Source organism: Nyctereutes procyonoides, unplaced genomic scaffold (assembly GCF_905146905.1).
Source record: "Nyctereutes procyonoides isolate TBG_1078 unplaced genomic scaffold, NYPRO_anot_genome, whole genome shotgun sequence".
NCBI lineage: Eukaryota > Metazoa > Chordata > Mammalia > Carnivora > Canidae > Nyctereutes > Nyctereutes procyonoides.
The window spans coordinates 33642395-33786573 of NW_026575024.1; the positions used below are offsets into that span (position 1 = coordinate 33642395).

The 144179-nt window shown below is 38.7% G+C and overlaps 1 protein-coding gene across 2 annotated transcripts; it reads right to left on the reverse strand.

Moving 5' to 3' along the window:
- Positions 1-23881: 23881 nt before the first annotated feature.
- Positions 23882-80927, reverse strand: TMX4 (thioredoxin related transmembrane protein 4). Of its 2 annotated transcripts, XM_055302687.1 has the most exons (8): positions 80608-80926; positions 67557-67672; positions 58658-58703; positions 56924-57052; positions 53781-53826; positions 44207-44308; positions 29396-29459; positions 23882-28041 (listed from the first exon to the last, which is right to left on the reverse strand). In XM_055302687.1, exons 1-8 carry the CDS (start codon positions 80772-80774, stop codon positions 27683-27685), a joined length of 1029 nt encoding a protein of 342 aa, XP_055158662.1. In that variant the 5' UTR covers positions 80775-80926; the 3' UTR covers positions 23882-27682. The 2 variants fall into 2 exon arrangements, with proteins under 2 accessions (XP_055158662.1, XP_055158672.1); XM_055302697.1 differs by lacking the exon at positions 44207-44308 and having other exon boundaries at positions 80608-80927.
- Between the last annotated feature and the right edge of the window lie 63252 nt (positions 80928-144179).

Below are 144179 nucleotides of genomic sequence, written 5' to 3' on the forward strand. Positions count from 1 at the left end.
ATGCCAGCAAGACACCAACCTATGAGGGCAGCTGGAGAGAGGACCTTTTACCAGGGTGAAAACTATTTCATGGTCATTGTGCTTTGCATTCTCCTGCTTACTAATGAGTTTAATAATCGTCAACAAGCGTTTTTATTGGCCTTTTATTTTTCCTCTTTCACTTTGTGAAATGTTTGCTTGTGTCTTTGGCAATTTTTATATTAGATTTGCTATTGTGATCTAGATCTAGTGGTAGAATTTCTTTATATACCTTGGATACAGATCCTTTGTGGCTCTACACATATAAGGTACATTTTTACTAAGTTCTTGACTTTTTTTCCACACAGGAAAACTGCCAATATCAGCCTCAAAGCTGTGTGATCGAGAGCATGTGGTTAGATATTCTCCAATTCTTTCCTTTTTCTTCCTTCTTCACTCTCTCCCCACACCCATTCCTTCTCTCTTTCTTTCTCTGTGCCATCTTCCACTTAGTTTCCACTTCCTCTTCTTCCTTCTCCTCTTCCCCTTCCCCTTCTACTTCTCCTTCCTTCCCTCCTCTTTCTCCTTCCCCTACTCTTCCCCCTTCTCCTCCTCCTCATTCTCTTATTATCCCTCTCTTACTTTTCTCTCTGTTTTAATTAGAGACAAGTCTTAGGCAAGTTGCCTCAAGCTAGGTGGATTTTTTTTTCTGGTTCATCCATGAAACATGTTGCCCTTGGGGGTCCTGGCTTGGAGTTGGAATGAAAGGGTATGCAATCATTACAAACTTCTGGAAAGGTGTCCTCTTTCATGCTGTGCAGCAGGGCTTACTTTGCAAGCCGTTGTCTGGGGGTGGTCTGTAGATAGAGATGAAGGGTGTGAAGCGTTCACCGGCACCTCTCCATAACCCTGAGTGAACAACACTTTGAGTGTCCACATTTAAAGTGGTATGGTTTGTCTTCTATTCTGCAGGGTCCACGAGGCTCTAAAATAGAATTCCAAACCCGGGATCAACACACACCCTCAGGGAATAAGCTCCTCTGCTTATTCTCTGGGCTCTCGCTCCCACCTGATATTTGGCCTGTTTATTCCTTACTGTTTTATGACCATTCTGATGCCTTTAGAGATAGGTGTGGTGTGTTTAAAATGACTATAAATTATTTTCAGCAGTATTATTGAATTGAATGTTTTAGTCACTCAGTTGGAATGTGGGTGACAACTTATTTGACTACTGATAATCATGAATTATTAGTTCAGCTTTTTCTTCCTACTTTACCAGGTCCAGGATGTAGAAACAGATAATTTTTTTTTTTTGGATCTCCCCCTGTAGGAAAAGATCCTCCCAGCTCTGCCCCCAGCTCACCACCACTATCCTTTCACTGAGGATGCAGCCTTTCAGGTTCCCATCTCTGTACAGGAGTCTCCATGGCTTTGTCCCCTCACTCTACACACCCAGACTCTCAGTAGATGGGGTTTCACAGATGTTCTTTGGACAACGTTCAGCTTCAGTATTATTTATCAGCCTGTTGGGCTTTGGGTTGGCTTTGAGTTTTTGTCTTTGGGCTTGTGTTTTGGTATGTTTGTTTACTTATCTGGCTATCCCTTACTTTTTTGCCATTTCAACAAACACATCATAAACTATGCTTTTAACATTTTCTCACATCCGTAGGTGTTTTGTGAAAGACCTTTTTTAGAAAACCAAATCTGCAGTATTTTCAAAAGCCAGAGTCTATGGTTTTTTTTAATTATGAGTCTTTTATTGTACAGAAATTTAAATTTTAAATTTTATAATGTAATCAATTTTTCGTTAGTTTTATTGATGGTTTGGACTCTTAAGTCTTATTTAGAGAATTCCCCGAGAGGTCATAAAAGCATTCTCCTGTATTTTCTTCCATCTGGAACTAATCCTTGTGCACTGAGCTTGTCATTACTGATTTTTGGCAAATAGGTCTTTTTGTCTTCTAAGTTCATCTTGGGATTGCATGTGCTGAATTGTCCTAGTACAGTTGGGCCATAAGACCTGTTCTGGCCAGGGAATCATGGGTGGAAGTATAGTTTATCAACTGAGAATTTAATTGCCAGCTGAAACCCTCTGGGGCTGCCTTTTCCTCTGCCACAGTAACTACCAATATTCCAAATTGTGGTTGTTCGATCAACTTGAGTTCCCAAGTAGGTATCACAGAGCATAACCTCCAGCCAAACCAAAATGAGTATGTGGTATGAACAAGAATAAGCTTTTGTTGTTTTAAGACACTGAAATTTTGAAGTTTTTATTGCTGCAGTATAATCCAACACTATTCTGACAAACTTAAAACATAGTATTAGAGAAAGAGTAACAAAAAAATGAAAAAATCTTAAGTATTTGGTTAGGGGGTGAGTGGTAGGAAAAATGATGAAGGGAAAAAGGATAAAGATTCATGCCATGCAGTGGTGAAATCATTATTATTCATGTCATTTGCAATAATTCAGAGGCAGATTATGTACTTAATGAACATGTTCTATTAAGAGAAGGTATTGGAAAGACAAATATGCAGCATGAGTTGGCTACTATTGGCTGCACTGGGTGAATTATTACAAGAAAAATAAATAAGCTCACAAAGGCTTGACTGGATTATACACAGGGAAGAAAAAAGATTCTCCAATGAAGAAATACAAAAGATTCTCCAAAGAGAGAGTTCAGAAATTTGGGGATTTGAAAAGCTTGGAGAGGCTATTGTTTCCCAAACCCTGTCAATAAAATATAAAATTTAAAAGTTGTTTGCGTGTAAAGGCCAGTTCAAATTCAGTTCTGTGCAAGGATCATATCTAGAACACAGTCCTCACTCTCCTTGTTAACACAACTGAATAAGTTAATCCACTTCAGAGCAAGACCCAAATAAGAATATGACACTCAATAAATTCTTTCATATGAACAAGATAGCTTGTGGAAAAGAGTAGAAACATGTGACTGATATAGCCAAGGTACACTGTCCAGATACCCAATTATGCATGGCAAACCATTCCAAATTTAGTAACACAATTCAAGATCCATTTTGTTATGTTCATAGATTCTATACGTAAGAAATTTGGACAAGGCAAGCAAGGATGGCTCTACTCTGTTCTGTGATGTGGGGCCTCAGATGGTATGACATGAACGGATAGGGGTAGAATCATCTAGAGGCTAATCATTCACATATCTAGCACCTTTGCTGGGACGTCTCAAAGGCTAGGGTCAGTCTGGATGACTGAATCCAGAGCATCCACTACATGAAGCTTCTTCATTTGCTAAGACTTCCTCACAGCATGGTAGACTCAGGTGACTGGACTTCTTACACAATGACTTACCACTCCAAGAGTGAATGCTCTAGCAAACAATGCTTAAGCTACAAGGTTTTTTAGGACCAGGAGTCATGTAACATCACTTCCTCTGCTTTTGGACAAAGTAGTCTCAAATCCACCCAGACTCAAAGGGAAGGAGCCAGAAACTTCAAATTTATTGAAATGACTATCTAAGAACTTGCGGCCACATTTTAAAATCAACATAGACACACAATGAGGTCAAAAGAGACAGAGAACAGCATAGGGGGAAGAATGTAAATAAATGCTTCCCCTTAACTATCAGGAATCCATTCTTGAAAATCAGGATGAAAATAGGAATCAGAAGCTTACTTCCTTTATTTAAATGGAGAAAATTTATAATACGTTAAATGCCAACATTTGATCCTCAACCAATTTCCTAACAACACAGTAGAGCATCTACATGCAAGTTCTAAACTATCATCTCAGGATGTAAAATGCTTAAAACACCATTACTTGATGATCAAACAGTTTGTTGTCAATTCTTTCTACTCATAAAGGAGGCCACACATCCCTGCAGACCCTCAACTTACTTTTCAAAGCATCTGCATGTGTTTCTGTTCTTTTACAAATGGTAATCAGAATGTAATGCAAGATTTTTACACACATAATTTTGTTTAAAATGCTCAGTTGCATTGGGGGGATATAAGTATACATTTTGACTTCTCAAAATTGTTCAAATAAACAATTAAAATTATATGTGTGTTTTAAGAACCAAAATGTGTTTTATCAAAAAGCAAGAGAGGACTTCAGAATTGCTATGGACAAATGCCTGCTGAAGGCTCTCATTCTTCCACCTTGATAGTGATTATTCTGTTCCTATTTTGTCACTGAACACTGTGTAGGACAGTGTTTTGTGACATTTTTTTAGAATCACCTGGGGATTAAGCATATGTTCCTAGGCTCACGTGTACCATTTCTGATTTAGCAGGTCTGGAGTGGGAATTTACATTTCAAATATTTGACAATGCTGGTCCACAATTTGAAGAATTCTTCTAGAGACGCTAGGAAACATTTTTTTCCTTTTTTTTTTTTTTTTTTTTTTAGGTTGTAGTCTCCAGATAAAGAGGAGCCACATTCTGACCCAATGCAGAGATCCTACGCATCACCTCTGATGTAAGAACTCCCACTCAGAGTGGAGAGCCCAGGCCCTGAGCTGAATGCCATTATCAAATGAGATTTTCTGTTCTTCTCTTGTGGGGGGAATGAGTTCATTTTGCTTTAGGAGGCAAATATTTAACAAATATATCCAGTGTCATCACAAATTATACCTTTGTTGTTCTACATCACACACTGCATCCCAATCTTACTGATAAAGATAGGTAGGAATTGATTTATTTTTTAATAACTAATAACTAATCAATTGTCTCATTGTCAATTATTAATTGCTTATCTTCCCTCACTCTTAATAATATTCTGTAAGAGGAAGTCATACTATGCATATAATCACTAGAACCTAAAGCTTGTTCTTTTTTTTTTCTAAGATTTTAAAAATTTGTTAGAAAGAGAGAGAGCGAAGGAAGAACAGAGAGGGAAGAGGAGGAGGGAAAAGAATCTGTAGCAGACTCCTGAGTACTGAGCCCAAGGTGGGGCTGATCCCATGACCCTGCAATTATGACTTGAACCGAAACCAAGAGTCAGACACTTAACCAACTAAGGCACCCAGGAGCCCCTAAAGCTTGTTCTTCTGATTAACAAAAAACTAACTTTATGCCACAAGTTCACTTCTGTAGCTATAAAGATATTCCCAAAGTTAATGATGAAACAATATGGATAGTAAGTGCTAGAAATTATGCTCTCAGTAATCAGTGTACGGAGAGGTAAGCCGGCAATCTCTGGAGGGCACGGTTCTTAAAACAGCCACATGTGGAAGCAGTGAACAAGAACAGACTGGGTAATAATGAGATGTCACACTCTCTGATTTTAAAGATTAAGAATCAGAATTGAAATGACCTTAACCAGTGCAGTTCTGCTTAAACTATAGTCTTGTTCTAGGACAAAAAGCTCTGGATATTGAAAACGAGATGTTGGGCAGCCCGGGTGGCTCAGCGGTTTAGCGCCGCCTTCGGCCCAGGGTGTGATCCTGGAGACCCCGGATCGAGTCCCACGTCGGGCTCCCTGCATGGAGCCTGCTTCTCACTTTGCCTGTGTCTCTGCCTCTCTCTCTCTGGGTGTCTCTCATGAATGAATAAATAAAATCTTAAAAAAAGAAAAAGAAAGAAAGAAGAAAGAAAGAAAAGGAAAAAGAAAACGAGATGTAATTTCTGCAAGGAAATCATTTGAAGCCAGACTCTACCTACAAGCCAATGCTGAAAGGAAATTGCTGCACTTGGATGTGGATCCTGGAATAGATTCTCATTCTGAGGGAACTCGTCATAGAGGGTGAGACAGAGTTGTGTGCAGTCCTGCTGCATGGGCTCAACTCTGACTCTTATGAGTGTTACAGACGCATATTAATTAAGTATGCTTCTCATAAATCATTCCCAGTCACTAAAGGCTGAAAGTCACATATGCATGTACATGTCAAATGAAAAACTCCTGTTAGCATATTTGAAAATTAGAAATGTCCCGATGTCATCGGGGCCAACATCTTTGAAATTGCTAAAATGAGAGAATATTTTTACGAGAAATGTGTGTGGGAACTATGCAAATTTATTAAAAGCAAATGGGCTTGGGGAAAGGAGCAGATTGAATGAATTTCCAACCTTCCTTCCTCGTTTTGTTGATAGTGGTAAGGATAATAGATTTTAAAAAAATAATGACCCAATTTTTAAAAAGGATTATAAAATACTTTTTTATATTCTGATACTTCAACTCTGTATGATCGTCAACTCAATATTGATGGCAATAACCCTTGGGACAGGGTATTCACCCATCCACCGAGGATAGCATAGGAAGAAAAAACATGTAACTTCTAACTTATTACCAGTGAGGGAATATTTTGGCAGGAAAGGTGCCACAAGGACCTTTCAAGTATTTTTCTCTTTCATATCAAAATTTACGTGGTCAGGTCCTAGGGAACAGAAACGATGGTTAAATTTCATATCAGTACACTGTCCTGCCCCACTAGTATGTGCTTTATGTGTTAGAAGAAAACCCTAACCACCACCTTTCACCTTCCCCATGGCCCTCCCTTACTTCTACCGAGGGTATCTCAGGGGATTATTCCACTCTGCTGTTACTATCTTTTCCTCTCTTTTTCTTCTTCTTTAGAAGTCAGCAGTCATCTGGGGACAGTGAGGTGACCCAAGGATGAAGACCAGAGCTAAAGGTGGCAGGGTGGAAAGAGACAAGGAGCCTGGGTCCTGAGGCCCACAGAGCCACCATACCAACGCCAAGCCATCTGCTTCCCAATGTCCTTCATATTATAGAACACAACTCTTTATCTTATTTTTTTAACTTTTTTTTAAGATTTTATTTTATTTATTCATGAGAGACACAGAGAGAGAGGCAGAGACACAGGCAGAGGGAGAAACAGGCTCCATGCAGGGAGCCCAATGTGGGACTTGATCCCGGGACTCCAGGACCACGCCCTGGGCCGAAGGCAGGCACCAAACCGCTGAGCCACCCAGGAATCCCCCCTCTTTATCTTATTATGTAAGTTTTTTATATTCGGGGAATCTTTTGCTAGAATCAAAACACAACTCCTTACTGATCAGACCTCAGTCATCAGCATGCCCAGGGAAGGATGCAATAAGGTAATAATAAGATATATAACATATTACATATATAAGTAGATACACATATGCTATGTATATACACAATATTTTGTATGTATACAAATATATTAATTTGCAGTTTACCTTATATATAAAATTAACTATAAATTATAGTTAACTGAGAATTAAATATAACTTAATTTACATATAAGTTAAATTATCTGTATCAGAACTCAGGGTATCAGAAGTCATTGCAACTAGTTTTACTGAGGATAATCGCCAAAACACTCATTAAAATGTTAGTTCTTGTTGTTTTCTACAGATTTATTGGGATAAACAAAAGTGTGCATGTTGTGATTTTGACCCTCAACATTAACAGTGAAACTTCAGTTTGAAGATTCTATTTCAGAATCAACTAAAATTTTTCAATATAACCAAACATTATCAATGAGAATATTCATAGTTCCCAACTGTAGCTTTAATGCCACAGATAGAATGATTGATTCCTCTCCAGTGCCCCCCCTTTTTTAAAGATTTTATTTATTTATTCATGAGAGACACAGAGAGAGAGACAGAGACATAAGCAGAGGGAAAAGCAGACTCCCGATGGGGAGGGGAGCCGAGTGCGAGACTCAGTCCCAAGATTCCAGAATCATGAACTGAGTCAAAGGCAGACGTTCGACCACTGAGCCACCCAGGTGCCCCCTCTCCAATGCCCTTTTAAGCTATGTTTTAAAAGGCTATGTGCCCAAAATATGGAGGACCCCTTCTTAGGTTGGAAACAGATAAAATATCTAAACAATCACTAAGCCAGGGCTCTCAGCTTTTAGAAATCCCAACAGAAGCAAAGTGTTGATCAAAGACATATATTCCAACCCTGGACCCTATCACCCCTCATAGCCAAGGCAGGATAGCACTAATGGGATTTTGTCCTAAGTAATGGCCATCATTTCTTAATGAACCCTTCCAGCAGCCATCAAGCTCAGAGACTCTTCCAATCTGTTGAATGAGACATTTACTATCTCAGGCTCTCTCTTCAATAATAAACAACAGAATGTTTCCAAGGTTCTTTGAGTTATTGTAAATTTACCTCATGCTCAAAGCCTCATAACACAGGCTGTCTTCAACCTCTGTGGAGTACCTGAGTGAAGCCTACCAATCAGCCTATTATAGAAAGTAAAAGTGGACAATTTTTCAGGTGTCCAAGGTGATCAGCCCCTTGAGTAAAAAGACAAATCACTGGGTGTTGTTGTTGTTGTTGTTGTTGTTTATGGCTGGCTTTCTTCCCAAGCTAGAATGGGATAATATTATAATGAAACTCTGCAGTTCTTTCCTTTTTTTTTTTTTTGTTTTCTCCCTGAGCTATCTTTATCCATTGAGGAATATCTCCTGAAAGGTAAATATATGTGTGTTTAAAAATCCTATTGTTACCTTTTGTTTGAGAGAAAAATCACAAAAAAAGTAGGAATTGTTGAAAAGAATATGGGGAATTTGTAGCAGAATGACAATTGGAAAAATCCATCAAACATTTTCTCTATCAAATAACTTTCACAGTTGTCCCCTGTGAGCACTTACGTCACTTCTGAAGACAATAAGGATAAATTAGCCTGTGTTTTCTCACAAGTGCTCAGCACACCCATGTCTACCTTTTTCTCCTCTGAGTATCCACAGTCATCCCTGCAGTTCAGTTAGACAATGGTGGGAACTAGGCCAGCTCCATAATTCTCAGCCCTTTATCTTAATAGGATTTCTGAGAAGTCATGTGGATATGGATCATACAAATTATTCTGTCTTTTCAGCTCTCAGTAGCAGGAAAGTGTCTGTTAATGAGATTTCAGTATTGACAGACAATCAACATTTTCCAGAAAGGAGATGGCATCATTTTCAATGTGCAGGAAACAATTTCTCAAGTTCAAAAAGCACAGGAAATATAAAATGATGGCTTTAAAATTATGGTCCTATGGGCAGGTTATTTATTTTTGGCTAATATTTCTCAATAGAAATAAACTATATTTTTATTCTTTTTTTCCAATCTGAAGTCACTACCTACTGCTCCAAAACTCAGCATCTGATATTAAATAATTCCTGCCCACAGAGTAGACCTAAGTTCTCAAACTGTTTAGATATATATAAAATAAACAATACTTGAAATTCAAGTTCATCTAATGAGACACAGTCTATCTTATACTGCCTTTTTTCATTTCCTGTGGTCAATATACAGAAAGGCAGCAGCTTCTAAACCCATTTCCCAAAGTGGGTTCCATTTATCCCTAGAGGATATTCCTTGACAGAAATCCACATAGGAATAAATAAACACTTCAGTGAAAACTCTAATTGTTTAGATGGTAAGCTTCTAGGTTATCTGATTTTAGTCTCTCATTGTCTTTGAGCTATTTTGCAATTCTGTACGTCACTGACATCTGATGGAAATGCTATATAATTCTTGTCTACCGACAAGCAGACTCAGTCCTGTGCTATAGAAGAGCAAGAGGCTTCCCTTCCTGTCTTGTAGAAACAGCAGTATTGCTTCTATATGCACATTTGTCTTAATGCTCCTGATCTAGAAGTGTGTCAACCTTTTTTTGTCTGATTCTTTTGTTGATTATGAGTTCAACAAAATCTTTAACGTATATTCACTTTTATATCTACATGTGAATCATTTTACCCCTTTGGTGAAAATTATCTTTTGACTTGTGCATATACTTTTTAGAAAAGATACTACAAGTTTGAGAAAGGCTGGTAATGAGGACAGGACACTGAGTAGAGAGACTCTGAGACCTGAGTCCCTTCTCTGACTGCCCTTAACAGGAGGATGACCATCTTTTAACTTTCTATTGTGGAAAATGTCAAACAGATTCAGAAATAGAGAGAATGACATTCCCTCCATCTAACTAGTCCCCAGCTTTCACAATTGCCAATTCATGGCCAATCCTATATTTTCCATTCTCTCCCCACAGCTTCCTGTGGGATTATTTTGAAACAAATTCTAGACATCATACCATTTCGTGTAGAAGATAAAGTCTTTTTTTAAAAAGTCATAGCCACAATACCATTATCATACATAAGATCTAACAAAAATTGCTCTAAGTCATCAAATATTCAGTTATCATTCAAATTGCAACTTTCTGACAAGTCATCTTCTGGATCCAAACAGCACTTCTTTTGTTGAACTCCACAATACTATTTGAAGGTGCATTTTTAAGGGTGCAGATTTCCTCCATTATCCAAATAAGAGTGTTCCTATGAAACCTTCGAAAGCCAAAAGGTCATAAAGCTAAGAAGAAATTATCATTTTATATGGAAAATGAGTGTTTTCAGAACCAAAAACTAACCTCTTTTAGGCTTTTCTGATACCTTAGGACCTTGCTAAGGGATACAAAAAATCAATCAAGCACAGATGCTCATATGTACAGTTAAAACTATGGGGGCTTGATGCTGAGATGCTGAGTATAGGTCCTGGGGGGAGGGTGCTTGGCAGGGCCACTCTCAGTGCTTGGAGCACTTGGAGCACTTGGAGCACCAGCTGCCTTTACCAGGGCTTACTGCAAAACAAACACTAGAAGCTATTTGCACATTCACTTCACATTAAAAAAAAAAAAATGGGCAGCCCAGTGGCTCAGCAGTTTAGTGCTGCCTTCAGCGCAGGGCTGATCCTAGAGACCTGGGATCGAGTCCCATGTCGGGCTCCCCGCAAGGAGCCTGCCTCTCCCTCTGCCTGTGTCTCTGCCTCTCTCTCCCTCTCTCTCTCTCTCTCTCTCTCTCTTTCATAAATAAACTAATATATATATATATATATATATATTTATATTTATATATATCCTCTTTGGATCTATATCCTTTTATTTATATATATCCTCTTATATATCTATATCTATCTATCTATCCTCTTTGAATTTCTTTTCGTATTTTCTATTAATGTAGGTCTTTCATAAAAGCCAAATGGCTTAACGTGGACTTTCAAAAGAGGTGGGGGATATCTGTATATTGCTGAAATATTGCACTTCTGAAATATTGAGCTTGGTCTGAAATTTTAGAAATCCGGACCCTTGTTCAAATGCATTGACTTTGAGAAAATGAGCAGTAGGAGTTTCAAATGAGTGTCTCCCATTAAGACATTTGTGTGTATAGATTTTTAGGTAACAGCCTCCCTAAAATGAGCCACCCCTTCACTATCTACTGCAAGGAATCTTATAAAATGGTGATATAGTTGACCATTGAGCAATGTGGTGGTTAGGGGAACTGACTGCCTGAACAGTTGAAAATATGAGGATAACTCTTGACTCCCTAAACACATAACTAGTAGCCTTACTGTGTTGACCAGAAGCCTTACTGATAACATAAACAGCTGGTCAACACATAAAAGCATAAACAATTACTAAAATAACGTCTCTGAATTTCTCTACAAGTTCCTGAATGTAAGAAGCATTCATTTCACACCTTTAAATTTGCCTCTAACATATAAGCCAGTAGGAAGTATTCTGGAGTTAAGAGTTCATTGTCTCTGCTATTCATGATTGGGAAGTGTCTTAGCTTGGAATGGTATAATAGCACAAATTGGTGGCTTGAACAACAGAATTTTCTTAGGGTACTGGAGGCTGGAGACTTCAAGATTAAGGTGCTATCTGCTTTGGTCCTTGGGAGAGCTCTTTTCCTGATCCGCAAATGGGCACCTCTACACTGTGTCCTCACGTGGCAGAGAGAGGAGAGTACTCTGGCATATTTTCCTCTTCTTCCAAGGGCACTAACTCATTAGCTTAGGGCCCCACCTTTATTAAGTCATATTACTATATCACCTCCACAAAGATCCTGTCTCCAAATTCATTCACATCAGGGTTAGGGCTTCAACATATGAGTTTGGAGGAGGAGGACACTAATTAATATTCAGTCCAGAACTGTAGCTTAACTCAATAATTTCCATTTTCATGGATCATTCACTCAAGTGCTCAGGCCAAAAACCTAGGACATATTCCTAATTCTCTTCTTTCCCTTTCACCTTCCACATCCAATCTAGTAGCAACTCCTACAGGCTTCATATTAAATTATATTCCAATTCCCATCACTAGTCAGCACTGTGTTTCAGTCACTCTGCTCTAAGCTGTCCTCTTCTCTGACTGGAGATGATGACCTAAAGATAAAATTAATAACAGGTTAAATCCTGTCCTCTGCTTTCAACCCTGCAATGACTTTCCACCACACCTGGAATAAGATCCATCCTTCGTGTGAGGTGGACTTTAAAATGTTACAGGATTTGCACGCTCCTGCCACACACATGCTGACTGCTTCATCTCCAACTATTCACCCTGTATTTGTTTTTACCTGAACATATATTTATTCTAGCTCCAGAGCCTTGGTAACTTATCTAATTTCCAAGAAACAGTTATCTTCTAGATTTTTCTAAAGCTGGCTCCTTCTTATTGAAAAAAATCATTCAAATGGGTGTGTTTTTGGAATGGATTTCCCTGACCGTACCTAACCCTGCCCCTTATCCTGCTTTATTTTCTTCCTAGCATTTATGAGAATCTGACATTAAGTCTTTTACCATTTGTTTATTTACTATTGTTGCCCCCACTAAAATGTAAACTCTTTGAAATCACAGGTTCAGGGCAGCCCGGGTGGCTCAGCAGTTTAGCACTGCCTTCAGCCCAGTGCCTGATTCTGGAGACCAGGATCGAGTCCCACATTGGGCTCTCTGCATGGAGCCTGCTTCTCCCTCTGCCTGTGTCTCTGCCTCTCTCTCTGTCTCTCATGAATAAATAAATAAAATCTTTTAAAAAAGAAGTCACAGGTTCATCTCTCTTTTCCATAGTGGGTCTCCAGGATCCAGAATGAAGTGTGCCATATAGGATGCTATTGAGGCTGAATGACTCTGCCCCACCCCCGTTCATCATGTTCACATCCTTATTCCTGGAACCTGTGAATATGTTACCTTGAATGGCAAAGGGACTTTACATATGTGGTTAAATTAAGGATCTTAAAATGGGAAGGCTATTCTGGATTATCTGCAGGCCCTATATGTAATTGTGAGTTTTTATAAGAGATTAGGATGATGTGGCCAGGGACCAAAAAATGTTGGCAGCTTCCAAAAGCTGAAAGAGTCAGGAAAACAGATCCTTTCCTGGAGCCTAAAGAAGGAAACATCTCTGCTGACACCTTGATTTTAGCCCCTTAAGATCTATTTTGAACTTTTAACTTCCAGAACTATAAGAAAATGAATCTGTGTTGTTTTTAGCCACTAAACTTGTAGTAATTTGTTACAGCAACTGTAGGAAATGGATATAGATGCATTTAATAGGTATTTGCTTAATGAATCAATTCCTTACACACATACTCATGATTGAGAGCACAGGCTGTAAACTAATACATTGTTTTGTTCACATCTAATCTCTTAATGAGTGCGTGTAAAGCACTTTATACAATCAGTCAATAAATGCCAGCTATAGTACTATTATTGTTTCTGGTCCAAAGAGAAACCCTAGTCTTGTGTTCCTTGACCCACTTCATGTTAAAATCACGTTAAGAAGTTTAAAATGCTTGTGCTTTATCTCACAAAGGCAGTACAGCTACATCATTTGCAGGACCACTTATTCATACGTTATTAAGAATTTCAAAACAGCAACAGCATGACATTTAAAGATTTTTATTTCTTTATTTGAAGGAGAGAGACTGTGCATGTGCGCACAAGAAAACATGCGATGTGGGGGAAGGACATAGTGGGAGGGAGAGAGAAGCAGACTCCCCCTGAGCATGGAGTCCGAAGTGGGGACTCAGTCTCAGGACCCCAGGATCATGACCTGAGCCAAAACCAAGAGTCGGGTGCTCTACCCAGGCACCCCAAAATGTGACATTTAAACTGAGTTTTGGGCCCTTCTAAGCATGGGGCCCTGTATGACTGACTGTACAAGATGGATCCCTGTGGAGCCCGCTTGTACAAAGACATTGAATTTATCCAGGGTAGTGTTCTGGTATCTGAAGTATTGAAAAGCCAAGTTATTCCAGTATAAAGCCACAACTGAGAGCCTCTAATATAGTCCACCACTATCACTTAGTAGATCAGGAATGCTGATTGGGCCCATGTCCAATGTTGGCTCCCCAGAACATCACTAAAACAACCTCCTGATAAGACAACATTGAGTTTATTGCTTACTCTGGTAAGACAGAGCGCTACCTCAGCAGATTTTCTTAGTGACATCTCAGAGGGGAAGGATAAACTTGGGATATTAACTGAAATTTAGAAGTCCTGTTTAAGATTTTTTTTTTTCTCATGAGTGAGGGCAGGCTTGGTTGGAATTGGGTAAGAATCAGAATACAATCGTTTCAGGTCAGTGAACACAGTAAGCCAAAAAGACTTGTAACATGCTATCTGATGCCTTATACTGAAAATTTCTGGAACCAGCATAAAGTTATTTATAACATCTAACTTCCCATGTAAATGTTTCCAGGAGGAGTAAAGTTATATTGATGAAGACAATAGAATAATAAAGTCATATTAACATAAACAATAAGCTGTGTAGATAGTCCGGCTCCAGAAGGGTTAAACGATTTGCATAATATCACATAAGCATTGAGTCGAAGCTGGAACTTAAAGGTTCTGATTCCAAAGATAGTGCTCATCCCCTTTTTTACAGGCTGCTTCTACAGAACGCATGGAAGGTACAACCATTTAATTAAAACCTCTCGAGTCACACTCAGGATTCTCACAAAACATATTTCAAAGACAGTATCTGCTGTAATAGGTATCAAACATCCAGGTAAATTGTAAAATAATAACTTCCAATTAGGTTTTACTTTTTTAAAGATTTACTTATTTCGAGAGAGAGAGAGACAGACAGACAGACAGACAAGTGGGAATTTCAAAGAGACTCCATGCTGAGCGCAGAACCTGAAACTGGGCTTCTCTCTCGTGACCCTGAGATCATGACCTGAGCTGAAACCAAGAGTCAGACACTAACCAACTGTGCCACCCAGGAGCCCCCTCCAATTAGGTTTTATGACAGGAAAGCTGCAAGTATTTTTTTCATCATTAAAAAGACAGTATTTTCAAATCTAAAGGTAAATTATGAGAATGATTTTTGAGGATTTTGAAACTGTTACACACATATGAAATTTATCTGTAAATCTTCTAGTTAGGTGTATATCAGGGAATTCTGAGTTGGCTCAGGAATCAGTTTTGAGAAAGCTTCGTTACTATTTCATGGCTGTTACTGTAAGTGGAACTATATATCAGGCTTTCAGTCTAATTGTTTTCTGTTTTTTCATATGATGAAGTGATAAATGTCTTAGAAACTCTTATGAGAAACCCCCATCTTTCCATGCTCATTGAGTTAGGTCAATAATAGAAGTCTATCGAATTTTACCTAAACTAGAGAAGTTTTTGCAAGCTTGCACAATAAATTCTAATTTCCTGTTGGCGTTAGTTTTCTAAAAGAAAACTAATTAATGATGCTTCCTTTGATGGAGAGCCTGTTTCCTTGAGTTGACAATGGTGTCATGCTGAGAAGAATGTAGCCCACTGAAGAGACTTTTATATATAAAATTAAACTGCATACAGAAAAACAAACAAATATTAGCCATTGCACACTCTGTTGGGAACTTATGATGGTGATAGGGAGGGAAGGAGGGAGTCAGAGGCAAAAATTTTCCCATGCTAGAGCAGAAAATATGAGATTTTCTTTTTCTACAGCCTAATTTACTTCTGAGCAAATGAAAAGGATTGAATTGAATTAATACCACTAACTTGGAATTCGTTAGAACATCTTTCATTCAAATGTGAAAACTGCTATAAGTAAATGTTGGGGAAGAAAGAATAATTGTTTTATTTATATTTTTAGATTGAAGACTCAAAGTGTCAAACTCAGAAAAAAGGAGAAGTGGGGGGGAGGTGGTGGGCGAAAATATGCTCCACAAAGGAAATAAATTATATCAGTTGTAATTTATTATTTCATTGTAATATGACAGGGGCAACATATTAATTTATGAGTATTTGATGATTTCCCTCTAGCAAGGAACAGCTTAGCTATATCCCATTTCTTCCTTTGTCTTCCTCCTTCCTCTTAGACCTTACTATACAAATAAATCCAAAGCAGTCAGAAGAGATGAGACAAAGGAAAATAAAAGAGAAAAGCAATGAGATTTGTGAAAAGAGAAAAAAAAAAGAGAGACATGGAAGGAAAAGGAAAAGAGGAGGAAAAAAAAAACCAAGAGCTTATATACAAAGAGTCCAGGGAAAAGTCCGTGGGAAAGAGAAAGAAGAACAAGCAAAGGGGTAGAAGGTGAAGAATAGTCAAAACAAAGAGATGGGGTGGGGCTTTAACAATGATGGGTAATGAATTGGGATGTTCCTTAGTAATTCTCCAGAGATAGAATTATTAATTTATATTTCTGGTTCCTGGGCTGAGTTGCATTGCCTGGAAAGACTGAACCATGTAGAGTCACTACATTTAGCTGGGTTACATTTTGGGATTGAAACTCCAAGTCTTTGGATTTTGTGATGTGATATCCAACTGCACCTTGATTTAAATTATCACCTGAGTCACTGGTGCATTTTGGTATGAAGGTCAGAGTCTTGGAACAATGAAATAAAGAAGTGGGAACTGCAGAGTAAGTTTTTGAAGTAACTCCAGAGAGCAGAACAATGTGGTTCAAGCTTTACTGAAATGAAAACTGCAATTGGGAGGGGAAGAAGGAAAAACAGCTCCAACTTGGAAATCAGATTTGTGAAGCAAATATAATGAAATTGAAAATGTCTTTTGAAAAAAAAAAAAAAAACCTCCCTTGTGAAACTGCAAACTGGATGTTAGTTTTAAGACAGCTTCAATGGCCATCTAACCTCTTAAGTTAGATTCCTTCCTCAAAAGAGGAAGAAGGCCTACTTCAATCCGGCTTGGACCAGCCAGGAGCTGCCCTGCTCCACTGGTGGTGAACAGATTCATTCCAGGGGGATCTGGCTGCTGCCATGGAAGTCAACTTCAAGCAGAGTTTGGAACCAATGGAACAGAATAATAGCTCCCAGAAACTTGAGAAATTTATGGGAAATGCCTTGCCAAGAAAGAACCAAATAAAAAACCATGAGTTGATTTGACCATCCACCAAAATGATACAAAGATGCACAGACACAAAAAATAGAGATACTAACATCTAACATCCTCCACTAGGAATTATTTATGAAGTCAAAGCTAAAAAAAAAAAAAACTGCCATTAATGTTATGGATGATTTTGAAAGGATGTACCCATAAGCAGTAAGCGGCTGGAAGAATTCCTGAGGCGGATTGTGCCAGAAGTGATGGAATGAGGCTTGGCAAATCTATTGGTTGGAGCAAGTAGGTGAGTGAGCCATGGTTTGCTGGGTTTTAATCCCAAAGCAAGAGCTTCATGAATTCTCACTACTGGTGAAGCAGACCTAGGTTGAGGGAAATAAGAATGAATTGTAATGGCCTTCAGGATCACCTTATGGGGCTGGCACCACAAGTGTTGAGCAGATCTAGGAAACTAGAAGTTACAGCAAAGATACTCCATTGTACTGAATTTTTCCCAGGTGAGCATAAATAGGAGCCAAATCCTAATCAGGGACCCCAAGAGACAGCTCTTCTTGCAGATTGGGCACCAAACTGCTTCCAATTCAAATAGGTCTCCTATGATGAAAGGAGATCTGAAAGAACTCAGCATGGGTGAGTTCATGTAGGGATCACTCTCAATCTGCCTGGTTAAATTTAGAGGACTAGACATAGCCAATATTTGCTTCTACTGTGAAGAGGAACATCTCATGGTAGTCTCTACCTCAACGTGTCTACTACATGAATAATCTTCCATTACATGACAAAGGGGAACTGGAGAAGCGGAAGGGAGATTCTCAGGGGCAGAGGGGAGGGACTAAATACTAAATCTGACATGTTGGCCATCAAGAGTTTTTCCCATTCTCTGCCTCCAATGTTTGTGGAAAGGACAATTAATTTTGGCAAGGGAAGCTGAGCCTGACAGCTCCTCCTGTCAGAGATACCTGACAGGGATTTTGCTCTGCCGAGAATAAACTAGAAAAGTTGGGGGCAACAGATGGAAAGTATAATAGACATACAGGCACAATTTCTTTTGACACATGGACATTGCCTCTCTCCCACCTCTCCTCCTAATCAGGGAGAATTCTGGCAATGGTAATAGATTATTTACTACTTTCCTAGAGCTTTGTGGCCTAATTGTGCAGTGAAAGAAATTTGTAAGCCAAGACAGGTTATCTGTATTAGAAAGGATCTGTGGAGGAAGGGTCCCTCTCCAGAAAGGGTAAAAATGGAGAGGAGTAGGTGAGAGGAAGATGGAGAGGGAAGGCAGCAATGAATGCACACATTTTGGGAATACCATGGAGGATTTTTCAGGGATATATAAGGAACAAAAAAGGCAGGTACTGCTGGCTTGGGGATGGGATTGCTTTGTGGATTAAAAGAGGCAGATAATGAGAGGAATATAAAAAAAATCCATGTTTATTTTTGATTGCTAGATTATGCTTTTGGATGCAATGATCCACCAAGACAAGACTATATAAGCCCTAGGAGCTATTTAGACCATGGAATCCCACCTTACAGCAAAGTAAAAGAGGCAAGAGAACCCATCGGTTAACTTGTGAAGAGCTCAGTCATTACCAAATTACTTCTTCCCAGCATTAGCACTTGCTTCCAGGGTTACCTTATCCTGTTTTCAGGAGCTGGGCATATCATAGCTGAGCTGTGAGGCCTGCCTATTCCTGGTTCATCCTTATTTCTAGTGTGAGTTTTTTCAGAGACCCAACTCAAACAAGGAGTTTCATAGGCCCTCCCACCCTCAGCCAATCCCTGTTCCCTCAGCCAAGCCAAAGTTAAAAGCAACACTCAGGCTCTCTGCACACTCTCTACCCCTGCTCCTAGAAACACTGAAAGTCCCCAGAAAAGCAGTCCTGAATACCAGCATGGCATTTTTGACCTTTCCATCTCCCTCAGATTCTGTCCTGGTAACCCTTCACTGTCTTATAAACTCTGATGCCTTCAAGCACTGTGTGTATGTGCGTCTAAAATTTAATATATTAATATCGTAACATACACATATACATATATATTTCAGAGTAGCATTTCTAGGTGTCCTAATTAGAAGGGTTGGTTACAATTTTCTAGAACTTTGTTAATCGATGTGGAAGTCCCTTACTACCCCACTGTAAAGATGAGGCACAGAGACGGTAGGTAACTTGCTTAAGTTCATATCCCTGGCAAATGGTGGACCTTGGATTCAACCCAGGAAGACCCACAAATGATGGACCTGGGATTCAACTCAGAAAGGCCTATAAATAGTAGACCTGGGATTAAATTCAGGAAGATTTGGTTTCTCAAGCATCTACCTCCTACAAAGGTGATATATATTGCTTTCTGGTGATATGAGAAGAAACCTTAGAAAATCCAGAAAAATATATTTCTAATGTTCATGCCAATATTTCTACCAAAGATTATTAGAAAGTAGTTCTGGGAATGCCTCATAACCAGAAGAGCCAAAAATTGGAAACACTCTACATGAATAAACAATGTGTTGTATATTCATATGAGCTACTATACACCAGTGAAAAGGATTGAACTACTGATACATGCAGCATAGTTGAACCCAAAATATCTTATTCTTGGGGGGGGGAGTGCCTTATTTTTGTGTTTATACTCCCTCTTTTATTTTTCTAAATCATTTTTAAAAGCTTAAAGTTATTATCTGATATTATTTCAAAGATTAGGGTAAATCTAATTTTGCTGATTAATAGTTTCCTTTTGTGTAATTTGTAACTTTGGATTGTGAATTCATCTTAAGTGGAGCTTTATCTATGGGAAACTTAATGCCAGGTTGAGGGTTTTTTTTTTTTTTTAAGATTTTGGTTATTTATTCATGAGAGACAAAGAGAGTGGGGCAGAGACATAGGCAGCAGGAGAAGCAGGCTCCCTGTGGGGAGCCTGATGTAGGACTCGATCTCAGGACCTCCGGTTCATGACCTGAGATGCAGACACTCAACCACTGAGCTACCCAAGTGCTCTGAGGGTGTTTTCAAGAGCACTTAGTTTAGTGCTTACTTCTGCTGGTATGTCCTCTTCCCCCATTAGCCTTTTTATTAGAATCTATTGGTTTGGAGACTTTTGAAAGTATGAAAGTAGTATAAATTCACAGTTTAATATATAAAGGTTAGGCCCATGGTTTTGCTTTCTCAGGGAAGTCTAGTTTTGAACACATAGACCAGACTGAGACAGGTAAGCTTTACTGTAGTTTCCATGTGCTAGTGAGCAGATTTTTTGGTTTCTCTGAGGATGTAGCTGGGAAGTTTATGCAGTTTCAGTTCCAATTTCTGACCTTGCTATAGTGAGGACCTGTATCTATGTGGCCAGCAAAATACATGCTGTGTGGTTACCTAGGGCAGCAGCTCTCCCCCACCGCCACTATCACTGCCACCACCATCACCCCTGCTGAGGCAGTCCCAGTTCCATATCACTTTCTATGCCCCATGGTTTTTGGTCCCTGTGAGTTCTTTCTTTTGCAGTCAGCTCTGCTTTAAAAAGAAGTCAGTTATATTTTAGCCAACTTTTTGCATTTTTATAGCCGTAGGGTTTTCTATTTTTCAGTTCTACAACATTGCTTTTCAAATAAGTCTTGGAAATTATAAACTCCGTGGGGAGTCACATCATCAGCTGGTTAAAGGATAATAATTTAACCCTTTTTGGAACAATGTACACTAGGATCTCTCTTGATGTGGGTTTGCCCCTATCACCATTTTGTTTGCATATTATGAATGAGGGAGCTCTCCCCACTCAAGAATAATGATGGGCTTAACGGTTTCTTGAGGCTACTACTTTCACTTGTCACTAGGATGGTGTTGTACTCATAGGATGGGGGGGGCTATCTTTCTGCTATAGCATGAGAGCAGAACCACCATTTTAAAACAAATGCCAATACTGTCTATATGTTATTGAAGAGATAGAAGAAAAAGAAATCACCATATTTCAGGGCTCCTGAGTGGCTCAGTTGAGTGTCCAACTCTTGGTTTCAGCTCAGGTCATCTCAGGGACCTGGGATCAAGCCTGAGTCAGGCTCTCTGCTTAGTGAGGAGTCTCTTTGAGGATTCTCTCCTTCTGCCCCTCCTTCCCTCCCTCTCTAAAATAAATACAGAAATCTAGAAAAGAAAAAGAAGTCACCCTATTCTATGCCATTTAATAGGACAATTTTCTCTGTTAGGAGGTAATTCTTATTTTTCCAGTGTTAATAAAGACTTTGAAGGAGGGCCAAGTGACTTGATGCCACTCTATAATCACAAGACTTTGCCCACAGCCAGTTCCCATATATGGAGTGTCAAGGATATGAAAAGTTTTAGAATACTTTGTACAAAATTACTATTAGTGAAATAGTTAAAATAGACAACCCATAAGCTGCTGGCTTCTAATGCTATTTATTGGATTGAGACACGTTTAAAATTTATTGCACAGAGTGCTAGAATTTGAAGACAATCCCATAGAGTGACAACTGTGTAATTCTGTGAATCTTAAGATTGTCCCTTTGGAATACAAACATCCTCTGGGTCTATCCTATGTGCTCTACCAGACTAACCAATTATAATAAGTAATTTTAGGAATTATATGCTCCACCAGTAGCAAGGGAACACAAAGAAATCTGATAGTATCAATCTTTCTAAAGTATAATTTTTAGGTTAACATGATTAACCAGATGTCTATTAACTAGAATCCCATTCAGGGAGATTTATGGAGTTTATAAATTACTGAGTAAATAATCAAAGATGTCAAAATGTGAGAAACAGCTCATGCAAAGATAAATGAGAAATTGTTCCTCTATCACTCCCTCATACAAAAGGAAAACCGAGACCCAGAATCTATCCTGATGGCTCGGCAAAGAATATCCCATTGAGATAATGCTAGCCCTTTGTTTCCATATGTGCATGCTTCAAGGCCATGTGCATGTACTGGAGGGGGTATCAAATGCATCTCTGCCTCAGTAACCCCTAATCATACCCTCCCTGGTCACACATAGCACTTAAATTCTCACCTAAACCAGGTTCCTTTTTCATAAACTCATACGGCATCTCTGAACTTTTCCCTTTGTAATTCTTATCCCACTTATTAATGTCCACCTTCCCAAATAAAATATAAACCCTCCAAGAACACACCACTCATAGTTTGAAGTCGGGTATCTTGAAGACCAAATATAGCAAAGTCCAGAAGGAAAATAAGCAGTGCTGGGCCATATGCATTCTTTCCTCTCCTGCCACCTGCATGTTCACATGACTAACTCTTTGTGAAACACTCAGGTGGCACAGGTAGGTAGAATAAAGTCCCTGGGGCAGAAAGGCCAGCCCTCTAATTTCCCTTTGTTCTTAAGCACATGGCAAGATGACATATCCTACCTTTCTTTTTTGGTTAGGTGTGACCCTGTGACTAAGTGCTCTCATAGGAACGAGTAAAGAAGTAGTGTGTGCCTCTTAGCAGCCTGGCTTTAAAATCCCCCAGACACACTCTTTCATATCCTTTTCCCTTCAGACTGGTGGGATGAAAATAACCATAGTCACCTTAAAAGCCACAGGTCAGACCACAAGCCTGTCCTGACTTGGGGTCCCAGAAAAACCTGCATGAAGAGAGCTACTATTATCTGAGATGGCTGACCTGACCTAAGTGAAACAGACATAAAATTCTTCTTCTTAAAGCCTCTGAGAGAAAAAAAAAAAAAAAGCCTCTGAGATTTAGGATTCCACTAACACAGCCTCACAGCCTAGACTATCTAATACAGTTATCAATCTTGAGAAATTCACATGTTCTAAGAAAAAATTCCTATTACTTTGGAAGATGTTCCAGAGTCTTCAAGATTGGGGCAAAGCAGGGGATTACATTTTGCAATTCAGTGTTTTTTACTTCAAAAGTTGCAGGGTTTGCTCCCACCAAGGATGTACGACCAAGTTCACATAGGCTGAGACATAGCGTAATGGATGTTCTTCTCCATATAGACAAATGAGCCTTCTGAGACAGTTTATCTGAGGGAATGACTTCGTGATATGGAAGTTTAAACATTTTCTCATTACTACACATCCTCCTACTATCTTTTAAAAGTGAAAAATCCAGTATCCACGGTTCAGACCCTTAGGGGGTTTGAGAGGATCCCATCATCTCTTCTTTTTCAATGCTACAGTGATGGGAAGTCTTCTGAATGCCCTAGGAGACCAGGTCAGTCCACAGTGTCTTGAAGGATTAGCAGCATCCTTTGCCATCTGCACCAGCCCTGGCCACCTCCAGACCTCAGGGCCGAGAGGGACCTGAGCAGTGAGTGAAATGAGTTTCTAAAGGCAACACAATGCCTAAAACAAAGAGGAAGTCTTGGATCTTTGCACTTGTTGTTGGTTTGATGCACTTTTCAGGGCAGCTAAAAGACACATGGTTTCCGTTTCACCAAGTCAAGAAGAAAAAGAAAGGAAGGAAGGAAGGAAGGAAGGAAGGAAGGAAGGAAGGAAGGAAGGAAGGAAGGAAGGAAGGAAGAAAGGAAGAAAGGAAAAAGGAAAGGAAAAAAGAAAGAAAGAGGCGAGCAAACAGATCGGATGGAGGATGGGCACATGAAAATTATTTTTAACAAAGCAGTATTTTTCACTGCTTAGGCAAATGACTTTTGTGAAAATACTTTTATGAAAGCAATACAGTTTTGATTTTACTTAGCACTCTCATTACGTTTGGATGCAAAATGAAGTTCACAATAAAATAAAACATATGATCAAAGATTATATACAATTTTGTGATAAGGTGATTTGTAATTCAAGCAATGTACTGCTTGAGACTCATATCTTGATTCCCCATTCCAGATGTTGCAGATGCTATCTGGGGAAGCAAATAACATATGGAGGAAGAAAAAAGTCATTAAATATCACTGAACTAAATAATTAAGACTATTACAAAGAATATAAATAATGAATTTATAATGTATTACAATACAAATAAACAGTCTTTTTAGTGTAAAAACTGCATTTGCACAAAGAAGCTATTTAGTAACAAATACAATTAAACTGCATTGGAAACATGGGAAAATTATCTGAATCACATATATACAGTAGCACAGTTCACATGAAACTTGACCGAGAAGAAGCTATCTGAAGGCCATGTCCTGGTCTGAAACACGAAAGGCCTTCCAACCGCATCTCTTCAAAGAGCTGCCCCATTCAAGGTTCATTATTTGGTTTTTGAAGACAAACTGATCTTCTGAAGATCAAAATGTAGGACTAAAGATACTGAACAAGAGGGAACTTTACTGTTGGCACAAAAGATTTACATAAACACTTTCCAAAAATGTTGTATTTGACGGGATGAATCTGTTACACGTTTATAATACTGGCAGAAATAACACTTCAACACCAAGATGGACAGAGATAGTTGATACACATTAGCAAAAGCACCAGTCTTTCCCTTCTTTCTCTCACTTCATGCCAATTTAATACTTTATACTGAAATCTCAGGTATACACTCTTGTTTCTATGTGTCTTTTTTTGGGGGGGGGGCTCTTTAACGTTTGCCATCCTATAAAGCAGCATACAGGCTCCATTCTTAAAGACTTGGTCATAAAAAGTCATGAAGGCTAAGTGCTCGCCTTAGAAGACATTTTTATTATCTCCCCCCCAAAAGTATCACAGGATGCAGGCTCTGCAGGCTTATATATACTCAAATCCTATAACAATGCCATAGTTAGTTATCAACAAAGGGTTTGGCCACAAAAAAGTCAAAATTTGGCTTTCTCCACTGTCAAAAGGCAACCTGGCTAAAGCTTGTTTACTTTTTATTACAGTCGTTATTTTGGATTTCTTTTTTGTAGTGAAAGGGGCCTGTAGCTAACAGGGCTCAGATGCACCATATCAGGCTGTACACACACGCTCCTGAGGTGCAGGGATCCGTGTAGTCAATGAGCCCTGCCTATCACCCCATTCAGTGTTTACACTTCAAAGGGAAAGAAAGAAGTGGGACTAGCTGTCCACAGCTTCAATAATGAGATCTCTAAGCAAGCTGGGGTAGTTTAACAGATCTAGCAAGAAATGAATGATAAAAGAAACTAACAAGAAGTTAGGTAGAAGTTTCAAACTTTCCCTATCATCAGACAAAAGAAACCCCACTCCAACTACTCACACATAACGCACTGCACCCCCACTCCAAAATCTACAGTCACTTTTATTTAATTTTCCTAATTTTGATTTACCTAAAATACTGTTCTGTAATTAAACAGCCAATATTGCAACATAGGAAAGCATGATTATCTTTTATTTTTTAAATCAAAATCATGTTTCCACATATTTGACTTCTGGATGAAACATGGAAACAGGAAAAATCCATAAAAGCCTATTGAAATATTAATCAAATTTTAAATTATTTTAGGTTGACTTTTTTTCCTTTAGTTTTATATTCAGTAAATATTGAAAACAAACCTTAAGGCCTTAAGCGGAAAGAAATTAAATTATATGTGTACTTATCAGGCCATTTAGTAAAAACCCTATCTTTTGCCAGGATGTTTAAAAAAAAAAAAAAAGTTCCTATAGCAACAGAGGCTTCAACTTTTAATGGATCTTCTTCTCCAAACTATTTTCTCCTCTTCCTCCAATTTTTTTTAAGTGTTGCTGAGAAAGAACATACATTTCTCTTGTTGTATAATTAGGTATTATTCGGGGTCCAATTGGAAATTGGCCTGACATTTATAAAAAGCCAAAGTGGATTTTATTTCTTCATTCCTTCCCTTCTGCTCAAATACTCCACTTACAAAGAAAAAAAAAATAAGTTTTAATATAAGGAGTAGGAAAGGGGGACGTATGATCAAAAAGCCAAACTACGAAACCTTTCTTATGCCATACCTCTGAACTTGAACTTAATGATCTTTGAAAATTTTGTTTCAGCTGATTGTAAAAGAACAGAAATCCAGTGACAGGTGGGCAGGCCCTGCTCAGCAATGATCCAGAAAAGCTTCCCAGTATCAGGGAGATGGAGCTGCCATCATCAGAACTAGGTGCTTGGGCTGAGGATGTGTTAGAGACATAGCAGGTGGGGCAGGAAATGAGCCAAAGTCAAGGTTTCCCCAGTCTGTCAGCTCTGTGATGGTCTCCAAGACAAGGTGCTGCTGCTGTCTGAAGAGAAAAACTAGTGGCAACTCTTCATGAACCTCACAGTACTAGGGGATGAGACTGTCAGGTAACTGAGTTAGAAAGATGAAAAATAACCATCTCTAAACATTGGATTCTATCAGAATAATAACTCCCTTTGTGTGGGGCTTGCAACAGGCCCGTTCAACCACTTGAGGGTAGAGAATTTCAGCACCTCCCCCTCCTCCAGGGAGCCTGTGTTCAAAGTTAATACGAGGTAAGGGTTACCTAAACAGTCAGACAGGAGTATACTGCATATTTCTTTATAAAGACGACAGAAACTTTTCGAATTTCATAAACCTGGATTACTTGTTTTTCTGTCTGGACCCAAGGGGTGTGGGATCAACTTTAGACATCTTTCATAAGCTTGGAATCTAATTTTATGAATTTATTCTAAGACATAAATCAGGTAAGGCAGAAGTAGATGGATGGATTGTTTAAAAGAAATTGAGCCCCCAGGGTGCTTTTAGTAGATTGAGTATTGAGAGATTTACAGGGATAAAATTCTTCACAAGATTAAGGAAGGAGGAAACGAAACCAAATCTTTCATTTCTAGATATTCACTTTCATTAATTCTTTCACCAAAAGCACATCACTGAAACAAAACTAGAAATGGTTTTGCAGTTAATATTAAAGTGGCTCAAGAGCCAGGGAACCCCTTGAGATGGAAGCAAAACAACAAAGTATTCAAGTTCTCTTCACAAGACAACCTTATACTGGCAACACTTACGGCACTTCTGGCTTCAAAAAGAATATTGCTACAGGAACCTTTCAAAAAAAAATTACTACATTTTGGCAAACAACAACAAAAATCTCTCCTGTAAAATCCCTACTTCCTTTTGAATCTCCAAAGGTTACAACATTTCATTCAAGATGCTTGGCAGTCACGGCTTCATGGGCTTTGGTTCTGGATTATGTAAACCCTTAAGTCAGAATGAACGCCACTGATGTCAAGCGGCTGCTGTCTGAGGCCTCTTACTGAGGAAGTATTGTGAAGAGTGTGGGGCCTGCAGGCCCGTGGTGGGAAAGTTGGAAATACTAAAAGTAAGAAATAAATCATAACAAAGGAGATTTAGAGAGTTGGAATGACATCCAAGCTCTTTTCTACCATAATACCCAGGGCCCTCTCAATTTCTAGCTCTAAAAGAGTGTCTCTGTACCGTGGTGGCTGTGTTTCTTACAGTTTGACAAAAACAAATGCTTAACACAAGACTTCTGCAAGACCTCCCATGCATCGTGAGCATGGTCGTGTTGCTTTGCTTTCTTTTTATGGCGCCTGCAGGGTGCTTTCTCTGGTCAAAACTCTCTAGCCCCAAGCCAATGAATTTGTGCCCATGCCAAATCCCCCAACAGATCCTAACATCATGTTTATCTGTTTTTCTGTTTCCTGATTGTCATGCCTGAAAGACTCTCATTAATATACATGAGGCTTAATGCCAGAGACTACATGACTAGAGATCGTTTTTTTTTTTTTTTTTAAGAGAAGCTTGCTCATTCAGGAAAAAATAAGGATTTGATTTACACTGCAGACCAGAGGGAGGCTGACCTATTCCTTTGGTCTGAATTCTCTGAAATACTGTCATTAGACCTATGGTCCCTTATCGGCATGCTGATTTTTGCGCTGCCTCAATGTGTCTTGGGCTACTTCCGCGTGGATTGAGCTGGGCCACACAGGCACCTGTTCTTCAGGCTCAAGTTCGCCCGCCTGCTGGACTTCTCTCAGGGGCCCTTGGCCCTGGGTGTCATTTCTCCCCTCACCCACAGGAGAAGTAGAGCTGTCCTCTTCTTCATCCTCCTCTGCTTCCTCCTCATCACCAAGATCTTCTTTCTCTTCATCATCATCTACAAGGCTGTCCTTGTTTTCTTCTTCATTTGAATCCTCTTTTTCCTCCTCTGCATCCTGCAGCTGCTCAGCTTTGTGAGCATCCTCTGGCCTCTGAGTCTGCTCTATGGAGGGAAAAGAAGGGAACATCCTCTGAATAAACTGATCATTCAGCAGTTGATTGTGTTTAGCCATGAAATGAAATGGGGGCACATGACAGTGTTCTCCAATCTGAAGCTATGTTATCACACAGCACAGATCTCTGATTGGTGGTGTCCTAGCTCCATCTGGAGATTTCACTGACCCTGTTGGCTTTAGTAGAGCACCAGGGCAGGAAAGATGAAGGTTCTCTCATGCTTTATATTTTGTACCTTCCAGAACCCTCTGACCCAATCATTGGTCATGGTGATTGGTGAGAAATGTGACTTAAGCAAGCCAATCACAGGATTTCCCAGGAGCTTTTGCCCAGAGTAGAGAGGAAAAGCCTTCTCTCTTTCTACAGGAATTGCTAAACTGATAATATGTGAGTCCGGGCTGTTAACAGCCACTGAATCAGCCACATAGAAGGAGAAACCTAACATCCCTTGGGCTATGCTTGAAATCAGAACATCCTTGGATCTTTCAGTTATGTGAGTTAAAATTTTTTCCTCTTTTGTTGCCCCCTAAATTACTTTAAACTGAGTTTCTGTGACTTCTAAGAATTCTATGGAATATAATGTATTTTCTACTTATCTATGGAAGTCTCCTAGCTGGAAAACTTCAAGAACTCAAAAGAAATAGCAGCTTATTTAGTTAAACTCCCACATAAAATTCAACCATTTTAAAGCCTCAAAGAAGTCTTTCTTCATGCAAAGTTTCAAAGCTAGGAATAAAAACATGCAAATCCGGGGCACCTGGGTGGCTCAGTGGGTTAAGCGTCGGCCTTCGGCTTGGGTCATGATCCCAAGGTCCTGGGATCAAGTCCCACATTGGGCTCCCTACTTAGCAGGGGTTCTGCTTCTCCTTCTCCCTTTTTCCTGCTCAACTTCCTCTATCTCTCTCTCAAATAAATAAAATCTTTAAAAAAAAAAAAAACATGCAAATCCAGGGCTATTGAGTTCCACAAACCGTGTGGTGCAGTGCAAGGATCTGGGGAGACTGTTTTTACAGGACTTAGGATAGTTACTGGTACTTAGCTGAAACTCTATAATGAATAGGCATTCCCCTCCTTCATTCCAGTTTGGATGAAGGAAAAGGTGTCAACTAATTAATGAAGGACATACACTTAAAGGGAAAAAAAATAATTGCCAAAATGAAGTATTCCCTAATTTCAGGGAAGAAAAAAAGAATTTTTCTTCATATCTGATCTAAAGAACATATTTCAAAGAATTTGGTAATGGTGATGCAAATCAGGGAGAAGAATCTAGTATCTCTTTGAGCACAAAAGGGCACACCAGAGAATTCCAAAAATATTCTATCACAGAGGTTTATCACACTTACCAGCGTGTTCAGATAAACGCCTTGGAAGTGGTATATAGAAACATTCTGATATTACCACCAGGACCTGGAGGGAAAAAAGCAATTTTACAGTGACTAGCTATGACATTTATTACCAAAGTATCTCAAATTTAGGCCTTGGTTCTATAACCAGATATTCATAAACAAATAATTAGCAGTTGGTCAAAAGTCCTCAAAAAAGACATGGGTACAATTAAGAATCTCCTATTTTTCAAATGTAACAATACAGGAAAATATTATTACTATATAACAGGACTAACAGGACACAAAGTCAAATATCTATAAAGAATCCACTAAAAATACATAAATCAATCAAGTATAAGAAAATAGATACTATGAGCCAAGTCTAAAATGGCTTTTTAAAAAACACTCCTTTGGCCAAACAAAATTAGTCTGCATACAGCTGCCTCTCACCAGTGGCTAACCACTGATTGAGTAAAAGACTATGTCAGGCTCTAGAATTCTTAAGAGTACTATAAGAAATTTCTACAGAAATAAGTTGTGAGAAAAGTCATGATGATATGAACCAAACACTATTTTAGAGTGTGATTGTCTTGGCTTCATTCTGACCTTAGTGCAGCATGAATCACTGTCTACTTAACTATAAACATCCCTCTCTTGAGAAACTATACAAGCTCCTTAGGAGCAGGTTCATCCCAGTCCCTGTTCCATGCCCCACCTGGGCCATGGTGATGGAGTTACAGGTCATGTCAATTGGCACAATTAGCTGGGCCCGGGATAAGCTATAGCCAATTCTTCACACCTTCCCCTATGGCACCCCACAACACAAAGATCCAACGAGGAAGAAGCTCTCTGTTTGTAAGGGCAATCTACTTCTCCTTGTACCTAGCTAACTCCCCAGCTTTACCCCTACTTTGAATAATTGCCCAGTTTTTAAAATAGTAATACTACTTCATACATTAGTGTTTTAATGGTGCTATAAAATTTTAAAGACTCTAAAGAAGTTATAGTACTTCTGATTCAATTTCATAAACATCAAATGAGTATGCTCCTTTATGTTCAGAATTATTATCATCTATATATTCATTTATTACTTATTTAAAATTTGGTTCATTAGGTTCAAGATGTCAGGTTAACCTCTGCGGGGAGAGGTTCAGAAAAAGGGGAAAAATGGCAGTTTAATTATGAAGCAATATGGAACATGAATTCCATAAGAAAAATGAATAAAGCATTTTGCAGATATTTCAGAGTTACAGCTAGAACAACCTGTTATAGGTCTGGGAAGAACTAAGAATGACCACGTGAAGGAGGCAGCATTTAAGACCCGAGGCACAGTCTAGGGTAGATGGACAGCAACAGCTGCCTGGCTCCTCTGAGCTACAACAAATTGGACCATGGGGGCTCCTGGATGGAGAGAAAGCCCTGAATGCCGGGATTGTGGACATCCATGTGGTAGGGCCATGGAATGCATGAAGCTCTGTGGGCTGGGGAGGAAAAAGCTCCCAACCAATAAATTGATTTGAACAGTAAAGAGGAAAACATTTCCATCTGAAAAGCCTGAAGTTGAAAAATTACATTTTAATGTGACAGTTCCATGCTTATTAGCTATTTGTGGGACATAATTTTTTGTTACCTGTTTTCTTTTGCGTTTCTTAATTCTAATTGTAGGGTTAAATTTTGGTCTTGACATAATTAGGGAAGGGAAAGAAGAAACATTCACCAGTGACAAGAAATCCTGGCATTTACAACGAAGCCTGGGAGGGAGTAAGTACCACCTGTGATATACCTGGGCCAGCTAGAGGGCTGGATATGGAGGGCCTAGAAAACACTTAAAGGACAGCCTCAGCCTTGCCTCTTATTAGCTGTGTGACCCTGGACAAGTTACTTAGTTGCTTTCTCACTTACAGTCTCTCAAAAGGATGGATTTGGGCTAACCTATCTTCAAGGTCTGTTTTATGTCTAATAGTACACAATTCCATCAAGTAGCCTTAGTGCTCAGAAGCTCTTATTCTCCCAGATTCTCTTACTTCAAGAATTATTTTCTGGTCTAGAGAACCATTCCCTTGGGATGAGCCACTTTCTGAGCCACTAAGAATGGCACTTTTTAAAAACAGGTCTGGTGCGCCTGGGTGGCTGCATCAGTTAATAGTCAGTCTGCCTTTGGCTCAGGTCACAATCCTGGGGTCCTGGGATTGAGTCCTGCATTGGACACCCTGCTCAGTGGGGAGCCTGCTTCTTCTCCTTTTCCCTCTGCCCCTCCCCCTGCTGTGCTCACTCACTCTCTCAAATAAATAAAATCTTCAAAAAATAATAAAAATTAAAAATAATAAAAACAGAGTCTACACTGGGTGTTCTATTATTTGTTGGTACACTGAATTTAAATAAAATTACAAAAAAACCCCACCGAGTCTATAGGAGAATGGTGCTATCCTCCTCCTCTTTCCTTCCAGGGTTTTATTTTCTGGTTTCATCTGTACCAGTGGTACTGACTAGCAACTGAATGAGGAAAGCAAGCAGATTTACCATCTTTCACAGAATTAAATCTATACCTCCTATATTAGAGACCCTCCTTTGGGGGAAGCTCTATGCTAGAGAGTAGTGAACAACACACAGAAAAATAATCTACCCAAGTACCAAAATTTAGACAGTGACTATATATACCAACTGAAATGGAGACAGATCATAGAGACATAATATCACTGCCAATGTTTTCCACTGCTTTTCTGCTTGCCTAGAGCTTTGCAAGTCTCCCATCTTCCACAGCACAGTCACTGATGGCGGACAACAACACTGCCAAAATGATTGCATATATAGACTACTCACTTACTGGTCTTTCCCATACTGGTCTAAAATGCAAAATATATACTTGAAAACTGAGCCCTTTGTTTACATGTGAAAAATAACATTTAGTAAAGTATTTCAGTCATCATGAGGCTCAGTCAAGAAAACAAATAAAAATCTAAACTAACAGCCTCGTTTTGACTTCCCATCTTTTAAAATTAGGAAAAAGTAGGAAACATCATAATCAGGTTTATGGGAAACAGTAACTTCATCAGAAAATCACTTCTCTATGGAAAACATTGTGTTCCTTCTAGCCACTGTATAAGTTAAACTCCATAAAGATTCATAGAGGGAAGAACTTCCAGAGACACCAGGACCAAGCTTCACGTAACTGCATGCCTGGGCTCTCCTCTCAGCCAGCCCTCAGTTAATGGCCAGGGTGACACAGAACACTGAAATGCACATCTGCAGACCTCCCTGAAGGCAAAAATTCTAGCTGTTGTGTGCTTCTTTTAATACATATTACAGTTGGAAAAGGAATCCTTTTCTACAGTGTAGAAAAGGAACCAGAGATATGTGTTTGGTACTTTATGAAAATGTATTACCAAAAAAATTATGATTACTGCTTTGAAATTATTATCATTTTGTTAAATAAAGTTATCCTCCCAACTTCTTATAAAGGAATAATATTGTATATCACTTAATCACTTTAACAGTCTAGAATCAAATTTTTTCTTGTGATTGAGTTCTCGTTTCAAAGCATTGTGGTCTGAATATATGCAAGGGACAATCCCAATCTTTTGGTACTGGTTGAGACCTAATTTGGGACCCAGTATGTGGTCTATTCTGGAGAAAGTTCCATGTGCACTTGAGAAGAATGTGTATTCAGTTGCATTCGGATGGAATGTTCTGTGAAATCTATTTGGTCCAGTGTATCATTCAAAGCCCTTGTTTCTTTGGTGATGTTCTGCTTTAAAAATCTGTCGTTTGCTCAGAGTGCCATGTTGAAGTCTCCTACTATTAGCGTATTATCATCTAAGTATCTCTTTACTTTGGTTATAAATAGATGGATATACTTGGCGGCTCCCACATGAGGGGCATAAATATTCATGACTGTTAGGTCTTCTTGTTGGATAGACCCTTTAAGTATGCTATAGTGTCCCTCTTCATCTCTTATTTCAGCCTTTAATATGAACTCTAATTTAGTTGATAGGAGGATTGCTACCCCAGTTTTCTCTTGAGGACCATTTGAATGGTAAAGAGAAACAGGTCTGGGGCACCTGGGTGGCTCCATCAGTTAATAGTCTGTCTGTCTACCATTTCATTTTTAGGCTGGAGGTGTCTTTAGGTCTAAAATGACTCTTTTGTAGACAACATATAGATGGATCTTGCTTTTTTATCTAGTCCGATACCCTGCCTCTTTTGATGGGATCATTTAGTCCATTCACATTCAGTGTAACTACTGAAAGATATGAATTTAGTGTCATTGTATTACCTGTATAGTCCCTGTTTTCATGGATTGTTTCTTTGGGCTCCCTTTTTCTTTTACAGGGTGACCCTTAATATTTCTTGCAGAGCTGGTTTGGTGGTCACATATTCTTTCAGTTTCTGCCTATGTTGGAAGCTCTTTATCTCTCCTTCTATTCACAGTGACAGCCTTACTGGATAAAGTATTCTTGAGTGCATGTTCTTCTCATTTAGTAACCTGAATATAGCCAGCCTTTTCTTGCCTGCCAGGTCTCTGTGGAGGGGTCTGCTGTTAATCTGATATTTCTCCCCATATAAGTCAAGAATCTTTTGTCTCTTGCTGCTTTAAGAATTTTCTCTTTAGCTTTGAAATTTGCAAGTTTCACTATTAAATGTCAAGGTACTGAATGGTTTTTATTGATTTTGGAGGGGTCCTCTCTATCTCTTGGATCTCAATGCCTGTTTCCTTCCCCAGATTCGGGAAGTTCTCAGCTGTGATTTGTTTAAATATACTTTGTGGTCCTCCCTCTCTTTCAACCTCTTCTGGAATCCCAATTAGACATATATTATTTCTTCTCAAGCTATCATTTATTTCCCAAGCCTTTCCTCATGGGCTCTTAATTGTTTTTTCTCTTCTTTCCTCAGCTTCCTTCCTTTCTATCAACTTGTCTTCTATATCACTCACTCTCTCTTCCACCTCATTAATCCTAGCAGTTAGAGCATCTAGTTTGGATTGCATCTCAGTTAAACTATTTTTAATTTTGGCCTGATTAGATCTCAATTCTGCAGTAGAGTCCTTTATGCTTTTTTTCCCCCAGAATCATTAACTTTATAATTGTACTTCTGAATTGAATTTCTGACATCATATTGAAATCCAAATCCTGTAACTCTGTGGCAGAAAGTATGGTTTCCAGTTATTTCATTTGTGGTGAATTCTTCCTTCTAGTCATTTTGTCCAGTGCAGAGTGGCTGTATGAGCAGGCTGAGTCAAAAAAAAAAAAAAAAATCAAGCACAGCCTAAGTAAAATACAAAAGAGGTAAGAGACCAGAAAGTAAAAGAAAATGAAGAACAGAACAAAATAAAATAAAAGGACCACTAAAGTGAAAAACAAATTTTAAAACAAAGTAGTAAAAATTTAAAAACTAAAACAAAAAAACAAAGAAAAAAAAGGAAAGGAAAAAAGGTGGTAGGGGGAATGGTGGTGGTAAGGAAGTGGTAGTGGAGAGAGAATGTGGTCCCCCTGAGGGGACATATAGGGTGATCCTCTTGGTTCTGAGTGTATTTTGTTCTATATGTTAAAAGATGCTCAATCCCAAATTTATATAAACCAGTAATACTTATATAAAGACCCAACATCGACCACAAAAACATAAACAAGATAAAAGAGGAGGGCAGAATGGGAAGGAAGAGAGAATATAATCTCACAGAATGAACCAACTTGGTGTTCCCTTGGTTCTGGGTATATTTTGGTCATGTGTTAGAAAGTACTAATTTCCACCATTGCAAAACAAAACGAGACAGAAAAAAACAAAAAACAAAAACCCGTATCTTGGGAGGGGCAAGATGGCGGAAGAGCAGGGTCCCCAAATCGCCTGTCCCCACCAAATTACCTAGATAACCTTCAAATCATCCTGAAAATCTACGAATTCGGCCTGAGATGTAAAGAGAGACCAGCTGGAATGCTACAGGGAGAAGAGTTCGCGCTTCTATCAAGGTAGGAAGACGGGGAAAAAGAAATAAAGGAACAAAAGGCCCAAGGGGTGGGGGGCCCCGCGAGGAGCCGGGCTGAGGCCGGGGCGAGTGTCCCCAGGACAGGAGAGCCCCGTCCCGGAGGAGCAGGAGCTGCACCAACCTTCCCGGGCGGGCGGAAAGGGGCTCGCAGGGAGTTGGAGCAGGACCCAGGAGGGCGGGGATGCCCTCGGGCTCCCGGGGACACTAACAGACACCTGCGCCCCCGGAGAGTGCGCCGAGCTCCCTAAGGGCTGCAGCGCGCACGGCGGGGACCGGAGCAGCTCGGAGGGGCTCGGGCGGCGGCTCCGCGGAGGGGGCTGCGGGGCGGGAGCGCGAATCCCACAGCGCAGGCCCCGGGGCACAGGGCGCCGGGACACAGCCCAGGATCCGGCCTCCCCCGGGACAGGCAGAGGCCGGGAGGGCCCAGGACAGCGAGGACGCTCCTGCCCCGAGCTGAGCAGATCAGCGGCCCCGCCCCGGAGCCTCCAGGCCCTGCGGACGGAGAACCGAGAGCCCCGAGCCCCGTAGTTCCTGCGGGGGCTGAATCCAGGCTTCCAGAGTTGCCATAGCAACTGCGGCTGTTCCTCCTGGGGCCCCACAGGGTAAACAACCCCCGCTGAGCCCTGCAGCAGGCAGGGGCAGAGCAGCTCCCCCAAGTGCTAACACCTGAAAATCAGCACAGCAGGCCCCTCCCCCAGAAGACCAGCTAGACGGACCAGTTCCAGGGGAAGTCAAGGGACTTAAAGTCTACAGATTCAGAAAATACTCCCCCGTGTTTTTTGTTTGTTTGTTTTTTTTTCTTTTTTCTTTTCTTTTTGATTTCTGATTGCTTCCCCACCCCCTTTTTTTTCACCTTTCTTTCTTTTTCTTTCCCTTTTTCTTCTCTTCTTTCCTTTTTCTTTTCTTTTTCTTTTTTCTTTTTCTCTTTTCTTTCCTTCTCTCTCTTTCTCTCCTTTTCCCAATACAACTTGTTTTTGGCCACTCCGCACTGAGCAAAATGACTAGAAGGAAAACCTCACCTCAAAAGAAAGAATCAGAAACAGCCCTCTCTCCCACAGAGTTACAAATCTGGATTACAATTCAATGTCAGAAAGCCAATTCAGAAGTACTATTATACAGCTACTGGTGGCTCTAGAAAAAAGCATTAAGGACTCACGAGACTTCATGACTGCAGAATTTAGATCCAATCAGGCAGAAATTAAAAATCAACTGAATGAGATGCAATCCAAACTAGAAGTCCTAACGACGAGGGTTAACGAGGTGGAAGAACAAGTGAGTGACATAGAAGACAAGTTAATGGCAAAGAGGGAAACTGAGGAAAAAAGAGACAATCAATTAAGGGACCATGAAGACAGATTAAGGGAATTAAATGACAGCCTAAGGAAGAAAAACCTACGTTTAATTGGGGTTCCTGAGGGCGCCGAAAGGGACAGAGGGCCAGAATATGTATTTGAACAAATCCTAGCTGAAAACTTTCCCAATCTGGGAAGGGAAACAGGCATTCAGATCCAGGAAATAGAGAGATCCCCCCCTAAAATCAATAAAAACCGTTCAACACCTCGACATCTAATAGTGAAGCTTGCAAATTCCAAAGATAAAGAGAAGATCCTTAAAGCAGCAAGAGACAAGAAGTCCCTGACTTTCATGGGGAGGAATATTAGGGTAACAGCAGACCTCTCCACAGAGACGTGGCAGGCCAGAAAGGGCTGGCAGGATATATTCAGGGTCCTAAATGAGAAGAACATGCAACCAAGAATACTTTATCCAGCAAGGCTCTCATTCAAAATGGAAGGAGAGATAAAAAGCTTCCAAGACAGGCAGGAACTGAAAGAATATGTGACCTCCAAACCAGCTCTGCAAGAAATTTTAAGGGGGACTCTTAAAATTCCCCTTTAAGAAGAAGTTCAGTGGAACAATCCACAAAAACAAGGACTAAATAGATATCATGATGACACTAAACTCATATCTATCAATAGTAACTCTGAACGTGAATGGGCTTAATGACCCCATCAAAAGGCGCAGGGTTTCAGACTGGATAAAAAAGCAGGACCCATCTATTTGCTGTCTACAAGAGACTCATTTTAGACAGAAGGACACCTACAACCTGAAAATAAAAGGTTGGAGAACCATTTACCATTCAAATGGTTCTCAAAAGAAAGCAGGGGTAGCCATCCTTATATCAGATAAACTAAAATTCACTCTGAAGACAGTAGTGAGAGACGAAGAGGGACACTATATCATACTTAAAGGATCTATCCAACAAGAGGACTTAACAATCCTCAATATATATGCCCCGAATGTGGGAGCTGCCAAATACTTAAACGAATTATTAACCAAAGTGAAGAAATACTTAGATAATAATACACTTATACTTGGTGACTTCAATCTAGCTCTTTCTACCCTTGATAGGTCTTCTAAACACAACATCTCCAAAGAAACGAGAGCTTTAAATGATACACTGGACCAGATAGATTTCACAGATATCTACAGAACTTTACATCCAAACTCAACTGAATACACATTCTTCTCAAGTGCACATGGAACTTTTTCCAGAATAGACCACATACTGGGTCACAAATCGGGTCTGAACCGATACCAAAAGATTGGGATCGTCCCCTGCATATACTCAGACCATAACGCCTTGAAATTAGAACTCAATCACAAGAAGAAGTTTGGAAGGACCTCAAACACGTGGAGGTTAAGGACCATCCTGCTAAAAGATAAAAGGGTCAACCAGGAAATTAAGGAAGAATTAAAAAGATTCATGGAAACTAATGAGAATGAAGATACAACTGTTCAAAATCTTTGGGATGCAGCAAAAGCAGTCCTGAGGGGGAAATACATCGCAATACAAGCATCCATTCAAAAACTGGAAAGAACTCAAATACAAAAGCTAACCTTACACATAAAGGAGCTAGAGAAGAAGCAGCAAATCGACCCGACGCCCAGCAGAAGAAGAGAGTTAATTAAAATTCGAGCAGAACTCAACGAAATTGAGACCAGAAGAACTGTGGAACAGATCAATAGAACCAGGAGTTGGTTCTTTGAAAGAATTAATAAGATAGATAAACCATTAGCCAACCTTATTAAAAAGAAGAGAGAGAAGACTCAAATTAATAAAATCATGAATGAGAAAGGAGAGATCACTACCAACACCAAGGAAATACAAACGATTTTAAAAACATATTATGAACAGCTCTACGCCAATAAATTAGGCAATCTAGAAGAAATGGACGCATTCCTGGAAAGCCACAAACTACCAAAACTGGAGCAGGAAGAAATAGAAAACCTGAACAGGCCAATAACCAGGGAGGAAATTGAAGCAGTCATCAAAAACCTCCCAAGACACAAGAGTCCAGGGCCAGATGGCTTCCCAGGGGAATTCTATCAAACGTTTAAAGAAGAAATCATACCTATTCTACTAAAGCTGTTTGGAAAGATAGAAAGAGATGGAGTACTTCCAAATTCATTCTATGAGGCCAGCATCACCTTAATTCCAAAACCAGACAAAGATCCCACCAAAAAGGAGAATTACAGACCAATATCCCTGATGAACATGGATGCAAAAATTCTCAACAAGATACTAGCCAATAGGATCCAACAACACATTAAGAAAATTATTCACCATGACCAAGTAGGATTTATCCCCGGGACGCAAGACTGGTTCAACACTCATAAAACAATCAATGTGATTCATCATATCAGCAAGAGAAAAACCAAGAACCATATGATCCTCTCATTAGATGCAGAGAAAGCATTTGACAAAATACAGCATCCATTCCTGATCAAAACTCTTCACAGTGTAGGGAACATTCCTCAACATCTTAAAAGCCATGTACGAAAAGCCCACAGCAAATATCATTCTCAATGGGGAAGCACTGGGAGCCTTTCCCCTAAGATCAGGAACCAGACAGGGATGTCCACTCTCACCACTGCTATTCAACATAGTATTGGAAGTCCTAGCCTCAGCAATCAGACAACAAAAAGACATTAAAGGCATTCAAATTGGCAAAGAAGAAGTCAAACTCTCCCTCTTCGCCGATGACATGATACTCTACATAGAAAACCCAAAAGCCTCCACCCCAAGATTGCTAGAACTCATACAGCAATTTGGTAGCGTGGCAGGATACAAAATCAATGCCCAGAAATCAATGGCATTCCTATACACTAACAATGAGACTGAAGAAAGAGAAATTAAGGAGTCAATCCCATTTACAATTGCACCCAAAAGCATAAGATACCTAGGAATAAACCTAACCAAAGAGGTAAAGGATCTATACCCTAAAAACTATAGAACACTTCTGAAAGAAATTGAGGAAGACACAAAGAGATGGAAAAATATTCCATGCTCATGGATTGGCAGCATTAATATTGTGAAAATGTCAATGTTACCCAGGGCAATTTACACGTTCAATGCAATCCCTATCAAAATACCATGGACTTTCTTCAGAGACTTAGAACAAATTATTTTAAGATTTGTGTGGAATCAGAAAAGACCCCGAATAGCCAGGGGAATTTTAAAAAGGAAAACCATATCTGGGGGCATCACAATGCCAGATTTCAGGTTGTACTACAAAGCTGTGGTCATCAAGACAGTGTGGTACTGGCACAAAAACAGACACATAGACCAATGGAACAGAATAGAGAACCCAGAAATGGACCCTGAACTTTATGGTCAACTAATATTCGACAAAGGAGGAAAGACGATCCACTGGAAGAAAGACAGTCTCTTCAATAAATGGTGCTGGGAAAATTGGTCATCCACATGCAGAAGAATGAAACTAGACCACTCTCTTGCACCATACACAAAGATAAACTCAAAATGGATGAAAGATTTAAATGTGAGACAAGACTCCATCAAAATCCTAGAAGAGAACACAGGCAACACCCTTTTTGAACTTGGCCACAGTAACTTCTTGCAAGATACATCCACGAAAGCAAAAGAAACAAAAGCAAAAATGAACTATTGGGACTTCATCAAGATAAGAAGCTTTTGCACAGCAAAGGATACAGTCAACAAAACTCAAAGACAACCTACAGAATGGGAGAAGATATTTGCAAATAACATATCAGATAAAGGGCTAGTTTCCAAAATCTATAAAGAACTTATTAAACTCAACACCAAAGAAACAAACAATCCAATCATGAAATGGGCAAAAGACATGAAGAGAAATCTCACAGAGGAAGACATAGACATGGCCAACATGCACATGAGAAAATGCTCTGCATCACTTGCCATCAGGGAAATACAAATCAAAACCACAATGAGATACCACCTCACACCAGTGAGAATGGGAAAAATTAACAAGGCAGGAAACAACAAATGTTGGAGAGGATGCGGAGAAAAGGGAACCCTCTTACACTGTTGGTGGGAATGTGAACTGGTGCAGCCACTCTGGAAAACTGTGTGGAGGTTCCTCAAAGAGTTAAAAATAGACCTGCCCTACGACCCAGCAATTGCACTGTTAGGGATTTACCCCAAAGATTCAGATGCAATGAAACGCCGGGACACCTGCACCCCGATGTTTCTAGCAGCCATGTCCACAATAGCCAAACTGTGGAAGGAGCCTCGGTGCCCATCGAAAGATGAATGGATAAAGAAGATGTGGTTTATGTATACAATGGAATATTACTCAGCCATTAGAAACGACAAATACCCACCATTTGCTTCAACGTGGATGGAACTGGAGGGTATTATGCTGAGTGAAATAAGTCAATCGGAGAAGGACAAACAGTGTATGTTCTCATTCATTTGGGGAATATGAATAATAGTGAAGGGGAATATAAGGGAAGGGAGAAGAAATGTGTGGGAGATATCAGAAAGGGAGACAGAACATAAAGACTTCTAACTCTGGGAAATGAACTAAGGGTGGTGGAAGGGGAGGAGGGCGGGGGGTGGGGGTGAATGGGTGACGGGCACGGAGGGGGACACTTGACAGGATGAGCACTGGGTGTTATTCTGTATGTTGGTAAATTGAACACAATAAAAATTAATTTATTAAAAAAAAACCCGTATCTTGTATATCTACAAAAATTAAATTGAAAACGTTGAAGGGAATCCAGAAGTGAAAAATATATCTAAGACACATAATTATAAAATATTTAAGTCAAAAAGGAAAAAACTTAAAAAAGAAGAGCTGGTAAAATATTGTAGTCAATGTGCGAAAATAAAAAAATATTGAAAAATTTTAGTGTGATATAAAGAGTTATAATGGAAAAAGAAAAAAAAAAAAGGACCCTCTAGTTCTATATACTCTTTTCCCTCAGTCCTGGAGCTTTCCAGTGCTGCTTATTCAGTAAACTTGCTTTTCCCTTGTTCTTCCAGCAGTTCTGGGGGAGGGGTCTGCTGCACGTATTCTCAGGTGTCTGTGCTTGAGTGGAGATGTCCTGACTCTTGCCAGGTGCTGGGCTCAATATGAGCTGTTTATCCTGTGAGGTCTTTGTTCCCTAGAGGCCCTGCCTTTCAAAGGTAGGTGCAAGGTGAAACAAAGAAGGAAAAAAAAAATGGTGGCAGCCAGATGTCCAGCTCTGCAGTCAAGCTCCCCATAGTAACTAACCGCAGTCTCCCAATCCACACTGGCCTAGGTGCTCCTGGGGACGGATGCACTGACATGCACAGCTTGTCTGGTGCCCAGCAGCAGGGGAGTTCTTGCTTTCTTGTGCTTTCCCTGCTTCCGCCTGTTCCAAGGGGAATGGAGGATAGCCAGCTTTGTCCACTTCAGTGTCCTTGGATCCAGGGCCCTGCTGCTGGATCCGCGCTCCCAGGGACTGCCTCTCCTGAAGGGAATGGAGGACAGCCACTTCCATCTGTTGCCAGGCTCTAGGGTAAGCAGCGGGCTTCTCCCAAATTCCCCAAAGGGCTGCGGTGCTCCGGCCCTTTAGCGAAACGGGACTGCAGTTTGCGGTGAGCTTTGTCCCAGGCACCCCAGTCTTATAGTGACTCCAGGAATCTTGATGCTTCACTGCCCCTTCTGCGATTCTGCCCGATTTCCCTGCTAAGCACTTTCCTGTCAGGGAAAACTCAGGCGTGGATTTTTAAAGTTCCTGCTTGTGCCCTGGAGGCTTTTGCAGCTCCACTTTAGCCCTGCAGTCACAGCTCCCCCACACCCATTTTATTTCTTTTTAATTTTTTTCACCTTCCTACCTTGTTAGAAGCAAAAACCTTTGTCTCTAGCATTCCAGCTGTTCTCTCTTTACATTTCAAGTTGAATTTATAGGTGTTCAGGATGTTTTGAAAGTTATCTAGGTAAGTTTGTGAAATCAGATGAGCTGAGGACCTCTATCTTGCCAGTCTCCTGAACAGTCAGTCTAGACTCAACTCTCTTCTTCAGGCCAAACCTTGATAACCTTCCTGGACTGATGATTTGAATATAAGTTTCCAAATGAATTTAGGGTATAGGCATACCTGATCTGATTTCTTGAACTTAAAGTTAACTTCAAAGATAAAATTCAAAAACTCTTTATGCTGAGATGAGTTTCCAGTGCTCTTCCAATAGGCTCACACTCAACCTACATTCTCCATAACTCCACTTGAGAATCACCTAGGATTTCATGGTGTTCCCCTTACAAAAGCCTCACTCATGTGGCTTTAAAATATACTGCTGGAAAAATCTAGCACTAGAGACAGTAGATGGGAGAAGCAAATTTATATCCAGTCAAATTTATATCCAAAGTCCAATCCTTGTAGGCCAGACAGTCAGGGACATGTTGGTTAGCAGTAAGATTAATGTAACCTAATGATTGACAAATCTGAATGTCCCCCCCCCTGCCACCAACTGTGAAGTTAACACCAGCAGTCAGATCTCATATGCCATAGTAACAAGGTAAGTATATTTGCAGCAAAATAAAATCAAGCCTCCTTGGCTTGTTGGAGTATAGCTTTGTCATTACAAGTTATATATCAATATACATAAAAGCAATTGCTAACATTTTACGTTTATTTTTAAAAAGAACTTGCTAAAGAGCTGAAATGCATCATACAATGCAAGGATAGACTTTAAAATAATCTTATCTAAAATGTCCTTTTTATATGAAATTTCTTTCACACAGTGTTTAGGAGCTATGTGATTAATAAATAGCACAATGGCTTTTAAGAACTTCTTAGAGTTTAAAGCTCAAGCAAACTGATTAAGTGTGGATAAAAAGAAAGATTAAAAACTATGTAAAAAAGTAAAACATTGTCAAAATACTATATAGTTAGGTAAATGAATTTATTATTTCAATTCTTACCTAAAATATCTAGGGAAAAAATGCACAGATACTTACTACATACTAATTTTCAAACCTAAAGAAGACATAGTAATGTGCTTTGCATCTTATTTTTTTTTTCCCATGACTGTGTTTCTTTATCTACATTATCTTAGAAAATCCACCTTAGGATATCCAGAGTGTTTGTATAAGTAGCTGGTCAGGATTAGAGGTTCAACTGGAGGATATGAACAAGAAAAATCATCTTGTTCACTCAAGGAACAAATTCACAGGACTGGCCTTATCACCAGTGTTCCAGTCAAGTAGGCAATGTGTGAAATTACAGCTGACTCGGTTGTATTAAAAATTAGGAATTCATGTAAGGTCTCCAATTCTTCTTTCATTACTGCCTATATTCTAGATATATAGACTATATACCTGCACACACCTTCAGGATATTTAAGGTTAGAATTAGGAGATAAAAGTTTAAGGAATATTCTGTTATATCTCAAATTACCACTAAGAGTAGTATCAAAAAAGTAACTGCTTAGATTATACACAAAATGATATTTGTTTATGCATCTTTTCTTTCTTGGCTGCTTTCTAGTTTTACAAAAAAAAAAAACCCATGTAACCTCAAAGGGGAAAATGGCATTCTCTCTTACCAGACCCATAAAAAGGCCAAAAATCAAGGTGGCCATGACGAAAAAGATGTAAGAACACCAAGCAGGAATTCCAAGGGTCACTGTGAAATAGTTATGAAGATGCTGTAATCAGAAGAAAAAAAATTACTTATTACAAAACATGTTTGAACCTCCCTCTTAGCTAGAACTCAAGTTTGCACAAAGTTTCTATACGTATGAGCTCCCACAAAGTTCACCAGTCTACATTTATTCGATTCTTCAAGAACAAGTCTTACAACTCTGAGTACTGGAGAGTAATAATCAAGGTCATATCTAGTAAGACCTTCATACCTTTGTTCATGATCTGGGAGAACTATGGCAGAATTGTTTTCCTAGCCCCTTCTTTCATCATAATAGATTCTTTTTGGTCATTCTCCCTAATAATTCCATATACCTCAATTTTTACTCCTCATGTGGCACCCATAAAAAATTAAACTTCTTGGGCCTTTGTCAATTTTTAAGTAGAACTAAATTACTACTTACAGAATATCAAACGTTTAAAATATCTCCATACAAGGGCACCTGGGTGACTCAGCTGGTTAAGCGTCTGACTCTGGATTTCAGCTTAGGTCATGAACTCAGGGTTGTGAGATGGAGCCTTATGATTCTCTCCCCCTGTCCTTCCCCACCCCCACCCCTTTTCCCTTAAAATAATCGATCAATTAATCAAATGAAATGAAAAATAAAAAAATTTCTTCATACTTCCTTTTCCTAATCAGACCATTACTCTAACCCACTCATATTCAATAACTTTCCTACAAAACTGAAAATATTAGAAGAAAGTTTTTCTAGTTATTTCATTATAAATAAATGAAATTCCATCAGTCTTTGAGTAGAGCATACATCCCTTCATGCTTCCTGTTCCCTGAGACTCTATTTGATGTCAAACACTTTAAAAAATGGATGAAGAGATAACCATTTTTGCTAATAATTATTTACATCTTAAATCATGCAAGTTTGGAGTCAAGGACCACTTAAATGTAGACTTGCTGAAACCATGCTTCACTATGATGGCTTAGTGATCTTACAGTTCCAAAACCAAAATCGTTAACTATAATCCAAGCATTTACTGGGCATATGATGAAATGGCTCCAAGCTAAGTCCCACCAGCCAGCAGAGATAACAACTGAATGACTTGCCTATAACTGATTAGGTGGATGAAAATGACTCCTAGCTTCTATTTTAATTTAATATTTCTCAAAATCCAAATTACTCAAATATCTCCCATTGGTTTCTAGTTTATAAATGTCAATACAATAGTATATTTTATTCTGGCTTAATTCTGAATGATAAACCAACAAACAAAACAGCTTGGTAATGGTCTAGAATAATCTGAGATCTCCTCTCTCCAATTTCTTATTCAGTAGAAAGCACAGATCTAGACTCAACAAGTACTTTACATACTTATATTGCAAGGTGTTCAATAAATATTTACTGAATTAAAAAAAAAGATACTAGCAGATCCTTCAATTATTCATAGGAAATACAAACAACTCATGACTTGTAAAACTATTATCGTCCTCTGGTGATGGCATTGTTCAACATTCTGCCTTTAGCCAGGGCAATAGTTTATTAAGAATAATCTAACATTCTGCAGTGCAGCAGGCAAAGAGGCATTTGGGATATCCAAAGGTTGCTTCATTCAAACTCTGTTCAATTTAAGTTCTAAAATGTGTCATACAGTTCTCTACTTTAGAAAACTCTATGTAGTCATAGTTTATGCTTCTCTTGATTATTCGGTGCCACCCTGAGGATTAAACTCTGAAATGTGCCAAGGAATTAAAAGATATGGAAAGCCAGTCTAATTTTGTGCTGACCCATAGAGGCCTGTATTCTGGAACTTGCTTTATAAGTAATATCCATTAATTGCAGGAATGAATCATGTCCAGTTATAAATCCTTCTGGATAGTATCTTATGCCCTTTCAGCAAAATAAATGATTAAAGTAACCCCCAAGAAATTTTCTAAGTTATTTTCTGGAATTCACTAAGTTATTTGCTCTTGAGTCATTGCATTCTGAGTCACACACTTAGCGCATTCAAAATATCCTCTTACTGTAGCAAGTTCTACTTCAATTTTCTCATATCAACTTATTCTTTAAAGGATGTATTTGAGCCTCTTAGAGACACCTCACCATCTTGTGGTCTTTTAGTTGATTAACACTAAAGCCTCCTTAACCAAGTTGTGTTTTCACAACTGTAGACATAAATCTTTATCTGTTTATTTTGTCTGAGTCCACAGTGGTTTTAGAACACCTTAAGAGTGCTGGGATTTGTGGCATTAAGTACTTGAAGTTTTGCCGTATATATGTTTTTAAGTAATAACTGATTCAAACTAATCAAATTCAATTTTACATTCCTGAGTTTTTGTTTCTTTAACAGCAAGGTAAAGTGACAGTTTTCACTTGTGGAAAATACTGATCCTTGTTCAATATTATATGTGCTCATTATAAGCAAGCATCTTACTTTGTTTCCTTAAAGTGCACAAAAATATCACCTAATGGGCCTGACAACTTTACTATACCATTGTAATAGATAATGGAATTAGAGCTAGTGTTTGGCTACATACAGATTTGAATGAGAGACTAAATGAAGACACCATTACAGTAGAATTACCCAGTGGTCAGATGAATTTAAGGAATGGAGCAAGGCCAAGGCCTCCATGGATCACCGGTAGAATCTTCTCTCCAGACAGCTCAGTACTCCGAGAGCTGAACTACTACAGGGCAGATTCAGTGCTGTCCAAGGGCACCCACTCAGTCAGCCCAGTGCCGCACAGCCTTGTTGAGAGAGGCTGTGATTAGATTCTGCCAATGTCACAGGATATACTCTGAGGCGTTTTGGGACAAATCCAATATCTCTTTCAAACACAGATCAGAATCCTCAAAACATCTTCCCTGTGTGGAAGTAGCTCAGAAAGGCTATCTCTAGTAATGGCCAAGGGTTTAGTTCACATTCGATGTTTTACCTTTTCAACACTTGTAACGAGACACAACCTTGCAGCCCCTTGTAGGCATTAAGAGAGGTATTCTGTGGGTGTGTGCTATCTCACTGTAATATGGTTCTAGATAATTTTACAAAGAAAACCCCTCAAAACAGTGAGGAGAGATGCTATCATCTAAAACACAGGGGGACATTTCAGAAGTTTTAAAATATACTCTTAAGTGTTGGCAGGGACGTGGAAAGAAAGGAAACCTTATGCACGGTTGGTGGGAATGTAAATTGGTACAGCTACCATGGAAAACAGTATGGAGGTTCCTCAAAAAGTTAAAAATATAAATACCATGTAATCCAGTAATTTCACTACTGAGTATTTACCCAAAGAATATGAAAACACTAATTGGAAAAGATGTATGCACCTTATGTTTATTGTAGCATTATTTACAATAGCCAAATTATGGAAGGAAATGAAGTGTTTATCGACAGATGAATGGATAAAGAAGATGTGGTATATGTGTGCAATGGAATATTAGCCATAAAAAATGAAATCTTGCCATTTGCAACAATATGTATGGAGTATTTAATGCTAAGTAAAATAAATTAATCAAGGACAAATATATGATTTCACTCATGTAAAATCTAAGAAACAAACAGAAAAAAAGGAAATAAACCAAAAAACAGACTCTTAACAAACTAATGGTCATCAGAGCAGAGTTGGGTGAGGGGATAGGTGAAATAGGTGATGGAGATGAAGAGTATGCTTATTACGATGAGCACTGAGTAATGTAGAGAATTGCTGAGTCACTATCTTGTACTCTTGAAACTAATATAGCACTGTTTGTTAATTATACTCACATTAACATTTTTAAAAAGTATTTCCATTTTGAAAAAAAACACACTCTTGTTATCCTCCAGTCTAAACACCTATGGGCTTTAATTCTCATTGCGAGGTATTTATAAAGCCTTTAATCTTCTCCATCATCCAGACTGTCTTCCCACAGATGTCGCCTACCTTACTGTCCACCTTGTTGCATGACAACAGTGGCACCAAGGTGAGGGCAGTTCCTCCATACTATATTAGCTCAGCGAGCAGCACAAATTCACAAAATCAAGTAATATTGAAATATTGATGATAAACCTAGTTAGCAAAAATACACATTGTACAACTGCCATAAAACCCTATTTTAATCCTGCTATCAGCCTGGATTAAAAAAATGAATAAAAAGATAAAGCATTCGGTATTGACTAGTGAGAGGTAATAAGTAAAACAATGACGACAACAATGATTAATGAATACAACTAACAACAAACAGTTATCAAATACTGATTATGCTAAGCACTCAAAGTGTTCTAGTGACAACAGTTTATAGCAGGGAAAACTCATAGGTTCAGATATACACACACAGGGTGGAGAACAATGAGCTTTCTCTCTGGAAGAATGAAAGATAATACCTCCCTACACCACTGTAACCAACTGTGAAAAGAGATGAGAATACAGAAAGACTGGAAAGTCTCTCCACTCATGTGCCACAGACAACATGTCAGCCCCAGGATTCCTAACCCTGACTGTGGCACCACACTCAGTGACAGTACCTCCCAAGTTCAATCTCCTGTGCATTGCTTTCATGGCACCTGTACTATCCTTTAGATTATTGACATTTTTCATTGAGTAATTTTTTAAGCTGAATTTCAAAGAAATTTTACATTGCCACTATAAATATAAAATTAGTACCAATTCCGTATCTAGAAGATGTCTATCCACTCTTTAAGAAATTCCTTGAGTTGTACATCTTCCAGGCACCAGTGATTCGTATGAGGTAGGCAAATGTCAAGACTATTTATGAGGATAGGTGTTATAGCAGATGTGGCAGTGACTTCTATGAGTCTATATAAAAATTAAAATACATAGGTGGATACCATCACAACTACATTGGGAAGACAATCTGAATTTTAGTGGTGGAGAGAATATTTGAGATTATCCACCCTTCCCCCACACTGTGGTATAAAATACCTACTAAGGATCCCTCAGATTCCAGGTGATAGCTGAAAGCTCACAGATCTGGCTTATAACACTATTCAAGGAACTTCTCCACCTCGAGGGTTTAATCAAGCAAGAACATATGGGAGGTTGGCATAGAATTAAGGAAGCCAAATGCAGAACACAACAAAACCCCTGAGTTCATGGGAACTCAGCTGTGTGGGTGTCTCCTCAACAAGCAATTCTGACATCCTGAGGACAAGCTCTTGTTTCCAGAATGCCAGATTGAGTAAGCTGGCTTCATTCCTAAAGCAGAAACTCAAGGACTTTAAGATGAGCTCAGTAGGCTCTGATCTTATAGATACTGCTCTTGTTTTTATTTTATCTCTTTCATTATAGAAAAAAATTAATACAGAGAAAGATAAGAATTTTTTTTAAATCAGCCATAATTTCAGGATCAGAGATAGCTATTGTTGACATCTGATTAATCTCCTTCCAGGCATATTCCTGTATACACATACAAACTCCACATGAACATAACATTACACATACTGTTTTATCATCTTTTCGCCCTCTTAATAACATGCAATTTTCCCTACAGAAATATTATATTTAACCAGCTACCCAACCAGGGGAGACTGTTGCTGAAGAAACACTGACTTCTGTCTATGCATCCACAAAGTCTCAGTAGGATAAAAGAGATTGTGGATGGGCATCAATATCCTTGCCTCACTGGCATTAACCACTCTGTGTCTTTCCTTCTTGGAAACCTTATACTCATTTAGTTCTAGCCATGTTCTTTCTCGTTTTCTTTCTTTCTTTGACTCTTTCTTTCTTTCTTTCTTTCTTTCTCTCTCTCTCTCTCTCTCTCTCTCTCTCTCTATCTCACCACATGCTATATATTTTTTCTGTTCACTGTTAATACAGCTGCACTATAATTTTATATTGTCTAAATGTGACTTATAAACAGATTATGTTCCCCACAATTACACATTCCACATTGATGAAAGGATCTTGGGCAAGAGAGAAGGGCTGGCTAAATAAGGTGAATGAGCTGGGTGGGCAGCTAGGAGGACTCACTCACTAAGCGGTTCTTTAGGTACAACCAGGCAAGACTACACCTCAAGGCTGAAGTGAGAACCTACCAGCCAGCCAAGGATTGAGTCTCATCAGGCTGGAAATCACGTGCTCTGTGAATAAGAGGACAAGGGCTAGATTGTAGAAACAGGTTCGGAGAGCCCTTCCCAGAGATTTCATGGAAAGCTGGAAACTTGTCTCTAAGAAAAGAAGCAACTACACAAGTTGTCAAGAGGCTTGGGGAAGCTAGATGCTGATACAGAGGGTGATGCCAAATTTCTAGCACAGATTTTTAAGGTAATGAATACACACACATGGAGAGCTCAAAATAATCAAAATAATCTAAAACCTACCACTTGTGTTCTTTTAGTCATGTTACTCTCCACTACACACACACACACACACACACACTCTACAGTCAGAGCAAATACATTAGTGACGCCAATAAATATAAATGGACCAACTTTATCATTCAAAAGAATTACTTCTGGCTATATGCTTTTCATAAGACTCATTTAAAACATAACAACTGGGGCACCTAGGTGGCTCAGTGGTTGAGCATCTGCCTTTAGCTCAGGTAGTGATCCCGGAGTCCTGGGATCCTCCTGCATCAGGCTCCCCGCAGGGAGTCTGCTTCCCCCATGTCTATGTCTCTGCCTCTCTCTCTGTGTCTCTTATGGATGGATAAAATCTTTAAAAACAACAACAACAAACCCACATACAAAAAAATAAAAATAAAACAACTATAAAAAGGTTGAAAGTGGAAAAACATTCCAAGCAAAAACTGACCAAAAAGAAAAAATATGGTATTAATACCAGATAAAAGTGACTTTATAGAGGATCCTGGATGGCTCAGTGGTTTAGCGCCTGCCTTTGGCCCAGGGCATGATCCTAGAGTCCTGGGTTCGAGTCCCACATCAGGCTCCCTGCATGGAAACTGCTTCTCCCTCTGCCTGTGTCTCTGCTTCTCTCTCTCTCTCATAAGTAAATAAAATCTTTAAAAAAAAGTGACTTTATAGAATGTAAAATGTAACTGATTGTCAAATTTAACAATTTATCCTATAAAACTATCTTCTTTTGTTACCTTTTTAAATATCTGGAAAGACATTCTAAGTATATATGTGTATATAAATATCATACCTACTCTACTTTCTAATCACTAAGAACATCTTCATAGGGGCACCTAGGTGGCTCAGTCAGTTAAGAGTCTGCCTTCAGCTTAGGTCATGATCCTGGGGTCCTGGGATCAGGTCCCGCATCAGGCTCCCTGTTTAGCAGGGAGTCTGCTTCTCCCTCTCCCTCTGCCCCTACCCCCAACTCATACTTGTGCTCTCGAGCACTCTCTCTCTCTCTCTCGCTCACTCTCTCTCTCCTGCTCAAATAAATAAATAAAATCTTAAAAAAAAAAAAAAGGAAGAACATCTTCATTGGTTGTTCAGAGATGGGTCATATTTTATTCTCCAAGTTGCCCTTTCTTTGCAGTCTGATGCATACGCACAGAATCTGTGTGCTGCCCAAGACTGGAGCACTGTGTGTATAAAGATAAAACATCCACTCCTGGCCTTGACAGGACAAGTGGCACACGTTGTAATTATTTGCATGATAAAATGAAAAACTGTAACTCTTTATCTAAACTCCCATTTATCTAAACACAAAATGTCGTTATGAGGACAAAGCAATTATTTTCTCCCCAGATACTATATTTGAAAATATACCTCTTTAACAATGCATGAAAGTCATGAACAACTTCTATCTAAGCTCTTCTTAAGCCACTAAACAAATTCATCTCTTGATCTGCACTTCTTATAGGTTCTATGCCAAGATCTTGCTCTTATGATCCCTGACATCAGTCTGTTATGATTATCCTGTTGAAGTAAACATTATAAGGCTACAAGGTTCTGATATGGCTATTAGAACATATAACTCTGTCAACCTTTAGTGTCAACATACTGCAAAGGGTAAAATTCTTATTCTCAATTCCCAATTGGCAATTCATAATTCTCAAACCATAAATAAACTTCTCATCAGTGTTATGAAAATAGTTGAAGAAAACCACATAAAACTCATGTTATCTGGAGAGAGGGAAAATCCCAGTTATTGTTTAATACCATACACAAGTGCCCAAGAAATACTGAACGCAAGTGACAAATTTAGTTTCTATTGTTAAAAAATCCTGGTTAGTAGTATATCTCACAAGGCAGAAAATATTAAAAACTGGGACACAAAAGATTGTTCTTAAATTTCCCCAAACATATATCAATGTGCATGAGAAACAGAAGAAGCATGAGAAACAGCTCGTGTGTTAATTCATTCTGATGTTACTACATTAAACATTTTGAGTAAATGGAAAGGTGGACATGTGCTTGGCTTTGTTCTTTGGCAACAGAAAGATCAGACTTCTGTATGGCATTGTTGGATTTCAGAGCCCTCTGATGTTTTGGTAAATCTAGATGAATGTTGCCTTTAATTTTTCCAATATATATGACCATATAATTTGTACTGCAAGTGAAACATGAACTCCTTGAATATTAAGTTCTAAATATGACATCATGACTTAGAATCATAGCTTTGAAAGGACAATTATAAGGACTCAACTTCTAAAGTTTTTTTTTAAATACTTTAAGGATATATATTTAATTCCACAGCAAGTTGGTTAAATTTGGCAGAATTTAGCCTACCCTACACATAAAGGAAGTAAAAGATTATGTAACACATTCAAGATTACATAATTGTTCAACATTTTAACCTAAATAACAGTTCTAACTCACTGAAATGACTCAGTGCTTATAGTAGGGATTCTCAAACTTCCTTAAGGGACCAGAGAGCGAATATTTTAGGCTGGTGGGTCATAGGATCTCAGTCACAACTACTCAACTCTACTACTATAGCATGAAAGCAGTCCTAGATAATAGGTAATGAATGAACATGTCTGTGTTCCAATGAAACTTTACTTATAAAAACAGGTGGCCAGCACCAAAGCTATAGTTTGCTGATCCCTGACACAGAGAATCACTTTCAGGCTTAGATAATCTTTGACCTGTAGGGAGATTATGACAATGGGAAAATAAGATGAAGTAAAACCACAAAAGCCCTTTCAGCTTTGATAAAGGGATTCATCACTGATCTAAGAAAATATGAATGACACAGTGGTTACAGTCTTTCTTCAATTTATGACCTTCTACACAAGGACACATTTCTATCGGGGACCCTGCAAGAGAGCAGTTGTGTTGCTTGAGGAGAAAAGATAGGGGCACCTTGGTGGCCCAGTCAGTTAAGGTCTGCCTTTGACTCAGGTCATGATCCCAGGGTCCTGGGATTGAGTCCCTTGTCGGGTTCCCTGCTCAGTGGGCAGTCTGCTTCTCCCTCTCCCTCTGCTCCTCCCCCCGCTCATGCACTTTCTCTCTCTCTCTCCCCCCCTCAAAATAAAATATTTTTTTAAAAAGTGAAATTATAAAAGTATTAAAGTGTTTACTTTCCTTCTACTTCCTATAGAAGCTACATTTTAACTCTTTAAAAATCTCTCTGCAAAGATAATCACAAAAAATATATTTAAGATTACTCACCCATATCTTGCCAGAGATGCTAAAAAGACCAGCCATTCCAGACATCCTAAAAGAAAAGTGAATAAATGAAGAGAAGAACCAACACTGGTGATGTATATTATGAAAAAACAAGGGAGGTGTGGGTGGCTCAGTTGGTTAAGTGTCCAACTCTTGATCTCAGCTCAGGTCTCAGTGTCACAGCCATGAGCTCAAACCCTGTGCTGGGCTTCACACTGGGTGTGGAGCCTACTTAGAAAAGAAAAAAGCAAAGAAAAAAGGAAAGAAAAGAAAAAAGAAAGGAAAGGAAAGGAAAGGAAAGGAAAGGAAAGGAAAGGAAAGGAAAGGAAAGGAAAGGAAAGGAAAGGAAAAGGGAAGAGAAGAAAAAAAGAAAAGAAAAGAAAAGAAAGAAAGAAAAGAAAAGAAAAGAAAAGAAAAGAAAAGAAAGAAAAGAAAAGAGAAAAGGGAAGGGAAGGGAAGGGAAGGAAGGGAAGGGAAGGGAAGGAAGGGAAGGGAAGGGAAGGGCAAAAACATAACTCAGGTCATAGGGATCTCCCCCTCCATTTTTTGCAATATGTTGTCCTCTCCTGGATTCACTTCCATTCACATAAAGCTTAGATTCCACACTCTTCATTTCAATTCCTCTGTTAGAAACACATTCAAGCCTCCCTGGGTAGCTGGGTATGTGTCCGGGGAAAACCACATGGCCAGCTGACTGTTCTCCTTTCCCAGGCACAAACCTCAGGGAGCAGTCAAGACTGCATTGTTTTAGGCTCTATTTGAGATGATAGCTCATATCTTTTCCCTCTCTTCAGACCTTCTGCACCCTCCCTTTCCTGTGCATGCTCAGCTAACAGTACTCCTTGTATGTCACTGCAAAATCAGAAGGCATTTTGTGATCTCTCTTATCTCCCCACCACCAAATCTGAGCCTGGTGGACACCTGATCCATTTCCTCCTGTTACAACAGAGAAAGTATCACTGCCCTACCACAGTCTAATTCCTTCACTTGTCCACGGATCCCATCTCTTTGGTCTTGTCAATGACTTGGTTCTTTCTGCCATCCCTTTCCCTGCATTAGCAATTTCTCCCTTTCTGCAAGATCATTTTCTTCTGCATGAAAACATGTTTTACCCTCTCTTATCTTTTAAAAAGTATATCTGTGGACTTCATATGGCTCTCCAGCTTCACAAACTTTTCCAAGGAGTATCTACGCTTACTGTTTCTTCTTCACTGGACCTTTAACCATCCAAATCTGGCTTCTGTCCTCACTACTGTACTATCACTACTTGTGATTAGGCCATGATGACCTTGCATTGCTTCCATCAACATCCATGTCTCAGACTCGATTTTCCTTCACCTCTTGGTCACATGGGGCACAAGAGACTACTCCCTTTCTTGAGTATCCTTTGCTTAGCTTCTAGGAAACTATCATACCCCTGATGGTCCTCCTGCCTCACTGGTACTCATTCAGTTTCCTTTTCCTGACTCCTTCCTTACCCATCTTCTTAATTTTGGTGTGTCTCCTGGCGGTCCCAAGCACTTCTATCTTTTTCCCCCTCTCTAGGTGATTCCATCCCTTCTAAGGTTTGAATACCATCTACATGCTTTGTATCTGTGTTCCTGAATTCTCCATGGAGACCAATCACCAGACATCCAACCTGACAGCTCTAGAAGGAAGTCTGAATCTCAAACTTACCATGTCCAACACTGAGCCCTTGCTTTCCCCTTGTTCAAATCAGTAACTGATACCAAGACCCACCAAGTACTTAAGGCAGAAACCCAGGAGATTTTTTGTGACTCTTCCCTCTCCTGCATCTTAACAAAGTCTACCTTCAAAGCATATTTCAAATTCTCTCAATTCCCACTGCCACAACCCTGCTAGGCACTAATATAATCCTTAGGCTAGACACTACAACACCCTTCTAACTGTCTCATCTCATCCATTTGTACCCTTTCCAACCTCTCTTCCTAAGAGCCATCTTCTAATTGTACACATCGATATGTACAAGTTCCAAACTGAGACCATGACCTATATGATCTGGCTCCTGCCTGCCTCTCTTTCTTAGCATATACCACTTCTCTTCCCTTTCTCTCTGCTCAACCTTGGCCATCTTTCTGCTCCGCAGTACCACAAACTCTTTCCAAATTGGGGCCTATGGCCATGCTATACCCACTGTTGGGAATATTCCTCTCCATGCCCTTTACCCAGCTAGGTCATCCTATCCTTCAGCTCTCTCTGCTACTCCACCTCTCATCTAATGGAGGCCCATGCCCCACAGTCAGTCCCTGTCTTAGTAAAGATTTGCTTGTTTTTAATAGCGTTATCTAGACTAGGATTCTTTATATCTCTAGTTTTTTTCAATCTGTCTTACCTTAAGTTACCTATGGAGAGCAGAGGGATCAACTCTGTCTTCCTCACTGTTGAATATCTAGCACCTAGAACAGCGTCTGGCATAAAAATCAGTGCTCAAATATTTGTAGAATAAAATGCCAGAGATGAACTGCTTTTAGAGTAAGCTCTGTATTTCCTGAGTATTATATAAATGGTACTAGATGATTTACTCCTGATATATTGAATGATTTGATTCAATTTATATACTAATGTAAAATTAACTACAATTATGACAATTCATCCAAAATTAAAGCCTACTATGGAAAAAGTATGGTTTGAGCTTATCTACTTCACCAAGAATTATACAGTTTGCCATCGTGGACAAAAGTTACCCCCAGCAGTGTTCCCCTAGTCAGCTAAAGACACCATGTTTTATTTTCCATAGAGATAGAACAGCAATTCCTTCAATAAATTATAATTCAGGGAAGAGTTAACTCTTCTCTCTTACCAATAATTTAAACAGAACAAAGAATGGTAAGTGATATTTAATATTATATTTTGTAAAGAGGAAACAGTTGATGTGGCTTAGTGGAAAAGTTACAGAGAAGGTTTTTGTAACCCACCTGAAGCTGGATAATTAATTCCCAGTATGCTAGCAACTGGTTGAAACATGTGGGTCATAAAACCAGAAACACAACATTGGCCAAGCATGGTCTGATGTAGTCTGGGTAATCAGAACTGAATTTGAAGAAAAATGTAGATTTTCAAGGCTGTCAACTTAATACTTCCTATTTTATAAATAACATCTTGTCATAAGAAAAATAACAAGTTACGTCAGAGAAGCAGGGGATTTCCAGCCAGTCAGAGGCTCCACTGATTGCCACTTCTTCTCTAAAATATAATTCTGCAGGTCTTCATAGACTCCTGGGCCACGGTAACGGCGAAATATCCCATCCTTTGCACTATAAATTAAAAAAAAAAAAAAAACAGTAAATAAATCCATTAAAATAACAAGGGCTACAGATAATAAAAATCAAAACAACTACTAGTTTTACATGTGAACTCCACTTTGAATTTTAACTTGGCTCAAAGAAGAAAAAAATTATAGGTAGGCATAAATATTAATGTATTAAAGATGAGAAATTCCCAAACAGCAAGCATTACGCATTCTATTTTATCACCGTACAATTTGGGACCATAAGCAAAGTTCTCAGCAATGTCTAATCTACCAAGTTACTTTTTATTATTTTTGCTATCAATTGTTTCAGTTTTTCTCTTACAATGGCAAAATAATAATTTTTATCAAGCTTTAAAAAATTGTATCCACTTTTCTGAACTTAGGTCATTCAAGGCCCTCTCTTCAAAATTAACAGAACACCTTGTATTTTCACAGGTCCCTCAGTCTTTCTCTGGCTTTCTTGCCATTGTCCAGCTTCCAGAGGGAAGATTCTGCACTGGCCATTTTCTCCCTAAGTATTACTCATTCAGCACTCATGTGATTGGTGGTTCTGTTGCCCCAGCTCACATTGGGGGTCTCCAATGACTCTGCAACGCCAGATCCATAGAGCACTTTTCTATCATTTCTCCTTGTCTGTCACCAGCACTGTCCACTACTGAATGTCTCTTCCTTCCTCCTTTCCACTGGCTTTTATGACTTGAGCTCTTGCTCTTGGCTTCTTCTTATTACTCTAACCACCCCTGCTCAGTTCCTCACTCCCTGTCCTCGTTCGTAGGTGTCCTAATGCTGGTCAACCCATCTCCTATCCTTGACCTATTTCTTGTCCCACTGTATATGTTCTCTCTAGATATACTGCAATTTTTATCTGCCATGATGCTGAGAACTCCACAATATGTGTCTCTAGTCTAGATCTTTCTTCTGAGCTTTAGATCCTGAATTCAAACTATTACCTAAACTTCTCCATTTGGAATTAATAGAAGCACTTCACACTATCTTCTCCATTCTGGTCTCTATCTTCCAAACTGCATCTTATTCTAATGCCTCTTCAGTAGCTTTTATGAGTTCTACATGGCCCACTGATAGTCATCACAGGCCCTTCCTTCCATATGACTAACTAGTCACCATGTCCCAATGGTCCCACCTCCTAAGTATCGACCCCTTTCTTTTCCCCTGTCACTATCTGAGCCTCTCTAGCCTTATCACTCAAGATGATCCAATTGCACCCAATGGGCCAGAAGCAGTTATAGTCCTCAGAAGGTATCTCATTTTCTCTCAGGCCTTTCCATGATAGCTGCTGTATCTGGAAAGGCCTTCTCTGTTCTGTCTGCCTAATCAAATTTCTACCTTTCATATCATCGGAGAAATCTTCCTCTGACTCTCCCTGCCCCCTCCTACTGTCTGATATTAGGTGCCTTTCCCCTGGGGTACTCTGGGCACCCCTCTCTTCTACCAGCTATCATTCAATGCACATCAGCCTTTTTCTCTTCAAACATTAAGCTGAATGAGCAATGGTTATGGAAAACAATTTAGAATTCCTCATACACGTTTACTGCTTTCAAATCTTTTCTAATGTTTCTAAGTTTCTAATCAGAAGATTATTTATACTTACTGAAAAAATGCTGGGAGAGTAGTAACAAAGAAGCGGCCACTCAAACCTACAAGAGGCATAAACAAAAAAGTTAAAAGTGAAACTCAGACTACCCCAAGCAGCTAACTTATGTTGTAAGAATAAGCAGCCTTGAGCTTGTTTTCATAGTCACACTATTAAAATCATTCCAATTATTTAATCATTTACTTTTTTTTTTTTTTACTTAAAGAAATCATATTTTTATCCATTTTTATTTACCTAGCCACTTCCTGGTCACTGACATACAATTTACTTATCTTTGATACATTACACTAAAGTTTTTTGGCTTGTGCATTGCTTGGAATAGTATGGTAGCTGAAGGGATAGGTTGTAGAGTCATGCAATCTGGGTTAAATACTATATTCTCTAGTTACCAGCTTTGTGACCTTAAATAAATCAATCTTTCTGTAAAATGGGTATACTAAAGCCTGACTGAATTGTTCTGAAGTTAGGTTAAATCTGTATGTTAGGTGTTTAGCACAAATTAAAGGACTCAGTAAATTATACGGTATCATTATGTCAGTTAGGTTAAGAAAGAATAAAGAATATGACATAAGATGGATCATGTATAATCTTTGCACAATTATAAAACTTGTAATTTCTGTCCAGGAATTCAATGTACATTATACAGATTTTTTTTTTCAATTTGTCTTAGCAAACCTTTAGTGAACAATAACCACATATCAAATGCTATGCTAGGTACATGTGAAGATAAAGATAAATAAAGCCCTTAGTCACTTATCAAATATTTATTTACTAAGCAACTTCTTTGTTCCAGGGACTGTGATAATGGCTCAAGATACATAAATAAGCAAAAACATGCAGTCTTTATTTTCACAGAAGTTACAGCCTAGTGGCAGAGGGAGATAATGTAATCAAATAATCATGACCAGAGAGGGATGGGTGGTATCAAGGAAAGGGGCATGCAACAAAAACCTGCATGACACTAAGGGTAAAGAACAGATCCCTGCTCTTTATTTTTAAATCGATAATATTTGTGTGAGTACCAGTTCTGATAAAGAGAAGGAAAGTTGAAGGATCTTCCTGGCCCACATGATAAAATGGCAGATATATCATTTTCACATTCTACATCACTTCTGCCTTTCCTACTGCAGGACTATCTGGATGATATCAAATCCTTATTTAAATAAAGTGGCTCAAGTTTTACAGCTCTGGGATGACTTGCAGTTTGAGATATTGAAGGTTTATTTTTAATAACAAGGGATATTTGCTTATACTCATTTTATAAACTAAATCTATATTCAGCAAAATAATTTATTGGCTGATGATGAGTCTTCCCAAAGAAGGGTTCTCTATTTTTTTTCATATCCAACTAAGTAACTCTAAGACATCCCTATGGCACCTAAAAGCAAACACAGTATTCTGCAGGCAGTAAAAGTCAATGTTACAAAAAGAAACCTAAACTTCATACATTTATGATTTATATTTTTTTAAAGATTGTACTGGCAGGAACAAAAACAAAAGTGACCTGAGAAGTCAGTTGAGGATTGGAATAAGCATCTCTGTCTACAGGGTATTCTCACCTCTCACAAGCTTGGAACTCCACTCTACCAAGGAACAAAGGCATATTTTAGTGTATTTCCAAATCTAAACTGCCAAGGGAAAAAGTACTGGTGATCCTAAAGACTTGAAAAATTATTACATGTCTTGCTTACTATAAAAAGTTTCAGGGAGGCCTGGTTGGCTCAGCGGTTGAGCATCTGCCTTTGGCTCAGGGCATGATCCCATGATTCGGGATCGAGTTCCATATCGGGCTCCCTTCTGGAGCCTGCTTCTCCCTCTGCCTGTGTCTCTGCCTCTCTTTATTGTCTCTCATGAATAAATAAATAGAATCTTTTTTATAAAAAGTTTCATATCTCACTTCTTTCTTAGCTACAGATTTTTATGACCACGCCAATTATTTTTTATGCCAAATTTTATATAAGGAGAGTTACAATGTTAGGGAATTATGCTTTACTTACATGCTCTTTTAAAATAGAATGCACAAGGATACCTGAGTGGCACAGTCAGCTAAGCGTCTTGATTTTGGCTCAGGTTACAATCTTGGGGTTGTGAGATAGAGCTCCACATCAGGCTTTGCACTTGGTGTGGATTCTGCTGGAGGTTTTCATTCTCTCCCTCTCCCTCTACCCCTCCCACTTGTGTGCATGCACTCTCTCTCAAATAAATAAATATATATATCTTAGAAAAAAATGGAGTGTACAATTAGCATCCCATCATTTCTTCAAATTTCTATCTGGGTTTTATTTTTATCAGGTTAAATAGGATTTCTAATAAATTTAAACATCACTTAAGGCAGTATTTTTAACGTGGTCTTTAAAATCCTTCATTTGTTCAAGGTGCTTGGGTGGCTCAGTCAGTTATGTAACCGATTCTTGATTTTGGCTCAGGTCACGATCTCCAGGTGGTGAGATTAAGCCCCGAGTGAAGCTCAGAGTCCGCTTGAGATTCTTTCTCCCCCTCCCTCTGCCTCACCCCTTGCTCAAGCTCTCTCTAAATAAATACATAAATCAATCTTAAAAAGTTTTTAAATCCTTCGTATGTTCTTGGTCATCATCGGCCATGGCAATAGATTAAAAGTAAATAAATAGAAAATGTACTTCATAAAACATATTAACTTATACAGTATATATAACAATATTTCCAGATTCACAGGCCAGCTTGCCTAAAGTCAAACCCCACTTCTGCATCTTAGTTTTTATCTGGGACAGTAAGTATGAACCATGAGTTTTCTCATAAATGGGCATCATAATTTCTATCTCAGTATTTTTTAAGTATTAAATGATTTTATATTTATAAAGCACATAGAATACAGTGTTTGACCACAGTGATATATAGTCTCTGAGTGTCTTCTTTACCTTTCTGGTTCAGACTAAAAGGATGTTCATCCCCAAAACTTTTAAAATAAAGGGTATGAGGGATCCCTGGGTGGTGCAGCGGTTTGGCGCCTGCCTTTGGCCCAGGGCGCGATCCTGGAGACCCAGGATCGAATCCCGCATCGGGCTCCCGGTGCATGGAGCCTGCTTCTCCCTCTGCCTGTGTCTCTGCCTCTCTCTCTCTCACTGTGTGCCTATCATAAAAAAAAAAATAAAAAATTAAAATAAAATAAAATAAAATAAAATTTAAAGGTTATGAGAACTTTATGGCTCATTGTATGAATTGCTGTGCTTTTTCCCTAACTATTATTGTACCAGAGTACAAGACCATCAGTTAAGGTCAAAGATTATTAATAAACTATAACACCTCAAAACTGCTTTCACTTACATCTGTCAGTATTTCGTCAAATGACAACCCATGCAGAATACTAATAATATGATCATGGCATCTAACTCAGCTACGAGTTCAGTTTGCTGTCTGGAATAATCCACTGTCACTGAGGATGTATTTAGGACAGTCAACAACAGAATCGAGAACAACCAAAGTAGTTCTAACTATGAAACACTACCAAGTCCTCAAAGATCTGACACCACAGGAAATTCACCTTGACTAAATGTCATTTCTGAGAGGCTAACAAATGTCAGAAAGCTTTGGGTTTCATGTCATTGCTCCAAAAATGTCTTCTAACCTTTAATACTGATGTTATCAAGTATCAAGGGAGTCTTTCAATTACCTGAAAAGTTCAAACATGACCAACTTGGAACAGAGAAGCACCATCTGAGGGTGTGGACTTCAACGTTGAAAAACAAGGCCAGCATGGACCTTACCAATGGATTAAAGAGCAGGGCAGCAGCTCACTGCAAGGCTGGCATAATGATTCACTGTGAGAAACCTCAGAAAATGTAGAAGAAACAAGCGTACTCTTCAGCCTTTAACTAAGAAAGTTTGACCAGGAGGTCTCCCAACATTTCTGCATGTCTTTTTTACTTTAAGAGAAACTTCTATTTTAAAATGAAGACTGGGGGATCCCTGGGTAGCTCAGCAGTTCAGTGACTGCCTTCGGCCCAGGGCGTGATCCTGGAGTCCCGGGATCGAGTCCCACATCAGGCTTCCTGCGTGGAGCCTGCTTCTCCCTCTGCCTGTTTCTCTGTCTCTGTCTCTCTGTCTCTGTCTCTCTCTGTGTGTCTCTCATGAATAAATAAATAAAATATTTTTTAAAAATGAAGACTGACTGCAATGTAAAAAGGGCATTAATCCAAAATGCAGGACAAAATTTAATTTCTTATTAGCATGCTTATCTTAAACACATATAGCAAAAGAAAGAAAAGAATTAAAAGATTAGAGAAAGAAAAATTATATCAGGGAAATATATTTGGATACACAAAAGCACAAGAGAAATTATTTAACTTCAATATTTAAAAAAATTATTAATAGTTGCTAGCTTTTGTTCTATTATAGCTGTGTTACTTTGGGCATGTTACTTAACCTCTCTGAGTCTTAGTTTTCTGAATAATATAGAGATAAATAGTTCTTTCTAGGGTTGTTATGAAGCTAAAATGTATTAAAGTGCCTGACATAATTATAGGTTGAAGTATATGTTTAACTAAATGTTATTTGTTATTACCAAAAGAGTAGCAGAAGGAAAGCAATGAAAAAAAAGTAGAACAAATCTTACCTGTGAGATCGAAATAAAGTTGTCACCATAATACAAAATACTAATTTTTAAAATTATAAAGTTAAAATATGAACACTAACTGAAGACAGTAAAGTAAGTTTGCTTTTGCAATTAATTAGTGGTTTAAACACAATGCTTATTCTTGGCTGTGGTAGGAGTCTGGTATACCTCCAGTCTAGTGAAATAGCCATCACCCATGGGTGCTCTATGCTGTTTTCCTGTCCTTCACAACTAAATTCATCTGCATGGAACAGAACATTCAAGTACATGTTCACTACATTTAATTCCCCCCCCTTTTTTTCCAAAAGATTTTGTTTATTCATGAGAGACACACACAGAGAGAGAGAGAGAGGCAGAGACACAGGCAGTGGGAGAAGCAGGCTCCCTGCAGGGAGCCCGATGTGGGATTCGATCCCAGGACCCCAGGATCATGACCTGAGCCAAAGGTAGATGCTCAACCACTGAGCCACCCAGGTGTCCCTCTTCCTCTCCTTTCAAATACATCCACAGCGATGATCCTCAAATGTATATCTCCAGCTCAGCTCTATTTGGTTTTCTATTGAACATGTCGAACTTCAGCCCTATTCCCAACCTGCTCCTCCTTTCATTTTTACTATCTTCTCCTTTCCATCAAATGCTACAGGCCAATCCATCGGAAAATCCTTTTGGATATTCCAGCCAAATGTAGCATTTCAACTCCAGTCACTCATCCCTGCTGCTATTAGTTCGAGCTACCATAGTCTCCATGCTGAACTACTGCATTAGCCTCTTAACTTTTCTTCTTGCTTCTACTTCCAACCTCCTACAGGAAACTTTTCATGTAGCAGCCAAAGCAATTCTTTTAAAATGTAAGCCATACATATCATGTCGCTCTCTTGCTCAAAACCTTCCAGTAACTTCTTTCCTATCATACTAAAATCTAAATTCTTTCTTATGGCCAACTAGACCCCCATGGTCTGGTTCCTAGCTACCTCTCCAGCTCTGCTTATCTTGAGTACCCCACTGGCTGTCATATGGTTCCTCAAATAAGCCAAGTATACTCCTGCCTGCATGTGCTCTTTGGTCTGTCTGTAATGCTGCTCTCCTACAGCTTATTGAAATTCACTTCCTCAATATGTCAAGATATCTAGTCAAACAGTCCTTCCCTAGACATCCTCTTTAAAATAGTGGCTCCTATCATTTTCTAAATTTTTAGCTTGCTTTTTCCTCTTAGTCCTTACTACCACCAGACACTCTTTTCCAATTTACTCTTATTACTATTTCCCTCCTTGACTAAAATGTAGGCTCAATGGAGAGCCAGGTCTTTATCTTCCTTACTCACTTGTATCATGTATCTCTATCACTGCTATCTAGAACAAAACCTGATGCATGGTAGAAATGCAAGTATTTGTTGAATACGTACATTATTCTTAAACCCTTTAAAAATATTGACAGCATTAGATTTGTTTGGGTTTTTTTTTAAAGACTTTATTTATTTATTCATGAGACACAGAGAGACAGGTAGAGACACAGTCAGAAGGAGAAGCAGGCTCCCTGCGGGGAGCCTGATGCAGGACTTGATCCCAGGACCCTGGGATCATGACCTGAGCCAAAGGCAGATGCTCAAACACAAAGCCACCCAGGGACTCCAGCATTAGATTTGTAATTCAAAATAAAATAAAATAAAATAGTATAATATGAAGTGAAATATTCTTTAGGCCACTCAGTCATGTGTGTGGAATTTTGTCTTATAATTTTAATTTATGAATTGCAGTTTTTAAATTTTTATTATTTAAAAGAATTCTAAAATTATACTTTAAAAAACTTGCTTATTTCCTTATTTGGACTTTGTTTCTTCACTATTCCTAAAAAATACTAGACCAAAGGTTTTTTTCCTTCTTTTTTTTTTTTAAAGCTTTTTTTTTTTAATTAATTAATTTATTTATGATAGTCACAGAGAGAGAGAGAGGCAGAGACACAGGCAGAGGGAGAAGCAGGCTCCATGCACCGGGAGCCCGACGTGGGATTCGATCCTGGGTCTCCAGGATCGTGACCTGGGCCAAAGGCAGGCGCCAAACCACTGCGCCACCCAGGGATCCCCGGTTTTTTTCCTTCTGCTTTGATAAATGTTTCAAATATATATAGCTTACATTTACATAAATTCTAGGAGACAATAAATTTGTTTTTAAAATATTTCATTATAATAAATTTGTCTCTACATCATCAAAAAAGCACTCCGTCCATTCACAATGGAAAAAGTAGCTGTAAATCTACATTGTAGTTGGAAAGATTGTATGCAGTTAGCCTTCAGATCTATGAATCCATCACAAAGGTAATTGTTTAATTCTTTTAATTCAAATCATGCTGTGAATTCACGGCAGGTATACCAAATCCAAATGACTGAATGTGAATAGGCCAGCTACATTTCTAAGAAACTCATCATAAAATATATCTGGTACTCACTGTATTAATTCACACCTGATTTTGTTGGACTTGAACTACAAAAACAATTTCAGAGCAAAAATATAATTGTAATTTGATGTCCAAACAGAGTAACTCATTCTAACAGCTCAAACCACAAACTAATAAGTATAATTGTCCATTTCTAAATAGCAGATGGGCAGAAGTGGCTTTGATTCAAATGATTAGAAAGGCAAAAACTTGAGGACTGATGGCTTTAACAGAAATCTCTCTCCAAGGGTTTGTCAACACATCTTAACAGACACCATCCATTTTGTGGTCCAAGTAATTGGAAATGCATTTACATTGTGTTTTTGCACTCACAGTTGTTACAGAAAAGTTACAGCAATATCCTTTATAGAGGGATACAGGAGATAAAAATTGAATGTAGACAGGAAAAAAAATAACCAATCAAGTTATTGAATCAAAACAGGTTTGAAATTTGAATCACAAAAACCCATCTTTTCTTCTCATTTTATATACAAAACACAGGTTGGGTTTTTCCTGTTTTTTTCTTTTAAGACTTTTTTATTTATTCATGAGAAACACACAGAGAGAGACAGAGACATAGGCAGAGGGAGAAGCAGGCTCCTCACAGGGAGCCCGATGTAGGACCCGATCCTAGATGCCAGGATCACCACCTGGGCCGAAGGCAGGCATCCAACTGCTGAGCCACCTAAGTGTCCCAAAACACAGTTATTTTTAAACTACAAAAACAAATTGCATCTTTTCTGAATTTAAAAGTTTCATTTATTTCCCTCTTTCCTTTGAAAAAATCACATCATTAACAGCTAATAAATGTAGATGGAACAACAGAATTAGAAATTCACCATTCTGAAAAAAAAAAAAAAAGTTCACCATTCTAGAACCCACTATGAAATATCTGATTCAAAAAAAAAAAAAAAAAAGTTGGGATCCCTGGGTGGCACAGCGGTTTGGCGCCTGCCTTTGGCCCAGGGCGCGATCCTGGAGACCCGGGATCGAGTCCCACGTCAGGCTCCCAGTGCATGGAGCCTGCTTCTCCCTCTGCCTGTGTCTCTGCCTCTCTCTCTCTCTGACTATCATAAATAAATAAAAAAAATTAAAAAAAATTAAAAAAAAATGTGATTCAGGTAAGATCATCATGGATCTTAAATCCCCAAAGTATCACCCCACAGATTATTTCCTAATCACAAAGTAGGGTCTTTTCTTTATAATGGAGATGTTTACTGTAATCACCTTAACCAAGTACTCAAACTCCACATTAATGGTGATAATATGTGTCTTCCGATGGAATACAAGTTAAGTCACAGGATTACCTATAAAGTACTCTTGCCATAAACATCTAGCCTGAATCATGCTTCTAGACCAAATTTCAAGTTTGCAGAAAATATAAGAATAAATTAAATGTTAACATAAAGACACACCTAGGCAAATCTCTGGCCTGTTCTCTTTAGAGTGTCAATGTCATGAAAAAAAGAGGGGACTATTTTCCAGATCAAGAGAAACTGAAAAGATGTAACTACTAAATTCAGTTAGTGAACCCTGATTAGATCCTGGTTCAAAAAACTATAAAAAATATGAGAAATAATTATAAAGATTTCAATATGCTGAAGTATTGAAGGATAAAGTATCATGTGGTCTACAAGTGATTTTCAAATGACTCAGCAAAATAATAGCAATATAAATATAAATATATATACATACATATGTAAATACAAACATACATAGATAGACCCAGATATGCCAGAATGTTATCTGTTGATTGTAGGTGGTTAGTTCATGGTCAATAAACTCAAAATCCTAGTCTTTCAACTTTTCTATAAGCTTCAAAAAATTCAAAATAAAAAGTAACAAACTTTTGCATTTAATGTTCAACTTGTACAGTACCTGGTTCTTGAATGACATCTACTTTTCCCACACTGATCTGAAGTACTTCACCATTCTTTGCAAACGTCTCCCATTCTGAATCTGTCTGCTGGCAGGATGGGCACCAAGGAGCATAACTGTAAAAGAAAAATGGCCAATCAATATAAACATCTGAAAAAAATCTATAAAACAAAGTAGGGAAATAGTGCATTTAAATTTTAAAAAATAGATTCTTAACTAAAGGGAAGAAATAAGCTTTTCCAAAGTTCCTTGATATAGAAAAACAGAACCATATTTCCCCCTAGAATTTAATGTATGAATATAAATTCTCTGGGGAAAAATAGCCAAAATTTAAGAAGATTTTCACAAATTACTGTAATATATAAAATACTTTATTTCAGTGTTATTCTTACAATGGACCCAAATTTTACTACTTTCCAGATAGCTTTTGATTTATGAGGATGAAACTGCTTGAGTATCCCACTAAGGGTGACAGTCTTCATAGGGGGTCTTAAACTAGCCACGCCAGTTTCAGATTCATCAAAGTGAGATCTGAGGGGTAGATACCAGAAGATGTATTGCTAGTGGGTCCCCCAAAATATGAATCATTTCCATGTGGCAGTTCTGAACCATGTGTAGAAAGTAGAAGCTATAAGCCAAGCCTACTCCACATTTTCTTAAATAAAAGGGGAGTTAGAAAAAGTACTTGGGCCTTCAACTAGAACTCTGCTGTTTTATTCTTTCATTCAATAAACATGATCTAAGCACCATGCTGAAAACTGAGGCTACACCTATGAGTAAGACAGACATGGTGCCTTCCCACTCCTTGTGGATTCTATCATCCACAGATGAAAAGAGGTAAACATGGGAGTAAGGACAATCCAAGTGGTAAATGCCATGACTGAAAATATGGAACAGATGCTATGGGACATTCAGAAACTCAGTGATCTCAGAAGGGCCCAAAGAGAAAGGAGCATCTGCACTAAGATCTAAAGAATAACAGCCAGAGAGGGGTCAAGGAATGTTCTAACCCAAGCAGAGAGAACAAGAAGTGTGAAGACAAAGTATTGACAGGACAGGATGAAAACATCATCCACAGCTTTAAAAATATTGTATAAGGAGTCAGGACTTATTCAAAGCTCCATGACTGATACCCTAAAAAAAGTAAGAATCATGATCAGATTTACATTTTTGGAAAAGTCATCTGGCAGCTCTGTGGATAATGGATCAGGGAAGGATAAAATAAAAGCAAACTGGAAGGCTGCGCTGTCCTCCTGTTTTGCTAATGGCCTCACTTTGCCTCCCTTGATGCTAGAAAACATCATAAATGGGCCATAAAACTCCAATGTGCTCCAGGATTTCACATGCAGATGTTAAAATAGGAATCCAGAGAAAACTGCTGTTTAGAAAGTATAGTGAACAACATCTCTTGGAGTCTTAAGCCCCTATACCCATGCATATGATCTTATTTGGAATAAAGATCATTACACACATAATCGAATTAAGGACCTTGGGGTGAGATATCCTGGATTTAGGGTAGGTTCTCATAAAAGAAAGAAGAAAGTGTGACACAGAGACACAGGAGGAAGGCCATGTGAAGATGCAGTCAGAGATGGTTGGTATATAGCTACAGGCCAAGGAATGCCAAGGCCTGCTGGCAGCCACAAGAAGCTAGGAGAAGCATGGAACAGGCTCTCTCCCAGAGCCTCTAGAGGGAGCCAACCTTGCCAACATTTTGACTTTGCAATTTTGATCTCCAGAGTTGTGAGAGAATAAATTTCCACTGTTTTAAGCTACTAAGTTAGTGACAATTTGCAGTAGTCCAAGGAATCTATTACAGAGATCATTTGAAATTAGAAGGAATTGAGATCGAATATGCTTTATGGAAACTTAAAAGTGTTGGTAGAGCTATGCTTAATATAAAATATTGTGAACAAACAATAACATGCACTAGAAATCCATTTTAAAATAGAACACAAAAGGAAAATTAACATTTACAGGACAACATCACAAAAATATATTAGTACAAATGGAGAGACATTCTGTTTTGCTTAATAATACCCAGAAGAAAAAAAGCAGTAAATAAAATTAATTAATCAATCTCATAAAATAGAACAGGATATTCCAGGAAAAAAAAAAATCACCAGACACTTTGAATAATATTTTGGGATACCATCAACTAGACATATTTTTAAAATCTGCTTAAATCTGTTTAAATTATACTTTAAAAAAATCCCCAACTCAATTCAAAATGCTGAGGGAAAAAATGCAAATATATTTTTTAAAGACTTGATATCACTGAATTATTTATGTACAATGGGTGAATTTTATAGTATGTAAATCATGCCACCAAGGGGTAGAGGGCAAGAGACAAAGATGAATCAAGATTGGAAATATGCTGATACAACTACAGAATCTGGATGATGGATCGATGTAGGTTCATCATACTGCTCCTATATTTGTTTATGCTTGAAATTTTCTCAATAGATAGCTTTTGTTTGTTGTTTTATTGAGGTATTACTGATATATTACATTAGTTTCAGCTACAACATAATGATCAAATACATCTTTCTTAAAGATTTGATTAAATGGAAAGATACAGCAAGTTCTGGATGGGCAGGCTCAGTTTTGTGAAAATGTTGATTCCCTCCAATTTATTTTTCATTTCTTTCCATTCCTGAGTTATTTTTACAAAATGTGGCATCTATTATTTCTATATTAAGAGAAGAAAGGCACAGAGGGAGGGAAGTAGGAAAGAATGTCTGCCAAAAGAATAAAACAAACACACACAGGAAAAAATGCCTTAGGAAATAAAGAGGAAAAATGTTAATTGATCAAATTCTATAACAAGATTTAGGCTCAAAGGTGCTGTCAGGTCATCATTTATGAACCCTTTTATCTCGACCTGAGCAGGAGCATGTGTATAGGTACCATGCAACACTCAACGCAATAATGCATACAAACCAACTTTTCTGAAAAACAACGATAACAAATAGAAAAGGGACAATATTTTGATCTTTCACATTATGAAAGTGTATGCGGGGTTAAAAAGTCAACATAATGGGGAGGTTGCATTTACTTCAACACAAATATTTAGATTGGGTACAGCCCAGGAGAGAGAGGGCTGCCCAAAGCAAGGCATGCATTTCACCAGCCAGATGCCAGAAGCAGGCAGACTTCAGCACAATTGTTCATCCTCTCTAAGGATTCGTTCATCCATCTCTAGAAGGGGCTAGGAGAGTCAATTCCAAGAATATTCTAAAAAGTCATTAATCTTCTCATTACAGCTCACACTCTAATCCCTGAAATCCCAGATATATGGAATAAAGAACATAGGCCAAGAACAATCTGCTGACATCTTTGAACATGGTTGATTTTAAAAACATGTATCTTGTGCCAGGTGACTTTGACACTGAGGCTGGATCTGAGCCCTCCTCAGAACCCACCATGGCCAGAGATGAGTCGGAGAGCCTAGCCCTGGCCTGGAAGCCACCCGTCCCCAAGGCCAGGAAGCCAGGGAGGAAGCCACCAACCCCTGGCCTGGAGAAAGCAGAGGCAGCCCCTGCGGTGCCTCACCCGCCCCTGCCGCCAGCACCTGCCCCCAGGGCCCCATACTAAGGGCCCGCTTCCGCAGCCTGCGAGAAACCGCCTGGCTCAATGGCCTGGCACTGCCCACTTGGGGCCACGAGGCCACAGGGCCGGATCGGCCCATGCCCCAGCCACAGGCGCGGGGTGACCAGAGCCATCCCCTGTAGCACTGGTTGCTGTCTGGACAGCTGCCATGTGGGGTCACCCTCTGTACCCCTACCTGCTATAGGCCCAGCTGCCCAGGGCCAGAAGCGGACATGCCCTGGGAGCTTCTCCTCTCGCGGCCACCCTCACACCCCGTGGGGCTGAGAGCCCCCAAACTTTTAACTTGAGGGCCTTTATTATTAGGACAACTTCCTGTTTCTTCCTGAGAGAAAGCATGTGGGCTTTGGAGCTCAACAGACTTGGGCTGAATCCCGGCTCCGGTGTTCCTTGCTGTATGACCAGGCAAGTCACTTCCTCCTGTGAGCCCTCAGTTCTCCATTTGTAAGATAGGACAATGCAGGCTACCTCACAGGGTTGTTGTGGGGGTGATGCCTGGCACACACCCATTCAGGTTTGCTCTCTGCTCCCTCCCCAGGACAGGGGCCTAGATCTCAGCCAGGGCCTGGGATAGGAGGCTAAGGCAGGCGGAACCTTCTAGAAAGTCTTCATGTGTCATAGGTTATTTAGGGTGGTACAGTGTACAGTGTGGATGACTTATGCTTCCTAGAGTCCTTTCCCAGGAAAGCCTGGGACTTTCCCCCAGCATCTGGGATTGGGCCCTGACCCCCAGCCTGGAGCTCCTTGGGGAAGCCTGCCCCTTCTCTCCATTGCTACAGGGGGTGCCAGGATACAGCCTAGAGCTGGCATCCTCGTTCTGGGTCTGCTGCTCTTACCTCTGGGGGACCCCAGGCCGCTCCTGAATCGACATCCATGACTTCCCTGAGCTGCCTCCTCTACCCGGTGCATTTTCCCAAGAAAGCCGTACGTTTGCTGGAAGCCAAGAGGCTGCGGGGACTCAGGGACAAGATAAGACAGGCTGAATGACAGCCCAATCCTGGGAGTCTCCGAAGATCCAGACTGGTGGCCTCGGTCCTCCCCAAGCCAGAGCCCCATCGGTCATGCCTACTGTGAGTTACCTCCTTGCAGAGTGCTAAATTGAGCCAAAGGCTAGCAACCTTGGCCTTTGGCCTGGCTAAGGTTTGTAAGAAGGCTGTGGGTCCTGGAGGCAGGCCATTAAACATTAAAGCATTTGGGTTGTTTGGGGGAAAAAAAAAAAAAAAAACAAACATGTATCTCTGCATTAACAGGGCAAAGCATATACCTAGTACAGTAAGTGCTCAATAAATAAATGAACAAATTTTAAAGAAAATTATAGTCTTTGAGACAAGACACTTTCTACCCATTTTAAAAATATCTGTATGGCAGATGATACTGGGACAAGCAGTTGGTAAGCTTTAGGAAAAAAAGAGAGCATTTTATTATTTAGTACTTCAACAGGCATCAGTGTATTAGGTGAAAGTTCTGCCAGAGGATTCAATAAGAAGAACTTACAAATTAACCGTGTGACTGTGGGCAGGTTAGTAATCACTCCATGCCCCAGCTTCCTCAATTGCAAAATGGAATAGTAACAGCAGCTACCTTAGAAGGTTATTGCCCCCAATAACTTATAGATGATAAGATTGCTCCTTATAACTTTAGATGACTTATAAAAGCAGGCACACACTAAGAACAATCATTAATATCAACTACATTTGTAAAATACTGCTTGGTTTCCAAGACATTTTTATGATGCATTAGCTCGTCTGAACCCTACAACCTCACTGTCAGACAAAGCAGGTTTAAAGGACTTTGCTTAAGGTCATCTAAGACAACACAGAGCAAGAACCCAGACGGAGGTATTTATGTGATAAAGTCTCCAAGGAAAATAGAGCCAGAGAGAGAGAGAGAGAGAGAACCAGACAGAAGGAAAAAATTACCAAATATAAGGAAGAAATTTAGCAGTACAATTTAATGAGTTCTAGGTCTTTTATGCTTTGTTTCCCTAAGCCTGTTGCCTTTGCATTTAATGCATGGATATATTTATTACTACATCAGTAATTATTATTATTTTTTAAAGATTTTATTTATTTATTCATGAGAGACACAGAGAGGCAGAGATACAGGCAGAGGGAGAAGCAGGCTCCTCGCAGGGAGCCCCCCCCGGGACTGGATCCTGGGACTCCAGGATCACACCCTGGGCCGAAGGCAGGTGTTAAATCGCTGAGCCACCCAGGGATCCCCTACAACTGTAATTATTAAATCTTGCAAATATCATCTTTTATTTTTAAAAATCCCAGTCCCTAATCTCTAGACAGGCTATTACGTAAATTGGGATTTTGGTGACAGTGATCCCCAGACATAAAAATGCTATTGAGGTAATATTTGATATTCCCTTTTTTTTTTTTTAATGTAGCTGCTACCCACTGGAGACTGGGACTATGAGTGCTATTATTCTGAGATTTAATCAGAGCTGTTTGTGTTGGAGTACACCAACATCATTCACTAACTTAGTGTGTTCTTTTGATGGTAGGAGTAAGTCAGCTCTGAGTCTCTGGTATGGGAAGTGGTCCACCGCTGTTTCAGCTTTTTAAATTATTAGTATTCTTTCACAACTAAAGGACCGTGATTTAGATAGTAATTTAGAACCTACTAAAGGAAAATACCTTTAGGGGCCCAATGAATACAAACAAGGAAACTCAAGACTTTCATGTACTCATGCACTCTGTCTCTCTCTGTGTGTATGTATGTATATATATAAATGCAATTTATATGCACATATACATGAAAAAAATCAGCAGAAAGGACTGGCCTTCATTTATATTATTTAAGACTAGTTCATAATGTCAGCCTTCTAAGAACTATTAAAGAGTTGATCTGTCATAACTTTGTCCTTTAAATTAATCCTTCTTTCTTGTAAGAGCCTCTAAGAGGAATTAGAACCTTTATAATCATGTAAACTATACAACAGTATCTTTCCTGTTTAAACTTTTCCCAAGTGGCAGCAGTATAGAAAGTCAGTAAGCTTCATAAAGACATGCAAAATACATTCCAGATAGCTAAAATACTGTTAAATTATACCAACTTGGATATCAATCCAGTGTTTTTTGGCCACTCCTGGGAAATACATTTCAAAAGCATGTTTTCTTGTCATCCATGTCCATATTTATGCATTTATCACACTTACGTTTCTGCTATATGCAAGGTGGTTGAAAGCCCTTGTTACTTTGATTGCATGAGCCAACTGAACTTGGTGTGAGATTTCATTAAATGTACAAAATGTTTCAGAGAAAGGAGTTACTTAAAAACACTTCCTAGAAATAAAATTTTACTAAAAGTACATTTTTATTCCCCAATAATGGGCAATTTATCTTCTTCTGTCTTGGCTCAAATTTCACATATTCTCTCGGGGAGAGAGTGCACACTCCCACACATTCTCTTTTCTTATCCTTGCAGAAAGGAGACGGACAACGACTGATACAGCAGATTTTCACTTAGAGCTTACTTTGACCAAAATGCTCAGAAGAATATGTGACAATGAAGATGAAAGAGGTACACTAGGTTCATCTTTCTAGGACTTAAATCATGAAACTAAATCAAAATGTCAACAGATAATGACCCACCTACATCAAGTGTTATTCTTCTCTCTGGAAAACACAGAAGAACTCTTAATGATCCAAAAGTTGGAAGGCTTTTATTTAATTCTATTTCTTTAGAAGATCATTTCTAGGCCATTTTATCATAAAATGTATGATAACTCTATGAAACCATACCTGCAAAAAAAAAAAAAGAAAAAAAGAAAAAAGAAACCATATCTGCTAGAGAAAATGGAATTCACTACCTGCTTTAGAATGAATACTCCAGGAGCACCTGGGTGGCTCAGTCGGTTAAGCACCTGCCTTTGGCTAAGTCATGATCCCAGGACCCTAGGATGGAGCTCCATGTCCTCTGCAGGGAGCCTGCTTCTCCCTCTGCCTCTGCCTGCCACTCTCCCTGCTTGTACTCTATCAAATGAATAAATAAAATCTTAAAAAAAAAAAGAAAGAAAATGAACACTCCATGAAGCCAGTAATTGGTACATCACTTATAACTAGCTAGAACAGAGCCTGTCAGGTCCTAGGCCACAATAAGTATTTATTATACTAATAAACAAGTGGGAGATGATAGTGACTCTTCTTAGTACCTAGGATAATATATATAGATAGATGTTTCCTTCAGTGATGTCCTTGAGGAAAGTCTTGAGCAAAGGAACAATTAGTCTATTATTCATTCATTCACTTAGTCAAAGTATTTATTGGACACCTAGAACTTGACAGTTATCAAGGCTCTGGAGATAAACAGGAAGAAGAAAACTTTTGTCTTCTACTGAAAAGCTAATTGTCTAAAGAAGGAATTAGACAAAAACCTAGTGTTGAAGCATATAAATTAATAATTACAAGCTGTGATAAGGGCCATGCTAGATACAAACAAGGCAAAGTGAGAATATTCCTGGGTGGATGGTGTGCACAGAAGGCAGAACACCTGTTTAAGTGTGAAAAGTATCAGGAATGAGCATTTAGCAATAATGCTTTTCATCTGGATTTCTACAGATGATAAAACCATGGGTGGGCCTCTGAATCCCACAGGGAAAAGGCTTCCTTTCAAGTGGCTCATGGTGCTGACAAGCTGACAGCCTAAGCATGAATCAGTCAGCCTCTGTGTCTTCCTCCAGCAAACCCTCCTACCCACCCACTTCCCAACCATTCTCCTGGGCTTGCATCAGGAACTGCAAAGCTTGGGCCTGCATTCTAGCTCTGGCCCTGCCAACCACTTGCTAAGGATCTGGCCTTGACTAAAGCTTTAACCTTTTCGAGTTTTCATCTCCTCTAGTAAAGGAGAATGTGAATGAGGATTCTGTACCAGATCGCTGGGCTGATCAAATAAGAGCACATTCAGGACATGTGATGTAAGCAACTTAACGGTTTACTGTGACTGAAATGATGAGGATAGTGGAGGGGTTGTGGATAACCCTTCATGACAAACAAAATCTGAAATCAAATACTTCTAGGTTCACTTATGAGCTATTAATTTGCATGTTTTTAAATACCCATAACAGTACCCAGTGCAGTGGTTTCCAATCGGAGACATTTGGAAATATGCATAGGGGATGGAGATTGCTGAATTGTTTTGGTGTCACATGAATACTAGAATGTAATGGGTAGGGGCAGCAGTGCTAAAGGTTCAGCAACGGACAGGCCATCTCCACGTATCAAAAGACTGTCCAACTCAAGATACCAATAGTGCCTTGATGAGAATCACTGTGGAATGCTTGACAGAATGTTTATATTCAGTAAACATTTGCTACATTAAATGAATGTTATATCTGCTATATATTTCTTTCAGAGCACAGTAGACAGTCCCTTAAAAGCAAAGAATGTAGCTCATTCATTTTCATCTTCTCAGATCTCGAACTCTAAACCTGAAATATAACAAGTATTTAATGACTATGTCTTAAACATTCAATCAGTACATCAAGATAATCTATTAAACTGCAAAAAATTATTACTATTTGTCAGCAACAAGCTAAGGCAATGACGCTGAAGACATTCTCTTCAGGAATAAGAAGGATTTGGGGGAAAAAAATCACTAAATTTCCTAAGGAAATATATGATTCCCCTCCATCACTATGACTAATTTCAATTTTGAAACATGATTATCCCAAGAACAAAGTTAGAAAAGGTAGTGTTTTATAAAGCTCTATATGCATTACAGAAGTAAATTAACCCAGAGACGTACTTTGTCTCTGGATATCAATTTTAAAGTAGGCAGGTCAAAATTAAGCTGAGTGGAAAGCTACTTATTTCTCTGGGAGGAAAAACCACCAGAAAAGTATATGGAATGTGTACTGTCCTTTGTCAAAGGAACAAAAGTACTATTTTCAAAGGAACCAAAAAAGTTTAAAATAGCAAAAAGTTACAAAGTAACCGAATGGATAATACAAAACAATGGAAATAGAGAAAAGAAAATATCAGAAGATATTTTAAAGATTATATAATCTTTCCGATCCCTGAGAAAGAGCAAACTTTTCATCAGAAGTTAAGAAAAGCACAGCAAGCCAATGATAGAGATATGGCAGAAATAGGAATAAAGTCATAAAACAACATATAAAAGCAAACAAGAATAGAGAAACTGAATATACGATAAGCACTGAAGAAAATGTAAAAGCAATGGGATGAATTTTCAGATTTTAAAAAAATTTCAGAAAGTGAATTACTAAAAATACATTTTAACTCATATTTCTCCTTAACAGAGAAGTGCTTTTTTTAGGGATCCCTGGGTGGCGCAGCGGTTTGGCGCCTGCCTTTGGCCCAGGGCGCAATCCTGGAGACCCGGGATCGAATCCCACGTCAGGCTCCCAGTGCATGGAGCCTGCTTCTCCCTCTGCCTATGTCTCTGCGCCTCTCTCTCTCTCTCTCTCTCTCTCTCTCTGTGACTATCATAAATAAATAAAAAAAAAATTAAAAAAAAAAAAGAAGTGCTTTTTTTAAAGTGAAAATTCAGGGGCACCTGGGTGGCTCAGTTGGTTGAAGGACCAACTCTTGGTTTTGGCACAGGTCATGATCTCAGTGTCCCAAGATGGAGCTCAGAATTGGACTCCACACTCAGTGAGGAGTCTGCTGGACTAGTCTCTCTCTCTACCCCTCCCCCCTACACACATGCATGCTCTCTCTTTATCTATCTCTAAAATAAATAAATAAATCTTTATTAAAAACCTGAAAATTCAAATGCAAGTTTCCAAAAAAAAAGGACTCTTTTAAAGACAAAGAAAATATAACAAATTGAGTTTTACACCAGGAGCAGAAAACACTGCTAGGTCCTTAAAAAAAAAAAAAAAGTTAAATTATCAACACCAATATACAATATATAATTGTATCATAGGAGCTTTGTGTGAAGTGGGATATAAAAGAAAAAATTCCCAGAAGTTGCATATAAGGAAATGAACAAATAAAGAACGGTCATTCAAAGTAATGTCAAAATTTTAATACTATCAGAAAGCCTAACTTGCTTCTGTAGAAAAGTTAAACGCATCATCTGTGGACTCCTAACAATCTGCATTTATTATGATCAGTTCACTTGAAAAAGGGGTTGACATGGTAGCTAGTATTAACATATTTGGCTTTTCTCTGTTATATACATCAGGAAAAAAATCTGATAAATTATTGGCTATTTAAGTGAATTCTTGGAAATTACAGGCCTATAGTGGTTGAGAATATAATGAATTTTGTATCTTTTAGGTGCTAGATTTTGTCACAGGGAGGAGAGGGAGTATCACAAACAGATAAGAACCACAATATTTCATCACCAGCGTCCAGGGGTATATAGACAAAAGCCGGATGAAATGGTTTAAATCTTCTTCCCTTTACAGCCTCCCTTCACACTGAACTATTCTGAAGTGTACTTGATGAAAAGGGAACTTCTACTAAAATGGTCTCAAGGGCAGCTTACTTCCGGGTTACAAGTCTCATCCTGTATCGCAGCCCAGACATATTCCATACAGTGGATGCATGGCCAGTTCAGAGCAATCAGTTACTATGTCTGGGCTTGTATATTTATGAAGAGTATAATTTGAACAGTCAACATGGCCAAACACAGGAATTATTGGCTGTTGGTGTTTACAAGCTTAATGAGGCTTATGCTCACCTTTAGTTTGCTTAGTTCTTTTACTTAAAAAAACAAAAACAAAAACATAGGTATTCCAAAAAGGAGAATACAGGAGTTGAGGCCTGTTTTGACCATCAGTGTACATACACAAAGTCAGATTTCAGAACACTGACATCTAGAAAGCTCCACTGTGTAAGCACCTACTTTAAAAAAGAACTTTCAGGACGCCTGGATGGCTCAGCAGTTGAGCATCTGCCTTCGGCTCAGGGTGTGATCTTGGGTCCCGGGATCAAGTCCCACATCAGGCTCCCTGTGGGGAGCCTGCTTCTCCCTCCATGTCTCTGTCTCTCATGAATGAATAAACAAAAATCTTGAAAATAAAAAAGAACTTTCTGTAGTACTAGCTGACCAAATGCAGCCTAAAATTCTTATGATCATTACAAACATGGCAGTCTTGAATAAAGCTCCACTTACTTTTAAAAGTTTCTCTCTTAAATGGAAAAAGACCTTGCCCTCTTCATCCGAAGTAGTGAAGCAATTTAATAAGTCTTCCATGTCTACAGATTTCTTTAATCATTTCACTGGTTCATTATGATTACCAAAGGCATTTTATTATCTTGTAGTCTAAAATATTCCCTTCCTTGTGACCCAAAGGTAAATGCATGTTTGAATGGGTAATGTGTATCGTATTATATTCTCTGAACAATGTAATCTGCTAAGGGACTTCTTCTAACTTTTGGCCCTGATGTCACAGTGAGATTTTTCACTCCACAGGCATCTGTTTGCAATCAAAAAAAAAAAAAAAAAAAAAGAATCAAAATTTGGTCTTGGACAAATAAAAGAAAGATGCAATTCTGTGTGTGTCTGTGTCCTCAAGGTAAGATTAATTACCAAGTAGTGGTGACCAAGCACATATATTACCTAAAACTACAGTCTAAGGAGATAAGGTCTCGGTAATCATTTCTCCAGAGGTGCTTCATTTCCCCTCCCCCTGAAAGCCCACCATGACGGTCTCTGAAGTCTGTTCAGACACCTGCCTATTGTCTACCTTAAGCCTTTTTTCCCCAAATGATCACTTTCTTCCTAGAAGTCAATTTTAAGCTACCTGCCTGTTCCTAACTCCTTATTTTCCCCATCTCCTTCAAAGGGGCACAATTTACCTTCTGTTGTGCAAAAAGGGGCAATTTAGGAATGTCCTTTTATTACATCAGCACAAGTGAGATACCTACTCAGAAATCTCTGCCTCTAAAAACGGTAACGAGTATCAACATTTATTTGAAATCTTTCTCTAAAACGTCAAACACATTCCATCTTCCTGTTTTATTTCTCACAATGACATCCCAGGGTCTTCAAAACCAAAACCGGACTACTTGGCACAAACGGGTCCGCCCTTCCGAGCTGGAATCATTCCTTCAATGAATCCCTTGCCCCCCGCCCCCCCGTGCTACATATTTGTACTATACGACAGCGCCATTGAATGACAGCCCCTCCTCTCCGTACAGGCCCGCATCAGAAGCACGCGATTTCTTTTTTCCAGCAGGTTTTCTCCATCCACCCCCTCCTCCCCTTGGTAAGCCGTCCACCGCGTCCCTAGAACTCTGCCCCCGCCGCACCAAAGCAGGGGACTAACAAGGGGGGGGGATGCTAGACACCCGCAGCTGTCACCGCGGAGGGCCCGGCGCGCATGCGCAGCGCGAGCAGCCCGGCCCCGGCGCTGCAGGTCGAGCCCACCGGCCGCGCCGGCTTCCCCGCGGCCCGCGCTGCTCCGGGAGGGCGGCGCCCCGAGGCCGGTGCGGCGTGCAGGGCGGGCGGGCACACTCACAATTTCAGCATCCACTCGCCCTCCATCACCAGCGTCCAGTTGGAGGCGGTCATGGGCAGCACCCAGCTCCGCTCCTCCGGCAGCGCGGCCTGCTCGGGGCCGGCCTCCGCCGCGACTCGGGCGGCCAGGAGCGCCGTCAGCAGCGGCCCCCAGGGCCCGCCCGCCATGCCGGGACGCGGGGGAGGCTCCACGGCGAGGGGCGCGGGCGCGGGCGCGGGGCAAGGGAGCGGCGGGCCCGGGGCGCGCTCGCACGCCAGCCCGGGCCTGTGCAGGTCGTCGAGGTGGTACCGGGCCGCCCCGCCTCCGCCAGGCCGCGCCGACGGTCCCAGCTGCGGAGGCGGGCAGCTGGCGCCGCCTCTTATCCGCCCGGGCCGCCGAGGCCACGCCCCCTCCGCCGCGCCTGGTCGTTGCCCCGGTGTCTGTTGCCGGGGCGACGGCCGCCCTGCCTCTCTGACGCCCTTCCCCCGCCGCCGCCGCCGCCGCCGCCGCCGCCCCGCCCCCGCCCCGCCCCGCCCCCCCCGCCCCGCCCCCCCCCCGCCCCCACCCACAGACGACCCAGGGTTGCCGCCGCTGCAGGAGGCGCTGCGTGTGCCCGGGCTCCGGGACCCGGTCGGCGCGCGCGGGGATCTCTAACCAGAAACGCGGCCGCTAATCACAAGATCCATCCCCCTGTTCAATGGTAGCGAAGATGACAACACTGCAAAGTAAACCTACTTATAACGAGGAGACAGGAGGACTCGTGGCCATCCCTGGCTGAAAGGAAGAGGAACATTTAAATCGTGTGTGTGTGCGCGCGTGTGTTGAAGTCTCACTGCCCCGTTGGAGATAGTAGTGAAGCTACGCTCTGCAATTGTAGTTTTTGACGATTTTGATTTTTATGAAAACGCTTCCAAAACGTTGAGGACTGACATAAAACGAGTCTGCGATTAAAAGGATATTGCCAGTTGCATTCAATGGATCTCGCACTTCTCCTGGCTACAGTTCGTCAGAGTTAAAATGAAAGCGGCCTAAATGACTTCCAAATCTCCCCTGCAGATGCACATTAGATACAGCTGTACCTGGGGATCACCACACCCTGAGCTTGTATGGCTGCAAGACAACGAGACGGTGACTGAGCTTTTTTCGAAGTGTACTTTATAAAGATGTATCAGCTGTGCAAAGCATAAAACTGGGTAATATGGTCAATACATGATGAAAGAGTGTGATTTCTGTCCTGGGCTGAAAACAAAGACAGCTGTAAAACTACCAGTATTGCAGGGCACATGAAATCAGTCTCTAATCCTATAGGAGAGAAAGATTAATTTTGCCTCCAGAGAAGATCTTGAGTTAGGTGTTAATTAGTAGTAAGTAGCTCAATTCTATATGGAGCCAGCCTTTAGAAAGATATAAGACATTTACAAATTAATGTAAATTTGGAAAATGTCCTTGTAATAAATGTTAGTAAGAATCACTGTTGTTGGGCAGCCCAGGTAGCTCAGCGGTTTAGTGCCTTCTGCAGCCCAGGGCCTGATCCTGGAGCCCCCGGATCAAGTCCCACGTGGGGTTCCCTGCATGGAGCCTGCTTCTCCCTCTACCTGTGTCTCTGTCTCTCATGAATAAATAAATAAAAACCTTTAAAAAAAAAAGAATCACTGTTACTTTATGCAAATAAATCCTATAAACTCAATAGAAAACATTTTGTTTATAAAAAGAAATGTCATACACAGGAATTCTATCATTCTTTTCAGTGCAACTTTTGTATATGATATCTGATTGCAGAAAAAAATCTTTAAAATAGATTCTGCTATTAAGAAATAATTATTAATTTTGTTGGGTGTGATTATGGTCTTATAGCTATAATTTTAAAAAGTCTTTATTGGTTACAGATAATAAAATATTTACATGTCGAATAATTTGGTGTCTGAAATTCACTTGAAAATAATCCAGAAAGGGATGGCTCAGTGGCTCAGTGGTTGAGCATCTGCCTTTTGCTCAGGGCATGATCCCAGGATCCGGGAATCAAGCCCCACATCAGGCTCCCTGCATGGAGCCTGCTTCTCCCTCTGCCTACATCTCTGCCTCTCCCTGTCTCTCTCTCTCTCTCTCTCTCTCTCTCTCTCTCTCTCTGTCCCTCGTGAATAAATAAATAAAATATTTTTAAAAAAAAAAGAAAGAAAAGAATCCAGAAATAAAATTTTGGGGGTGCAAAGAGGATGGATAAACATAAATGACACAACCCCCCTCAGTGCTGAAGCTAAGTTCATTTTCGCTTTCTCTACTTTTGTGTATGCTAGAAAATTTGCAAAATGAAGAGTTAAATAAAAAGAGAGAGTATCCGAGGCACAAAGGAAACTCATTGCTGAAGCTCTTCCTCTTTCTAACACAAAACCTGTATTCAAGGATGGCATTTCCTGGCCTTCAGAGTAAGGTCAGTAGGAAGGAATATAGCAAGAACACATGGGAGCAGATGAGCAGTGGGAGGGCACAGAGCCAGGTCAGGGGGCCAACTGATGTCTAAAGATTGGTATCTGAGCCCTGACACTTCTTCCCAATGTGACTTGGGGCTAAAGCTAGTTCACGTCAATGTTCTGTTTAAATGCAGATAATAAGAGAACCTACTACATACAAGGGCTATGAAGATTAAATGGGATAAATAGAATACCTAGTACATGGTATGATTAATAAAGTTTGTGTCTTATTATCTAGAGGCAACAACATGCTAGAATGCTTCTAAGACTCTATTTTTCCTAGATTAAAGTCAAATTTGCTTTTCTTATTTTTACATTTGTTTTTATTTAAGTTCAATTTGCCAACTTACAGTGCTCATCCCATCAACTGCCCTCCTCAGTGCCCACCACCCAGTTACCCCCCCCCCACCTACCCACCTCCCCTTCTGCAACCTTTTGTTTCCCAGAGTTAGGAGTCTCTCGTGGTTTGTCTCCCTCTCTAATTTTTCCCCACTCAGTTCCCCTCCTTTCCTTTATAATCCCTTTCACTATTTCTTGGATTCCCTGTATGAGTAAAACCATATGATGATTGCCCTTCTCGGATTGACCGAGAAACCGAGAAGTTCCCTCCAGTTCCATCCATGTGGAAGCAAATGGTGGGTATTCATCCTTTCTGAAGGCTGAGTAATATTCCATTGTATATATAGACCACATCTTTATCCATTCATCTATCGAAAGACAATATGGCTCCTTCCACAGTTTGGCTATTGTGGACATTGCTGCTATGAACATTGGGGTGCAGGTGTCCAATGGTTTCACTACATCTATATTTTTGGGGTAAATACCCAGTAGTACAATTGCTGGGTTGTAGGTAGCTCTATTTTAACTTTATGAGGAACCTCCACACTGTTTTCCAGAGTTGCTACAAAAGCTTGCATTCCCATCAACAGTGCAAGAGGGTTCCCCCTTCTCCACATCCTCTCCAACGTTAGTTGTTCCCTGTCTTGTTCATTTTCACCATTCTCACTGGTGTGAGGTGGGATCTCATTGTGGTTTTGATTTGTATTTCCCTGATGGCAAGGGATGCGGAGCATTTTCTCATGTGCTTGCTGTCCATGTCTATGTCTTCTTTGGTGAAATCTGTATTCATGTCTTCTGCCCATTTCATGATTGGATTGTTTCTTGGGTATTGAGTTTAATAAGTTCTTTATAGATCTTGGATACTAGCCCTTTATCTAATATGTCACTTGCAAATATCTTCTCCCATTCTGTAGGTTGTCTTTTAGTTTTGTTGACTGTTTCTTTTGCTGTGCAGAAGCTTTTTATCCTGATTAAGTCCCAATAGTTCATTTTTGCTTTCGTTTCCCTTGCCTTCATAGATGTATCTTGTAAGAAGTTGCTGTGGCCAAGTTCAAAAAGGTTGTTGCCTATGTTCTCCTCTAGGATTATTGATGATTCTTGTCTCGCATTTAGACCTTTCAACCATTTTGAGTTTATTTTTGTGTATGGTATAAGAGAATGGTCCAGTTTCATTCTTCTGCATGTGGCTGTCCAATTTTCCTGGCACCATTTATCAAAGAGACTGTCCTTTTTCCAGGGGATATGCTTTCCTGCTTTGTCGAATATTAGTTGACCATAGAGTTGAGGGCCCATTTCTGGTTCTCTATTCTGTTCCATTGATCTATGTGTCCGTTTTTGTGCCAGTACCACACTGTCTTGATGACCACAGCTTTGTAGTACAGCTTGAAATCTGGCATTGTGATGCCCCTGGCATTGGTTTTCTGTTTCAATATTCCTCTGGCTATTGGAGGTCTTTTCTGATTCCATACAAATCTTAACATTATTTGTTCCAATTCTGTGAAGAAAGTCCATAGTATTTTGATAGGGATTGCATTAAACATGCAAATTGCCCTGGGTAACTAAACATTATCACAGTATTTATTCTTCCTATCCATGAGCTTGGAAAGTTTTTCCATCTCTTTGTGTCTTTCTCAATTTCCTTCAGAAGTGTTCTGTAGTTTTTAGGGTATAGATCCTTTACCTCATTGGTTAGGTTTATTTCTAGGTATCTTATGCTTTTGGGTGCAATTGTAAATGGGATTTATTCCTTAATTTCTCTTTCTTCAGTCTCATTGTTAGTGTATAGAAATGCCATTGATTTCTGTGCACTGATTTTGTATCCTGCCACATTGCAGAATTGCTGTATGAGTTCTAGCAATCTTGGGGCAGAGTCTTTTGAGTTTTCTATATACAGTATCATGTCATCTGCGAGGATGGAGAGTTTGACTTCTTCTTTGCCCATCTGAATGCTTTTTATTTCTTTTTGTTGCCTGATTGCTGAGGCTAGGACTTCTAGTAGTATGTTGAATAGCAGTGGTGAGAGTGGACATCCCTGTCATTTTCGGGATCTTAGGGAAAAGGCTCTCAGTTTTTCCCTGTTGAGAATGATATTCGCTGTGGGCTTTTCATAAATAGATTTTAAGATATTGAGGAATTTTTCCTCTATCCCTACACTTTGAAGAGTTTTAATCAGGAATGCATGCTGTAGGGCAGCCCCGGTGGTGCAGTGGTTTAGAGCTGCCTGCAGCCTGGGGTGTGATCCTGGAGACTAGGGATCAATTCCCATGTCGGGCTCCCTGCCTGGAGCCTGCTTCTCCCTCTGCCTGTGACTCTGCCTCTCTCTCTCTCTCTCTCTCTCTCTGAATAAATAAATAAATAAAATCTTAAAAAAAAAAAGGAATGCATGCTGTATTTTGTTAAATGCTTTCTCTGATTCTATTGAAAGGATCATATGGTTCTTGTTTTTCTCTTATTGATGTTATCTATCACACTGATTGTTTTACAAGTTTTGAACAAACCTTGCATCCCGGAGATAAACCCCACTTGGTCATGGTGAATAATCCTCTTAATGTATTGTTGGATCCTATTGGCTAGTATCTTGGTGAGAATTTTTGTATCCCTGTTCATCAGGGATATTGGTCTATAATTCTCCTTTTTGGTTAGGTCTTTGTCTGGTTTTAGAATCAAGATAATGCTGACCTCATAAAACGAGTTTGGAAGTATTCCCTCCCTTTCTATCCTTCAAAACAGCTTTAGTAGAATAGGTATTATTTCTTCTTTAAATGTTTGTTAGAATTCTCCTGGGAAGCCATCTGGCCCTGGGCTTTTGTGTCTTGGGAGGTTTTTGATGACTGCTTCAATTTCCTCGCTGGTTATTGGCCTGTTCAGGTTTTCTATTTCTTCCTGTTCCAGTTTTGGAAATTTGTGGTTTTCCAGAAATGCATCCATTTCTTCTAGATTGCCTAATTTGTTTGCATATAGCTGCTCATAATCCATTTTTAAATCACTTGTATTTCTTGGTATTGGTTGTGATCTCTCCTCTTTCATTTGTGATTTTATTAATTTTAATCTTTTCTCTTTTGTTTTTAATAAGGTTGGCTAATGGTTTATCTATCTCATTAAGTCTTTCAAAGAACCAATTCCTGGTTTTGTTGATCTGTTCTACAGTTCTTCTGGTCTCTATTTCATTGAGTTCTGCTTGAATCTTTATTATCTCTCTTATTTTGCTTGGTGTAGGCTTTACTTGCTGCTCTTTCTCCAAGTCCTTTAAGTGCAAGGTTAGCTTGTGTATTTGAGCTTTGGGTTTTTTTTTTTTTTCCAATTTTTTGAGGGAGGCTTGTATTGCGATGTATTTCCCTCTTAGGACTGCTTTTGCTGTATCTCAAAGATTTTGAATAGTTGTTTCTTCATTCTCATTAGTTTCCATGAATCTTTTTAGTTCTCCTCTAATTTCCTGGTTGACCCATTCATATTTTAGTAGGGTGCTCTTTAATCTCCATGTGTTTGAGTTTCTTCCAAATTTCTTCTTGTGATTGGGTTCTCGTTTCAAAGCATTGTGGTCTGAATATATGCAAGGGACAATCCCAATCTTTTGGTATTGGTTGAGACCTAATTTGGGACCCAGTATGTGGTCTATCCTGGAGAAAGTTCCATGTGCACTTGAGAAGAATGTGTATTCAGTTGCATTCGGATGGAATGTTCTGTGAAATCTATTTGGTCCAGTGTATCATTCAAGGCCCTTGTTTTTTTGGTGTTGTTCTGCTTTGAAGATCTGTCATTTGCCATGTTGAAGTCTCCTACTATTAGCGTATTATCATCTAAGTATCTCTTTATTTTGGTTATAAATAGATTGATATACTCAGCGTCTCCCACATGAAGGGCATAAATATTCATGACTGTTAGGTCTTCTTGTTGGATAGACCCTTTAAGTATGCTATAGTGTCCCTCTTCATCTCTTATTACAGCCTTTGGTGTGAACTCTAATTTATTTGATATGAAGATTGCTACCCCAGTTTTGTTTTGAGGACCATTTCAATGGTAAACAGTTCTCTACCACTTCATTTTCAGGCTGGAGGTGTCCTTAGGTCTAAAATGAGTCTCTTGTAGACAACATATAGATGGATCTTGCTTTTTTATCTAGTCCGATACCCTGCCTCTTTTGATGGGATCATTTAGCCCATTCACGTTCAGGGTAACTACTGAAAGATATTAATTTAGTATCATTGTATTACCTGTACAGTCTCTGTTTTGTGAATTATTTCTTTAGGCTCCCTCTTTCTTTTACAGGGTGGCCCTTAATATTTCTTGCAGAGCTGTTTGGTGGTCACATGTTCTTTCAGTTTCTGCCTATGTTGGAAGTTCTTTATCTCTCCTATTCTCAGTGACAGGATAAAGTATTCTTGGATACAGTATTCTTGGCTGCATGTTCTTCTCATTTAGTACCCTGTATAAAGCATGCCACCCCTTTCTGGCCTGCCAGGTCTCTGTGGAGGGGTCTGCTGTTAATCTTATATTTCTCCCCATATAAGTTTAAGAATCTTTTGTCTCTCACTGCTTTAAGAATTTTCTCTTTATCTTTGAAATTTGTGAGTTTCACTATTAAATGTCGAGGTGTTGAATGGTTTTTATTGATTTTTTGAGGGGTCCTCTCTATCTCCTGGATCTCAGTGCCTGTTTCCTTCCCCAGATTTGGGAAGTTCTCAGCTATTATTTGTTCATATATACTTTGTGGTCCTCCCTCTCTCTCAATCTTTTCCAATCCTAATTAGATGTATATTCTTCCTTCTCAAGCTATCATTTATTTCCCTAAGCCTTTCCTCGTGGTCTCTTAATTGTTTTTTTTTTTTCTTTTTTTCCTCAGCTTCCTTCCTTTCCATCAACTTGTCTTCTATGTCACTCACTCTCTCTTCCAACTCATTAACCCTAGCAGTTAGAGCATCCAGTTTGGATTGCATCTCAGTTAAACTATTTTTAATTTTGGCCTGATTAGATTGCAATTCTGCAGTAATGAAGTCTCTAGAGTCCTTTACACTTTTTTCCAGAGCCACCAGTAACTTTATAATTGTACTTCTGAATTGAATTTCTGATATCATATTGAAATCCAAATTCTGTAACTCTGTGGCAGAGAGTATGATTTCCAGTTCTTTCATTTGTGGTGAATTCTTCCTTTTAGTCATTTCATCCAGTGCAGAGTGGCTGTATGAGCAGGCCGAGTCAAAAAAATCAAGCACGACCTAAGTAAAATACACCATTGTTAGAAGCGAAAACTTTTCTCTCTGTAGCCTTCCAGCTGTTCTCTCTTTAAATCTCAGGTTGAATTTGTAGGTGTTCAGGATGTTTTGAAAGTTACCTAGGTAAGTTTGTAGGGCCAGATGAGTTGAGGATCCCTACTCTTTGGCCATCTTGCCCCTCCCTCCAAATTTGCTTTTCTTAGTACACAAAATCCTTCACAATCCAGCTTCAGTTTTGCCCACTTTACATGCTGCCATTCCCAGGATCCCCTATATTTCAGTAACTCTATTCCCCATTCCCTAAGCACCTTAGGAAATCTGGTGAGGTCTTTGAGAGTGTGACTTGAGGTCAGGCTGACAACAGGTCCTGCTCTGCTTCCCCTTTTTCTTTAGGGTTGAAGAGGGAGTCAAAAGCCAAATGCTCTCTTTCCTCTATCCCTAGATAGGCATGTTTCTCACTGATGCATCACATTTCTGACACAGGGCCGTTATGGGCCGTTACCGAATTTACTGTGTGATCAACATTATATTATTCTAGTTACAATCACTGTGTCTGTAGAAAACATTATTATGCTGGCATTTGTTGCACAACGTGAGCTGCTTCCAACCATTCCCCCCCTTTTTTTTAATTTTACTTCTGTTATCTCCTCCTTCAACACCTCTTCCTCACCTACCCCTTCTGATGATGGACCTTTTTTGAGTACACAGAACAGCAGGAAGAACCCATCAAAGAACTGATTTACACAACCAGCACCTCACAGAAGAACAGGGAGGGACACCCAGTGATAGCAATGCCACAACACTGTTTCGGTATATCTATGATCTCTAAAATAATGATAATGATAATAATAGTAGTAGTAGTAGTAGTAGTAGTAGTAGTAGTAGTAAGGTACTTGTATGCCTCTTTGCCTCTTCATTCTGCTCAGGACACTCTTCTATAAGCCTAGTGAATTGTTATTCAGCCTCTGTCCTGTGGCTTGCATTGCACCTCCAATAGCCATAGAAAATTAACTGCTATTTCTTTTCAGATCCAATAGTTCTCCCATATAACTCCACCACACTCCTCTTTTGTATTTTAATTACCTGCAGTTATGACCTTCTTTCCCCACTGCTCAAAGTTAAGTGCTTTGTCTTCTTTAACTTTGTGTGCCCCACATAGCAGAATACTTCCTAGGGGGACTTGAAGTAGGCAGTTTCCCCCATGGCACCAATACCCCCCACCCCCCCACCCCCCCCACCCCCGTGCTTAGGCCCTTGTGTAATTGTCTACCCTTGAGTGTGGGCTGGGCTTAGTGACTCACTTCTAATGAATAGGATATGGCAAAAGTAATGGGATCTCACTTCTGTGATAAGGTTACAAAAAACTAGGACTTCCATCTCTTTCTCTCTGGCTTGCTCACTCTGAGACTCTGTCCAGAGAGCTCCATGTGACAAGGAACCAAGAGATGCCTCAAGTTATCATCTCATGAGAAATTAAGGTCTCAATTCAGTAGGCTTGGGAGAACTGAATCCTGCAATGAACAACCACACGACTGACCAAGAAGCAGATCCTTCCTCTATTCTTGAGATGATTGAGCCTTATAGTGACCCCAGAGCCAGGGGGACCAGCTTAACAAGGGTCTCTCACCCACAGAAACTATGAATAAATGTTTTTCTGCTTGTTTGTTTCTGTTTTTCTCTACACCATGGGGTTTGAACTCATGACCCCTAGATCAGAATTGCATACTCTCCTGATCAAGCCAGCCAGGTACCCCATAAATGTTATTGTTTTAAAGCACTAAGATTTGAGGTAATTTGTTACACAGCAATTGGAAACTAGATCAGTGCTTAATCGTTTTTTATATTTAAAGTAACTACTGACAATTTTAAGAAGATTGGGTACCTGGTACTGAGAGAAAGAGCTTTTACCCCTCCAGCAGTTCTAATGGTGATACTGTAGGGCAGCTATGGTAGCACAAAGTACATGATTTCTAGTTGGAAAAGGAAGTTTTGGGACTGTTTTGAGGTGACGTAATAGCAGAAGAGAGAGAGAGGAATAATGTGATAGAGGCATATCCAATTCCCTTCTCTTTTCCAGCCCACCAAGGAGTATGCTTCTCCATCCCCTGTGAAGTTAGGTCAACAGTGTGAAAGTTCTGGCCAATGGGCTGCAAGCAGAAAGGATCTGTATGTACCACTTGCAGACTGAAGCATCTAAACACTGATGTGAGACCCTCCAGTGGAAGCAGGAAGCTCCTACTGTGAAACTTTCAGAGAAAAGACGTGATCTAGGATTATACAAGACCAGAGAAGTGTAGGTTGCTAAGATGCCTCATGGAGAACAGTTGCCCTAGATAGTCCCCTGGATTTTTGCATAGGCAAAAAATACATTTTCATTGTGATAAATCTATTCAGGTAACTATTACTATATAACTACCCTAATATCAGGTCTCATAGTTCTGGGGGTGGAGGAGCTTGGCTGGGTTGTTTTTGCTTGGATTCCTGTATATGGTGGAAGACACTTGGAAGCTAAGTCTACTTACTTAAAATCTTTTGCACTCACGTGTCTGGTACCTGGTATAGATTAGCTGGAGCAGCTGGGAAGAGAGGAGGCATCTCTCTATCCTCTCTGTGTGGCTACTTGGGCTTTCCTTTGGCACAATAGTGTCAGTGCTGTCATATTTACTTTATGTACAGTCAGAGTTTCCAGAGACCTGGGTGGAAGCTTCACTGCTTTTGAAGACCTAAATTCAAAAGCCTGAGAATATCACATCCACTATATTCTACCGGTTAAACAAATCACTAGAGGCCAGCCCAGATTAAAGGAAAGAGAAACTAGACTTTACCCCTTAACAAGAAGCAGCCAAGATAAATTGTGGCCATCTTTATCAAAAAGTCACCCTGAAAACTTGGAATTGTTTGTCACTGAAGTATCATCTAATCCATTTAGACTAACCCTCCTTTTCTGATTTTTGTCAAGAATAGCTTTGGTGTTGTCTTGGGATGACATTTCCAGAAAGCAGCATAGGAACTACCTCACCCCTTTTAACTTTTGTGAGTAGACCTGCCCTGTGAGGTGCTTGTTTGGGCCAAAAGTATTGGAAAGAATGATTTTCAAGGCTTTGGGAAGCTCCACATTTTGATGCCATAGTGTTTAAGTACTCATGGGGATTCACAGGATTTTGTTAAACTCATTCTAAAAAAAACTAAAAAAAATAATGTGATAAGATTTACATAAGCATACTCACAAAGGTGAGATATCTTTTGTTCTCTGAACCCTTTTTACACATTGAATAATGAATTTAAGAACACAACTTACCAAGTGACATAAGAATATATATTCCATATATTAAAAACTTTTAACACATAGTAAAAAGCAAAGACCTTGCTAAAATTAGCAACTCAGGACTTGGTATTAAGAGGATATTCAGGGGATTCCTGGGTGGCTCAGCGGTTTGGCGCCTGCCTTCAGCCTGGGCGTGATCCTGGAGTCCTAGGATCAAGTCCTGCATTGGGCTCCCCACATGGAGCCTGCTTCCTCTCTGCCTGTGTCTCTGCCTCTCTCTGTGTGTCTCTCATGAATAAATAAATAATTTTTTAAAAAAAATAAGAGGATAATCAATGAGAGGTAAAGAGATTATATTCATATTACAAACTCAATAATAGGGTAAATAAATAATATGCAATATTTTTCCTATTGAGAATGGTGAAACCAATACAGAAATATTAAATAAGCTAGATAGTGCTGTAAAATTAGTCCATAAAGTAATAATAGTACAGGAATTTAATTACACAAACAGATTTGCTAAATGCCTTACAGGAACAAGAGGTGGAGGGAGAATTTAAATAGGACACTTCCTAGAACAGATGGTAGGAGAAACATCATGAAGAATGGAAATACACTGAATTGTCCCAGGCTAGTGACAAATTCAGAAGAAGGATAAGTCTCTAAGAAATAGCAATCTCAGCACTACCTCTTGGGGAAAGAGAATCAACCAATTCTTTTCAAAACTAGTGAGCTCAGGAAGGCTACATACAAGAGAAACATACACACACCAATTCTCTTCTTATACACCAGCAATAATTATTTTCAAAATATAATACGGACAAAGATCTTATTGAAGAGCAACAAAAGCTATCAGAAAAAAAGGAAAAGCTAAAGAAACATGCAAGATATATGGAAAAAGCAGGATGGCTTTATATGGTGGAGATGTCAGTTTTCCCAAATTAATCTGCAAATCTAATGCAATATGATTTAAAGTACAGCCAAGATCTTTTACACAGAATTCTAAAAAGCTTTCTTATAAAGTTAATGCTTATGACTAAGCAACAAGATTTTGAAAAAGATCAATGAGGGAAATCTTGCTCCCTCAGGCATTAAAATATGCTATAAAGTTACAGTAAAATTGAGGTATTAGTATAAAAAGAAGCAAGTAGATAAATGGATCAGAGTAAAGACTCAAGAAACAAAACTGTATGTTTTGGGATATGTATGTGAAAAGTGGTATATTAATCAGGAAAAGGTGGATTTTGGCTGCAGTAACAACCCCCCCAAATTTCAAAGGCTCAACACAGTAAGCTCATATCTCTGCCATGCAAATTCCACCTTGGATCTAGGAGACTCTAGAGAAACTGAAGCCTGGGCAAGGTCTACACAATACAGGCTACTTCAATCTTATGGCTCTTCCATCTCAGCATGATGCCTCCTCCATGATTATAGCAGAGAAAGAGAAAAGTAAAAAGATTCAAGAAGCTTTTTTGGCTTCCTTTGTTCAGAGGTAGCACATACCAGTTCGGCTCATAGTCCATTAGCTAGAATGAATAATAAGAATTTCTAGGAATAGTCTTTGTCCTTAGGAACTGAAGATTGATGTACACTTATAATGTCTACAAATGGCACTTTAAATCAGTGAGAGACATTAGACTAATGTCCAGTAGTGTTAGGACAATTTCCTCCTCATCAAGAAAAAATATATATACCTCTACCTTAATATATACACCAAATAGATTTCAAATGCAAAAAAGTACAAAATAACAAATGCTCTTTAAAAAAGTTTGGGGAGAATACTTTTATAATCATCTGGTGGGCAAAGCTTTTTTTAAGTAACACATGAAACACTGAAGCCATAAAAGGATCCTGATAAGTGTGGCACATAGTAAAAATAAAATTAAGTCAAATTGGGCAAAATAACCTGAAATTTACACAATGCACTAGTGTTCATACCACTAAAATTCAAAACATTCTACTAATAATTAAGAAAAAGACATACAACCCAATAAGAAAATAGAAAACATTATAAATGCCCAAAGAAGAAGAAATACAAATGGCAGATGAATAGGAAGATTTGCTTGAGCATAATGCTGACCAGGAGAGTATATTTTATAGTTACTAATACAGTTTATTTGATGATTCCCTATGATTCCCCTTTTGAATTCAACCAACTGTAATTAGGACGAGCCACCCTAATTTCATAAAATCCTTATTGGACGCTGAATACAATAGCTTTCCTTCTGTAACAATTTACCCTTCTCACTTTTTTATTATACTCTCTGATTAGAGGATTTTCAGGAACCTGGCCTGTGCATATAAATTTTAAAGTAGGATTAAATGAATACTTGAAAAGGAGGCATAAGTTTTATTCTACAGCAATTCTGTTTCACAAATCTAGCAAACTGTACACAAAGGGGAAAAAACTTTAATGAATCCAAGTATAAAAATTACCTTTAATGCTTGGCGATCTCTAATAATCCCCACGGGACCCACAGGTCCTATAGATTGAAGCATACCAGCTAGTGTCTTCATTTTAGTTAACAAATATCATGGAATGGATAGTGTGTGCACGCCTCGTCTAGATTCTGTGAGAGCAAGAAAGGCATGAGTCTCTTTTTGGACGTGCAAGGCTTTGACTGGTAACACATTAAATAATAAAATTTCAGTTATGTTCAGAAAATACTAAGTGTTGGATGGTTTAGAGCATTTAAGAATAGGAAGGCTGAGAATTAGCCAAGGAAGATAATGAGCTTTAGTGTTATCCTGAAATGTACACAGGAATAGAAAAGATGACAAAGGGGCAGATGGAGAAAATGACACAACCTAAAAGTATAAAAACCTCAATGTTCAACTCTCCACCTTAAAAAAAAAATCCAAACCATATTTATTACGAACAAAATATCTTTTATCTTTTGGTATTTGAAGGTTGGTAAATCAGGAATTCTATCTGTATGCTTAACAAGCTAAGTCAGGATTTATTTTTACGGGAGAGAAGAAACTGGAATGGACCAAGATGTCCATTGAGTTTATTCCTCTGCTCCAAGGCAACAAAACATGTTAACTAAATTGTTAGCTCTTGTGTGTCTGTACAAGAATTCATTTTACAGATCTCATTTTAGTAAATATTTCTTAATATGTGAACCAAATATTTCCCAACGTACTTAAATCATGAATTTAAAAAAACAACTGTTTTGTTATTATTTTGGTGAAGGTAGAAAACAACTATTCACCATTTAATAAATTTAATTTTATACTCCTAATGTTTAATCTTTGTCCCTATTTCAAGTTCCTATTCCTTTGTCATTATATAAAATTTTGAAGTCCAAAATTAGAGGTAAATATTATCATGTTAGATAATGTAGGCCAAGAATTCAACATCTTGCATTTTACTTAATAAAGTGCTTTGGTATAATTGCTTGGCAGTAATTTATATGTTCCTTATAGGAACTGGAAGAAATATACAAGGTCTGTTCTGTAAGAGAAAATGTAACTAAAATGTAACAAAAACAAAAGTCTATATTTCACATGAATCACTAATACAATTTACTACTAAAGAATAAACAGAAAACTTTAAAATTATATATATGGTAAGATAAATTCTATGTAACATCCTTTTAAGCTAAGCTCAGTGGTATGGTGGTAGATGTCTAACAACCCACAGCTCTGAGACTGGGAAGCCTTGATTTGTTGAGTTTGCCATTTCTGTGTTCTAGGTTCTGCCACCATGACTGATTTCAGATTGCGAAGCTGATGTCCACCAGCTGGTAAAATTTCTGAAAACATATTATTTGGCTTGTAAAATCTGATACAAGATGACTCCAGGAACCCACTGCAAACACTGATAAATAATAGTGTACTACCACTTAATAAAATGTGTCCCCTTAATACTCTAAATACTAAAGGCACAGATTTAAAAACCCTAAAATAGTTTAAAAATAAGTGATTTTAAGTGGCTGTGTATGTGTTTTGCATATTTATGAACTTAAAATACTACACTTGATTTAATCCTATGCTTTTAGGCACTTACTAATTTTTTTGTTGTTGTTCAAAGTTTTTAAAAAAGAAAAAATGACCAAAGGACATATATGTTTCTAAGTGAATTCTTTTTTTTTATTGAAGGTTTTATTTATTTATTCATGAGAGACACAGAGGGAGAGTCAGAGACACAGGCTGAGGGAGAAGCGGGCTCTCTATGGGGAGCCCAATGCGGGACTCCATCCGGGATCGTGACCTGAGACAAAAGCAGATGCTCAACCACTGAGTCACCCAAGTGCCTTGCCAGTTAATGGTTTTTAATGGCAGCCTGAGTAAACTAATACATCCAGAAAACTCTATATCCAGGAACTTCAGGATCGTGCCCTGAGCTGAAAGCAGAAGTTCAACCACTGAGCTACTCATGCACCCCTCTAAGTGAATTCTTACATATAAGTGTAACTGGGGTCGAGTTACTGCTTGCATCTGTTGCTGCACACACACACACACACACACACACACACACAGAGCCTTGAATTTTTAACTGAATGGATTTAGTACAGGTGGTTGGGCTGTGGCAACAATCCTCTTTCCAACATAAATAAATGATGCTTTTCCCATGTTTTATGATAGATTTACAACACTGCCTAAACCCTAATGAATTATAACATTAATTTTTTTTTCTCAAAATGCACTTACCTAAAAGACAACATGTACTCAGAAACTTTAAAATACGCACTATTGTCAAGTTTTCAGGTTCTTTTTCTTTTTTTACTAATAAAAATGGAAGTAAATCTAAGTAACAGTTAAAAATATTTGTTTTTCCCATAGTAATGGGCCAGAAATAGTAAACTAGTTTTATTTTCAGATGTTTAATTTGAAAGCATAAGACTTCCTCCATTTTTTAAAAAGATTTTTATTTATTTATTCATGAGAGACACAGAAAGAGGGAGAGAAGCAGAGACACGGACAGAGGGAAAAGCAGGCTCCATGCAAGGAGTCTGATAGGGGATTTGATCCTGGAACTCCAGGATTACGCCCTGGGCCGAAGGCAGGCACTAAACCACTGAGCCACCCAGGGATCTCAAGACTTCCTCCATTGACCTTATTCTATGTCATATAGAAGAGAGAAAAATGAAATAAGCCGGTCAGAGAAAGTCAAATACCATATGATCTCACTTATATGTGGAATTTAAGAAACAAGCAAAGGGAAAAACAGAGAGAAAGAATAGCCAAGAATCAGACTCTTAACTAAGAGAACAAACTGATGGTCACCAGAGTGGAGGTGGTGGGGGATGGGGGAAATATGTGATGGGAATTAGGGAGTGCACTTGTGATGAGCACCAAGTGTTGTATGGAACTGATGAAACTAGTATAACACTGTGTGTTAACTATACTGGAATTTTAAAAATTAGAATTAAAAAAAGTTTTATTCTATGAACTATGGGATAAAGAAACCAAGAAATAAAAGGAACCTCAAACCCAGGATTTGGAAAAGTGACGGGAAATGCTCCTAGAAGAAGGTGCAACGAACATCTCACCACTTTTCACTTAGGTTAAAACGGGTCTGGTTCCAGTAAAAATTGTGTGGGCTCCTGTGAAGGCATAAACAAGCATTCTTCTGTTAGTGGAGATTTTTATTAGAAGATTACTAGAATAGTGTTTGTCAATGGACAATGGAGGTGACTTTGTTTACTAGAAGGCATTTGGCAGTGTCGGGAGACACTTTGGTTATTATCACTTGGGAGGGGGGTGCGGGAGTTACTGGTGCCTACTAGTAGGCAAAGACCAGGGGTGTTGCTTAACTATCCTACAATATTTAAGCCACCCACAATAAAGAACAAAATGTCATAGAAACCTTTCACTATACCCAAACATTTACACACACAAAAATGCACCCAGGTAAAGAAATGGAATATGACCAGCACCTTCTTCAATATTAATTTGTCAAGTAGAGTATATTTTGTTAATTCAAAAATTTTGAGATCCCTGGGTGGCTCAGTGGTTGGGCATCTGCCTTTGTTCCATTCAGGGGGTGATCCCAGGATCCGGGATCGAGTCCCACATGGGGCTCTCTGCGAGGAGCCTACTTCTCCCTCTGCCTGTCTCTGCCTCTCTCTCTCTCTCTCTCTCTCTCTCTCTCTGTCTCTCATGAATAAATAAATCTTTAAAAAAAACTTTCAGGGGCACCTGGTGGCTCAGTCAGTTAAGCATCTGCCTTTGATCAGGTTCATGATCCCAGGGTCCTGGGATGGAGCCCCACTCAGGCTCTCTGCTCAGTGGGGAATCTGCTTCTCCCTCCTTCTGCCTCTCACACCCCCCAGCTTATGCTCTCTCTCTCAAGTAAATAAATAAAATCTTTAAAAAACAAAGAAACTTTCAGTCAAGATCCAAGAGAAAGAATTCATATAGTATAGTGTTTCATATGCATAATATCTTGGGTAATATGACAAATATATGTTGAATTTAAATATTAAATTGGCAAGGAACTGTCAGCCAATGGTATATATAAGGTAAGGCTCAGCTTTTGCATTCATGATTTGTGTAAAGATATAAACCATGTGGTTCAGGTATGGAGCAAGAGCACAGTGCCATGCCCAACACTAATGTCAAAATAACCCCTTTTGTACGTCTCAAGTCTTAGGAAAGGGAATCGTAAGACACATAATGTTTCTTTAAAAAGTAAAAATAAAAATAAAATGTAGTTTCTCTTCCCACCCAATTTCTCATACATCAAAGTTGCTCTTTGAATCTTTCTCTGATACACACACACACACCTGAAAGACATATCTTCCTTTCTTAGATTCAGCCCCTGACTCCTCTCTTCCTTCACAAGAGTCCATAAAGTTACAGACTCACTCAAAGATGAGGGAGAGAACAAGGCAAGCCCAAGTCACCTCAGCAGGCAGGGAGAAAGCTGGAACCTCACTGACAACCCATGGGCTCCGTGGGCTTTTTTATCTACACTGACAGATCACACCAGTCATAAACTACAATGACAGCATGCTAACAAGAACACTTACCTGTACACATTTGGTATGTACGTATAGGGTATGACTTATATTTGTGACTATAATTAGTTGTATTAGAGAAGATCTTCTACGAAAACATTTTCCCATGGTTGATTTTTCTTCTAATAATATGTTTTTCTATAGAATACAGAATTTTCAAGAAATACAATTTTCACAAAATTTACTGGTTTTTATATCATTAGTTCATATGTAAATGTCTTCTTTAGTCACTCCTTTCAAACTGCCATCTTTGTGGTGATTTACATAGTCCTAGTTGAAAGCTTATTTAATGACGAAATAGGTAGGTGATAGCTCAGTATAACCATAGAAAAGATATTCAGAAATTGTGGCCCTTAATTCCTTAAAGACCTTTATCACTTGTAGCCATGAGTTTATATGAACAATTTCAGCTTCAAATGTGTTATCAAGTCACAGAGCCTTCACAAGCTCAGATTTGTAAATGATCTGGTGATGTTTTAGTAAGAAGGCCACTGTAAAATGTGTTTCAGGTGATTCGTTGTCAGAAATTAAACTCGTAATTGGCTGTATATTTCTAATGGAAACTATTTTGTGATCTCTAAAATACAAAGTTCGTTACATAGATAACACTTCCATTTGTTAAAATGCTATCTTAATCCAAAAAGATTATGAATTCATGAACAAGTCAGGAGAGTGTAGATAGAGATTGCCACTGGTGTTCAGAAGTGGGTTTGCTCATCTGGAGGTAACTCACTGAACATACACTTGCCATTTGTAAGCTTTTCCATATATATATATATATATATATATATATATATATATATATGTAATATTTGTCACTTTAATTAAAGCATTTGATAATGTCATGTTCCTGAAGTTTATTTAACATAAATTAATGTTGATCATATTAGAAAGTGTAATAAATAAGGTAGGTTAGAAAATAGCACATGTAGTAGGATATCATAATAGAAAAAAAACATGTGTGGTCATGCACATGCTTAAAAAAAACCCTTAAAAGGGCAGCCCGAGTGGCTCAGAGGTTTAGCGCCGCCTTCCGCCCAGGGCCTGATCCTGGAGATCCAGGATCAAGTCCCACGTCAGGCTCCCTGCATGGAGCCTGCTTCTCCCTCTGCCTGTGCCTCCGCCTTTCTCTCCCTCTCTGTCTCTCATGAATAAATAAATAAAATCTTAAAAAAAAAACCTTAAAATATATATACCAACAATTTCGTAGCAGTCAATAAAGAAGTGTTGCAGTGTGTGGCTATAACTAATATAGTTTATATATAATGCTATAGCAACATACGAAGAGCTTCTTCATTTTTTTTTACAACTTCAGTATTATGCAAATTTAATCGGTTTTCTGTTGATGGCATTTAGGTTGTTTCTAAACTTACTTTCTTAAACAGTGTTACAATGAATAATCTTGTACCCATAATGTACTGCATATATGCAAGTACATCTGTAGAATAGTTTGCTAGAAGAGAATTACTGACTTAAAGGAAAGTGTTTGTGACTTTGACAGCCATGGCCCAAAGGTCCTTCACAGAGATTGTCTCAACTTATGCTCCCATAAGTGATGTATGAAAACACCTGTTTTTACCCACCACTGTCAACACAGCTTATGTTTACTCCGTTCTTTTCCCCAAGACTTGATTAATGCAGAAAATGTAAAAAAACACACAACAAACAGATTTCGGTGGTAGTTATAAGTGATCCACCCCCTTTCATCATTGTGTTTGGTTTTTTTGTTTGTTACTGTTTTGCCTTTTTTTTTTTATTTTCAAATTAACAGAAAAAAAATCAAGTTACAGAGCAGTATGTATAGTATACTACCATTGATGTAAAAAATGTTAGAAGTATGCATTATATGTATGCATAGATATTCTTTAGAAGGTGAGGTAACCTATAGACTGCCACGAATCACAGAGATATATCTCAGTGTCAAGCTTTATTAAGAATGACAAGGGGTGGGGAGCCCCTGGGTGGCTCAGTCATTTAAGTGTCTGACTCTTGATTTTGGCTCAGGTGGTGGGATCCAGCCCAGAGTTGGCCTCTGCACCCAATAGGGAGTCTGCTTGAGATTCTCTCTTTCCCTTTCCTCCCCCCAACAAGCACACACACTCTCTCTAAAATAAAAAAAATAAAAATAAATCATAAAAAAATGAATGGCAAGGGCTCACACAATCAAAATTCTCAGATGAAGCAGAGAGGTCTGTGAAGTCATGGAGGCTGACACCCCATCATCTAGAAATGCTCTATGTGTGGTCACAGAATTATCTTCCACAGTGGGAGCATTTACGTATAGCCTACCTGACATTCTCCCAGGAGACCCACCTCAGTAACTCTGGGCTCTGTTTCCTATAGGCTATCCAGGCTATCCTCTACCAGAGACTGCCTGCTAAGAACCTTTTCGAGACAATGCCGCTTCCTCCTAAAAATATGGTAAGTCTGTTTACATGCAGGTCCAGATGGTAGAAATTAGACCAAGTCCCCTGCCTTTCCCTTGGGGACATGTCCTCTGTAGAGGACTAAGCAGATTTCAAGCCACTAATTTAATTTCTTCCTCCCTATGATAGGGAAGTTAGATAGCTGGGAATGGAGTAAGTTGGAGATTTTAAACTGACTGTCCTAATGACTATATAAACACAAATAGCAAAAGTGATAAATGAGAAGTGTGCAGTTTATGACTAGTACAATGGAATATATCTGGATTCTTATTTAGTCCACATTCATAGAAAATGCTTTTATGCTATACTTAAGCTATACTTAAACACTGCCAGTTTAATTTTGGTAATGGACTATTTGGCACAGAGAATATTGGGAGCCAACAAGAGAGTGTAACAAGATTAAAAATCCTTTGGCTAAGAACAGTACAGATCCTTGTGTTTGGTTTTGGAGTTCTGCCTAATAACAGCCTATTTTTTTCCCTTCTGAGATATATTAGTGGATTTTATGTTCTTTCTGAATGTATTAATGACATTTCCATTTTTAAGTTCAACCATTGTATTTTACTGTGTATTCTGAAATGATGGCTAGGTTTCAGGACATTATCATACTAGTCCTGTCTTGCAATTTACTGCCTTTGCAAGCCATGACTAACTTGTCTTCGATGCAGATGTAGTATGCTATAGACCTAGCATTTGGGCTGGACTTGGCCTGCCATTTGCTATTTATGTGACTTCAAAGTTATTCAACTTCTCAGAGTTTTACTAATATTATCCTCATCTGTAAAATGGGAATATCAGTGCCAACCATTTCAGCCCAGATTCCCTAGAAAACAGGCCAAGGTCAGGAAGAAAGCGATGACACTTAATTTGTAGGTAGTGAAAAACTGGAACAGTAAGGGTAAGGGAAAGAAGGGGCATGAGGCGCAGGGAAGTACAGAGCCATGGTAATTAGCAAATGTATCTACCTGGCATGGGATATCGTGGATTGCCAAAGAAAAGAGAATCCATGCATCAGACCAGTCCCTCAGAGGGAGAAAAAGGAAGGAATACATAGGCTGGGCTTCACACATCTCTTCCCCAAAGGCTAAAGTTTGCATCAATGGAATATAACTGGGCAGCCCTGGTGGCTCAGTGATTTAGCACCTGCCTCCAGCCCAGGGGGTGTGATCCTGGGATCCTGGGATCGAGTCCCACAACGGGCTGCCTACTTCTCCCTCTGCCTGTGTCTCTGCCTCTCTCTCTCTCTCTCTCTCTGTCTCTCATGAATAAATAAATAAAATCTATTTTAAAAAATGGAATATAACTCCACATGCTGCCAACTGGCATCATTTGGCTCTTTCAGCTGCCTCTTGAGATGCCATAACCCAAGCCTAGTGGCATAATGTTTTTTTGAAATCTTCAGGTGACTGGAGGAGTCAGAACTCCAGATGGGCCTGCTTCGCTGCTTCGTGGTGGCCATGAGGAAGGTTCCAGCATTCATGGGACAAGTGACTGTTGGCCCCAGGAAAGGGGTATGAACTAGAGTGGAGTTGGTATGACATAGAAGGTGCCTGAGGTTCTTGGAGGTGAACCCCATACATCTATTTCGTGCTGACAGCAGGGCTCTTCTTTTCTTGCACAAGCAGGCAATGACCTATGTGATATGATTTAGGGACATTGAACAAGATGCTTTAAACTATCATAGTGCCTGAAATTCTAGCATTAGTTACTTATTTGGTCTTAAAGGGGTTTTGGTCTTTAGGGTTCTCAAAATAAAATTCAAATACTCCTATATGATGAAATATCTTGGGACATCACCAAAGAATGCACACACATTTTTTTATCACAAATTATTTTTATTGGAGATATGTATGCTCAATCCTGTGGCATTGAGTCAGATAAGATATGGAATTCAATCTTTTATAAAATATTATTTTATTGTACCAAAAAAACCCTCTACAGTTTTACCATCATAACTATGGCCAATATCTATCCATTTTCCCACCACAGCTGTGCTCTGTAAAAACTATAAGCTATCTAAATGATAATGAAAGTGTCTTCCAAATTTCTTCAAAGTCTTTGATGTAATTCTTTCAATTATTCCTCTATTAACTTACTTATCTCAGAAAGATAAGACATGTCTGCTGTGGTTTGTTTTAAAATATTAAAACTATTTAAAAATAACAATTCCCAGAAATCCATAAATGCTTTGATATATTTGCAGATAACACTGAAATAGCCAATTGTGTACATATTTTCCTTATTTCTGTAAAATAGATTCATCACATTAAAATGTTGAAAATGTTTTCTCTGTGTGTATAATATATATATTATATATAATATGTGTATAATATATATGATATAATATGTGTGTAAAAATATATATAATGTATATATTCATATGACCTGCAGTTACACTCATAAGTACATTCCCAAAAGAATTTAAAACAGGAACTAAAACAGATACTTGTATATGAATGTAAACAAAAGCATGATTCAAATAGCCAAAAGGTGGAAACAACCCAACTACCCAGCAATAGATAATGGATAAGCAAAATGTGGTACCTCTACATTTATTATTCAGCCATAGGGGAGTGAAGTTCTGATGCATAGAACGATGTAGATAAACCTTAAAATCATTAACCTAAATGAAATAAGCCAAACACAAAATGACACATATTATATGATTCCACTTCCATGAACTTCCACATGAACAAGAGGTAAATTTGTAGGGACAGGAAGTAGATTAGAGTTTACCAGGGCCTGGGGAGGGAGGAACGGATGTTATGATTTAATGGGTAGAGTTTCTGGTTGGGATGACAAAAAAATTTTGGTTAAAGATAATGGTGATGGTTGCATAGCTTTGTGGGTGTAATTAATGGCACCATGTCATACACTTTAAAATGAGTATAAAGGGGAACCTTGGTTATGTGTATCTGACCACAATTTAAAAATGAATATTAAAAACAACAAACAAACAGAAAAAGTACCCTTACTGAGATTTTAAAAATCGATTTTAGGAAGAGAGAAAGAATCTGTGAGCCTCCTAACCTCTCCTGGGCTGTGAGGCTACCATGCTATCCAAATGAAGTACAGAGGAGGAGGGGAAGGCAGGTAAGAAGGAGGGGGAACTGTTCACTGTTTTCTGACGATGTTGAATCAGAGATGGTTAATATGGTTCCAAACTGTAGGGAAATGTGTTTGGAAATCATTAGCATTCAGAGGTAGATAAAAAGATGGTATGATGAAAATTAAAATGAGATAATTTTAGGAAAACTTAAGTTCCTCTTCCCATCTAATAAATACAGCTGTATTATATTTACAACAAAATGGAACAGAAAATAGCTTCCTTCTTAATAGGAGTCATAATTCCTTTCTTGACTTTTCTAAAAATGGAAAAATCAAAGAGTCAACATGGTTGTGCCCCTTCATAGCAACAACCTGATTTGATTTTCTTTTGCTTACTGCCAAAAATTTAATTAGATACATAATCCAGGGTCATTAATAGTTTGTCTATTTACTCCAGGGGACAGTGGACTTGGAAGGCTGGTTCTGAGAATCAACTAACTTACTTATTTGCCCTTGTGTCCTCTGTGGGAGCATGGGTTGTTGCTAAGACCCCCTAGCTCCATGAATTTGGATATTACCAGGGAAGATTAATGGACTCTACACTGGAATGACCTCACTGTGATAGCATCCCAAGCCAAGGTTCAAATGGGGCAATACATGGGAAAAGTTTGATATAGTTTAAAGCTCTATGTAAATATTATTTATTGTAATTGTTATGGTGAAATAGGCTGAGTCAATGGATCATCTTGCATTATTAACACAAACAAGTTAAAAGGGAAGTAAGCAGTGTGGTGACATGTGTGTGATACTAGATAGTAGCTGGTTTAGAACTAGAGAACTCTGATACAGTTAGTTCCTAAAAACAAACAAACCAACAAACCTGTGTCATTAGGGTATTCCAACAATACTGACATTTTTGGACTGGATAATCCTTTTTGTGGGGAAATGTCCTCTGCATTGTAGGAAGTTTATCAATGTCCCTGGTCTCCTCCCATTAAAGGCTGGTACCACCTCCCCAGTGCTAACAATCAAAAATATCTCCAAATACTGTCAATGTTAATGTTCCCTGGGACGGGGCCGAGGGGGGTGGGGAGGATGGTGGACAAAATTGCCCAGGCTGAGAACCTCTTCGGGTAAATATGTAGGTGTTTACATCTTGACTCATTTACAACGAAGATAAATAGTTTTCAAGAGCAGTGCTCTGTCACCTAATTGGACTGTTGCTCCAGGAGATGCTAACTGAGTGAGAGATGCTTAGCTTTTGGAGAGCAAGGGAGTTAGTCAAAGCACAGTAATAAGTACCAGATCCTAAGAGCGCAGAGGGGCTTTTGGAGCAGCCAAGTGGAGCTTCCAAATAGGATGATGAGGTGAAGATTTCCATCCCTCCCCCAGAGGCTTCTGTCCTCTCTTAAACTCTTCAAAAAAAAAAAAAAAAGATTTTATTTATTTATTTGAGAGAGAGGAGGAGGAGCAGGGGGAGGAGCAGAGGGAGAGGGAGAGGCAGACTCCATACTTTCCAAGGGCTCTGGGATTGGACAGTGCCACCCAGGCACCCCTCTCTCTTCAAATCTTGTTCACTTTCTTAGTCTCATCCTTCTCCCAACAGAGCTTCTGACACCACAGCACCACCAGCGAGGAACAGAGCACTCCAGGGAAAGGCTGGAGTTCACTCCATTTAGGGAGAGATGGGCAATGTTTCTCATTACTTTTTAAATCAGTTTCTGAAAAATGGATAGAACATCAAGGCAGCCATAAAACTCTAAACCATAACCTTCCTCTTAGTGCCCTGGTGTGGGCAGGACAATGAGCTACACATTTATGGATAACATATTTAGAAGGTCTTGGTGTTTACTTGTTCTTGTTCTTAGAGCCAAATGTGGAGCTTAGCTTAGGGGGCATAAAAATCTGAGGAGCCTTTTCCTTACTGATAAGTAAAAATAATAAGTGCATGATGTGACTCTAAGAGAGAAAAAACTAATGTTTAATACATGCACGTACCTACACATACTTATAAATACAAACTTTATTTTGAAATAATTTTAGATTTATAGAAAACTTATAAAAATAATACAGAGCACTCTCATTTACTTCACACTCAGATTGTCCTAACATTAGCAGCTTACAATTACAGGAATCAGGAGAGGAATATCAATTCTAAGCTGCCTCATTTAAAGTTGACCAGCGTTTCCACTAATGTCCTTTCTTTCCCCTTGTTCCAAGATCTAATTCAAGGTCCTACATTGCATTTAGTTGTCATGTCTGTTTGGTCTCCCTCAATCTGGAACAGTTTCTTAGTCTTTCCTTGTTTTCCATAACCTTGGCAATAGAATATTCCTCGATTTGAGCTGGTGCGTTGTTTTCTCATGATTTGACTGATGTTCTGCGTTTTTGGCAAGACCATCCCACAAGTGATGCCATGCCTTCCTCAGAGGATGCTATCAGGCAGTTTGTGATGAAAACATGTCCTGTTGTGATGCCTGGGTGGCTCAGTGGTTGAGCATCTGCCTTTGGCTCAGGGTGTGATCCCAGGGTACTGGGATAGAATCCCACATCCGGCTCCCCCATGGGGACCCTGCTTCTTCTTGCCTATGTCTCTCTCTCTCTCTCTCTCTGTCTTTCATAGATAAATAAATAAAATCTTTTTAAAAAAGAAATTATATCCTGTGATTAAGGTGGCATCTGCTAGGTATTTACTCCATAAAGTTACTGTTTTTCCTCTTACAATTAATTAATATCTTGGGGCAGACATTTTGGGACTGCAGAAATCCTGCTTCTCAAACTTTTGCCTGCTGCTTTTAGCATTTATCAGTGGATCTTGCCTGCAATAATTATTTCTGGTGTTTGCCTTCTCATGATTTTCTATTCCTTCATCCCTTCTACATTTATTAATTAGAATTCCCCTCTAGGTAGAGCTTTTCATTCTCCCTCACCAATTCATTTATTCAACTATTTCATATCGGCATGAATGTATGGAGATGTCTTAGTCTATGGGTTGTAAACCAATATTATAACTATTTGCTCAAACTGACCTGTGGCTTGCTCTTCAAGATGGTGCCTGTGTCTTTTCAACATGCCCACATCCTTTTTCTGAGAATTTCCTTACTTTTTGGTACCACAAGAGATTCCAGGCTCATTTCACATTTTTAAAATTAATTCTCTCTTTCTTCTCATTTAAGAATGTAGGATGAAAAGAACTTTGCATACAGTTAGCAAAAAAAGAGACTAGAACTTACAAGAGCCAAATCATTATGCTAAAGGAAGAAAGATTTGATCTCTTAAGATTAAAAAAACATTTTTCTGATTAAGATTACTCTTTTTTTTAAATTTTTTATTTATTTATGATAGTCACACACACAGAGAGAGAGAGAGAGAGAGAGAGAGAGGCAGAGACACAGGCAGAGGGAGAAGCAGGTTCCAAGCATCGGGAGCCCGATGTGGGATTCGATCCCGGGTCTCCAGGATCGCGCCCTGGGCCAAAGGCAGGCGCTAAACCGCTGCGCCACCCAGGGATCCCTAAGATTAATCTTTTTAAAAGGATTTAATTTCTTAAGGTAGATGGTAGATTTTGAGAGGAAAATATGAAAGGCCCATACAGAAAAGCAACAGAGGACACATAGAGGAAACAGGTGAGTTTGAGAAGAGAAACAAAGGAAGTGGGAGCAGAGAGAGACTTGTTTGATTCAAATGCCTCTAAAGCATAGTAAATGGAAAAAGACGAGTCATAGAAAAAGAGAAGTGCAGGGCAGCCCGGGTGGCTCAGCGGTTTAGCGCCGCCTTCAGTCCAGGGTGTGATCCTGGAGACCTGGGATCCAGTCCCATGTCGGGCTTCCTGTATAGAGCCTGTTTTTCCCTCTGCCTGTGTCTCTGCCTCTCTCTCTGTCTCTCATGAATAAATAAATAAAATCTTGAAAGAAAGAAAGAAAGAAAGAAAGAAAGAAAGAAAGAAAGAAAGAAAGAAAGAAAGAAAGAAAGAGAAAGAAAGAAAAAGAGAAGTGCAATGAAGATTTTAAATGAGTAATTCACATTTGAGTTTACATGACATCTGGACACTTCAAAATATTAAAATTAAATACTGTGCTTGCAGTATAATGATACTTAGGAAAATGTGAGAAACATACAAATTTCCAATCTTTTATTGCTTGGGTTGTAGAATTCGTTAAATTAGCAGATGGTTCCCTTCTCTGAGATAGAATACACTTCGATTACTCTTTTTTTTTTCTTTTTAATGGTGGAGAAGGCATAATGATCATAGGATTTCATAAACCCTTTATTATCAATCTCAAGGCCAAGCGTTGGTTAGCTTCCACTTATTCTGCTTTTGGTCCTCTCTCTAAAGGTAGAGAGAATCTTAACTTCTAGTTCAGGGCTCCAGAGCTGGTGTTGATCCCCCAGTCACTGATGGCACAGGGATTGGTGTTGCCTTCCCAGCTTTGAGTACGCTGCCTGTCTGTTCTAGACCAGACTTCTCCATAGAGTAGGAACCCTGAGCTCTTAGGTGTAATACAATCCCATTTTCTTTCTGGGTCACTTGGAATATAAAAGGATAGGTTTCTCTCTACTCTACTCAGAGAGAAAACATATATAAAAACCCATCAAACTAGCAAAGCCTGTTGGCAACATCCCCCATCAAAGCTAAGCATGGCAGAGAGCAAGACCAATGGATTTGAAAAACTGACCTCAAATCTCAGAAACCTTTGAAATAAACAAAGTATATCAGTTGTCTTATGGTGTGTAACGAACAACAACTGCTTGTTTTTGCTTGTGAGTATGTGTGTCAGCTGGGAAATTCTACAATCGTTTGCTGGTCAGCTGAGGTTGGCCTATCATTGCCTCATCTGACTACTGGTGTTGGCTGTCAGTGGAGGCAATGGAGTGAGATGGCCAAATGCTTCTCATCGTCCAGCAGGCTTCTAAATTGACGTCTGGAAAAAAATGCAAAATGCCAAAATTAGCACAAATAGAAAACTTGGCTAGAAAAATAACCACTAAGAAGCACTGAAAATGGCCCATGGCTTTCAGATGAATTGTATACAATTTGAGTGAAGAGGTCGTCGAAGAAGAAGAAGAAGAAGAAGAAGAAGAAGAAGAAGAAGAAAAGAAGCAGCAGCTCAACATTTTTTAAATGTTCATATCCTCTAACTTACTCTAAAATCTCAAAGAATTCCAAACAAATCCCCACAGGATATTTTAAGAAAATAAAAACCTGAGTGTTAAATTTACATGAAAGAATTGACAGACACAAATGATTATGTAGATTTTGAAAAAGAGATAAGAGGTAGAATATGCCTAACCAGTCATGTGTCTGCTGGCCTCAAAAGGGCACCCATCCTAGACAAAAATTCTCCCGAGGGCAAGAACCCTACACTTTAGGTGAAATCCCATTTCACCAGGAATAAAGACATGCTATAATAAAGCCATAATATTCAGAATAAAGTCCTGGAGCCATATAGAGATCTCAAACAACAGATTTGGGTATATGTGGGAATGCAGCATAGGATAGAGCTGGCCCTTCAAATCAGTAGGGAAAGGACGGCTTGTTTACTAGAAGGTGCAGTATTAGGAAAAAATGGATAAACATATGGAAATAAAGTTGGATATCTTCCTTACACTACATCTTCAACAAGTCTGGGGTAGGACATCATAGACAAAGTTTGGGAGAAATTTAAATGCCCTGTCAAAAACCCATAAGATATTAATATCAATAATATGAAAGGACAAAAAGAAAAGAATGGACACTTAATAGATATATGAATAAGCCATCCATAGTCAAAACAGAATGGCTAGCAAAGATATGAAGAGATACTTTACCACCCTAGAAATCAGATTAATGGCATGCAACAATAGTGGCCCTTCCCTTTTGGCAAAAACAAAACAACATAACAAAACAGCCATATTATGTCACCTTTAGCAAGGCTCTGGAGAAATGGGAGCCTTTATGTACTCCAAATACAGGTTTAGACAGTGTAGCATTCAAAAGGCAAATGATTCATTGTATTATGAAATTATATCTGTAAAATCCCTACAAATTAAAACCAGGGAATTTTGAGAGTTACAAGCAAGTATGGTAATCTAAGTACTACTTGTGGTACCAAGAATAATGGGGAATCTGGTTGTCTACCACTAGGAAAAAATGGGAACCAAAAAGATTATGGATACTGTGTAATATTAGACACAAAGAACTAGAAGTAGAAACAGCAAAGGGCAAGTCCTGAAAAGAGTCTGGGGTTAAAATAAGGTCATGAAGATCTAAGGCAAAATACTGGCCATTTGGGGGTGGGGTGGAGTGGGGCAAGGATGGATAAAGGAAGTTGAAATAAGAGAGGGGCTTTGTACAAAATCGTGAGTGTCCCCAGGATTGGGTACATGATTATTTTATTTCTGCATCCAGTTAAACCAAACCAAATTAAACATTTCTCCATTTTTCTCCACTGCAGATATTTGATGTGTCTTATCTAACCTACCCTTCAGTCCAGTATTCACATAATAGATGAACATTAAGGCCAAGGCCAAAACAAGTTTATATCCTATACATCTGTTTTCATACTTAGAAAAAAAATTTAAATCATTTTTATTAAAATCATCAATACATATGTTTTGTGTAATTTTAAGTTAGGAAACCCAAGTATAAACATATTTATTCATTCTTGTACATGGCCCTCCCTACAACATTGAGTTCTAGGTCTTCCACAGCTTGGTTGGTGTGTCTTCTTTTTTTTTTTTTTTTAAGATTTTATTTATTTATTCATGAGAGATACAGAGAGAGAGAGAGAGAGAGGCAGAGACACAGGCAGAGGGAGAAGCAGGCTCCAGCGGGAAGCCCAATGTGGGACTAGATCCCAGGACTCCAGGATTGTGCCCTGAGACAAAGGGAGGCACTCAACCGCTGAGCCACCCAGGCATCCCGGTGTGTCTTTTTTATACGGTGTCAAAAGAACCTTTAAAGAAAGTCTACTTCTTTATTTTTTAGGTCAATGATTTTCACTGAGTCTGATGATCATTCTTCCAGTTGCTTTCACAATCAGGAAACGACGCTTAGAAAAAAATGTTCTATACCTTCAAATACTTTAAATAAAAGTCATTGACAATTTGCATATGAAAGAAAATATTATAAATATTATTTGTAAAGAACCGATACCCTTCATGTTTTAAGAGGAAAGTCAAGTTTTCTTGAAATAATAACTTAGTTGTTTTTTTTTTCACCCAGTGAAATAATAGGAAAACACAGTGACATGATTTCATTCCACTCCCTTCTTTAGAACCTAAATAAAGAAGCCTACAAGGAATATGAACACTCCTCTAATGCATACCAGTCAAGAACAAAGAGAGAAAAATCACATTCTGTGGCATTTCTTTCCTGAGAATGAATGAAGCTGAAGATGCTCAGGCCAATGGGGTTCAAAGACTCCTCGGCGCATTGGTTCAACTGATTGTTAAGATTTGTGCCACTAGATGGCGATAGAGATTATAACTGCGCAGTCACTGTGGGCCGTGGGATTTTTTTTCAGTGCTCCACTATTGATGCATTTCATTTATTTAAATTCTTGATTATATAAATATAATTATTGCTCAGGTAACTGCCAGATAGTTTGAATTTATAGGGTCCTGTATCTATTTCTTCCTGTAACTGAGGTAAATATTATCTATTTTTTAAGTGCTGTGTATCTAACAAACTATATACAATGTTTAAATAAAAATACCACATAAAGTTAAGGGCTAAACAGCAACATAAGCACCTTTTTTCACAGTCTTATAAAATGTGATCTCACGACTTGCTGACCTTCACACGTGAAGAAGGAAGTTTTAGTTTACCCATTTGGTAGAGTCTGACAAACAGCAAGAACCTAATAAATATTTGTCAAGTGAATGAATGAGGCCACTTGGCTCTTGTCTTCTCCTCCATTCTACTTAAGCTAACACTTATCATTTCAAAAATATGTGTTTGAAATCAGAATGAAATGACCTGAATTTGACAGTTGTAACAGTATCAAATTCAATTATTACACTGAATTGAACATTTGTTGCATCTACTAAAAAATCATTTTTTTCATATGCTTCTTTTAAGAGTTGCCTTGTCATAATCATCAAACACACAGGGAGAAGAAAATAAACTATAGTCCTTCAAGTGTCTAACATCAGATGAAACCGATTCAGACATGTGATTAGAAATGAGACACAAAGTTAATTCCACATCTGTTTGGCTCTTATGACTTCTTGTGTAACTTGGAAAAGTCACCCAACATTACTTAATAACCGTAGAACAAAAAAGGCTTTCTTAATTACGTGAGGGGTGTGTAGAATACTTCTGTCAATGGCTGCACATTTCCCGTATTGTCCTCGCCTTTCCAGAGGGTAAGCTGGTTCTCATCTAGTCCTGAATTTTAGAGTGAACTTTTAATATGTGCCCAAATTCCTCTCCCTCCAAGGGATCCTTCCTCCCAGCCCAGAGACACCAGCACCAGCTGCCATGATCCTCCTCAGAGGTCTGTGTGCCAGCCCCCCTCCCCCAGTCCCCCTCATCCAAGTCCATCTGGCCAGCACCCCCTCTGTAGAAGTCTGAGGTTCATCTCCATAGAGTCCTTCTCTAAATTGCTCATTTTTATGAGTCCAACACTTTCTCTTTGTGCTGGGTTGCTGGGCTGGTTGCTTGCTGCCATTACTGATTCAATAATACTTTTTTTCTGTTTGTAGACATTTCTCTAGTGCTGAGTCGACAGTTCTTTATATTGAATTCTCATTGTCAGCAAAGCTGGCGTGGTTTCTCTTCTCTGAGTAGACGCAATGATAAACCCTTCTGTTGGCTTGAGTGCTCATAGAATCTTCCTGTTAAGATCTTGGTAAATTTCTCAGCCAGGATAATAAGACGTGAACTAATACTTCGTAAACCTTCATCTTTCTTCTGAAATTAAGAATAAGAGAAACTCCTAGTGACAGGATAGAAAGACACAAAGGGAGATTGCACAAACATGCCAGTTATTTTGGCAGAGTATACACCTTGATTCTACAGTAAATGCATATGGTTACAAATGTTATTACTTAAACTGACTGGAAAGATACAATTCAATGACTTCAAAAAATGGGGAGACACTTTGACCCTGAAACTGGAAGCTTCAGTATCCATAAAGTCTTGAAAGAAAACTGGGTATGTTTAAGATTTCTATTACAGTGTTCATAAAGTTAGCAGGACCTTGTGTTTCACATAACCTTTTGCTCTCAGAGAAGAAGGAAACCATTTGGACAGTTCATTCTTGTGTAGAAGCATGCCTTTCTCCAAGAGTAGCCTTGGTTTAATTGGGAAGGAGTTTTTGCAGAGGAAGATTAAATTAGCTGGGATTAAGATTCAAGGATAATGATTTCTTATCTATTTTGATAGCTTCTGTTTATCTGTAACATTTCCCAGACAATGGATAAGGATAGATGGCTCAGTTTTATTTTTTGTTTTGTTTAATGAGATGTCCTAGCTTGCTTTTCTTATTACAGAATGTGTTACCATGGCTACTGCACTTTTGAGGATTCAACTTTTTTCTCTTGATGAATATACCTTTATTGAGTTTTTCCCCCCAGATTACAAAAATCATACTTGCTTTAAAAAAACAAACAAACAACAACAACAAAAACCCTGGGATGCCTGGGTGACTCAGCGCTTGAGCATCTGCCTTTCATTAGGGCATGATCCCAGGATCCACTCCTGCATCAGGCTCCCTGGATGGAGCCTACTTCTCCCTCTGCCTCTCTCTCTGTGTCTCTCATGAATAACTAAATAAAATCTTTAAAAAGAAAAAAAAACACACAATCAAGATAAATCAAACTATATGCAGGAAAGTTAAAATCACTTGAAACCTCACCACCCTATCTCCTCATACATTCACATTAATTTACATACCTTTATGTAAGACTCTATGATAGGAACTATTTTCATACAACTTTGTAAAAGTATTTGGCATTATCTTAAAAAGCTAATGATACTTGTAGCCTGTAACCCAGCAATTCCAACCCTAGGTATATGCATCAAAGAAACTCTTGCTCATGCACCTCTGGAGACATGCTCTCGATGCTCCCAAAGAGTGAACAACACATCTGTCCATCGACAGACAAGGAGGTAATAAATTGTGGTATAACCTTAACCAGAATATTATCTAGCAATGAAAATGAATAAACTATTCTGTTCATTAGCTTGTATGAATCTTGGACTATAATTTTGGAAGGAAAAAAAGCAAGTTGCAAAGAATTGCATATAAATACAATTCCAGGGCAGCCTAGTGGCTCAGTGGTTTAGCGCCACCTTCGGCCCAGGGCCTGATCCTGGAGACCTGGGATCAAGTCCCACGTCGGGCTCCCTGCATGGAGCCTGCTTCTCCCTCTGCCTGTGTCTCTGTCTCTCTGTCTCTCTGTCTCTCTCTCTCTCTCTCTCTCTCTCTCTCTCTCTATGTCTCTTATGAATAAATAAAGTCTTTAATTAATAAATAAATAAAACTCCATTTTTATGAAGATGATAAGTAAGTAAAACTTCCTTTTGTCAAGGAATATGTGGTTTATCTAGCAGCAAAAGCAACAGTGATAAAGCACCATAATCCATTCCCTTTTTGTTACTCTACCTTCCCCCATGCCCTCTAGTCTCCTATTTTCACTACTACCAAACATCCTGGTGTATGTGCAGCCACGAAAATGAGCTATTCGGCTCTCCCTTCAAAAAGAACTCACCATTCACCTGAAAGGGATGCAGTTAGCTGATGGCCTCCCGTGATTAGGGCCTTCACCTTCAGGTGTTGAATTGGTGCTATACTTTTCTGGGGGTAGACCTCGGCCGATGGCTGCCCATTTGTGCCCAGTGGGCAGTCTTTGCTCCAGAACTTCCCACTAGGCTGGCCAAGACTTTGCCGTAGCTGAAGCATCATCTATGGCTTATTGTATGCTATTTGCCTCTCCCCTTTTATCTTTCACAGATGCTAGTCATCGCCCTGTACTTCTTGCACTCTTAAGGCCATCTGAACATCTGCTTCCCAGAGGACCCATTTGAAACACCTACTTTCTCCGACTGACCTAATTATACACAAATGAACACATTAGACGATTTACCATTGTTCAGTTCACAAAACTGTGATAATATCACATATAATTTCATTCATTTTGCTTTTGTTACTTAAGATAGCATGGCTCTGGTTCCTAGTCCATCGAGATCTAACTCGTTATTTTAATAGCTATAGGTTTGTCAGTTTCCCCAGTGACGAGAATATTTGTTTTTTAATCTTTTCTTTAGCATTTCAGAAAATGCTGCAGTGAACACAGTTGTGCATGCATTCTTATGTACTAGACGTTTTTATTTCAGTGTGATAGATTTTCAAAAGAAGGATTCAGGAGCTACAAATATGTGTAGTTTGAATTTGAATAAACATTGACAGATCACATTCCAAAAGGCCGGAAACAGTACACATCTATATCAGCCAAGTGAGAGGACACTCTTACTCTGCACCCTTGCCACTAGCAGGTATAATCACGCTCATATATATATTTTTTTTAGGTTTGGGGTTATAAAGCAGTGTCACTGTTAACTATATTTCAATTCTCTAACTGTTGGAATAATTGTGCATTTATTTACCAAGTGTTTATCATTGGCTTGTACTTGCTCTTCTACAGACTGCCTTTTTATATCACCAGCCTATTTTTCCTATGATTTGTTTCTTATTAATTTGTAAGAGCTCTTTGAATATATGTAGTAAAATTATATAGATTTCAAATGTATATATAGTCAAATATGTTCATCTTTTCTTTTATTGCTCCTTGGGATTCCTACTTAAAATTTCTGCATTTAGGGATGCCTGGGTGGCTCAGTGGTTGAGTGTCTGCCTTTGGCTCAAGTCATGATTCCAGGGTCCTGGGATTGAGTCCCGAATCGGGCTCCCTGCCTGGAGCCTGCTTTTCCCTCTGCCTATGTCTCTGCCATTCTCTCTGAGTCTCTCATGAATAAATAAATAAAGTCTTTAAAATAAAATAAAATTTCTGCATTTAATCCAACTGGGATTGATTTGGCTACATGATGTGAGGTTGAAGTTTAATTTGTAATTTCTCAGATGTATTAATCAATTTCGCTTGAGCATATCTTAAAAGCACTATGTCCCTCCCCCTATTATTTTAAATATGACTTTTGTCATTATCAAATGCTTGCATATATAGTGATACATCTGGGAGATTCCCAGTCTATTCTATTTTAGTATATGTGCTGCCGAAGCGAGAACTCTATTTTATATGTTATTTTGATTATAGTGGCTTTGGAGTAGGTTTTATTATTTGAGAAATCACATTCTGAAGCATTGGTTGTTTTTTGTGTTTTTTTTTTTAATTTCTTTTCTGGTGTTAATATTTATTTTGTTACATGAATTTGTATCGTTCAATATGATTTTATAATTTTCTTCATACACGTCCTTTCCCTTTCTTTTCAAAAATTTTATAGTATTTTACTGATTTTTGCCCCTAATATGCATAGAGCGTTTTCCTCACTCTATTTCTAGTTGGCTATTTCTATTGATTGTCATAAATTTATTTTCTAATTAGCTCTCTAATTTCCTTAGTAATCTTGTTAATTTTTAATAAAATCTCTTTTGCTTTGCAGATAAGAAGAAATCATTATACATATTTTTTAAAATAACATTTTAGTCTAGTCTAGTTGCTTTTTTGAATTAATTCAAAAATTAATTGAATCGCTAGAATCTCAAGCGATGGTAAATAACAGCAATACAGGCATCTCTGTCTTATTTTTTTAATAGTGGTAGATTTAATACTTCATTAATCAGAATGGTGGCCATTAGTGTTTGAAGTCTGAGACTATTAGCTTCTTTTATATGTTATTTAAATGTTTATTTCCAATGGCTGCTGAATTTCCTCAAATCTCTCTTTAAGATCTATGTGATATGGTTTTGTTCTCTTTAGTTAGTCTACTTAGATAATAAATGGAGAGATTTTTCTGATAGTGTACTGTCCAAGTATTCCTGAAACCCATCCTATTTTTTGTTAGTGTATTATTTTTGATATCTCAGTTTCTTATAATGAAGGGGGCTAGCTTTTCTAATTTTTTCCTCTATTAAGGAGTTAACATTAAAATTATTCTGAAAAGCACAACACTCATTTAGTTTTGGTATTAATTTCATGTTCCTTAAAGAACAATTTTGCTTTAAATCTCTTCTCAGGCCACTAGTCTCTTCATGTGTTTTACACATTTGGGGAATCAATTTCAATAATTTTCATTTTTCTAAGAAAGCATGCATTTTCTATAAATTTTCAGATTTTATATCACAGAATTACATACCATTTATTTCCTTTTATTTCATCTCTTCACACCTACATACCTTCTTTATCATATTTACTGGTGAATATTTTTACTCCTTTTTATCTATTAATCATATTTACTTTACATATTTTCAATATTTTTTAGATATTAAAATTTGAAAAATATATATTTTCAATACTTAGTCCCAGCATTTGTTTATTTATTCTGCTATATTTATTTTCTAGTTTTAAAATTTCATTCTATATCTTTTCTCATCACTGTTCCATTTTCATTGATGTCTGTGTTCTTCCAAATTCTTTTTTTTAACTTTAATTCTAGTGTAGTTAAGACACAGTGTTATATTAGTTTCAAGTGTATAATATGGTGATTCAACAGTTCCATATACACGATGCTTATCATGACAGGTGCATCCTTAATCTCCATCACCTATTTCACTCTAACCCCACCAACCTCACCTCTGGTAACCATTAGTTTGTTCTCTACAGTTAACAGCCTGTCTTTTGGTTTGTCTCTGTTTTTCTTTGTTTGTTTTGTTCCTTGAGGTCCACACATGAGTGAAATCACATGGTATTTGTCTTTCTCTGACTGACTTATTTCACTCGCCATTGTACCCTCTAGATCCATCCATAGTGCTGCAAATGGCAAGATTTCATTCGTTTTTATGGTTATGTATTCTTCCAACTTCTTAAGATGAGTTTAACATAATTAATGACAACATATATTGGAACCAGACTTCACTAGTTTTAAAGACTGGTGCCACCCCCTTGCTAGCTGTGTATATTCATCAAGCTGTTTAACCATTCTGTGCCTTCGTTTCCTCATCTAAAGAATAGGGATAATAATATTTACCTCATAAGATTTTTGTGAGAATTAAATAACTTGGCACAAATAAAGGACACAAAACATTATCTAGCATACACTACACATTCTGAAGTACAGAGTTTTTTTTCTTTATTATCTTCTTTTGATAATAAAGGCATTTCAGAACATATGTTTTCTAACTAGTTATACTTTGGTTATGTCTCAATCGTTGTGAAGTATTCTTTTTATAGCCCTTTATGTCGATTTTTATGTTAACTTTGTTTTCAAGTAACTCAAAGGTCAATTGGTATGTTTAATAATTTTAATTATTCAGTTTTTGGCTCTTTTAAAAAAGATTTTATTTATTTATTTGACAGAGAGAAAGAGAGAAAGAACAAGCAGAGGGAGCAGCAGGCAGGAGGAGAGGGAGAAGCAGGCTCCCCACTGAGCAGGGAGCCCGACTGGGGACTTGATCCCAGGAGTCTAAGATCGTGAACTGAGCCAAAAGCAGACACTTAACCAACTGAGCCACACAGGTGCCCATTTTTTGGGATTTTTTTAATGTTTAGAGATTCAGAAGATTCAGGATTATAACATTGATTTTTTTCAGTTTTGGGTGATCAACTATATGATTAATTTTTTTTAAGTAGGCTCCATGCCCAGTGTGGAGCCCAACATGGGCCTGAACTCATGACCTGAGATCAAGACCTGAGCTAAGATCAAGAGTCAGACACTAAACTGACTGAGCCACCCAGGATCCCCTATATGGTTAATTTTTATAAATGTCCCAAACTTATGAAAAAATTGCACATACACTACCTGTAAATATTTGCTCTATCATGAAATCAATTTTCTTTCGTGAAATCAATTTTTGGTTGTGTTACTTACTTCCTGCTCAAGGACTTACTAATTCTTAAAGTAGTATTTATAATATCTCAACATAGTTCTACTTTTTGTTAGTCTTCTTAAATTTCTAATGTTTTTTGTTTTGCATATGTAGCTGCCCTATTCGTTGGCTTATAATCTTTGTATCTTACTCAGTAATTGTGCCTTTTATCTTACATAGTAGCCCTTTATCCTGTTAGTTCTTTGAATCTTAAATTCTCCTTCTTTATTTTAATATCATAAGACTACATTCCTCATACTTTTTTTGGTCTTGGGGCTACAGTGCTAAAATGAGTATCTCTACTGTTCATAAAAGAATATTTTCTTAGGGGTCCTGGGTGGCTCAGTTGGTTGGGCATCCAGTTTTTGGTTTTGGCTCAGGTCATGATCTCAGCTCCTGGGATCAAGACCTGTGATAGACACCACACTGGGCAGGGAGTCTGCTTGAAGATTTCTCTCCCTCTACCCCTCCACCCCATCCATGGGCTGTCTCTCTCTCTCTCTCTCTCTCTCTCTGTCTGTCTTTCTCTGTTTTACAGATTTTATTATTTATTCATGAGAGACACACAGAGAGAGAGCAGAGATAAAGGCAGAGGGAAAAGTAGGCTTCTTCTGGGGAGCCTGTTGCAGGACTTGATTCCAGGACCCTGGGATCATGTCTGAGCCAAATGCAGAAGCTCAACCATTTGGCCGCCCAGGTGCCCCCCACCCATAGGCTACTTCTCTCTAAAATAAGTTAATAGATCTTTTAAGAAAGAAAATATTTTCTTCCTTTCTTAAGTCTTATATGAACTGCTATTTGTTTTTGAAGTCCAGAAATTTTACCAGGTATATACCAGGTCTCATTTCATCAGCTTATGGGGAAGTAATTCAGTCCTTTAACTATGAAGACCTTTTCTTCCACTCACAGTAAATTTCTTTCATTATTTAATTATTACCTTTCTTCCTTCTGTTTCTTTATCTCTATTTGGAGTTCTTACTAATTGCATATTAGAATTCCTGGAGTTGTATTGCAAATTGCTTTTGGTTTGCCTCATGATTTCAAAATCTTTGCAGTTTTGTTTTGTGTTTAATAGTATGTATTACTCCAGGTCTTCCTACTTAATGTATCTGGGCTCAACAGTATCTTCTGTCCATTACTGATATCTCTCCTGAATCATAAAATTGAAAAATTATTTGTTTTTGTTCCCAAAAGATTATTATGTCTTATAAGTGAATCCTTTTACATCATTTTATTTATTTAGTTAGTTAGTTCATTAAAGTTGCCATCTCTTTCCTGCAGTAGTTCTTTTTGGCTAGAAGCCAGCTATCCAGGGCAGCAGACCCATCACCCTCTCTCTGACTTCTGAGTTCATCTCACTTTATTGTTATTTTACCATTTACTCAAGGATGACTCATCCTTAAGACTCGGCCTTAAATAGATATTTGGTATCTACCAGAAACTTAGGCCAAAAATCACATTTATTGGTTAAATATATTGGTTAAATATAAGAAGAGTTCCTATAAAAGTCTTAAGCTAGGCAAAGTGCCTACTATCTTGGTCATGGTGTAATGTAAAACTTGGAAAAAATAGAGGTTCATTACCCTTAAAAAATGGCTAATGTGATAAAACAAGAAAGAAATTAAATACAATGATTAGAAAGGAAAGGACAAAACTGGCATTATTTGCAGATGATATCATCTGCCCAGAAAATCTAAGAGTATAAGTGAAAATATTATTAGAACTCACAAGGAATTTATCAAAGTCAAATGTACAATAAATCTACAAATCTCAAATACTTTTCATAAGTAGTAATAAGTGTTCTAAATTGTCTGGAAACAGCCTTACCAAGAGATAAGTGTGATATATATATGAAAATTCTACAAAAGGGAAAATAATGCATGAGCATATAAAGAAATATTCAAAACTCTTAGAGGAGAGAATTCAATATTCTAAATATTTCAACTCTCCACAGATTAATCCTTAAATTCAATGCAATAGTAAATGAAATCCACATTTGAATTCTTATATGAATTTTTATATGAACTGAAGAAAATATATTTAAATTTCACCTTGAAGAGGAAAAACAAATAAATATATAGACAAAAGAATAGCCAATACACTTTTTATTTAAAAAAATGAGTAACTTGCTCAGCCTGATAACAGAATTTATTCTAAATCTACTGAATTAAGGAGTGTGGAAATAATTTCAGAAAATATAATTGAGTCAGGTAGGCTGAATAGACCAAAAACAGACCTTTGTTCAATGGAAAAGTCAGTATACGATAAAGGTGACATTTTAAATTGAAAGGATTAATTGTTCAGCAAAAGGTACTGAGATTGCGAATTCTGCACTTGGCAGAAAATAGATTCCAGTTAACTACTTCAAATTTGTTGCAAATCAGGTTCCCCAGGAAATAGTTTTTGAGACAGAGATTGGTTGACAGGAATTTCACTGGGGACTTGTTCAGTAGATCAACACCAGAGGAGGATGTGATGGAAGTATCAATGGGCAGAGGGACAAGTTGGGTTATAATCTAGTCTCAGTGGCTTCAGCCTATCTAAAGGGGAACTCTGAAGCTAGGGTATCCTTTAGAGCTGTCAGCCTTGGGGTCAGGGAACTGGCATGTTCTAGTCCCACATGGGTTAGTCATTGAATGTGGGCTGCCCCTGGGGAAAGAGATGCAACCTTGAGCGAGGCAGCTCTTCCTATCTGAGGGCAATTTTCCAGAGAGGCTTGACATCACAACAATATCCACAAAATGAATTCCAGATGCATCTAAAAACCAGTTGTAGGAAACTAAAATATGGGCTGTGAGTTTAAAAAGAAGTGTACATATTTACAATCTTAGGATAAGAAGGCCCTTCTAATAATAGATGAATATGATGACTAGAGTTGAGAAGGTCTATAAACATATTATAACATAAAGAATGTCAAACACATTGTAGCATAAAGAAAGCCAAGACAGTAAAAAAATAAAAATAAAAATACCTGCAACATGTGTTAACCAATCCTTGATGTTTAGAACATTAAAAAAGTAACTTTATTGACTTTCTACAAATTATTTAAGTGGGAGAACCTTCAATAGGGCCCCATGGCTTTTCTGTGCTAAGTTGACGTGAAGTCAAAAACATATCCTCATTTCAATCCAAGATATTAATCAACACTTCAAACTTCATTCTAAGATAAAATTTCTCCTCCTTCCCTCCAACTCTGTGCTGCATTTAGCAGGCCCCTAGCCTTTAGGGAAGGGGATGTGGATGGCTTCTATCCATTTTTTATCTCTTTCCACCTCCTACCCTCTTGATAGCTGTGAATTTAGACTCACAGCTGGCATTTAAAGGTAAGAAGAAAGAAGGAGAGGTAAAGGAATAAAGCAGAAAGATTCCTGCTTAGCAGGGGATGGCCTTTGTCACATATGACTTCTTGTCCTATGGGCCTGGCTAATGTTTGAAGGTGACCTTCAATGAAGAATATAGTAAGGTGAGGCATCTGGGTGGCTCAGTGGTTGAGCATCTGCTTTTGGCTCAAGTCGTGATCCCAGGGTCCTGAGATTGAGCTCGGCTTCAGGCTCCCAGCAAGGAGCCTGCTTTTCCCTCTGCCTATATCTCTGCCCCTCTCTCTGTGTGTCTCTCATGGGTAAATAAATAAAATTTTTAATTAAAAAAAAAAAAGAACTTAGTAGGGTCTTTAGAGACCTAGATGATCCATCTCAACCCCAGCCTTAGCATTCCTGCCTCTCCAGGTCATGCTTCTAGTAACTGTTGACTTTCACTGTTGGAGTTCCCACTTCTTCCTAGATGGTTTGAGGGCACAGTTAGGGAAGACAACCACATTCCTGGACCCACTGTGAGACAAGGTGAGGACCGGGGAGATAGTTACTTCCCAAATTCAGCCCTTTATCCTCTTTCACTAATCTGTCACCTTCCTTACATCTTGAGCAAGAGACCAGTGCGCTTTTCTCCAACCTCATGGAAAACATCGCTCACTAGATGTGAACAAGGAAAGGAGTACTCCAGTTAACCTGGGACAAGAAACAGGGCAGGGATGGCATTCACACTGGGCAGAAGGCTCTCTTCAGAAATCCCTTGCAAGGGACGCCTGGGTGGCTCAGCAGTTGAGCGTCTGCCTTCAGCTCAGGGCATGATCCCGAGATCTAGAATCGAGTCCCACATCAGGCTCCCTTTGAGGAGCCTGCTCCTCCCTCTGCCTGCGTCTCTGCCTCTGTCTCTCTCTGCATCTCTCATGAATAAATAAATAAAATCTTAAAAAATATCCCTTGCAAATCCCTGCTCCTCTTTTCCACCCCTTGTGGATAAAGTTGTTCATTTGAGTTCTTTTTAATGGTCAAATACATCCTTTTTGGAAACATGTCATCACCATATATAACAAAAAAGTGATTCATATCTAGAACATTTAAAGAACTTCTATAAATCAATATATTCAATTCACAGGAAACAAATATGAAAGGATAATTAAAGTTTGATGCTTGAACTCATTGATAATCACAATAGACTTTAAGTCAAGTGACATTGGGATGATGGTAAGAAGAGGATCAAGCATCTAGTTTGGCAAAGACGTGGGGAGGTGGATGTTCTCATGCATTGCAAGTGGGAATGTGAATTGATAATTTAACAAGGATTATTAAAATGTTGAAAGGTAATTTGGCTATAAAATTAAAATTTTAAACCCTTACACTTTTCAATCCAGCAATTCTACCAGAAGTAACTATATTAAGTTTTCCAGTGATGAGTGAAAATGGATCATCAGGGACCAGGAAAAATATGCACAGTGGTAAAATAGAGATTTATTTTTGTACACATCTGATTTGTGACTATCAAAGTTATATCTGCAGCATATGCCTTACTGGAATTTTTACAAGAATATATTCCTATTTTTATAAGAATATATTGTGCACTTAAAATATTTTTAAGAGATCATTCCAGCTTATTATTGTTTTGTAATAACTTAGTTCCACAAATACATTTGTTTCATAAGATATAAAATGTCACCAATACACTTTCTTTTGTTCTTTTCCAGGCTACCAAGCTTCAGAGAAAATAAGCAACACTTTCTTTTTTTTTTTCAACACTTCCTGAACAGCCATTTTATTGCAAAGGGAATGATTAAAAATTGACAGAATTAGAAGGGCAAGACATACCTTCCAGCCCCATTTTGCCAGTTTCATCAGGTCATCTCTTAAAATTACAAACATCAGATGAAATTCTAATTTTCACAATCCAAATGGTTTCCATGGCCTTGAAATTAAAATAATTTTATTTCCATAGTCAGTCTATATTACAATTTTCTTTTAATTAAGAGGCATCTGCCGAGCTCATTTCCCCTGTCTTGGGGCTATTTTGTAAGAAATGAGCGGGTTCTCAACAACGGTCTTTCTACTGCAGAACTCTGCTCAATGTGTTTCTGAAGCTGATAGGATCTGAGTGTTCACAGGACCGCAGATCAGATCAGGCTGTCTCTGGTATTTAGGGGTGATTGTGAGACAATTTGGATGGGTTGCAGATGGACAACGGAAACACAAAAGAGACAGGGCAGCAATGTTGGACGCGTGCATTCAGAAGGAGAGCAAAACCATGCTGCAAAGATGAGGAGGGTGTCAGATGAAACAGACACACAGGAAGAAGCTGAGAGGGAGATAGGGAGCAGTTACTTAGGGTTCATAAGGGTTTTTCTGGCGTTGGAAACCATCATTACAAGTAATAACACTTACTGAGCATTTACTGTAGGCTGGACACTATTCCAAACACTTTGCATATGAAACCCTATTTCTTTGGATTCCTATGACAGTCAGATGACTAAATACTCTTACTGACCCTATATGTGAAGAGAGTTTAACTCCTTATGGTCTCGGATCTAGTGATGAGAGGAGAAACAACTACACCCAGATGGGAGGACTCCAGGGCTGACATTTGCTCGCTCTTTCTCTCTCTCTTTTATTTTTATTTTTTTAAGATTTTATTTATTTACTCATGAGAGACACACACAGAGGGAGGCAGAGATATAGTCAGAGGGAGAAGCAGGATCCTTACGGGGAACCCAATGTGGGACTCAATCCCAGGACTCAGGGATCATGACCTGAGTCGAAGGCAGATGCCCAACCTCTAAGCCATCCAGGTATCCCAACCCTTCTAATCTTTTTTTTTTTTCCAACAAGTTTTTGTTTTGAGATGTCTCTCTTTGTCCCAAATATTTTCTTTAGAGCTATTTTTAGCTTCAAGAATACAATCAAGATCTTAGATTGCATTCAGTTGTCAGGTTTCATTAGTCTCCTTTATTCTAATTTAGTTTCTGATTATTGTTGTTGTTGTTGTTGATTTTGGTGTGGTTTGGGTTTTGGCTTTTTGTCCCATGCCTGTTTATAGCTATCGACTGTTGCATAGCAAACTATGACTTGGTGACAATGCTTTTAAGCAACCACCATTTTAATATGATCACAGCTATTATTATATATAACAGATCCAGTAGGTCAGAAAAAAATAGGACACAGTGTTTGTGTTTGCTCCATGATGCCTGATGCCTCAGCGTTTAAATGGCTGGCATCATCTGAAGACTTCTTTACTCTTGTATCTGTTGCCTAAGCTGGGATGACTCTGAGGGCAGACTCAGCAGTGATTATCAACTGGAACACCTATACATGGCCATCTCGTGTGGCTTAGGTTTCCTCACAATATGGCACCTCAAGCTCCATGACCAGGGGTTCTAGTACTACATGGTAGAAGCTGCCAGGCCTTTATTGGCCTTGCCTCAGAAGTCACACAGTGTCACTTTTGCTCTCCCATATAGATCAAAGCAGTCACAGAAGAGGGGATGCAGACCATCCACCTTTTCATGGGAATAAGGTCAAGGAATTTACACCATGTTTAAAAACCACCAGAATAGCATTGATCTCTTTGGAGAGTCCAGGCCAGTTAAGTAACATTTCTCACCATCATGTCATATTGTGGCTTTTATGAATTATCCTGTTAGTTTTATAATTTTTTTTCCTAACTCTGGTTTGAAGGAGATTTCTGTTAGTTAAAACTGGAAGATCTCTGCATAGTAAAGACATATTTCAGAAATTTTAATTATATTGAGTTATGTTATGTTGGTTACAAGCAGGAAGGTCTTCAAAAAAAGTGTCCCTTATTGTTGCAGAAAAAGGCTATGATGTTCATTTCCTCTTACATCACCAAGTCGAAGCAACATGTAACACCTGTAATTCAGAAGGAACATTGGGTTAAAGCACCTCATAGCAGGCATCTCAGCGTATTTCAGGAAGAAAAACAAGAGTATGTGCTGCTCTTCTAACAAAAGTTAGAAGGAAATACCATTTTCACCAAAAACAATTTGTTTTAAAGATTTTATTTATTTATTCATGAGACACACACACACACACACACACACACAGGCAGAGAGGCAGAGACACAGGCAGAGGAGAAGCAGACTCCATGCATGGAGCCCCGTGTGGGACTCGATCCCGAGTCTCCAGGATCAGGCTCTGGGCTAAAGGCGACGCTAAACCTCTGAGCCACCCAGGCTGCCTGTACCAAAAACAATTTTTAAAATAAAGTTTATTGATAGATGGTTTATATACAGTAAAATTCACCCTTTTTTGGTATGTTATACTATGAGTTTTCACAAACTAGAGCGTGTAGGTATAGAAATGTAACCTCCACCACAATTAAGATAGAGAACAACTCCATTACTTTAAATTAATTCTCTATGTCTTTAGAGTCAATGCTCTTCACCCATGACTAGGCTTGGCAACTACTCATCTCATTTTTTCCCCTCTAGTTTGAAATTTCTCAGATCATATACATAGAATCAGACAATTTGCAATGCATTTGAGATTCATCCATGTTGCTTCATTTATTAGTAGCTCATTTTTTTTTTATTTCGGAGTAGTATCCCACTGTGAGAATATACTACAATTTCTTTAATTCATTCACCCAATGAGGGAAATTTGGGTTGATTTCAACGCACAACACTTTTAAAATAGCAAAAAAGGTTAACAGTGTATCTTCCCATAGAATCTTTATTTTAACTAACTTCATATTTTCAGATCATCTTGAGTTTCTTACTAGCAAAAGTTAGAAATCATCAATCTGATGGGAATCCTACAATTTGGGGGGAGGAGAGCAGTAGTCTCTTTGTAACCAATCATTTTCCCACTGTATTCTTTCTGATTTGATGCAATTGCTCCTGTTTCTCAACCAGTATGTTTATGGAGAGAGTTCAAGTGGATTATGTTCCAATGGGGAACAGCTGGCTTCATAGCAATGGGATGACGAAAGGATTATCCAAGTGTATAACTTGGGAAAGTTGGGCCAGGAGCTGGGTTAGAGGATAGAACACCCTCTTTGGATGACTTTTAGGGCTTAGCTCCTCAATGAGGCTGTCCATTTAGGAATCGTGGGCTTCCTGCAGAATGGAGAGTGAACAGGCCAGGGCAATGAGAGGCTCTGTGGAGAATGAACTTGGATATTTCTGCTTTTTTCCATTATCTAGTTCCTTCTCAGCAATAACTCAGAGCAAGTCACTTCACATGCTGTGCAAGATTTCAATAGGTTAGAAACTAATTTTAAATCCATTAAAAACAAGCCCATATCAGCATTGTCTCCATGACCCCTTGCCTTTAAAACAACTGAGAACAATGCTGCCTCACTGATTTTCTCATGCTATTGTTTCATTTGCATAAAACAGGTGTGCTGCCAAACGTTTCACTGCCAACTCAACAGAATGCACCCGTACAGTTCTCTAATTTCACTGTCAGTGCAGTAATTTTTTCTCCTTTGTTAAGAGGCTCTCAAAATCACTGTAAGTAATGCCAATGCATACTGAACTTAAGTCAAATAATGCATTTGCCTTTCCCGCTAACTTTGAATCCTAAAAAAAGCAAGATCAGAAAGGAGATGGGTCCTGGTGTGAGTCATTCATTTCTAAATTTCTCTGGTTTTGTGACAGCCAGTATTTCTAAAAAAAGAAGAAAAATAGTACTAAAAGCAAAGTTCTCCATCATGCTTGAAGCCTCAACCTACATGTTTTTGTTATTTATTTCCTGTCCCTTTCATTTTATAATAGTCCTTTCCTTTGAGGAGTTTCCATCGAAAAAAAGAAAACGAGTATCATCTTAGATTTACTTGCCAGCCATCTGTCTTCCTTTTCCCCTCCCAGCTACTCCCCAGTGGTGCTACTCTCTTAGTAACTAGTATCCAGGTTGTACACGACTAGACACCTGCAGAGTTACGTACAGATATTTCAACCAGGATCATAAAATACACCCTTATTTGTCTACATGGTTCATTTGTGCACAGTGACTGGAATTGAAAACAGATTGCATGGGGCACATAGGTGGTTCAGTGGTTGAATGTCTGCCTTTGGCCCAGGGCATGATCCTGGGATCCTTGGATCGAGTCCCGCATCGGGTTCCCTGCATGGAGCCTGCTTCTCCCTCTGTCTCTGTCTCTGTCTCTATCTCTCTGTGTCTCTCATGAGTAAATAAATAAAATCTTTTTTTAAAAAAGAAAACAGATTACATTATTTTCATCACCTGTTAAGCTGGTAGGTATAAATATAGGCATACATTAATGTATATAAATAATTATGTAAACAAATATCTATGCTTATGAAGTGTATATCTAATAAATACATATGTATATACAGGTATATACATACATGTGTATATAACTTTTAAAATGAAAGAAGGCTCATGGAACTGCCACGATTGAAGCCCAGTGGCATTGAACCTCCTGGCGATACCTGCCCCAGCTCCTGTGCTGCTTTGAATACATCCCCTACCCTTCTTCTCTTGCCTTTCCCTTCCAGCCTCACAGGCCTCTTAGTCTCTTAAACACACAAAAGGATTCTTGCATCTCGATCTTTGTCTTGGATGTTCCCCTGGCCCCAGAACATTCTTCACCTGATGGGAGCAAGCCTGAGGAGCTCTTATCTTGCACATCACAGACACAGAATGACCATTGTTGCCTGTTTGACATTGCTACCCAGTGCTTCCAATTCTCTTACGTTCTTTGCTTCTCCTTTGTGTCTAAGTGGCATACAGTCTCTCTTTCTGCAGCAGAGGGTGGGTGCCTCTCCTTCCCTGGGTCCCTCTCCAGCAGGTGGCTCCCACTCTAAGCACACAAGCCTGTCTGCCTGCAGAATTCCTCTGGCCACAGGGGCACACTCAGCCTGCATGAGTGAGCAGGCCAAAGCACCAGTGAGTTCACATTCCAGGAACAGCCCTCCAATGATGACTGATAGTTGATGAACCCTCTGGTGAGATAATTCTGAGATGTACTTTGTAAATGTCCCTGCAATTCAGAGTGACGCTGAACCCCAATTGCCTATAGCACTACCAGCTCTTTTTTTTTTTTTTTTTTTACTACCAGCTCTTTAACACACTTGTATTATCTTCCCTCTCTTCCCTACTTCCTTTCCCCTCTTCACTTCCCATCATCTCCCAATAAACTGTTTGTGTCCATATACTTGTTTCGGGGTCTGTTTCTAAAAGAATCCAACCTAAGACTCTCTCTCAACTAGAATCTAAGCTCCACTAAAAGCAGAAAACATCTGACCTATTCATCATTATACACTCTTTCCCCTAGTGCTGGGCACATGTTAAGCACATGATAGATATTTGTCGAATGGGTAATGTATGCATGTATATGTGGTAGGATATAATTTGGATATCTTAAGAGGTCCTGCCTCTGAACCTAAGACCTGCCCATCTTGCAGTATAAGAAAGCTCTTTATTGCTTTGGGGTCCAAGTATCAAAGTGATAACACAAAAGCATAGGGAGGAAGTGAAATGAGGATGTGGGACTTTTGGGGTTTTAAAGTGATGTGTAAAACTACGTCTCAAAGTTGAGGATTTAATTTTTGAAAGGATTTTTTGAGAGAGAAGAGACCATCCAGAACTTCACATTATGAGAGAAGTCCTGCATTAAATCACAGGGAGTGAGGATGGTAGGTCAGGAGATCCTAAGACTCTCCCACTTGGCAGTATTTTCAATGTAGCAGATAAGGGGACAATCAGATGTCCTGGAGGTTGTGGATGGCTTTGATAAAGCCAATCAAAAATAGCTGTCATACATCTTTGTATATATTTTAAACAATTTTTTAAGCATTGCAGTTATTACCATGAACTAAAGAGAACAAAACCCTTGCCCTGATAGAACTTATGTATTAGTGGACAGAGGCAGTTCAATGAGCAAATTTCTTAAATGGCACAGATAAGATTATTAATGGTGAAAATAAAGATAAGGGGGTAGAGAGAAATGCTGCCATTTTATAGGTGGAGGTGATGGTGGGCCTCTCTGATGAGATGACATTTGAGCAGAGGCAGGAAGGAAATGAAGAAGCAAGCTCTGTGGATATCTCTGGAGGGAGACCATTTGAAGCAGATGAAATAGTTTAGGGGAGAAACTACAGGGAAGACTGTGCTTGGCAAGTTTGAGCAGCTGTAGGGAGACTGAGGCTGAGCAGGGTGAGGGAGGGACCAAAGACTTGGCAAGGACCCTCTGGTAAGCAGTATGAATGCTCCACATTTCCAAATCATCTTTTTTTTTAAATGATTTTATTTATTTATTCATGAGAGACACACAGAGAGGCAGAGACATAGGTAGAGGGAGAAGCAGGGTTCCTGCAAGGAGCCCAATGCAGGACTTGATCCCAGAATGCCGGGATCTCAACCTGAGCCAAAGGCAGACATCCAGCCACTGAACCCCCAAATCACCTTTATGTGACTTCAAGTCAATTACTCTGACAATTGTTTATTAACTGAGGAGCTGCTCTGTGATGAAGTTGCTTCCTGGTCACAGGATGGCTGCTGTCCTCCAGCTTCAGGCCACAATGTTAGGCAAAACAGCAAACATTTACTTTTATATGGAAATTTTCTATTGAAGAACAATGTACACATTGAAAAGTAAAAAATCCTAAGTGTGCAACTTGATGAATTTTCACAAACTGAACACTTCCATGTAACCAACATCCAGATCAGAAAATCAAACGTTACTCAGCTTCCCTGGGGGATCCATTGTTCTAACTTCTTTTTTTTTTTTTAAGATTTTTTATTTATTCATTCATGAAAGAGAGAGAGAGGCAGAGACACAGGCAGAGGGAGAAGCAGGCTCCAAGCTGGGAGCCCGATGTGGGACTTGATCCTGGGACTCCAGGATCACGCCCTGGGCCAAAAGCAGGCGCTAAACCGCTGAGCCACCCAGTTGCTCTAACTTCTATCACCATATAGTGTTTGCCTTTTTTTGAACTTTACATAAAAAAATCAAATAGTAGGTATTCTTCAGCACCTGACATCTATTGCTCAACATCAAGGTTGTAAGATACAACTGGGTTGCATGTAGTTGTATTTTCCTTATTCTCCTTGCTGTGTGTGAATTATTTTAGGTGAATATACTATAATTTATTTATCCATTCTGATATTGATGGACTTTAGTATTTTTCAGTTTGAGCTACAAACAGTGCTGTTATGAATGTCCTTGTCACTGTCTTCTGGTGCATAATTTTTGAGAGCATTTAACTAGGAGTCAACTGCTGGTTTAAGAATATGTATCTTTTTAGCTTTAGTAGATTCTGCCAAAAAGCTTTCCAGTGTGACTGATCAATTTTTTTCTCCCTTCAGCAGCGTATTAGAATTTCAGTTGGTCTATTTAAGGAAACTGATATTGTCAGTCTTTTTCCTTGTGGCCATTCTAAGAAGTATTGGATAGTAGTTTTAACTTACATCCCCTTGATAATTAATGAAGTTTAGCACTTTATATTTTTGCTGGGAATTAAATGTTTATATTTTAAAAGCAGCTCATGGATATAAAGTACACTGCTTTCAAAAGTAGTTATGGGAATTATAAATGAAGATAAAAATAGTACCTACATCGCAGGGTGGGAAATAATTGCACGAAAGGATCTATGTATAAACATTCAATAGGATGCCTGACAGAGAGTAAAAGCACAATTAATATTCTGTACTATTATCATTATTATTTTATGTGATAAATAAAGGCAGCCTAAAAATGTGATGATCTTTGCTACTAAATATTCCATTTGAAGACAAAATCCAGTGCCACTGCTGAGTGAAAATGAAGAAAAGATGAATCACTTTCACAGAGCGAATATGAAAAAAAGGGCCCTGGGACAGAAATAAACTAATCAAAGTAACTTCAGAGGCTGCACTATTTTTGCTTCAATGATAAATACAGTCAAACATCAAAGGGAGGGTCAAAACAATGACATTAAAAGGCTTCATCTTTAACAGCTTGTACGTACTTTAGGTTTGATCTTTGACACATTTCATTGAGCTAAATATTTTCATCTTTGGCCTGTAAATTAATGTTCTTTGAAGATCTACAAAATCCATTTGCTTATATTTGGCACAAATCATCCAAGGCTTATTTTCACAATTGTCACCATTTAGTATCTGTTGAATCATTGAGGGGAGTCTGGACTGAATTAGGGGCCAACTTAATGCATAGGTAGAACAAACAGAAACCAATGTGGTGGAATATGAATATCGAACTAGCATCTGATCTTAATCTTAAAGTATGAGTAGCATTTTTGGAGTCAAAGGCAAGAAGGACATGTCAAACCATTAAAATAATAGCAACAAAAGAACTGACAAAATATTACATGCAATGTTCAGAGGATAACAAGGTCTGGAGACCCAGATATGCAATTGGTCAGCAAAGAAGTGTTTGCTGCATAGATGATGATGGATCTTGACAATCATGTTCCAAATGATTTGGTTCTGCAAACTTTAAGGACTTGTGAGATGACTCTGAGTTGAGAAATGACAAGCCTGTATTCTGGGAACATAATTTAGGAAGTTTGAGAAGAATGAATGAAGTGACATTAGGTTTGGGAGTAACCAAACGCCAGTGGCTTTTGCAGAGAAGTGTTCATATATGAAGAGACACTTAACAGAGGTGATGACAGAGAAAAGGTGAAAGAGGAGATTCATCTGAAATATATCTTTGAAACAAACTCTATTACCCAATGACCTGAAGAGGATTAAAGAGAATGGTTTAAGCTGACATTGAGAAATCTGGGTTTGTACTTTCTAACTCTCTGAAGTCTTCATGGGACTGGATAGAGGCCAAATTTGGAAAGAAGATGGTTGAGTTTAGCTTGGGAGTTTTGATGCTGATAATTTTATTCCTTTGTATGTGTTAATATAATGGTATTAATATAATATGTTAATGGTATTAAAACTCATGGAAAATTAAAGATAGAAGCATTTGTGGGGAAAAGGAAACTAAAGGAGGCAGAAGAAAAGAAAAAATAACATCTATAGAGTAAATTTATGAAACAAACAATTTTGGACAATGAAATGATAAATTGAAATTCTATATAGATGACATGATTTATGACAGAAGTCTAAAACATAACAGATTTTTCTACAAGTACATAGATTCTCCTGCTTGATATATCCAGTCCAACCTAATGTGAATGGGGAGTCATCACACCATAATGAGAGCAAGTAAGAGAAATCACAGTAATTAGCACCCATGTTTTTAATATTCTTAAAATTAGAGAAGAAATCTCCCAGATGAGTTGTCTATTTAAATTATTTTTCTACCAATATTTTGTGTTGATATAATTCATTTATTTTAAATATCTTTTTAAAAAATTTCTTATTATATTTCAAACATAAACACTGGGATATTAATGGTGAATGAAATTAACCCAAAATCTCAGCCTTCTAGAAACCTTTAATGATTGCCAGTAGGTAATTCCCCCTCCCCCCAAAAATTCACAGCAACTTCCATATTAATTTACTTTCTTCCTCTCTCCATCAAAAGCAATAAGAATCAAACATACTCATGATTGTAATGTACAACCTACATTAGACTTGGCAGTTGCATCGGGCCTAGTGACATCTGTCTAATAGAAATAAGTGGATATTGTGATTTCAGCGCAACTATGCTTATTGTAAAATGCTAAATAAACATTTAATGTGCCTCCTGTAATTCAGTAAGTGAAGGCAGTATTTTATGAATAGATATTAATCCATGTTCATAACCGTTCTAATTTTTCATATCATGAGAGCTTTTGACATTACACAGTTCATTTTCCCAGAAAGGACAGTGAGTCCTTAAAATAATTATTTAACTAACCTCTGAGTGAACTAGCTCTGCTGTCACTATGAAAATTTGGATGTACTCATTGTATTAATAGGCTTTGGCTCATTTCTGCTTTACTTCCATCTTCTAAGAATGGATCCTGTTCTCAGTGGTCTACATTGTGAAAAGATAAAAGGCATCTTTTAAATAAGCCCTACTGTTGCTTTTAACTATTATTCTCCTTAGAATTTGATTCTGGAACCCCACATAGTTAAGTCATAAAACAGAAGGCATTGGGGCACTTCATCATTGTGAGAAACTGTCTTATATAATGTTGGCCACACTGTTAAAACTGGTTGATATTTTATCTTAGTCCCAGAAAAGTTCCCAGGATTTGAAAGGAAATACGTGTTTTTCCTCAATTGTCAGTAAACATTAAAATGTTTGCTACTGACATGTTAGTAAATACTTATTTTAAAATCATATTGGACGTATTTTATCCTACTTGAACTATGGCCTCTGTGTATTATAAATCTTGCTTTGAAAATTCATTCTTATTGTTATTTTTTGCTGCTTCGAAGAACACAGTTCAAGACATAGATGTACAAGTTGCCTAAAATACTAAAATTTCACTGGAATAAAGCAAAACACTTCAAAATAGCCATCTGGAAGAAATTCAGAATTTAGGAGGATATTCTCACCTTGAATGAACATCATTTTTATTCAATAAGGTTTATTCCATTGTATTTATAGATTTTATAGATGCCTCAAAATATGTTTCTTCTAAGGAAATATGAAAAATATTTATATATCTAAATATCTATAGGAATTCCTGAGAAAGTTTTTTTTTTTTAAATAAAACTATGTAAAGTGTGTGTGTGTGTGGGGGGGTAATGAATAGATTTTCTTTTTTTCCAACACTGAGTAGCTTCTCTTTAAAAGTTTCCAGTAGGGGAAATCACAAAATAAAATTATAAATAAGGTAGCTTGCTAAAATTATTATGCATGAAAAACTTCCTCTGTAGTGTGTTCCAAGATGAAAGGAATTTATATCCACATTTCAGTGTTAGTCATACATTCACTATATAATCTGTTCCATTTCATTATGTATTCGACAATCTTCAGATTAGGTCTTGAATCTTTTTATACACTATACCTCCAAGATTTTATTTGGAGTATTGGTTTACTTTTTCAAAATATAGGATTCGGTTTGTATGCACTTTTATGTTTAACATTATACCGTATGTATCTTTAGAGGCTTACCATGTCTGTATGTGATAGTTGCATGAAAAAGGTTGCATGGTCTTGATTAAAGGAATGGCACGCAGAGGTTCTCTCTTACGCTACTGAAGTTCAAAGTTTATTTCTCACTTTACTGGAGTTCTGAATTTATTTCTCACTTTACTGAAGACTGCAAGATATAAACAAATCTTTTTAAAAATAAACCACGAAGAGCGCCGTGAAGATGAGCAGCACTGTGATATTTCTCTGAGCAAAAGTCAATCGACTTTTCTAGTCAATACGACTAGAAATTCCACGGTCTTTAAAAACAAGTTGATTGCATGTGTTGTTTAAAGTATCTGAAAAATAATGAGGCATGTACTCTTTGCCATTGCCTTTGGATTTTAGGAGTGAATTAAAACCATCCTAGTCATGTAAACAATCACGTTGGTTGACTGAAGCTCCTGGGAAGGTGTTCCATAGTTTATGGCTTCTGCTATTTCAAGGCTGCAAGACGTAGGTCAGTAACAATCCAGTTGCTTGTTTCCACAAGGAGAAAATCATATGCTTGGCTGGGCGTGGGACGTGGGTGGGTGGGGAAGTCTTTTTTCACTTTTCTTCTGAAAGCTCTAATGTCACATTTTCAACTGCATCACAATAGAAACTTTCGGGCTTGCTTTTTACCAGAGTGTGGAATCTGAAGCAAGAAAGACATAAAATGATACCATAACTAAAGAAAATGAAAGACATTCTTCTACTGGAATGTAAGATTTTAGAAGAAATAAATTTAGAAGAGGAAACCAACATTTTTGGTTTTTAGCTAGCTGCATGAACAGGTAAAATTCAGCCAGTGGTTGAAATGCATTATTTTGGAAGATTTATTTATTTGTTTATTTGTTTGTTTGTTTATCTTGAGATTCTTTTATTAATTTGAGAAAGAGAGAGAGCTCGAGCTGAGGGGAGAGGCAGAGGGAGAGAAAGAAGCAGGCTCCCTGCTCAGCAGCATGGGGCAGGGCTGCTCAGGAGGGAGCCAGACACGGAGCTCCATCCCAGGAGCCCTGGATCACGACCTGAGCTGAAGGCAGATGCTTAACTGACTGAGCCACCCAAGCACCCCTAGAAGCTTTAAAGAAATGATGTGCACCTCAAAAATATATTTATGCATTCTTAATTTTTTTATTGGAGTTCAATTTGCCAACATATAGCATAACACCCAGTGCTCATCCCATCAAGTGCCCCCCTCAGTGGCATTCTTAATTTTTGAAAACGCTTTTATTTTTCATAGAAAAATTTAGAGTGCTACTATTTATTATTCATTTTATATTGGCTTCCTTATTTACTAAGGACTCTGATTCTTTTTTAAAAAATTAATGACAAGTAAATCTGTAATCATTATATGTCAAACTTTGGGAATCAACTATTTCCTTGATTTTTAGTAAGATAAGCAAAATGTTTTTGGATGTCACTAAGTGTTACATACTGGGATGTAAAAGTATATTTCAAAATGTGAAAAAATGGGGACCCCTGGGCGGCAGAGTCAGCTAAGTATCTCCCTTCAGTTCAGGTCATGATTCCAGTGTCCTGGGATGGAGCCCCACATCCGGCTCCCTGCTCAACAGAGAGCCTGCTTCTCCCTCTCCCTTCACCTCTCCCCCTCCCTCTGCTCATGCGCTCTCACTCTGCTCTCTCTCTCTCTCCTTCAAATAAACAAATATAATCTTTTTAAAAATGTGAAAACATGGATGCATACATACAGAGAAAATATTACAAAGTGGGACCAGGACATGTTTATTGCAAATAACTGGTGCAGACAGAAAATACTAGGTGACTTTGAAGGAGAGATTTCTTGAGGTCAGGCAGTCAAGGAAGGTTTTATGGAAAGTTAAAAAAACAACGTAACTGAAAAGAAAACAAATAATTAAGATACGTTGTGATAATCCTTTGTGATAGAGGTGCATGTAAGAGTTTTGGCTTGACTAATCAGAGAAGTCTTGCAGAATTAAATTTTTAGTGAACCACATTACTTCTCATTTGTACTTATTCCAGGACATCATAAGACACAATTGTTTGGATGATAGAGTGGATATTATTAGTCCTCTCTCTTTACCCCTTAGGTCCTCCCACTTCTGAGACTACTAGACTACTTTCGACTGCAAGTTATATGCTTCACTGTGCTGGAAAGCTTTCTCTGAAGTTGCCAATATCTTTTCTACTCACTGCCAAGCACATGGTGGCTGGCAATGACAGGGGATTACCTTTTGGGATAAGCCCTTAGCCGATGACTAAGGGAACGAGTGTATATAAAGATAACTCTCAGTTGTGTGTTCCACATGATCTCCCTCAGAGTCCCCCAGCAAGACTGAGCTCAAAAAAACTCACAGTGGTAACTTACCTTCTTGCTAGCACATCCTTAATTGGTTTCTTTCTCTTCCTCGTCTCACTTCCCCACTCGCCTATGGGTACTTTCTGAATCGCCTGCCAAATAAGCTTCTTACTCTCAAATCTTTGAGAGTCTGCTGATGCAGGAACCCAATTGAAGATAGCTGGGATACATTTAATTGATTTAGCATTAGCCAATGGAGTCACATTTGAGTAGCATTGAAAATAATGTGTGTACACATAAGTGGTAGGAATGACTGACTAGAGAACAGCCCACTAAAATGCAAAAGCCTTGCTGAGTCACAGTTTTATCAATGTTCTCTCAGCTTAGGGCTCTCTGCTTTACTTCATGAATATAGCAGAATGTTTTACTTTATGGTCAGTGATACTCCATTTTAGCTCACTCTTGTAAAATCCAAGCCCACTAAGAGTGATATTTTTTTTAAGATTTTATTTATTTATTTGACAGAGAGAGAGAGAAAGAGAGAGGGAGAGAGAGCACACAAGCATGGGGAGCAGCAGGCAGAGGGAGAGGGAGAAGCAGACTCCCCACTGAGCAGGGAGCCCAATTCACAGCCCGATCCCAGGACCCTGAGAGCATAACCTGAGGTGAAGGCGGACACTTAACTGACTGAGCCACCCAGGCACACCTACAAGTGATTTTTAAATGTAGAAAGACATATACTGAAAAAACACGATTTCCTTTGTATTGCTTTTGTTGTCCAGGTGTTATCAAGCTGAGGGTAGGATGTGATGGCTGAAGATCTACTCGATAATTGGTGATGAGGGGCACCTGGTGGCTCAGTCGGTTAAGTATCCAGCTGTTCATTTCAGCTCAGGTCATCATCTGAGGGTCGTGGGATCAAGCTCAACACGGAGTCTGCTTATCCATCTCCTTCTGTTCCTCCCCACACCCTATTTCTCAAATAAATAAAATCTTAAAAAAAATTTTAAAAATTGCTGATGAGAGAGAGCTCTTAGTGTGAGTGAAAGGCCATTTTCCATATATTTGACTCCTTTTGTAGTTTCTCTTTCAGGCAGTGAACTTCTAGGGAAGCACGAATTTGATTTTACAGGAATTTTCTCAGATTCCAATTAGTAACACTATGTTATATATACACACACACACACACACATATATATACATATATATATAACTTTTGTGAAATGATAGTAATTCCCTCATCTCATGTGAAAATTAGGAGAAAGGAAACAGAATCAAAGATAGAAGTTATTACAGGGGCAGATATGAAAAGGCATAGTTGGTGGTCATAGTTAAGTATAATCTATGAATTCAAGATTATGTAACTGATAGAAAACAGACTTTTAGCCCAAGAATTAAGCTCATCCAATTATATTCCTAAATTACATTTACTTACTGAATAAAGCTCCCATTCATTTCAAGTCACTTTACAACCAGCACTTTGCAGAACCCTTTATACAAGCAACATAAAAGTAATATGTAATGAACAGAACTACTAAGTGCTAGAAAACAGACTGCTCACTAAAATGACTAAGATGATAAGAAAGTAGGACTGCGGATGCTTGGATAACTCAGTAGGTTAAGTGTCTGTCTGCCTATGACTCAGATCATGATCCCAGGGTCCTGGGATTGAGTTCCAGGTTGGGCTCCCCACACATCAGGGAGTCTGCTTCTCCCTCTGCCCCTCCTCAATGCTCATAACCTCTTTTTCTCACTCTGTCTTTCAAATAAATAAATGAAATCTTTAAAAAAGAAAGAAAGAAAATATGACTCCTTTCATCAAAGGAGGGAGTAAAAAGATGATCCATAAAAAGTGCAATGACTTCCTTCCTATCCCTGGAACATCAAGTGTATTGCTATCAAAAATTAGATTAGTGTCTTCCTTAGCTGTAAAATGTAATGCCTACCCCAAATCAAATTGTGAGAACAATTTGCAAATATTAGTGATTCATATATAGCATAACCTAATAAAACAAAATTACCTTGTGAAGTAAGCAGTGTCTGTGAGAGGTCCAATTTTTAAAGTTGTTATCAGAAGTTTCATTTTAGAGAAAATTGAAGAAGTTAATAAAGTTGCCCCAAATATCAAAGTGTATCTAGAAGCTGCCTTTTTCCATTAGGGCTATAGCTAAGGAGAAACAGGATCCAGGACAAATGTGACATAAGATTTGGTAATTTGAAAAAGTGATTGGGAACATGAACTGCTGTACTCATAGGCTGCTGCAAGTCTTTTGTCGTTTTTGTTTTTTGTTTTTTTTTAAGATTTTATTTATTTAGTCATGAAAGACACAGAGAGAGAGAGAGGCAGAAACATAGGCAGAGGGAGAAGCAGGCTCCATGCAGGGATCCCGATGTGGGACTTGATCCTGGGACTGTGGGATCACGTCCTGGGCCAAAGGCAGGCACTCAACCGCTGAGCCACCCTGGCATCCCTGCTGCAAGTCTTTTGAACGGAGGAGAAACCAGTCTTAATTCCATTAGATTATTCATAATTTATATGCCATTCTCAAATTTATGAAGAGAATAAAAATTTGAAACAGACGTTGTTATTAGTCTTTGAAATTTTAAGAAGCATTTTTACTTCATTCACCATATCTTTGTCCTATGGGCAATCTCATATGCTTAGTGGGAAGCACAAACAAGTGAGGGAAATCTCATTCCAGAAATGTTCTGCTCAGTTCTTTTTCAACCTGTCATTACTTAAGGTCAATTCTTGAAAGGAAAATGTCATCTGATCTTATGGGAGTTTTTACACTAATGAGTTGACTGTGACAATATTTAATGAGTCATCAAAAGGGACAGTAGCTCATACTTTTTATTTAGTTCTCTTCTTTTTCTTCTTCCTTTGTTTACTTGGCTGTATCTTTGAAAGATAAATAAGGGAAGAAACACAAGCCATGAAGGCATTGAAAATCTTTTAGTGATATTATTCAGTCCCTATAAAGAGCAATAGACTGTAGTCACGTGCCACATCTACTGATTAAAGTATAACAAAAATTTAATAAATTCAGGTAACTGTCTCTAGTAGTAGCTAGATGGTCCCCAAAGAGTGAAAAATATTAAGGTCTTTAAAATAGAAATGATTTCATAGGCCTTCTCTCTTGTGCTTTCTTTTCCCCTAGTGACAGGAAAACTAGTCACAAAGGTCCTTATAGGGCAGCCCGGGTGGCTCAGCGGTTTAGCGCCACCTTCGGCCCAGGGTGTGATCCTGAGACCTGGGTTCAAGCCCCATGTCCGGCTCCCTGCATGGAGCCTGCTTCTCCCTCTGCCTGTGTCTCTGCCTCTCTCTCTCTCTCTGTGTCTCTCATGAATAAATAAATCTTTAAAACAAAACAAAACAAAAAAGGTCCTTATATTTCTGCCCTGATCAAGAATATTTCTCAGATTAAGCCATGGTATCAACAAATGACAGAGGGCTAAAAAACTGAGCACTGATACTGAATCCTATTAGTTAATGATACTTGACATATTACATGGTGTCTTAAATTGTCTTCTCCAGAAGCAACCCTAAGACCAGTGTACATATGCAAATGATTTATTAAGTAGGCGTTCCCAGGGGAAGCTAGTAAGAAGGTGGTAGAAACAGAATAAAGAAAGGGAGAAAGCTAAGCAATGGTATGATTTCAGGTGAAGTCTTGTCCTTGATCTGATCCCATGAGGAGCTCTGGAGTGAGTCACAAATTAGAGTTTTTTCCCTGCTTAAGACAAAGGGAGTGCTTCTTATTATACTCCTGGGCCTGTCAGTCATTGCTACGGATTGCCTCTAGGGAAACATGAAAACCTAGTTACTTCTGACTCTCCAAGAACCCAGTGAAATAGTCTAGCAGTGGTCCTTTGAGGAAAATTATAGGTATGAGTTGTTGGAGCAAAACACATAAATCAGAGGCATGGGCGCCCAGAACCACTATAGGCAATCTAAGGGTTTACAGATGTTCGAACAACAACACTCCTATTACATATACTAGTGTGTAATTCTAGCATACTGGACATGATAAAACTTGCCTCTATGTCCATTCATTATTTGAGGTTAGCTGTGCTACATTGACCAGCTGTCTTGATTAAATAAGAAACCCTATTTGACTTAACTGGATTTGGACTATGCTCCCTGATCAAGATAAAATGGCATAAAATGAACTTTCTGCAAAAGTATACTGCTATTAATACTGAACATCAGGAGATCCCTGGGTGGCACAGCGGTTTAGCGCCTGCCTTTGGCCCAGGGTGCGATCCTGGAGACCCGGGATCAAATCCCACGTCGGGCTGCCGGTGCATGGAGCCTGCTTCTCCCTCTGCCTGTGTCTCTGCCTCTCTCTCTCTCTCTCTGTGTGTGTGACTATCATAAATAAATTTAAAAAAAAATACTGAACATCAGGATTTTATGCCTAGGCTAAAATAAAGCAAATTGACAATTTTGCACTCATTGCTGGGGTGTCCCCCATGGCACCAAAAATAGGACTTCATAAAGGTCAAAGGAACCCTTTTATATCTTTTCTAAAGTTTTCTGTTCCCACTAACTCAGCAATTCCCTACATTCTCAACAGGACACTGTTTAGGAAAAAGAAAGTTTTGGAGTCAAACTGGATTGGGAAACAGAATTAAGTACATGTTTTTATCCCAGGACTTTTTCACACTGTTAATGTATGTTGTAAATCCCTAAGATGGGTAAAGCTAAATACAAAATTATTGTACTAAAGTGATTCTGTAACCTGTATTGTGTTGGGCATCTTTAGAGCCTAATATCCAAGGGCACATTTTGGTAAATTCTGTTATGAATGCTCAAAATAGAAAATGTACAGACCCTTTTGGCTTTTGATTATAGATGCAAATATTTTAAACAAAGTGTATTCAAATTGAATCAGTGTATTAAAAAATGATAATATGTCATGACCAAGATGAATGCAAGCTATGACAATATATAAATATATTTAATCAGATTAAGAGAAAAATATATAGTCATTTTGATAGTTGTAGAATAAGCACTCACAAAATATATACCCACTCATGATTAAAAAAAAAAAACATTCATAGGGATGCCTGGGTGGCTTAGTCAGTCAAGCACCTGCCTTCAGGTTATAGGTCATGATCTCAGGGTCTTGGGATCAAGCGCCACATTCAGCTCCCTGCTCAGCAAGAAGCCTGCTTCTCCCTCTCCCTCTGCCATTCTCCCTGCTTGTGCTCTCTGGCTCTCTCTCTGTCAAATAAATTAAATTAAATATCTATTTTAAAAAGACTCATTAAAGAAGGCGTGGAAGGAAAATTTAAGTTTTGTCAATTAAAAATAAACCTAGACCAAACATCATCCTAAATGGAGGAACATGTGAATACCCTCTTTAAAATTAATTATAAACCTCTCTACTATCATTACTTTCACCTGAATCATAGTAGCTAATGCAGTAAGAAAAAAGAAAATTATTTTTGAGGAAGAATTTCGCAATAATCATGACATGATTTTCTCATTCATGTTTGCTTTCTGTATTCTTAGAAAGCACTTTCATTATATTTTATATTAAAATAAAAAATTGTGTTAAAGCTTAAAAACAACTATAGGTTAATATCTTTTAGATATTGGGTCAGGCAGAGGAAACCACTGGAAATTAAGAACATAGGATTCAGGATAATGCTTATCCACAGTGATGAGATGTAAGAGTGCGGTGGGAAGGGATCATATTTAGAGAGGTTATTATCAAAATATTAGCTTTTGTTTTGGCTAGTTAGCTGATGAATACATGACACAGTTTTTAAATAAGTTAAATAAATAATATAGCCACAAAAGTAGGCTACTCTTTAGAGTGTCACAACTCAGTTCTGTACAAATAAGGTCCTAATACAAAAAATAAATAATTTTTTTGTTTTTAGTATATTTATGCTTTATAATTCAGAATATATGAGCAGAAGAAACATTGTAACATAATAGCTATGTGTCCTGAGAGACATGGGTTTATATTCTTATTTTACTGCTTAAATCTAATGGACCCTGTGCAAATAGTTTTTTTTTTTAATTTTTATTTATGATAGTCACAGAGAGAGAGAGAGAGAGAGAGAGAGGCAGAGGGAGAAGCAGGCTCCATGCACCGGGAACCCAACGTGGGATTCGATCCCGGATCTCCAGGATCGTGCCCTGGGCCAAAGGCAGGCGCCAAACCGCTGCGCCACCCAGGGATCCCTGTGCAAATAGTTTTAAAGTCTCAGTTCCCTCTTCTGTTAAAAGAGTAACAACACTTTGAATTGGTTTGAGATTTTTAGGTAAAGGACATGAGCTCATTGATGCC

Coding starts and splice junctions, on each gene's coding strand:
- TMX4 (XM_055302687.1), bottom strand. CDS start 80,774: ATGGCGGGCGGGCCCTGGGGGCCGCTGCTGACGGCGCTCCTGGCCGCC. Junction 67,673..80,607: donor GGCGAGTGGATGCTGAAATT/GTGAGTGTGCCC, acceptor TTTCTTTTACAG/TTATGCTCCTTGGTGCCCAT. Junction 58,704..67,556: donor AGATGTCATTCAAGAACCAG/GTACTGTACAAG, acceptor TGCCTCTTGTAG/GTTTGAGTGGCCGCTTCTTT.